At 43.1% G+C, this 144,179-nt stretch overlaps 3 protein-coding genes, 1 non-coding gene and 1 pseudogene across 6 annotated transcripts; 2 read left to right on the forward strand and 3 right to left on the reverse strand.

The window, feature by feature from the left end:
* Positions 1-2,677: 2,677 nt before the first annotated feature.
* Positions 2,678-101,757, forward strand: CTPS2 (CTP synthase 2). Of its 3 annotated transcripts, none has more exons than XM_021680931.1 (19): positions 2,678-2,986; positions 8,213-8,418; positions 13,744-13,914; positions 16,075-16,175; positions 27,831-27,947; positions 28,190-28,273; positions 29,131-29,211; positions 32,103-32,254; positions 36,663-36,795; positions 39,015-39,103; positions 40,290-40,384; positions 42,474-42,536; positions 42,642-42,685; positions 67,661-67,757; positions 81,382-81,437; positions 84,806-84,902; positions 89,639-89,783; positions 100,684-100,794; positions 101,534-101,757. In XM_021680931.1, the coding sequence occupies exons 2-18, from the start codon at positions 8,253-8,255 to the stop codon at positions 100,751-100,753; spliced, it is 1,761 nt and encodes a 586-aa protein (XP_021536606.1). In that variant the 5' UTR covers positions 2,678-2,986; positions 8,213-8,252; the 3' UTR covers positions 100,754-100,794; positions 101,534-101,757. The 3 variants fall into 3 exon arrangements, with proteins under 3 accessions (XP_021536606.1, XP_044767446.1, XP_044767447.1); XM_044911511.1 differs by lacking the exon at positions 2,678-2,986 and adding an exon at positions 3,724-3,808; XM_044911512.1 differs by lacking the exons at positions 2,678-2,986; positions 28,190-28,273 and adding an exon at positions 3,758-3,808 and having other exon boundaries at positions 27,831-27,929; positions 29,173-29,211.
* LOC110572554 lies at positions 21,284-21,725 on the reverse strand (annotated as a pseudogene).
* Positions 26,188-26,318, reverse strand: LOC123323522. The gene has a single exon (XR_006539456.1). It is a non-coding gene; the product is annotated as a small nucleolar RNA SNORA63 (small nucleolar RNA).
* On the reverse strand, positions 53,800-58,329 carry S100G (S100 calcium binding protein G). The gene is made up of 2 exons (XM_021680919.1): positions 58,195-58,329; positions 53,800-53,904 (listed from the first exon to the last, which is right to left on the reverse strand). Exons 1-2 carry the CDS (start codon positions 58,327-58,329, stop codon positions 53,800-53,802), a joined length of 240 nt encoding a protein of 79 aa, XP_021536594.1.
* Positions 101,758-113,307: 11,550 nt separating the features above from the next.
* Positions 113,308-113,682, forward strand: LOC110572549 (NADH dehydrogenase [ubiquinone] 1 alpha subcomplex subunit 1). The gene has a single exon (XM_021680891.1). It carries the CDS (start codon positions 113,358-113,360, stop codon positions 113,568-113,570), a length of 213 nt encoding a protein of 70 aa, XP_021536566.1. The 5' UTR covers positions 113,308-113,357; the 3' UTR covers positions 113,571-113,682.
* Positions 113,683-144,179: the final 30,497 nt, after the last annotated feature.

Here is a 144,179-nt window from a genome sequence, read left to right on the forward strand (position 1 = left end):
CTTCACCTGCATAAATATAGTGCAGAGGCGGGGCCCAGCCCATTCAGCTCTACTTTTGCCTTAGCTCCAGGAACACCCAAAACCACAGTAAAGGCTGTGTTCCCCAGGGAACAGACAGTTTTACAATGGTTCTGAAAGGTAGAATTCTTCAAAATAAAAGATTATAAGAGAGCACGAGCAATCAACTTAATGACAGACTTTGTTTTCATCTCTTTTTTTATTCTTATTGCTGTGCTGGTAGTGGGCCATGAAGAGGATATTCTTGTCCCACCCCAAATCAGTCAATCTGAATCCTGTTATCAATTTGTTTTTCTGTTCAATTTTTTCCCCATTTTGGATTAATAATACAATAGTTATCATAATAATCCCTTTGTATTCACAAAATATCTTCCGTCTGTTAGCTACATAGAGGAATAGAATAAGATAAGGATAAGGCCCCCCATCCTGTGGTGAAGAATCTGGCTTTGGGGACAAACAATTTACATTGATGTCCTGGCTTTCCCACTCGTAATGTACCTTTGGTCAGGACACCTCACGTCTCTAAGCCTCAGGTTCTTCATTATAGAAAGGGGATCATAGCAATTGTCCTGGCTGTGCAAAGGGAATGAAGTATTCAAATGTGGAAGGAAACCTTATATATGTGGCAGGGGAATATCACCATTGATGTCAGCCCATTTTCATGAGTGTCCTTTCCATAGGATGCTCTGGAAGACTTGTTTCATAACAAACCTCTTCATGCCTCCAGGCTTCAAAGGTGTTTCCTTTTTTTTTAATTTTTAAAGATTTTATTTATTTATTTGAGAGAGACAGAGAGAGCACGAGCAGGGGGAGGGGCAGAGGGAGAGGGAGAAGCGGACTCCCCGCTGAGCAGGGAATCCGATGTGGGACTTGATCCCAGGACTCCGAGATCATGACCTGAGCTGAAGTCACATGCTTAAACCGACTGAGCCATCCAGGCACCCCAAAGTTGTTTCCTCCTTTTCAAAAAATTTATTTATTGGCCTCCATGAAGACCTGGGGCTTCCATACACTTCCTGCTGAGTGGAGCCTCTGTTTATTTTTCCAGAAGTTGACATCACTGACCCTAGTGCCTTCCTTCTTCTTCCATGACATTACTCTTGGTGGGGAGAAACTCCCCTTTGCTTTGAAACTCACTGAATTTTTGCCGTACAACCTCCACCCATCCTTGTTGCCGTCATCTATTAGCTTCAGGGTCACTCCTCCACATTCCCTGAAGATTTGGTTCCTTGGCCTCAAGATTTGGTTCCTTGGACTCCTCCAAATTCCAGGGACCTCAGTGTCCCACACACTGGCCTGGTGGATGCTCGACCCACTCATTTGACTCTGTTTCAGATGTCAGACCCTAAAATGAATCATCTCCTGGAATTACTTCCCCTTTGAAGTCTCCAATGCTAACGCCACAGCTGGTAACAGCGTGCCAGCTCCCTTATTCCCATAGGCCTTTGTCTTTAGTTCTGTCTCTTTTCTTCCTAGTCTATCAGCTCCACACTGCTCTCGGTCCTTTCCTGTATGGACTAGACGCCCAGTTCAATACCACAATCACATTCTCCCAGACCCTCAACTGCCTCACTCACCTCCCTCTACTCAGCCCACAAACTGCTTTTATCATAAATATCCATATTTATATATCAACCTATAGATCGCTGGCAAAATCATAGCTGGGCATCATTACACACTATGGTTTCTAAACTCCCCTAGGTCTTCAATGACACTTGTCTAACTTGGTTCTCTAGTGACTCACACTGGTTATTCAAAATTTTCACCACTTTCCTAACTCTTCCATCTCAACTTCAAACCCTTCTATTGTCCAGTTAGAGCCTTTCTCCTTCAGTGGTTTGTGGATGTTCTTCCCTTCCCCTGAATAACCTGTGTCCTCTCCCAGCACCAGCCATCCTCCAAATACTCTTAAAAATTCAGTGGATGAAGCCCTGATTGCCCTCCACCCCACTTTTTTTTGTTGTTCTTGTTACACTAGTACTGTTTGAGGAACTGTACTAATTTTTTCTTTTAAGATTTTTTTTTTAAGATTTTATTTATTTATTTGAGACAGAATGAGAGAGAGAGAGAGAGCTCATGAGAGGGGGGAAGGTCAGAGGGAGAAGCAGACTCCTTGCCGAGCAGGGAGTCCGATGTGGGACTCGATCCCAGGACTCCAGGATCATGACCTGAGGCGAAGGCAGTCGCTTAACCGACTGAGCCACCCAGGCGCCCCTTCTTTTAAGATTTTAAGTAATCTCTACACCCAACACAGGGCTTGAACCTACAATCCCGGAGATCGAACTCCACCAACTGAGCCAGCCAGGCGCCTCAGGGAACTTTACTGATTTCAATAGACGTGTAGACCTGCCTCTGGACTGTGAGCCCCTCAAAGGCAGGAGTCGAGTTCTACTTGAATCCTCTTAGCGTTTCTGCAGTTCCTGGAGCGCAGTAAGGGATCCACAAACGTTTGTGGACAGTATGAAGCTCTTTACAGTGGTGAGAACTGGACGGGAGGACCCGCGTGAGGATCTCGCCTTGCCAAGAGGCGGGGGCTCGCCGGGAACGTGGCGTTCACCCGCGCCCCCGAAGTGCCTCTGCTAAGTGAGCCACGGAGGGGAGGAGCAGTCCCCGGGCTGACCGAGGCCTGGGGCCAAGTGCATCCAGGGCGGAGGGTGGCGGGAAGCTGTCTGTGCCTGAGGAGTGACTTTTTAGACGCTTGTTTTGGAGCACTGCACAAACGCGGGTGCAAACCCCAAGCTCACCAGCGTGAGTCAGCGGGGCCCGCCGCAGCAGGAGAGGGAAAGGTGGGCGAGGAGGGCGCCGCGCACCCCGAGGCCCGCGCGGGCGGCGGGAAGGACCCGGTGGCGACAAGGGACACCCCTAGCGGCGGCCCCTTCCCCAGCCCTACAGGTGAGCGCGGGCCCGCCGCGGGGCGGAGCGCGCTGTCCCCACCGGCCACTCTCCCGGCGCCACCACCACCGCGCAGGTAACCTCCCGCCCGGACCTTCCCCGGACCCCCAGGGCCTCCGCGCTGTGGCCACCCCGCGTCCCCAGGGCCTCCGCGCCCCCAGTCCAGGCGCGCACGTGGGGCCGGGCGCCTTTGTCCCCTCGCCGATGGCGCCCGCGCCGGGTCGGAGAGGGGCCGGCAACGGGCGCGTCCCCGCACCCGGCGCACGCAAACCGCCGGCGGACGGCGGACGGCAGACGGGCGGGGGCCGGGGCTGCCCTGCCGGCGCCCAGTGCCGTCGGAGCCCGCCCTGCGGCGGCCCACGACCGGGGCTCCGGAGCGTCGCGTTCTCGGGGTGCGCTTCTCCCCGCACGGGCCTCGGAAGGGGGCGCAAGGGCCGGCTGCACCCCGGTTCCCATTTCTCCCTGGCCTCGGGAGCCCAGAGAGCCCCGAGATGGCGTTGGCGGAAGTGAAGCCCCGCGCGGAGTGAAATGGCCTTTCTGTCCCCTCCCCCGCCCAGTGCACTGGTTGAACAACGACCCTAGCATTTTCCCCAGAATAGCTGCTTAGGGCGCACTGGGGCTAAGTAAAGCTTTCTCTCGGCAACAGTTTTTACAGATTCGATGTATAATTTACATACAACAAAATGCCCCCATTTTAAGGGTGCAGATCAGAGATTTGACAAATTATACACCCGTGTAACCACTACCCCAACGTGGACGTACACCATCTGGTTTCCAGCGTCCCCAGGAAGTTCCCTCGTGCCCCTTTCCAGTCAGTCCACAACCCCCCGCCCCCCGCCTGCTTTCTATCATAGCTTAGTTTTGTCTGCTTTAGAACTTAGTAAAATGGGATCATTCAGTAAGTACTCTTGTTTTTGACTAATATTATTTTTTAAACGGCCGTCATTTGAGAAGGTGTCTCTTGGTGCTTCTGATGTTTTCAGTTGCTCTTGGGCCTGCGCTGTCCAGTGTGGTAGCCACTGGCCACATGTGGCTCTTGAGCATTGGAAATGTGGTGAGTCTGAATTGAGATGTGCTGAAGTAGACACACCGAATTTTGAAGACCTAGTACAAAAAAAGGGGGGGGGAGAAGTAAAATACCTCACTAATGAATTCTTACATTGATTGTTTGTTAAAATGATGGTATTTTGGATACATTGGGTTGAATAAGATATTATTAAAATTAACTTCCTGTTTCTCTTTACTTTTTAAATATGGCTACTAGAAAATTTAAAATTACACGGGTAGTTCCTGTAATGTTTTTATTGGACGGCAGACAGAAGGCCCTCTACACATTCCTGTTTCACAAACAGTCGGTTCTGCTCACTGCATATAGGAGTAAATGAAAAACTTCGGTCTTCACAGGGGAAAAAACAACTCAATTCAAGGAAGTAGCTTTTTCCTGCGGTTTTAAAACTTGTTTCAAACTTACTTGTTTGCTTACAAGAGGTAGAAAGGAGTAGGTGTCTCCTTGGTATTAAGTTACTTTTTTTTTTTTTTTTTTTTGAAGATTTTATTTGTCAGAGAGAAAGAGCACGCAAGCAGGGGAGCTGCAGGCAGAGGGAGAAGCAGGCTCCCTGCCAAGCAAGGAGCCCGATGTGGGACTCGATTTGAGGACCCTGGGATCACGACCTGAGCTGAAGGCAGACACCTAACCGGCTGAGCCACCCAGGCATCCCTTAAGTTACTTTTTTTTTTTAAAATATTTTATTTATTTATTGGAGAGAGAGAGAGAAAGAGCAGGGGAGGGGCAGAAGTTCGAGAAGCCGACTTCCCCGCGGAGCAGGGAGCCCATGCGGGGCTCGATCCCAGGACTCTGAGATCATGGCCTGAGCCGAAGGCAGACGCTTAACGACTGAGCCACCCAGGCGCCCCTTAAGTTACATTTTGAAGAAGGACATTGTAAAATACCTGATGTGCTTTTAAAAAGGCATCTTGTGCTTTTTAAAAATATAGAAAAGTAGTAATTGCCTACAGCCCAACCACCTAAGTATTAAAATTTAGCTTTTTGATGTACTTTTGATTAGTCTTAATTTAAAAACATAGTTGAGATAATATTATATTCAATTTTATATCCTTCTATATAGGGGAATTTTTTCTGAAAAATTCTTAGGCTTTTTGACAACCACATACTGTGACTTCACGTGAATGCACTCCAGTTTTCAATGGTGTTTTTCAATTTTGCTAATTTTTACAAATAAGAAGTCATTTTAATAGTGTGACAATGACAGTAGTGCTCATTTTGTAACCAAACCAAACGAGAGTTTGTCCATCCGATGCTCAGCAAGCCAATAAAAACTGACACTGAGTTTTTGCAGTGAAGGAAGATAGGCTATTTATTGGTGTGGTGCTACCTAGGAGAACGGGGAGGTAATGCTCTAAAGTCCCAAACTACCCAATGGCTTGCAAGTAGGGGTTTTTAAGGGCAAGATTTGGGGCAGGGTCTCCTGAGAAGGTGGACGCCATTAATTGGAGGCTCATGAGATCATGCTAGCTAGCAGGTGCTCTGGTGGAGCTTCGTCTGGTCCCCTGGAGGTCTTTTCTATCTCAAGAGACTTGGAATCTGAAAAATATCTTTGTTCTTTATGTTGGAGATTTCATTAGGTACCTCTGGTAATTATATCTTTAAAAAAATTTTTAAAAAGATTTTATTTATTTATTTGAGAGAGAGAGAAAGAGAGAACACGAGGGGGGTGAGGGGCAAGGGGAGAAGCAGGCTCTCTGCTGAGAGAGCCTGATGCGGGACTTGATCTTGGGACTCCGGGATCATGACCTGAGCTGAAGGTGGACACCTAACCGATTGAGCCACCCAGGCACCCTGGTAATTTTATCTTTACTTGTAAGTGAATGGAGTTCCATTCCTACAGGTTCCTTGGCCATTCCAGCTGTGCCTGGGGGCGATATGACCTCTAGAATTCATTCTTTTATCTCAGCTAACAAAATGGATGCTGGCTTCAAATTGCCTCTTAATTCCACAGGGAAGGTGAAGTCCAAGAGGGCAGGGACCTTGACTTTTTGTCTACCCCTGTGTCCCCAGGACCTGGGAACATGTTAAGCATAATAGACCTATAATAAACATTTGTGAGCTGATTGAATGATGTGTAGATCGCTGTGAAAAATGATAACGGCTTTCACTAAGCCCTTGGGCACTCTCTTTGTAAATGCCCACACGCCTCTATAAGGCAGGCACTGTTATGATCTCTGTTTACTGCACAGGTAGAGAAATTTGAGGTTTAGAAAAGTTGAAGAAGTTGCCCAGGGTCATAGCTGTAAATAACAGAATCAGCATTTGCACCCAGGCTGTCTGACTCTAGAGGAGGGGCACTTACTAAAATAGAAGAAAGCAGCAGGGGGATGGGTAAGGGAGAGCTGTGAAGAGATTACCCCTATAATGACCAACTGGGCCAGTAGGAGCGGAAAGAGGTGAATATTCAGATACATTTTAGATCTACAGGAGGAGCATTCTGGGTTTGGATTGGTGGTTAATCTTTTGGGCTAAATCTAGCTGGAGTGAATGGAATGCCAGGTGGCTAGGGAGGAGGAACAATGGCATTGAATGTGATCAACTGGAGCGTGTAAAGAAAGGTAGGTCCAGGGACTTAGGGAAGCCATTTGGGATGGGACATGTATGTTTTGGATGGCTACAGTTTACTCGCCTTGACCGTGGTCGACTAGTTTAAGTTGAACTCAGAGCTCTGCAGTGAGATAACCTTATACACCTTCAAGTCCTGATCGTTTGTTTTGAAAGTGGAGGAGACTGCAAAATCAGAATGGGCATCAGCTGACCTCTCCTCTATTCCTTAGTTCATTTAATCCTCACAAACACCTATGAGATTTTTTAAATGTTGGCATATTTGAAGACTGATTTAAAAAGAAAAGATTTTATTTTTTGGAGGAATTTTAGGTTCACAGCAAAAATGAGCAGAAAGCACCGAGTTCTCATACACTCCCTGCCCCTACATGCACAGCCTTCCCCACTATCAACATCTGGAACCATTTGTTACAAATGATGAACCTACACTGATACATCATTATCATCCAAGCTCCATAGGTTACATTGGAGTTTGCTCTTGGCCTTGTACATTCTGTGGCTGTGGACAAATGCATAATGAGATGTATCCACCATTATAGTATCATACAGAATAGTTTCACTGCCCTAAAAATCCTCTGTGCTCTGCATATTTCATCCCTCCCTCCCCCCAACCCCAGGCACCCACTGATCCTTTTATTGTCTCCATAGTTTTGCCTTTTCCAGAATGTCAAATAGTTGGAATCATACAGTATGTATGTAGCCTTTTCAGATTGACTTCTTTCACTTAGTAATATGCACTGCAGTTTCCCGCATGTCTTTTCATGGCTTGATAGCTCATTTCTTTTTAAAAGCATTTTTTTTAAAAAGATTTTATGTATTTATTTGACAGAGAGAGACACAGCGAGAGAGGGAACACAAGCAGGGGGAGCGGGAGAGGGAGAGGCAGACCTCCTGCAGAGCCGGGAGCCCGATGTGGAGCTCGATCCCAGGACCCCGGGATCATGACCTGAGCCGAAGGCAGACGCTTAACAACTGAGCCACCCAGACACCCCAGCTCATTTCTTTTTAGTGCTGAGTAATATTCCAAGGGACTGGTATTTTTTATTCCATTTCACAGATGAAGAAACAGGCACAGAAAGGATTAGTAACTTGCCCAGGTACGGCTTGTATAGATCAGTCTGATTCCAGATCATTTTCTCTTAAAAATTTTACCATGCTTCTGAATCCAGGGGAAATTTGGTTTCTCATGATGAAGTTTGTCACATGATAGAGTTGGGGTAAATGGAAAATCGGGGCAATGGAGCCCACCACTTTGCTTGCAGATAGTGTCCACCGATTTCTGCATAGAGCCAAAAATGGAAAACCTAGAAAATAAGACTTTGGGGCGCCTGGGTGGCTCAGTTTTTAAGCGTCTGCCTTCAGCTCAGGTCATGATCCCAGCGTCCTGGGATCAAGCCCCGCATCGGGCTCCCTGCTCAGTGGGAGGCCTGCTTCTCCCCCTCCCATTCTCCCTACCTGTGTTCCCTCTCTCGCTGTGTCTCTCTCTGTCAAATAAATAAATAAAATCTTTAAAAAAAAAAAAAGAAAGAAAGAAAATAAGACTTTGTTTCAAAAATTTACTTTATATGGAAAAATGCTGTGTGCTTTTGAAATTCTAGTTTAATTCACTCTTGCTTTACTGCTTTGAGAATATGATTCTCTTCCCTGACTCTTAATTTTATTACCTTTCAGAATATTTCTGGGTGCTGGCACCCAGCCACCTCCTCCGCCAATGAAGTACATTCTGGTCACTGGAGGGGTCATCTCAGGCATTGGTAAAGGGATCATTGCAAGCAGCATTGGGACGATTCTAAAATCATGTGGACTCCGAGTTACTGCCATCAAAATTGACCCCTATATTAACATCGATGCAGGCACTTTTTCACCTTATGAGCACGGTATGAAAAAGAATAACTTCCCCCCTCTTATAAGGCACTAGGTTAAATTGCAGTTCTTTCTCGTATTTGGGGTAATTTCTTTAAGATAGAGTTCCAGAAGTAGAGTCGCTGGATCATTCATTAGGACCATGTGAATGTTCTCGTGGTTGTTGATAACATTTTTCAGATTGCTGATGGCATTCCAAATTAGTCCACCCTTTTGGAAAACAGTGTATAAGGATACCATTTTCATTGTACTTTGTACAGTACAAATTATGTTTTGTTTTATTTTATCATAAAGGTAATATAGTTCTCTTAACATTTCATTGTTAAGAGAAAAAGTCAGACAATATGGTATAGATTGACAGTTATACTGACGATATAGAATGGCAGGAAGAAAATAAAGGTCCTCCATTTCCCAACACTTTGAGTAACTATTATTAATGTTGACATTCTAATGTACATGCTAATTATTTTTAAAAAGGCATTAGCACTTACATACTTTCTTTTTAAACTTTTTACATACAAGCAGGAAAGTGCACAGATCATAAGTGTACCACTTGATAAAGTGAGCATACTGTGTAACCAGCCCCCAGATCAAGAAACAGAACCCCCCCTTATGCCCCTTCTAGTTTTTCCCCACCGAAACCACCAAGGTAACTGCTATCCTGTCTCCTAACACTGTAAGTTACTTTGCTTATTTTTTTACTTTTTCGTTTTGTTTTTATTATGCACGACATAATACACCGCATAACCTACTAGCAGGGACAGATGAGCATAACTGAGTTGTTTTCCAGCAATCAGGAAAATGCTTCCTTAATTAATGTTTTCTAAACTCTTTGACATATAGTAACCATTAACTCCAGAGATTACTTTTGCTTATTTTTGGACTTTAAATGAATTGAATCTTTTTTTTTTTTTAAAGATTTTATTTATTTACTTGACAGAGAGAGAGAGAGCCCATGCAGGGGGAACAGCAGAGGGAGAGGGAGAAGCAGGCTCCCTGCTGAGCAGGGAGCCTGATGTGAGGGTCGATCCCAGGACCTGGGATCGTGGCCTGAGCTAAAGGCAGACGCCCAACCGACTGAGCCACCCAGGCGCCCCATGAATTGAATCTTATAGTCATGTCAGTTTTTAATCTAATTTTTTAAAGATTTTATTTATTTTTAATCTAATTTTTAAAACAATGTACTGTGGACATTTATATATTTTTATACTCTTTTTGTTTGTTTTAATTTTTTTAAAGATTTTATTCATTCATTTGAGAGAGCGAAAGCATGAGCAGGGGGGAGGGAGAAGCAGGCTCCCTGCTGAGCAAAGACCTGGATGCAGGGCTCGATCCCAGGACCCTGGGATCATGACCTGAGCTGAAGGTAGATGCCCAACCGCCTGAGCCACCCAGGCACCCCTATATTTTATACTCTTAAAGGCTGCACAGAATCTATACAATAATGGGAAATAATTTCCAATGTATTGATATTATAAACAACACTGTGATGGAAATCTTTAAAATTTATTTTTTTAAACATAAATGCCTACACGCAGAATTTCTGATTTCACAGGTAGGTATGCTTTTCAGGCTTTTGATGTATAATGCATATTACCAAAGGTTTTTAGGTTCATGATCTCTTACCTATTAAGTGTAAAATCCAGAAAGTTCTGAAAATTTAAAAGTCTTCATAAGTTTGTGGCTATTTATAGTCTTTTTTCAAAAGTTTTGAAAATTGAAAAATCTTCATAAAGCCGTGACTGTTTCTAGTCTTTATTCCATTTGGAAAGTGTTTGCATTTGGGGTGTTTTCTAATATATGGCAAGTGTTCTGTATTACCTTTTCCATAATCTGAAAAACTTCAAATTTCAACATCCATCTTTTTTCCCAAGAATTCTCTGATAAGGGCTGTGAATTTGCACCAATTTATATACAAATCAACAGTATATAAGAAGGCCTGTTTTTTTTTATACCCCTGCTGAATATTATTCTTTTTTTAAAAATTCTATTATGTTATGTTAATCACCATACATTGCATCATTAGTTTTTGATGTAGTGTTCCATGATTCATTGTTTGCGTATAACACCCAGTGCTCCATGCAGTACGTGCCCTCTTTAATACCCATCACCAGGCTAACCCATCCCCCCACCCCCTCCCCGAATATTATTCTTTTTAAACTTTACTAACCTGAGAGAAAAACAAAAAACAACAAAAGAGGGTATCTCATTGTTCTAATTTAGATTTCTTTGGTTTTCATTTTGTCTGTGGAATGACTTATTCAAGTCGATGGGTAGATTGTATTTTCGTTTGAAACTGTTACCCAACTTCCTTCTGTGGAGTAAATTTCCTTGTCCCATTGACTTTGGACTTTGGTCATGTACGATGGTTAACGCGTCCTGGTTTGTTTGGAATTTTCCGGTTTTGAAACTGAAAGTCCAAATCCTGGGAATCCTATTAGTCCTGGGCAAACCCAAGAGGTTGGTGACCTTATTTGGTCATGTGGTTTGTTTTTCCCTAGGAGACATTAGTGAATGTGACATCTGTCTTGTTGAAGCAGAAATTTTCAGTGCAGTGGCATGATTTGGCTCTGTCTCTTTGGTGCTTCTGCTCTCTGCCATGAGAACGGCCTGCCCTGTAAAGGGATTTCTCCTTCAGTCTGGGTCCTGGAATGAGACCAAGTAGACTCACATTTGACCCACAGCCCCCACATAACACGTAACCCGAGGGAGAAATCAATAAACGTTTTGTAAATTGCTAAGATTTTAGGGTGGTTTGGTATGCAGTAAAGTTGACTAATCCCATGTGTTATGCCAGTTTTCCTTTGGATATTTTTTTAAACATTTTTTGAAGATTTATTTATTTATTTGAGAGAGAGCGAGCGAGCCAGTGTGCAAGCGGGGGGAAGGGCAGAAGGAGAGAGAATCTCAACCAGACTCCCCACTGAGTGCAGAGCCCAAGGCCTCCCAAAGATTTCATCCTTTACCTCCTGATTTGAAATGCCACCTTTCATTATATACTACATTTCTGTCTATACTCAGGTCTGTCTTTGTACTCTGTTCTCTTCTGGATTTCTATGTTTATTCCTGCCTATCATTTTAAAAGCTGCAGCTTTTTATTATTAAATAGGTCAGAGCTTTCCACATTCCTTTTCTTCTTCCTTTGTTTTTTCTCTCTCTCTCTCTCTTTTTTTTTTTTTTTGGTGCAGAAAGGTGTTTTTATTATCCCTCTAGCAAAGCATTAACCTTTTTTTGTTGTTCCTTTGTTTTTTCTTTTTTTTTTTAAAGATTTTATTTATTTATTTGAGACAGAGAGAATGAGAGAGAGAGAGCACATGAGAGGGGGGAGGGTCAGAGGGAGAAGCAGGCTCCCCGCTGAGCAGGGAGCCCGATGCGGGACTCGATCCAGGGACTCCAGGATCATGACCTGAGCCGAAGGCAGTCGCTTAACCAACTGAGCCACCCAGGCGCCCCGTTCTTTTGTTTTTTCTTAACCTCAAAGTGTTTGTTGTCTTCAGAATTAGGAATAATTTTGTCCAACTTTACAAGAAATTGCATTGGAGTTTTTGACAAAAATTTCTTTAAATTTATTAATTAATTTGGGGAAGAATTAAACACTGGAAAATATTGACTGGCCCATTCAGGAACTTTAGAAGTGATTTTCCTTTTATTCATACCTTCTTTTATGTCTCTGAAGTAAGCTTTTTAAGTTTTGTAAATATAGGTCCTACATTTCTTTGAAGTTTATTTCTTAGTGTTTTATGTACTTTGATTTGTTTTTTTTTTTTTTTTAAAGATTTTATTTATTTATTTGAGAGAGAGAGCACATGAGAGGGGGAGGGTCAGAGGGAGAAGCAGACTCCCCGCCGAGCAGGGAGCCCGATGCGGGACTCGATCCCGGGACTCCAGGATCATGACCTGAGCCGAAGGCAGTCGCTTAACCAACTGAGCCACCCAGGCGCCCCTGTACTTTGATTTGTGATGATACCCTTGGGTTTTTGTTTTTTTTCAAGTGATATATTAAATTCTTTTATGTAATAGGGATCTTTTTGTTTTTTTCGTTTTTCGTTTTTTTAAAGATCTTGTTTTTTATTTTTTTAAGATTTTATTTATTTATTTGACAGAGAGAGACACAGCGAGAGAGGGAACACAAGCTGGGGGCGTGGGAGAGGGAGAGGCAGACCTCCTGCAGAGCAGGGAGCCCGATGTGGGGCTTGATCCCAGGACCCCGGGATCATGACCTGAGCGAAGGCAGATGCTTAATGACTGAGCCACCCAGGCGCAACGTTTTTTTTAAGTAATCTCTACACCCAATGTGGGGCTCAAACTCACAACCCCAAAATCAAGAGTCACATGCTTCACCTACTGAGCCAGCCAGGAGCCCCAATAGGGATCTTTTTGGATATTTTGGTTTTGTGTATTCGTTGATGCTATTTTTTTTTTAAGATTTTTATTTATTGATTATTCATTTGAGAGAGTGAGAGAGCACACGCAGGAGCAGCAGAGGCAGAGGGAGAAGCAGGCTCCCCGATGCGCAGGGAGCCCGATGCGGGACTCCATCCCAGGACCCTGAGATCATGACCCGAGCCGAAGGCAGACGTTGAGCCACCCAGGCGCCCCTTGTTGATACTGTCTTATTCCATCTTTATATATATTGAAATATATGTATGCATATGTATTTCAAGCTTCCTTTACTCACTCTTATTTGTTATAAGGGCTTTTTAATTTATTTTTTGTGTGTTTGTTTTGGTAATCACACCTGTTTTTCTAACAAATTAACCTTAGTGTCATCCTCAAGTTGAAAAACATCTGTTGGAATTTTTATTAAAACTACATTAAATCTAAGAACCTGTTTAAAGACTTATCATCTACAGTTTTTCTTTCTCTTCGAGGAATATAATGCCTACATACTTTTTTTTTTTTAAGATTTTATTTATTGGGGCCCCTGGGTGGCTCAGTTAGGGAAGCATTTGGCTCAGGTCATGGGATGGAGCCCCATGTCCGGCTCCCTGTTCAGCGGGGAGTCTGCTTCTCCCTCTGCCTCTCCCACTACCCTCCCCCTGCTCCCGCTCTCTCTCTCTCTCAAATAAATAAATAAATAAAAATTTTAAAAAATAAAGATTTTATTTATTTATTTTTAGAGAGAGTGTACATGCTTGCAGCGGGGAGGGGCAGAGGGAGAGGAAGTGGGAGAGAAGCAGACTCCCCACTGAGTGCGGGGAGCCTGTCTCCGGTGCTCGATCTCAGGATCCTGAGATCATGGCCTGATCCGAAATTAAGAGTTGGACGCTCCACCGTCTGAGCCAGCCAGGTGCCCCTGAAAGCAAATTTTTAATATTTACATTGCCTTTTTACCTCAGGTGAAGTGTTTGTCTTAAATGATGGTGGAGAAGTTGATTTAGACCTTGGAAATTATGAACGGTTCTTGGATATTAACCTTTATAAAGACAACAACATCACCACTGGGAAGATATATCAGCATGTGATCAATAAAGAGAGGCGTGGCGATTACCTGGGGAAAACAGTACAAGGTAATGTATTCCACAAAAGTTAACGAGTCCTGTGTGTTGAGCACCCACACCCTACTCAAAATAGACGTGAAGTGAGGGGCTCCCTGAGCTCTACAAGTTCTAATCCTTTTCAAATCCTTGCTTTCTTTCCCTTTTCATTTTCTTCAGAGGTGTCCACTTCACCCTCCATGTTCTTGATTGTATTTTCTTCAGTCTTTTTCTTTATTACTAATGTTACTGTTTTCTCTAGTCCATATATCTGTCTTTAGCTTTTATTTATAAAATCCATGCAGAACCATTCATTCATCATTTTTACCTGATTGAGGTGCAGACTTTTTTGGTTTGTTTTTTGTCTGTCTTTTATTTTGTCTGTCTCCTTTCTTCTTGTATCTTTGCATGGATGTGGATCACTCCCCTTTGAAGGACGGTGTCGGGAGGGACTAGGGGATTGAACTGCAGTGGCTGGTAGTACGGTCAGACCCTTTTTCATCAACTCTTTTCCTGAGTGGTATGATTCTCTTTTTTTTTTTTAAAGATTTTATTTATTTATTTGAGACAGAATGAGAGAGAGAGAGACCTCATGAGAGGGGGGAGGGTCAGAGGGAGAAGCAGGCTCCCCGCTGAGCAGGGAGCCCGATGCGGGACTCGATCCAGGGACTCCAAGATCATGACCTGAGCCGAAGGCAGTCGCTTAACCAACTGAGCCACCCAGGCGCCCCATGAGTGGTATGATTCTCTTTTGTCTTGGGAGAGACCCCTGCCCTCCCCTCCCATGTCTCTCCCCTACCCCAGCAAGTCTTGTATTCATGTGTTCCCGCCTGGTAGGGTAAAGGTGATAATCCCCATCTCCTTTATTTTTTTTTTTTAATTTTATTTATTTATTTGACAGAGAAAGACACAGCGAGAGAGGGAACACAAGCAGGGGGAGTGGGAGAGGGAGAAGCAGGCTTCCCGCGGAGCAGGGAGCCCGATGTGGGGCTCAATCCCAGGACCCTGGGATCATGACCTGAGCCGAAGGCAGACGCTTAACCGACTGAGCCACCCAGGCGCCCCTCCCCATCTCCTTTAAATTGCATGTTGGATCCCGCTGAGAGGTAGACATGGGGGTGGAACAGATGGAGATCAAAAGATCAGCTGTGTAATTACTGAAACTGGATGTGTGGCTTAGATCTCAGCTACAGCTGTGCTTTCTAATAGTTTCCCCCTGAGTGTAGATCTTGGGAAGACCCACAGGAGGGAGAATTGCTGCCTCACACCTGCCACGTCCCTATGATGGAGAGAGGACAGGGCCCCATGCCTGGGCTCTGACTCCTGATCCCTGGGCTGCCCACGTGGAGGCAGAGCCCGGCCAACCCGCCCCCCACCCCCACCCCACCCCTGCCGCCGAAAGGGGCCTAACAGCGCGTGTAATGTGGGTTGCTCTAAATGCACCAGTGGGTGACCACTTCCTCCCACTTTGAGGGAGCAGCAGGTGCGAGGTAGAGCAGATAGCAGATGTTCCTTCGCCTCAGCTTCCCAGAGGGCCACGTTCCTGCTTCGTGTATCACATTAGGTTAGTTGACTGCACCGTGAGGATGTCCCCGTGCACCCGCAAGGATGTCACCTTTCTGTCCCTTCAGCAGAGATCTGTAGCTGCAGGCCTGCTCACCACCAAGGGGCCTCCGGGCCTCAAATGCTCATGGAGGGTTGTCACCTTTTGGCTTCTTCAGCTGACATTAGCAGCCACAGGCCCCTGGTCAGCATGCAGGGCTCAGCTACACCCTCTGAGGGGACCCCTCTCTGCTGGCTGGTGGGCTGCACAGAGTCTGCAGCACTGGGCCACTCTGCGTCTTTCTTCCCCCAAGGAATCCAGCACGCAGCACGCCTGACAGCCCTCCTTGTGGTTTTTAGTTGGCATTATAGGTGTTTCTAGATGCCTCGAAGATGGCATTTCTGCTTTCTATTTCTTGTTCTCTGTGGTCGGCCAGGTACAAAAGAAATGGTATACCATTTAAATGATTAAACCTATATTGTGCCTATATTAATTTCAGTGAAATGGATAATAACATGAGCACTGTAGTTTGTCTCATTTGCCAAGTGGCTTTCAGGTTATTTCGGAGGTCTAAAGACATGAACACATTCCTTTCTCATGACTGTGACCCTGAGATAAGCTTTTGTGCTAATTATTACTTCTTTCTACAGTTGTGCCGCACATTACTGATGCTGTCCAGGAATGGGTTATGACTCAAGCTATGGTGCCCGTGGATGGTCATAAGGAAGAGCCCCAAATATGCGTTATTGAGGCAAGCATGGAATTTTTCTGTATAAACTTATATCCTTCTGGGTTTTTTTTTTTTAAAGATTTTATTTATTTATTTATTTGAGAGAGCGAGAATGAGAGAGAGAGAGAGAGAGCACATGAGAGGGGGAAGGTCAGAGGGAGAAGCAGACTCCCTGCTGAGCAGGGAGCCTGACGTGGGACTCGATCCCGGGACTCCAGGATCATGACCTGAGCTGAAGGCAGTCGCTTAACCAACTGAGCTACCCAGGCACCCTCCTTCTGGGTTTTTAAGCATCTACTCTTCATTCATTCAATGCATATGTATAGATGGCCTCCTATGTACTAGACACTGGGCTAGGAGGTGGGATTATAGCAGGGAAGGACATAGACGGTCCCTGCCCTTGGGGGTCACAAGTCAGTGGGCCAGATTGACATTAAACAGGGCGAGTACTCCTGGGACTGTGTGCAGCAACCCGCGTGTAGGGACAGATCAGTTGCAGAATGCTTTCTAGTGAGTGCTGTTCGAGGGTTAAGGATGCTGACTTCTCTCTCACCCTCCAGTCAAAAATCCACGTAACTACTAACAGCCTGCTGTTGACCAGAAGCCTTACCAATAACATAGAGAGTGAATTAATACATACTTTGTATGTTATGGCTGTTACAGACTGTATTCTTACAATAAAACCAGCTAGAGAAAAGAAAATGTTGTTAAGAAAATCATAAGAAAGAGAAAATACATTTACGGTACTGTACTGTGTTTATAAAAAAAAAATCCACACATAAGTGGACCCACACAGTCCAAACCCATGTTGTTCAAGGGTCAACTGTATTTGCAAAGTGCTTTGGAAGTAGAGAGAGACTGAGTTAGGGAAATCTGATGGTGGAGGCGATTTGGAGGTGAGAAGTGAGTATTAGCTGCTTAAAGAAAGAACATAGTATTTGAACTTGTGACTTATTTACTGTTTCCCTTCCTCTCAATGAATGAGAATAACGTGCATGTACTCCTTGTCTAAATGTCAGTTGACCTAATTGCTGGGCAGGACAGCAGAATAATGAACAATTTAGTTCCTACGTACTGCCTGCCCAAGTTCAGGTTTCTGCTGTGACCTCTGAGTGGTGTAGAGCTCCGTGGTTAAGAATCTGGAGCCAGACGGCTTGGGTTCTTAGCCAAGCTGTGTTACTTACCAGCTGGGTGACCTTAGCCCAGTGTGCCTCAGTTTACTCATCTGCTAAATGGGGATAATATTTTGAGGATTAAATAAGTCAGTACACTTAGTGCTTAGAATGGTGTCAGATCTATAGTAAGTACTCAAAATTTATTAGCCATTATTAAGATGCCTGTGTGACTTTTGGCAAATTACTTCTCAAAGCTTCAATGTACTCAACTATAACAATATGACAACAATGTAATATCATAATAAAAGCCAGATGATATTAACAAGTTGCTGGGAGGAATAAGTGCAATTATATAAAGCACTTGGCATGTCTGGTATTCAGGAAGTGTTCAAAAACATGTGAGCTGTTCTTATAGTCATCATTGTCAGGGTCAGCAGACAGATGTTAGGCTATCTGCAAGATCCATTTTGTTAACAGAGCTGATAAACTTAACATAAATGTGCTGTGCTATCATATATTAACTATATATTATACTACTATAATAGTATGGTTGATAATATAAATGCGTAAATGTGCTATGCAAAACTTTCTCTCCCTTGCTTTTTTTTTTTTTAAGATTTTATTTATTTATTTGACAGAGAGAGAGAGAGAGCACAAGCAGAGGCAGATGGAGAGGGAGAAGCAGGCTCCCTCCTGAGCAGGGAGCCCCATGCGGGGCTCGATCCCAGGACCCTGAGATCATGACCTGAGCCGAAGGCTGACGCTTAACCGACTGAGCCACCCAGGCGCCCCTCCCTTGCTATTTCTTCTTTCACAATTTACAAGGAAAAGAGAGGGTGCTTCCTTTAGAATTTTTTAAAAATTGGAGTATAACATAAACACAGGAAAGTGTACATATCACAGGTATACAGCTCAATGAAGTTTTATAAACTGAACACACCTGCATAACTAAGCTGGTTTCCTTTGAAACATATCTATATCTAATACAGTGAATAGTTTGCAAACAGACTGAGGCAAGGATAAAGACAAATAATTTAAGAAAAGAGAAAGGCAGGTAAAAGCTCCAGGAAGAATAACATCTGATATGAGAACCGGGGCATAGTTTGCCTCTACAGTGAGGGAGACGTACGTGGTCACTCTCTTTATTGATTTTCGAGTTTTAGAATCAATCCCCAAGATGCATCAGAGAAGGCTTCAAAGCAGGGTTGTAAATGTCAGCTTTGAGGTGGAGGTGTGGAGGGGTGCTGGAGAAGGAGGGAGGGAGATAAGAACTTCATTTTCCACTGTGAGGCAGCTACAGATATCGGTAGTAGTTGGCAGAAAAAGAGGTAAAAATATCTCAGGTTAGTAAAGTAGCCAACACAACTAACAACTGAGATTGGGATCTGGGGATGGAGCAGCAGAGAGCTCCAGCCTCATCTGTTACAGTAGAAGTCAACTTTTGTGTTATTGTAGAAGGTGTCTGAAATGCGCAAGTCAAGAAAGAGTTGAGAGAGATGGTGTTTAGAGATGTGATAGAAACCAGCAGAAGAAATCATGAACAGAGGAGTTAAAACGCTTACCTTGAGGAATCTGGATTTGGAAGCGAAGAGGTCGGGTACAGGACTCCTGCTTTTTACTTTTTTGTTGGGGAGCGAGAATTCCTGTCCCTTTCAAGGTCCTTCTAGCCAGACTAAGAATCAAACTGACAGGAGAGGGATTAATTGAAATGTGCTGTGAATTTATTTTTTAAAGATTTTATTTATTTATTTAATTGACAGAGAGAGAGAGAGTGAGAGAGGGAACACAAGCAGGGGGAGTGGGAGAGGGAGAAGCAGGCTTCCCGCTGAGCATCATGACCTGAGCCAAAGGCAGTCACTTAACCGACTGAGCCACCCAGGAGCCCCAAGATTTGCTGTAAAATTTAAATACACACTGAGCTTCAAAAATAGCATGAAAAAAACCAGAATGTAAAATACCTAATACTTTTTAAAAAATTGGTGATATGTCAAAATAACATTTTGGATATATTGGGCTATATAAAATATAATGTTAAAATTAATTTCTCCTGTTTACTTTTGTTCTTTTAGATGTGGCAACTAAAAACATTAAGATTATATTTTTATTTTTATTGGACAGTGCTGGTCTAGCACTTTCACTGGTTTTTGCTGTTCTAGCAATAGAAAAGGTAAGGGATCCAAAATGTGTCCATTTTCCCTGAAGAAGAACCAGTCTCTGGACCAAAAGTAATGACCAATTTTCTAAACCTGAACATTTGTATGACTTTTCCAGTAATTTATTTTCTTTCTTTTAGTTTTTGTAGGTGAAAGAATAGCCCCCCCCCTTTTTTTAAGACTATTAACCTTAATCACAGGAAAATTTCCAAATGCTCATGTGTATGGATGTTTTTGCCTCTGCTCTTCTTTTTAAAAAACATTAAAAAAATAATTACAAAAAAGGAGAAGGGGGAAATCTGTTTTTTTGTTTCATCATTTTTATTTTTCATATATCCAGGATTCAGTATATAAATCTTTCGAAATAACGGGATATTACAAGAATAGTTTACAATTCAGCTCTGATTGCACAAATACTTGACACACGAAACCATGTTTTCTTATAGGAATACTTTAATAAAGAAAATAAGTCTCTATACATCTTACAGCAAATCCTATGCAGTTTTTTCCCCATTCAACCATCATTTTGGGTTTTCCATCCCAGCACGTTCATCACATCCAATAAACCAAATTACAATTTGCAGCTGCTTCTCATTTTCAACCATTATTGAGATTTGCACTGTTAAGCGTTTTAGGCTTCTTTTTCTAATTTTTCCTGATCTGAAAGAATTCATGTATTTAAGGTAGAAGAGGTCATTTAAACACGATCCCTTCTGAATATAGCTTGCCGCAGTTGGTGCTTGGTGATCTCACTCCTCACTTAGGCAAGACCAGCTTGTAGCTTTACCCCCCATGGCACCAAGCAGGAGGAATACAGTCCTTGCATTCCTAATGGTTTCTCAACCGCAAAAACAAACCCTAGAAACAAGGGTTAAATTTACAAGTATCAAGAAAGCTAAAACATTTGCTAATGATAAGAACAAAGAACGCTTTCAAATTCAAGGTCTCTCCTAAATTGAAGAAGACATAAAAGAAAGGATGAGGCAGTAGTTCTATAAAATATTGAAACACTAAAAAATGGGGGCGCCTGGGTGGCTCAGTTGGTTAGGCGACTGCCTTCGGCTCCGGTCGTGATCTCAGGGTCCTGGGATCGAGCCCCGCATTGGGCTCCTTGCTCAGTGGGAAGCCTGCTTCTCCCTCTCCCACTCCCCCTGCTTGTTTTCCCTCTCTTGCTATGTTTCTCTGTCAAATAAATAAATAAAATCTTAAAAAAAAAAAAAAGAAACACTAAAAAATGTTAATCACTTAGGTCAATGGTGTATCGTTTCCAAAGTGCCAGAAGATACAGAATCTTAGACTCTAAGGTTAGCTGAACTCAAGATTTCGCAGCCTTCTTATGCAGTGGCTTTGAAATAGCCTAATATTCCCCTGCCCAAGGGCATGTCATCATTCAGGCCGGGGGAACTTTGCGGAATACTGATCGTGTTTACCTGAAGAGACAGGATCTACCAGGGGAAACATTTGACATTTATGCTACTCCCTCCCTGTTACTGAAAAGTGTGTCCACTTGGCAAAGCTTGTGTTACTTTTCAGGTAGCATGAATGAAAACCTAGAGACTAGCGATGTTCTACAGTCAAGTTCCTGAGTACTTGATGCTCCAATTATCCAATATTCTTAAAAGGATTCTTTAATCAAGCCCTTGTCCAGTAAGAGATTGAACAGTACTTGGGGACTACAGTATGTCCCATTTCTCTCATATTTCTCTTGATTTCTCTTTCTCACCCCAGTGTAATAAACTGCTGCAGGTTTTTACCAAAAATACTATCCAAGTAGTTGGAAATGAGTTATTCTGCATTACCCAAAGTGTTCGATCCCATTATAACGGTCACATTTACGTATAACTAGATGGCCAAACAATGTCTACTGCAGTGATTTGGCAAATTTCAGCACAGGCAATGTATCCATCATTGTTCTTGTCATCGGCTCTCAGAACACCATCTATTAAGTTGATCAGTTCAGCTTCACTCGTTGGTGGGGCCTGTTCATTCCCTTCCTCCTTATGGATGTGAGTGATGGCTGTGGAGAGTTCTAGGCCATCACGGAAATTACTGCCGTCATAATCATGCATTTTGAAATAATGGAGCTGCAGTTCTTGTGGGGACATCTCTGCTTCTGGTATGCTGATGACACCTTCTAGATGCTCCATGATATGCTCTTGGTTGTGCACTGTATTCTTATCCAGGCCCACGCCGCCAGGATGGGAGCAGCTGGCCCCAGGTTCCTCAGCCCCGGCACCTGGAGCGCAAAAGGCCCGGAGCAGGCCACACAGGAAGGGGGTTCTGAGCAGCCGCAGAGATCTCATGGCCGCCAGTACCCTCACTGCCCTGTTTCCAAGCTGTTTTCCCCAAACGCGAAGCTTCCGGCATGAGCCTCACCAGCACCCCCCCGCCCCCAGAATGCTTCTCCTTGGCTCTGTCCCCCCACTTGAGGGAAATCTATTTTTTTAGTGTAATTGAGCTGCCTTTGGATGACATTAAAATATAAGCCCAATTTGGCCTTAGGATGAGCCTTCTTAACACTTCGTTTTCATGTTCTCAGTTTTTTAGCTATTATTTTTTTTTAAAGATTTTATTTATTTATTTTGACAGAGAGAGACAGCAAGAGAGGGAACACAAGCAGGGGGAGTGGGAGAGGGAGAAGCAGGCTTCCCGCGGAGCAGGGAGCCCGATGTGGGGCTCGATCCCAGGACCCTGGGATCTTGACCTGAGCCAAAGGCAGACGCTTAATGACTGAGCCACCCAGGTGCCCCTTAACTATTATTTTTTGAGAATCATCCTTGAAGAAAGCTTTTATGTTTCTTTCTGGGGTCAGCGCATCTGATTCTCTTTGTCATCATTTTACAAAGATGTATACTATAGATTGAGACCCAAGATTCCACTTGTACAATAAAATCAAGAATTCTCAATGACATCTCAAAAAATTTTTTAAAGGGGCGCCTGGGTGGCTCAGTTGAAAATTTTTTTTTTTTAAAGATTTTATTTATTTATTTGAGAGAGAGCGCGCACACAAGCAGGGGGAGTGGCAGGCAGAGGGAGAGGGAGAAGCAGGCTCCCTCCTGAGCAGGGAGCCCGATGTGGGACTCTATCCCAGGACCCTGGGATCATGACCTGAGCTGAAGGCAGATGCTTAACCAACTGAGCCACCCAGGCACCCCAAGGACATTTCAAATTAAACTGAAATTTCCATCCCAAGAAACAACAGGCAAACATTTTAGGTCTGTACTTGCATATTATTCTTTCATGTCTATGGTCTTTATTATTATTTTTCCATCCTGCTCTTAAATTGACTTTTTTGGCTTAAAAAACATTAATTTAGTACTTAATACGCACCAGCCCCGTTGATAGCTGCTAGGCGTATAAAGGCAAATGTGATATGACTCCTGTTCTTGGGAACTCATGGTCTTCATTTTTAATTTCATGGAAACAGAAACTGACAAGTTGTCCCCAGCATAACTCCTTCTTCATATAACCCTAATGTTTATATTGGCTTATTGGACACTAAGTCAGGTATCCTTTTGGGTTCGTTTTAAGTTCTGCTCAACATATGTGTTCGTGCATGATTTAAGCTTTTGAAGAAGGACCACCAAGCTACTTTTCAGTTTTACCACGTAGAAGTGGTTGAAATGTCTCCAAAGCCTTTTTGTGAGGCTCTTACTTTTCAGACTAGTGGAGCTAACAGGCTTTATTTGTTAATAAGTCCAGGTCGTCTCCACATAAACCTGAAATGATTTATGCCTGGCTTAAAGAAATAAATTCTTTCTTTTTCTGTCTCTCTTTTCATTTCATAAAAGAATCCTTTCCTTAAAGGCAAAGCAGACATTGCACATCTCATAAATTTGCTGTTGCTTCAATTTCAACTTTGGATAAATCTTAAAATATTGTTATAGGTGTTATTTTCTTTGTTGTGTGGGGAAATAATTAACTTAGCTGTATTCTAGTAATAATACTGAAGGTTTCTGATCCCGGTAATAAGACCTGCCAAATTGGCTGAGAGAGTACAGTACCACTATAAGCCATGTGAGGGCAGAAGTGGATAATGTTTAAAGTTTTTTGCCTCCCTTTTTTTCAGATTGCCTGTTGATTACCAGAGTACACCTATGAGAAAACAGGTGTCCCCATATGGTTTAGTTTAAGTGCAGACTTTTTTTTTCCTAAAAATTTTTCTCATTAGATTCTGGTACATTGTAGTTGGTGAGCACTTCAGCCCCTCACCCCCTGCCAATTTCCTGATTGCATGTGGTATTTCTAGGATTTTCATAATTAAGTTTGTCATTCTCCTACAGAAAGGTCACATATTTCTATCTGTTCCATACCCAGGAAGCTTGAATTTTATTTTATTTTATTTTTTTAAAGATTTTATTTATTTATTTGACAGGGAGAGACACAGCGAAAGAGGGAACACAAGCAGGGGGAGTGGAAGAGGGAGAAGCAGGTTCCCCACTGAGCAGGGAGCCCGATGCGGGGCTCGATCCCAGGACCCTGGGATCATGACCTGAGCCAAAGGCAGACACTTAACGACTGAGCCACCCAGGCACCCCAGGAAGCTTGAATTTTAATTATGTTTTGTTATCTGACTTAAAATTAATGAAGAATAATTTTTTTTCTGTAGCAATGTAGTGCCGAGATTTCTTAGTTTGATTCCATTGTAATTATGGTAACAGGTACTAGAATGCTGTTACCTAGGGCTTATAATTGAATTTTGAGACCCTTCTGTCTTGGGATGAGCACTAAGCTAAACCCTGTTGGAGAGGGAAAATTTTACTTTTACCCTTCAAGGTTCTTCTGGCTGGTCTAAGAATCAAACTAACATGAAAGAGATTAATAGGAGAAAATCGAACAAAGGTTTAATTACATATGTACAGAAAGTCCGTATAAACATGAGAGATTCCAAAGCAGCCAGGCAAAATGAGGCTTATATGATATCCTGAACCAAGGAGAGGGGTAGAGTCCTAGAGGATACAAAGGGGAGGAAGGCCATTTGCAGAGAGGCAGAGGAGATGTTTGGGAAACGAAGACTTCCCTGTTATGCAGCTAAGTTTCTTAGGTAAAGAGGAGCCTCTGGCCATGGCTCTCTTCCTGGTACGGGATTCCCCACTTTCCAGTGTAAATATAGGCCGCTGAATCTGCTGGGTTTTGATTGCTTTTAACTCAAAATAATCTTCATGGCAAAGTGGCATATTTCTGTGAGACCTGTCCTGAACCCCTTCAACTCCAGTGCCATGTACAGGGAGCTGGGCTTGTGCCAGCGATAGGGTGGGGAGCAGGGCAGGCATGTTCCTACTCTCATGGGGCTTATCGCTTCTTGGGGTGAGACGCAGGAAATGAGAACACACAGGAAATAATGGCACCTGGTGCTGAGTTAGTAGGAAGGGCGCAGACACAGGGCTGTGATAAGGAGCGGTCGGAGGGAGGCTGCTTTAGGGGGGTGGTCAAGGTCTGGCTTTCTGAGAAAGACCTAGCTTTTCAGGCTGAAGGATAAGGAGGAGATAGATATACGTAAAGAAGGAGGGTAGGAGGGCTTAAGGGGTAGGAAAGAAGAGAGCGGCCCATCTGAGGACCTGCAAAGCCAGTGGGGCTGAAGTACAGGGAGTGTGTGTGGGGAGTAGGGGGGGAAGTGTGTGGCGAGCAGGGGCATGAGATGACATTAGAAACGTATGCAAGGGCCAGATCCTCAAGGAATTTCAATTTCATTTTTAGTGAAGCAGTGAGCCACTGAGGGTCGAAACACAGGAGAGATATATTCTGAGGTTTTTGTTTTTTAATATTCTGAGTTTTCATAAGATCACTCTGCTGGTGTGTGGCAAATGATTTGATGGTAGGACAGGAGAGGGTAGAAGCTCGGAGGCCATTTACATGGGGGGGGGGTCAGCCAACTTTTTCTATAAAGGGCCAGATAGTAGATATGTTTAGCTTTGCAGGTCAGAGAGTCAACTCTGCCGTTGCAGTGTGAAAGCAGCCGTGGGCAATATGTAAGTGAATGCCATAGCTCTGTGCCAATCAGTACAACTTTATATAGAAAAACAAGCAGCAGGCCATAGTCACCACCCCCTGCTTTAGATTGCTTTAGATTGGTGTTGGCGTGGGTGTCTATGGTGGTAGCCCTGGATATAGAGAGCAGTGGAGAGATTTTCAAGAGGTTTCGCAGGTATGACCCACAGACTGGATCAAGTGACGAAAAGGGAGGGATCAAGGATGGTTTCCAGACTGCCAGCTTGAACTAGTTAGTGGGAAGAGATGCTTTTGCTAAGATGAGGGGCTACTCAGAAAAATGGGCCCAGGGAGAGTTCAGTTTGGGCCGTGTGAAGTTTGAGTAATTGTTGAGCCATCCAGGATGTCAAGGACATGTTGGCTCCAAAATCCAGTTGTGCTGGAAAGAGAGGTTAGGGCTCGTAGTAGATTTTGGACCTACTTAGGTAACTGAAGCCAAAGAAGACGGTGGATTCTGGGACTGGTCCCGCCATGATCTCTTCCTTCTCAGCATCCAGATCATTTCAATTAGTGCTTAAGTTTTACTCTTTTTTTTTAAAGTTTTATTTATTTATTTATTTATTTTTAAAGATTTTATTTATTTGACAGAGAGAGACACAGCGAAAGAGGGAACACAAGCAGGGGGAGTGGGAGAGGGAAAAGCAGGCTTCCCGCTGAGCAGGGAGCCCGATGCGGGGCTCGATCCCAGGACCCTGGGACCATGACCTGAGCCGAAGGCAGACGCTTAACGACTGAGCCACCCAGGTGCCCCTCAACTCAGTGTTTTACTTGGTAAACATGTCTGAGACCATGCATCCCTGGCTGCTAAGCACCATGGCGGACAGGGCTAGAAAGGTAACAGCTTTATTTTGAGCAGGGGGCAAAGACAAGGCAGCACTTTACAGCTACATTGTAACTAGATCCCGCATTAAGTTGTATTTATTTAAATACTGTCTACACCCAATGTGGGGCTTGAATCCATGACCCCAACATCAAGAGTCTCACACTTTTCTGACTGAGCCAGGTGCCCCAAGTTTTACTCTTGATTATTGTTCTTTACTTCTGCCTAATTTTCCTAGATAAATTCTGAGCTCCTTAGGAGCACTGTTGTCTTAAATTCTTCTCAGCACCTCATTTATAGTGTTGAGCATACAGTAGATCCTCAAATGCTAGAGAATTAATTTTAAAATCCATGTGATAGCCTTTAAGTATTTAAATATAGTGAGGATGAGTAGGTTAAGGCAAATTTTATCCTAAAGTAAATGCTTACTTTAAAATGCCTTACTTGTTGGAAGCACACTGTAAATTAAGTTAACATTTATCAAAGGATTACGCTGTCAGGAATATTATAGGGGCTTTTGGTAGGACTCGTTTCAGAAAGCCAGCATGTTTTAATAGTAGTTAATCCTACACCATCGCAAAGAGACTGTTGAGAGCATGCAGGAGTGTGTGTGTGTGTGTGTGTGTGTGTGTACATGGAGAGGGGGAGAGAGAGAGAAAGAGAGAGTGAGAGAGCACTGTTGCACATCAGGCAGAACCAGATGGCTCCCACCTTTCTCATCTAGTCACTGCATTTGTGTTCTACCTTCCAAGTGGACCACTGGTGGAAACTACCTGATCTCACTCCTCAGTGGCCTATACTCTGGATCTTTTTGTCTGCTTATGAATTCCCTTCTATTAAAGCCTTCCTTTTGGGGCGCCTGGGTAGCTCAGTCAGTTAAGCGTCTGCCTTCGGCTTAGGTCACGATCCTGGGGTCTTGGGATGGAGCCCCGCATTGGGCTCCCTGCTCAGCGGGGAGCCTGCTTCTCCCTCTCCCACTCCCCCTGCATGTGCTCTCTCACTCTCTGTCAAATAAATAAAATCTTTAAAAAAATAAAGATTGATTTATTTTGGGGGGGAGGGGCAGAGGGAGAAGGAGAGAGAATCTCAAGCAGACTCCCCGCTGAGCATGGAGACTGACGTGGGGATCGATCCCACGACCCTGAGATCATGACCTGAGACAAAACCAGAAGTCGGACGCTTAACGGACTGCGCCACCCAGGCACCCCTTAAAAACTGAGCCACCCAGGCTCCCCTAGGCACCCCTTAAAGCCCTCCTTGACCTCTCTTTCTTTTCCCTTCTGATGTTCCGCCTATTCTCTTACCTGCTTACCTGGCTATGTTATCCTGCATCCTTTGTTCTTAGTTTCCTTTCGAGTCTCCTGTCTCTCTTTCCTTTGCTTCCTGCTGTTCTTAAATGTACAGTGCTTTTCTGTTTCATGTCAAACAGCTTCAGAGGTTTAATGAATCTATCATAAATTTCACCTGCTTTAAGTATACAATTCCATGATTTTTAGTATATTTGTAAACTTCTGTTCTTGTGCTCTGTTTATTAATAATGTTTCTATTAGTCTGTATACTGTGGAAGGTCACTTGTGTCTTTTTTTTTTCCCGTTCCCAGCTGGGTGGCACCATTGGAGACATTGAAGGGATGCCGTTCGTGGAAGCATTCAGACAATTCCAGTTTAAGGCAAAAAAAGAGAATTTCTGTAATATCCATGTTAGCCTTGTGCCACAGGTGAGCTTTCCAGATAAGTATGTAGACAGCAACTCCTATAAATCTTCCTGTGATATTCTGTTTATTCCACATTTTTTTAAAAGGAGATAGAAGTTTATTGAATACACTGCAAGGGCACAGCGGACAGGACAGCAGAGGAGAGACTGTCTGCCTGTTTTTTTCCACATTTTAAACTAGGGAGCCCTTCATTATCCAGAAGAGCTAAATATCCAATATACTGACAGTGACCCATTTCTTTTCAGCCCAGTGCTACCGGAGAACAAAAAACCAAGCCCACACAAAACAGTGTCCGTGCGCTGAGGGGGTTAGGCCTGTCTCCTGATCTGGTGAGTTACGGAGAATGGGTACATTTCTTGGAATAGGACCTCCATTTCTTGATCTATAACATCATCTAAGTCCTTTCTGTCTCTCAAGTGGTTCCTATGACATTGAGCTCTTTGTATCCAGGGGCCAGGGAAGGCTTATTCCCATATCCTCAAGGGCAGCTTCACACATTTCTAAATTGACCATCTGTTCTCCTCCAGGTCCTCATGTGATTGCCACATTGACAGCTGGGCAAGTGCAATGTCCTATCATTTTTATGGTCCCTGGGTCTATTAGTGTGAGGTGGGACCTTGGGGATTTTCCTGATACCCACTAGGGTGGGCTGTCACTGCTCTTATTTATAACAGGTAATCCAGTTATCACCAACAGTCTAGATCAGAGGTTGGCAAATAAGGGCCTGCAGGCCTGCTGCCTGTAAATAAAGTTTTATTAGAACATGGTACCATCTACTGCTTACATTTGTCCACAGTTGCCTTTGTACTGCAGCGATACAACTGAGTAATCGGGACAGTAGCTTCTTGACTTGCAAAACCTACAACGTTTACTGTCTGGCCCTTTAGAGAACAAGTGCGCCAAGCCTCTAAAGAGGCAACATTTGTGAGCCTTCACTCTTGTTTACTAGAGATGCCTTGACATTTTGAGCTCTTACTGGTAGATTTGTGTTGAGTTTGATTGTAATTGCTTATATTAGCGCTCAGGTGTTTCTAATAGTCCAGTGGCATGCCCAGAATGAACAGGTACATACTTGGTCAAGTCTCTGGTTGTAAGAAGAAATTAATATAGCCTCCTCCTGAAAACGAACGGTGGCATGAACAGCCGGATTCCTGCTTGCTGACTTGTGCACACCTGACTTTGACAGATTGTCTGCCGAAGTTCAACACCCATCGAAATGGCTGTGAAGGAAAAGATTTCTATGTTTTGTCACGTGAACCCCGAACAGGTGAGTGCTGCTCTTTAGCTTTTAGTGCTTTCCGGGCAGGCACTTCTACGGATGCTGATGTTTGGCCTCTCTTAAATTACTGTGTTATTTTTCATGGCATTTATGAAAGCTTTGGGAGATTCATATCCAGCCAGCCACGGATTCCTTGCCCTGAAGTGAACAATCTGAGACTCCTGATTCCTTAGGTAGATCACATATTTCTTTGCATCATCATTCCTTAAGTCACAGGGACAAAACCAGGTGGGTTTTTGAACTTAATAGTCAAACCTGCAGGGAGAGAACCCCGTGAAGCCTGCTTATCTTCTGTTTGTCTTGTCTTTCCAGGACACTGACTGCTTTCACCGTGATTTCTCCTTGTATATGTTACAGCCTAACTTTGCCCAGACCCCATTCACACCATCGCTGCTGAGTATATCAGTGGCCTCAGTTCAGTTCCTTGCTAAAGAAACTGTACCGTGGGGCGCCTGGGTGGCTCAGTTGGTTAAGCGACTGCCTTCGGCTCAGGTCATGATCCTGGAGTCCCTGGATCGAGTCCCGCATCGGGCTCCCTGCTCAGCAAGGAGCTTGCTTCTCCCTCTGACCCTCCCCCCTCTCATGTGCTCTCTCTCTCTCATTCTCTCTGTCTCAAATAAATAAATAAAATCTTAAAAAAAAAAAAAGAAGAAGAAGAAACTGTATCGTGATTTGGGCTCAAGTCCTCTGTACTGCGGGACTTTCCACCTGGGTATCTGAGAGCTTTTTCTTTTTTCTTTCATTCTCTTATCTGTCTCTTGTTTGCCATAAGGCTTAGGTGTAAGGGATTGGAGTTGGCTAGAGTTGAAGAGGTGATAATGAATGGTGCTCAGGAAAAGGGTGAAGTTTGGCAGAAACCCTTTGTTTTCCTCAGATTAGCCCTGGGTTCTTTGAAGTCTAAAAACCATCTCCTCGGATTTCTGTATCTCGTGAGGCAGCCTAGCACACAGCCTCCTGCCTGATACAGTTTTCAGAGTTGGGTTACTGAGGGCTCTGAGAAAGGAAGAGTGCACATTTCCGACCATACAGAGCCTGTTTTCAATAGAAGTATAGATTCCGAAGAATGTTCTATCCCAGCAGTCCACAGGCTAGCTTATTAGCTATTTTTCAGCACATCGTTTTTTCTGATGTGAGTTAATGCTCCCGTTTCTTGGTTCCTGGTGAACTGGCATTTAAAGATCCTCTCCTCTGGTTTCCTGAGGAAGGGATGGAGGTCAGAGGCATCTCTATGGATGTGATCGTTACCATGACACTTGAAAAAAATCTCTCTCTGGCCTGGAGGATAAATGAGAAATAGTTCCACATTCCATATCTTCCACTGTGGGAGTTTGGGCTGCCCAGAGATTTAGTTTTTATTAGCAGTTTGGTGAATGCACAAGTGAACGCATAGAGTTAGCAGAACATTTCTTGGCATTGATTTAGAATGTGGCAGATCCTTAAAAGCCTGCCGGTAGTCCCTTGGATGTACTTGACAGGGTGGTGAAAGCTTGTTAGGGTAAGTGTGAAAAACAACCATACCACCTGGCATTTAAAGGAGCTGTTCTCCTCTAACAGATGTAATAATTAATTTGACTGGGTTCAGTGTGTGCTTGAAATTTATCCACAGGAAGGGAGGAGACAAAAGCACTCCAGCAGCAGCAACAGCAACAAATGAATACACACACACACACTCACACACACACATACACACACACACGAACCGCACACCCACATTTAGAAGACACAGTGTACATATTCAATGTTACTGCTTTAGCCTGGACTTAGGTGATGCCTTGGGCCATGTGTCTTGCATATGGACACATAGAGCATCCATGTTTCAACACCAATTCTCTGACACCAGCTGGGGTCCTGTAATTCAACTCCGACACTAACTACCTGGAATGAGCATCAGATTCTGCAAATTTGAGGGCTGAGTTCTTTTTTTTTAAAGGTTTTTTTTAAGATTTTATTTATTTATTTGAGAGAGAATGAGACAGAGAGAGCATGAGAGTAGGGAGGGTCAGAGGGAGAAGCAGACTCCCTGCCGAGCAAGGAGCCCGATGCGGGACTCGATCCCGGGACTCCAGGATCATGACCTGAGCCGAAGGCAGTCGCTTAACCAACTGAGCCACCCAGGCGCCCGAGGGCTGAGTTCTTTACAAGACTGCCCCCCACTTCAGTCACCAGCCACAAGTTTCCAGTGTCCCTGAGCCACTTATACTTCTGCCTGGCTGACTACAAATTTGGGGCTTCCCATAACCCCTTCGGGTTTGATAATTCTCTAGAATGACTCATGGAACTCAGGAAAATGTTATACTTACTATCACCATTTTATCATAAAGAGTGCAAATGAACAACCAGATAAGGAGATTTTTTTTAATGGGAGTTTCATTATATAGGCATGATTGAGTCAACCATTGGTCGCTTAATTGAACTCATTCTCCAGCCCCCTTATTATCCTTGGAGGTCAGGTGGCTGAAAGTTCCAGTATAATTTCGTGGGTTTTCTGGTGACCAACTCCCATCTTGAAGCCATCTAGGGGGCCACCATAAGTCACCTCATTAGCATAATAAAGATACTCCTGTCACTCAGGAATTTCCAAAGGTTTTTGAAGCTTTGTACCAGGAATTGAGAACAAAGACCAGATATATATATAAAATTATTCTACCATGGTATCCACGTTTCCAGAATTGGAATAATGAGTTCAAAGAGTTTTATAATTAGATCAAAGTAAGCTTGTGTTAATTCTGCCTCTTGTTTGGGTCACCGGGCTCTTGCTTTTCTTCAATCAGTATAAATGAACTGCCATGTCTCTCGAATTTTGGCTCATTCTTGAGCTCATTCTTGTGCCATATTTGAGGTGTTCCATTTAAATATGGTGTTTTATCATCATTAATCAGGTCATATGTATCCATGATGTTTCGTCCACATACCGAGTGCCTGTGCTCCTGGAGGAACAAGGCATTGTTAAATATTTTAAAGAGAGATTGGATCTGCCCATTGGTGATTCTGCAAGTAATTTGCTTTTCAAGTGGAGAAATATGGCTGACAGGTACGTGAAAAGAATTACTAATGTAATCTTTAATAATTCTTGGGTTTGGGGGTAGGATTGAGACATACTTTGAAGTATACCTAAGTCACATTGACTTTCTGTATGTATATATTTTGGTCTGGATTTATCTAAAGCTTTAATACATTGGTCGAGTGTTTTGCTGTATTCTTTGAAGATTTCTGGAGCTTTTGACTTCATTCTACTTAAATGAAAATGAATTGATGGAATGATTTTTTTTTTTAATTCTGGAAGCATTTTGATTGATTTCTCAGTTTCTGAACATTTTAAACATGTTTAAATGTCACAGATTTTTGCTGTTTGTTTTGCTTGGTTTTTTTTTAAGCTTATTTATTTTTTAGTAGTCTCTATACCCAATGTGGGGTTCAGACTCAACGACCCTGAGATCAAGAGTCACGCGCTCTTCCAACTGAGCCAGCCAGGAGCCCCTGTTTTGCTTGTTTTTAAAGACTTGGCTAGGGGCGCCTGGGTAGCTAAGCCTTAAGCGTCTGCCTTTGGTGCAAGTCATGATCCCCTGGGATCGAGCCCCGCGTCGGGCTCCCTGCTCGGCAGGAAGCCTGCTTCTCCCTCTCCCACTCCCCCTGCTTGTGTTCCCTCTCTCTCTCTGTCAAATAAATAAATAAAATCTTAAAAAAAAAAAAAGACATGAATAACATTTCCTAAAGAAAATCCCCTTTGAATGAGAGGTTCAGGCTCTATCATTATTGCTCCATCCTGCAGTTATTAACTGGCAGCATTGTTATTAAAACCTCAGACAGGTTCTAGCTTTAAGACCACGATATTAATTTCAGCGAGTCTTGTCTCATTTGAAGTCATATGGAAATTAAATTCCTGTCACCTATTTTCTTTTACTACATTTAGTAAAAGAAAGGCATCACTCCATAAAGTCCTGACTGCCTTGCAGCTTAGGTGAGAGGCAGTGGTTACAAATGTCGGCTCTGGTGTTGCTAAGGAGTAGATCTTATTGTGCTGATCGTTTCGTGATACATACAAACATTGAATCATTATGTTGTATCCCTGAAACTAATACAAGGTTATTTGTCACTTGTATTTAAATTAAAAAAAAAAAGTAAGCTCTGGTATCAGGCACTCTGGACTGAGATCCCAGCTTCTCCTCTCACTAGCTATGTGAGTTTGGGTGGATTACTTAACTTCTCTGGACTTGTTCTCCCATCCATATATAACAGGGGGATACTAGTACCCACATTGTGATAATTATGAGAGAAAACACTTAAGACCTTAATCTCACATTGGGCGCTGAGTATTGGTTACTGAGGTTGGTAACAATAATTAAAGCGGTTTGAAGGTGACAAAAGCACTGATCTTGGTAGATGATCAGTAGATTGATCACCTATCAGTCTTTCACTTAAAAATTTAAAAAGTGTCTTAGAATTTCTGGGACAAGTAAAATCAGGAACAAAGTGCAGTTTCTGAACTTAGGTACTTTCTTGCATGATGATACAGTTAAGCCCCTGCCCTCCAGAATGCTTAAGGACTCAGTCCCTTTGGGGGAACTTTCTGAGTAGCTTGGGGCTGATCCTCTTTAAGCACTAGAAATTTTAATATATAACTCCTTTTATTGGAAATAGCTCTAAATTATACTCTGAGCTGCTGTGCTTTTAAAAGCCAGTGTTTGTTTGTTTGTTTTTTAAGATTTTATTTATTTATTTGAGAGAGTGAGTGAGCGAGAGACAGAGCATAGAGGTAGAGTGGGAGGGAGAAGCAGACTCCCCACTGAGCGGAGAGCCCGATGCAGGGCTCGGTCCCAGGACCCCGGGATCTTGACCCGAGCCGAAGGCAGATGCTTAACCAACTGAGCCACCCAGGCGCCCCCAGTGTTTGGTCTTCATGTTAGTTTCCTTGGCCGCTGTAACAAATGTCCGCAAACTGAGTGGCAGAAAATATCAGAAAAGTACTATCTCACAGTTGTGGAGGTCAGAAGTTCAAAATCAAGGCATCAGCAGGATTGGTTTCTTCCGGAGTCTCTGAGGGAGAAACCATTCCAGCTTCTGGGGCTGCCGGCAATCCTTGGTATCCTGTTTCTGCCTCTGTCATTGCATGGCCTTCTCTGTGTCTCTCCTCTTCTCTTCTTTTCTCTCTCTTTTTTCCCCTCCTCTTCTCTTTTTGTATAAGGATGCTTGTCTTTGGATTTAGGACCTATCCTAATTCAGGATGATCTCATCTCGAGATCCTTAACTTAATTGTATCCGCAAAGACCCTTCTTCCAGATATGGTCACATCCACAGATTCTGGGGGACATAGGTTTTTGGGGGCCAGCATTCAGCTCACCATAGTCTTCAAGCAAAAGGGATATTGAGCATTGGTCTCTCGTGGTGATGTTGGTTTATTGGTAATGAGGGTATGTACTGTCCCCTCAGTACAGCCTGTAGAGAGATGCAAGAAAGCAAGCAGAGGGAGAGAGGGAGGGAGGGAGAATCTCCAGCAGACTCCCTACTGAGCAAGGAGCCAGATACGGGGCTTGATCTCACAACCCTGAGATCATGACCTGAGCCGAAATCAAGAGCCTGACGCTTAACCAGGGTAGCCTTGCTCATGGAGATCCAGTGCTGTTCAGAGGCCAGGGGTCCCTGGTTGAACGGGATGGCAGAGCTCGCCTGGGACCCCAGGCCAAAGTGGCGACGGCTCGCCTCCCTGGGGACCTGCCTGTGGGGTGGGCCTGCAAAGTGGCTCACAGCAGCCTCAGTGGCTGACCCCCTCAGCTGATGGCTAGGTGCGGAGCAGGTGAGAGCTCGGCTGGTCTGGACAGGGCCCCCTGAGCCTCGACTGCAGGCCCAAGAGTGAAAAAGAGCACGAGGGGAGTGCGCTCAGGATACATATCCTTCCTGGACGGCAGCCCTTTTCCCTGGGACATGTGGCCTGTCTCCTCCAGCTGCGGAGTGACTCCTCCTCTCCCCTGGATAGATCAGACTGAGTGAGTAGGAGGAGCTGGTGGTGTTGACCCCAGTCCTTCTTCCTTCCTGGGAACAGAGTGGACATCCCTCCTTCAGTGGAGGAGTGGGAATAGGGGGGAAGGGCTCAGCCCAGTGGGTCAGCTCAGATGTGGTTGTGATCACCAGTTCTCCAGGCCCAAACCTGGCACGGGAAGCATTTCCCTCTGACGTTGTATCAGAATCTTGCCTGGATACCAACTTACTTTGTCACCTGTGTCCTTTGAGTAGGGATGGGGTGAAGTATGAGCAGCCATGCAATCTCCTGAGCGACGTAAAATTCAGTAGCAATCTAAAGGCTTAGCAGCTTTCTCTGAGGTTCTTCAGTCACCTTCGTAGAAAGTCACCTTTCCTGTCAGTTTGAACTTCTTAGCTTCTTATGCATTTTTCACCTCGCAGCCTGTGTGCAATCATTCTTGTCTGGCACCCTTTGCAGATGCTGGTATCAAAGCGGAGTGTTCCCACTCACGGTAACCTTTCTGTTCTAAGCTGTTTGGTGACGGGTTTGCTTTCAGGCCCTAAAACATCTTTAGCTCCAAGATGACATTTCTACATACTTAGTACCAGACCAGACAATTCAGACAATTTTTTTTTTTTTAATTCTTATGTCAGACAATTTTCACGTACAGATTTCCTAACAAAGCAACAGGAAACATTGTGTCTTTAGTGGTAAAATGTGATTGAGCATCTTATGTAGAATGGAATTTTCTCATAAAAATGATCCAAATGGCTTGTAATATTTTCGGTAGTTCTCTTAGTGCCATTCTTCGGGCATGCCTTGAATAACCTGCCTTTGTGGGCCAGCTGGGACTGTAACCATTTTTAACGTAGACAGTTTGAATGCATTTTCTTATATAACGTCACCTTACAAAGTTAATATTGAAGTGCTTCCTGTTGACATTCAGAATGCATTTTCTTATACAGTGTCACCTTATAAACGAATTTAAAGATAGCTCATGTTTATGAGACGGGGAGACTTTTTAAAAAAAATTTTTTATTGTTATGTTAGTCACCATATAATACATTGGTTTTTGATGTAGTGTTCCATGATTCATTGTTTGTGCATAACACCCAGGGCTCCATGCAGAACGTGCCCTCTTTAATACCCATCACTGGGCTAACCCATCCCCCCACCCCCCTCCCCTCTACAACCCTCAGTTTGTTTTTCAGAGTCCATCACAGGGAGACCTTTTTTATTTTTAATGCTTTTAACAGTTTCTCTGATACACCTTCCTTGGATTTATGTCTGTGCCTGCTTATGTCAGACACACAGATTTTCATTCACTAGGGATGGAGTGGGGATTTGAGTCAAGTACATCAAGTTCGAGGCTCATCTGCCCTTAAGGTTTTAAGAAGTGCCTTGGGATAAGAACAGTGGCTGTCATTATATTTGTGATGTTATATTACATGCATATAACTCTTAAGCTTGTCTTTCATCTCAGGTATGAAAGGTTGCAGAAAACGTGCTCCATAGCCTTGGTTGGCAAATACACCAAGCTCAGGGACTGCTACGCCTCTGTGTTCAAAGCCCTGGAACATTCAGCCTTGGCCATCAACCACAAATTGAATCTGATGGTGAGCCCCTACTGGTCTTCCGCATATTTCAGTCACTCGCTGTGGTATCTCGTGTTGTGTTGAAGGGTCCCCAAGACTTGCGCCAGGATTGATGTCACTAGGAGGACTCACAGTACTCAGCATATTGCCTGCCTTGTGGCTAAGGTTTAATACAGTGAGAGGATACAGAGCAAAGTCAGCAAAGGGAAAAAGTGTATGGGATGAAGTCTGGGGGAACTTATGTATATAGCTTGAGTATATTCTTTGTCTTTGTTAGATATAGAAGTAGTACATGCTCAGTGTAGGAAATTTACACAAAGCATCATGTAAAATGCAGAAAGCCAAAGATCCCTCTTCCCTGAAATCCTACTCCTCTGCTATACCTGTCACTCCCAGTTTGATGTGTATCTTTCTAGACATACATATATATGTTCTGTTTAATGGTATTCTATATAGGTATGCCATAGTTTAAGCAAGCCTTATTATCTTGATTTAAATGGTGAAATATTTATATAATGAACAAAAGGATACATGTATGCATCTAAGAAATTTAGTAACTTCCAACTTAGGACCTATCTGAATTTTCTCTCACCTTTCTAGGCTCCTCCTGTCCTAATCGCTTTTTTAAAAAAGATTTATTTATTTTTGAGAGATAGAGAGCACGAGGGAAGGGGCAGAGGGAGAGAGAGAGAGTGCGAGGGCGGGGGGGGGGGGGAATCTCCAGCAGACTCCCTGCTGAGCAAGGAGCCAGATACGGGGCTTGATCTCACAACCATGAGATCATGACCTGAGCCAAAACCAAGAGCCTGACGCTTAACCAACTGAGCCACCCAGGCGCCCCTGTAATCACTTTTTATTTGTGGCTTTCCAAGGAACACTTCACTTCCTGCTCTTCCTGCTCCTCCAAGTCCCCCAGCCCCTCGTAGAGAAAAGAAAAGAGCAATAGAAAAATTGTTAGATTACCAATTTTATAAAGCCTTAAAAGTCTGTATGTTAAGATATATTCAGATAATAATTTTTTTTAAAAAAGACTTTATTTATTTATTTGACAGAGAGAGACACAGCGAGAGAGGGAACACAAGCAGGGGGAGTGGGAGAGGGAGAAGCAGGCTTCCCGCTGAGCAGGGATCCCGATGTGGGGCTCGATCCCAGGACCCTGGGATCATGACCCGAGCCGAAGGCAGACGCTTAATGACTGAACCACCTAGGCGCCCCTCAGATAATAATTTTTACAAAATAAACACTAAAATAATACAGGTCTATAGGGACTGTTATGTACATAAGAGTCATTATATATGATTTTTCAGTTGACAGAATTTGTTGACATTCGCTTCCACGAAGTACTATTTGAATCATGGTCTCGTCATATTCTTTTCAGACCACTTTGCTCCTGTGTTTACCTCACCTGGCTTACTGTAGCAGCTTCCTGACTGGTTTGCTGTCTTCCCTCCATTTTCCACCTCATAGCACCGTGATCCTTCTAAAATCTCTCTCTGTTTTCTCTGTTCCTTAAGACCTTCCAGTAGGGGGCGCCTGAGTGGCTCAGACGGTTAAGCGTCTGCCTTCGGCTCAGGTCATGATCCCGGCGTCCTGGGATCGAGTCCCGCATCGGGCTCCCTGCTCCTTGGGAGCCTGCTTCTCCTCTGCCTCTCTCTCTCTGTCTCTCATGAATAAAAAAAAAAAAGACCTTCCAGTAGGCTTCAAGTGTAAACTTCTCCTCTCCCTTGGTGGAGTCTGCTTTGAGGGCCCCCGAGTGACCACCCCTTTGTCTCTTTCCTCTGAGGTTTCATACAAGCTGTTCCTTTGCTCCCCTCCTCCCTGTGTCTCCCACACACCTTCCCGCCAGCCTCCCAACATGCACACACAGGCTCATCCTCGAGGGCTGAGCTGCTTGGACATCACCTCCCTAGAGACCTTCCCCAATGGTGCTTCTTCCCATCTTTCCTGCCGTGTCAAGGTCTAGATTAAGTGTGGCTCCTACTTATTTCCACAGCATTCTCTTTGCCCATCATAGCCACTACCACACTATGGTGTGTGTGCCTGTGTATTTGGTTCTGTAGTCTTCCTGGAAGTTAAGAGCCCCAAGCCTGAGATTGTGCTTTTCTACCCTAAGTGACCAGGGCAGTGTTTGCAAAATGAGTAGTTATTGAATAGTTGGGTCAGAGTGTTAGATGCCTCGAGTATTTTTGAGTATCTACTTTTCTTAAATGTTCTTTTAATCTATTGGATATTTTTTTTAGTACATAGACTCCATTGATCTGGAGCAGACCACCGAAACTGAGGACCCTGTGAAATTCCATGAAGCTTGGCAGAAGCTGTGCAAAGCTGAGTGAGTGCCAAGGACTGTCCATGCCAATTAGGAGAATGCCATTGTGCTTTTCCCATAACGATCTGATTGACCCCAATTCCTAATTTTTGCACATTTTTGAAAGGTAGTCTATTGTAGTCGTGGTCATTAAGGGTGGACATGCTGCATCCTCACCTCATTTACTTTGAAACGTGCCACGTTCATGTTCGTGGCATGTGCAGTGGAAATGGGTTTTATTTCAGGGGACTATGGGGATCCTGTATGGGGAGAAAGTGGGTTGGTTCTACTGAAAGATACAGAAATAGATCTTACAGATGCACAATTAAAGAACAAGGATGCAACTCTTCCTTCTTGGTTATATTTTCTTTTTTACATCGTTTGAGTCTAGGTTTTATTTTATAAGTAGTCAACAGAACTTTTGGGGGCAACACCGTGTTGTAAGGGTAGAATGACCCTCCCAGTTAGTTCTTGAACTCTTGTCTTTTTCAATGAGTGTTTGCCTAAAAGGTCTCTAAAGTGTCTCCTAGCCAGGAGACTTTCATGTGCCACTATTTAATTAGCAATTGAAATCTTAGGCTGATTTTACCAGTTTAACTCTTTCTTTCTTTTCTTTTTTTTTTTTAAAGATTTTATTTATTTATTTCAGAGAGAGAGAATGAGAGAGAGCACATGAGAGGGGGGAGGGGCAGAGGGAGAAGCAGACTCCCTGCCGAGCAGGGAGCCCGATGCGGGACTCGATCCTGGGACTCCAGGATCATGACCTGAGCCGAAGGCAGTCGCTTAACCAACTGAGCCACCCAGGCGCCCAGTTTAACTCTTTCTGATTATGCAAGAGATCTTAACGTTTTTCTAATAGTGCTTTTAAAAGAATCTTAACCTTTTTTTATTCAGATACTTCAGTGGCATTTGTAATCGAATTGAGTTTCTCAGTCACTATGCTCACATACCATAAAGACCTATCGGAAAATATATATATCGAAGTCAGTTGTGAAAAAGTATTGCCTCTTCTTCATAACATTGGGAGGATTTCAGGAAGAAAGTTCAGGATGTGAAATCATGTGGTCAATTCTGAAAATAGACCTCAAGCATATTCTCTAGCAATCATGCCAAGCGTTGGACTTGGGGTCAGTAAGCCTGACTGGCTGAAAATAAGAGTTTTAAGAAGAAAAACGATGTCAAATTCACCCTCGTCTTGTGTTGATTGCAGTGGTGTTCTTGTGCCGGGAGGCTTCGGAATCCGAGGAACGTTGGGAAAACTCCAGGCCATTTCTTGGGCACGGGCAAAGAAGATCCCTTTCCTGGGTAAAACTCACGTTTATGCATCCTAACTATGAGTTGATTGGATTGTTGATATGTAGTAGGGGTAACACTTCATAGGGTTTGTTAACACGAAAGGTGTGGACTCAGATTTGCATATTCAGGTGCCACATAGTCCACCACAGGGGCCAGCAAACTCTGTCCTGTTTTTGTAAATAAGATTTTATTGGAGTAACACCAATCTGTTTACATATTGTCTGTGGCTGCTTTTATGGTGCAGTGGCAAGAGTTCGAGGCCTACAGCCTGCAAAGCCTAAAATCTTTACTGTCTGGCCCTTCGTAGAAAAGGCTGTTGACCTGGGAGAACTTAGCACCATTCTGGTTGGGTAGCAAGAGGCTGGGAGAAGTCGCTGTGTACACCTGCCCTTACCTTCTCCCATTTTCACCCGAATCCATCTTTTCACCACTTCGAGCTAGAAGAGACCATCCTACATCACAGGAAGAGCTCTGCTAAAATTTGGTAGAGCCAGGTCTTTTTAAAGCCTTTGTTCAGATTTTATTTATTTATGTATGTATTTATTTATTTATAAAAGATTTTATTTATTTGTTCAAGGGAGAGAGAGCATGAGTGAGAGAGCAGTGCAGTGGGGAGGGGCAGAGGGGGAAGCAGACTCCCCACCGAGCAGGGAGCCTGACGTGGGGCTCGATGTGGGGCTCGATCCCAGGACCCCGGGACCATGACCTGAGCTGAAGGCAGACGCTTAACCCACTGAGCCACCCAGGCGCCCCTTTTGTTCAAATTTTGAAGCATTGCTTCTGGACCAGTGAACCAGATGAAATGGCCCCTCAGTGGGGGAAAGGCAGCTCTGCAGCTGGGGATTTGGGCAGGGGCAGGGATGTGGGAAGGGAAGTGGGGGAGAGGCTGTGTTTGTCACTGTACTGGTGGGTTTATGACCGAGTGGACTGGCTTCTGTGGCTTTTGCAGTATCAGCAGATTGTTCATTTTCCCCACTGCCTCCTGTCCTTTGAATAGCTTCCTATACGCTCTCCACTTGGGATCCATTTTCAAAAGAGAAGTGGGGAGTAGTTAGATATCTTGATATGTTGCTTTGTTTTACCCATCTAAGCTCCTCTGGGCCACTGTTTTCTTATGAAGTAATCTTGTTTGGTTTTTGTCTAAACGCGCTTAGTATTCTTCAGATAGTTTTCGCTGTATAGAATAGTTTGCAACTCTTCAGCTTTCTCTTTAACACAGCATCTCTTTATGTTTTAGCCATTTGGAACTTGCTGAAGTTCCCCCCCAAAGCACTCAGCTGTTTCGTGCTCACCAACTTTTGCTCTAGTGTGCCAACTATACTGATTGCCCTTCTCTGATGAGTCCCTGGTATACCTTAGATATGTCTATAAAAACATCTGGAATGTTCCTTGGCATCTGTTGAGTGGAGAGAATGGGTGGATGTGGAGATGGGTGAAGGGCCCATCCCTGTGGCAGCAGCTGGGGGCTACACAGGTGTTTGTTTTCCTCCTTATTGAGTTCTCTGTTCCGTTCCATCTTGCGCCTCCCTTTCCTGCTCGCCAGCATGCTCAAGCCCGCAGTGGAGATGCCAACTTCCCCCAGCTGCTGCCGTTCTCCTGCAGTGAGGTTATAGGGCCGTTCTGTGCCCAGCAGCCTGGCACAGACTTCCTGCTCCTTCGATCCCGGCCCGCTGGCCAGCCTCAGGCTGCCCTCTGAGAGGAGGGAATATCAAGTCTCCCTCTTGAGTCGGGGTGTTGGTAGACGTTCTTGGAAGGAATCACGCGCTCTGGGTCAGCCCTGCATCCCACGCATATGCCTCGAGTTAGAGGCAAATTTGGAAGGAGGCAGATTTGCCTTTGGGACCTTTGCCCTGTCTTCTCTTGCTCTTTTCTGACCTCGAATTCCTTCTTCCTCAAGTCCAGGTGGCCTAATACCCCCGCCTGCCTCCAGCCACAGGTGTTCTGAGTGCAGAGGGCACAGCAGTGAACCCGGCAGGCAGTCTTGCTCTCTCCGAGCCTGCGTTCTAGAGGAAGGAGATGGGCAGTAAACAAATGAACAGGAAATATGAAGTCATACAAAATATGTTCATTTGCTTTATACACGTGCTTTTTCAAACAGGAGTTTGCCTTGGGATGCAACTAGCCGTGATAGAGTTTGCAAGAAACTGCCTTAACTTGAAAGGTAGGCCTGCTATTTGCTAATACCCTTTGATTTAAAAAATTCTTATTACTTAAACTATTTCTCAGCAATACTGGTGAATTATTGACCTCATTTCTTCATCCTCAGGTGCCGATTCCACAGAATTTGAGCCAAATGCCTGTGTTCCTGTGGTAAGTGGCTTATCTTTCTGGGTTGGGTCATTGTCATTTTTTTTTTAAAGATTTTATTTATTTATTTATTTGACAGAGAGAGACGCAGCGAGAGAGGGAACACAAGCAGGGGGAGTGGGAGAGGGAGAAGCAGGCTTCCCGCTGAGCAGGGAGCCTGATGTGGGGCTCGATCCCAGGACCCCGGGATCATGACCTGAGCCGAAGGCGGACACTTAACGACTGAGCCACCCAGGCGCCCCGGGTCATTGTCATTTTGTTTCTAGCTCTGGCCTAAACGCATAAGGGGAAATTATTGTTATGTTTTCCTTACCACATCAGGACACTTTAAATTAGATATGATTTTATTACTATTATTATTGCTACTATTATTTTTATATGAAACGGCTCTGCTCTCAATAGTCCCTCTTGTCAGCTGTGCCTTGAAGAAACACAGTCCTGGACTGATTTCTTTTTCAGCAGTTTTCAAGCCTCATGTTTAGGAAAGGATTAACTCCACTGTGACAATACTTTATAACCGCTCATGTAAATAAATGGGCTGTCCTGTCTCCAGACTCGTCCCCTGCCTGTCTAGTTTCCACATTGGCGGTCATCTGCCTTTCTAACACAAAGGTGACGACCTTTCTTGCGCTGCTCCTCATCTTTCACTGATTCTTTTTCCTAGAAAATATTCAGTCCAAGGTTCTTGGCTGGGACTGAAGGTCACTGTGCTTGGTCACGTGTGGCTTTGCTATAGTAGGCCCCCTTACCTGTGGGGAAGACGTGCCAAGACCCCCAGCGGTTACCTGAAAGTGTGGGTGGTACCCAACTGTATATATACTCTATTTTTTCCTACCCGTCCATACCTATGATAGAGTTTAATTCATAAATGTGGCACAATAAGAGATGAACAACAATAACTAATAATAAAATAGGGCAATTATAATTCTATATTCCCTATACCTGAGATGTCCCCCTTCCTGCAGTCTCCCTTCCCCTGGAATGTCAATGAAACCAGTGAAGAATTTAATTAAAAAAGTAAACCAAACCGATGACTGACAACTTCCTATTCATCCTGGGAAGCCTGTCCTGATCTCCGGTCTTCCCTTGCCTCTGCCTTCTGTGCCTCGTGCCCACCTCTGTCAGAGTGCATACCTCACCCTTGTGATCGTTTTTTTTTTAAGTTTATTTATTATTTATTTTTCATAATGTCAGCACCCAATGTGGGGCTTGAACTCACAACCCCGAGATCAACAGTCACATGTTCTTCTTACTGAGCCAGCTTACTGCTCCATGATCACTTTTTTTTTTTTAAAGATTTTATTTATTTGAGAGAGAGAGAGCATGAGCTGGGGCAGAGGGAGAGGGAGAAGCAGACTCCCCACTGAGCAGGGAGCCCAATGCGGGGCTCGATCCAGGACCCTGGGATCATGACCTGAGCCAAAGGCAGACGTTTAACTGACTGAGTCACCCAGGTACCCCACCCCCGCCCCGTGATCACTTTTTTTTTAACAGTTTTGTTGAGATATAATTTACATACCATAAAATTTAGCCATTTGAAGTCCATAATTCAATGGCTTTTAGCATATTCACAGATCCCTGCCACCATCATCACAATCCATGTCGGACCATTCTCATTACCTCAAAAGAAACCTCACACTCCTTAGCTGACGCCCCCAACCTACTCTCACCCCCAGCTCTAGGTAACCATTAATCTGTTTTGGGTCTCTATGGATTTGCCTATTCTGGGCATTTCATGTAAATGAAATCATACAATACGTGGCCTTTTGTGACTGACTTCTTTCACTTAGTATAATGGTGTCAAGGTCTGTCTATGTTATAGCATCTATAAGTACTTTGTTTCTTTTCATTGATGAATCATATTCCATTAGATGGACACAACACATTTTATTAATTCATTCATCCATTGATGGACATTTCGGTTCTTTCTACTTTTTGACACTTTTGAATCATGCCGTTATGACCATTGGATACAAGTTGTGCTGTGGACATGTTTTTATTTCATTTGGGTATATACACCTAGGAGTGGAATTGTAAGTCATATGGTGACTGTATGTTTAAGCTTCTGAGGAACTGTCCCACTGTTTTCTACAGCGGCTTCAATAACTTATATTCCCACCAGCAGTATATGAAGATCCCAGTTTCTTCACATCCTCAACACTTGTTTTGTCTCTCTCTCTCTCTTTTTTTTTAAGATTTTATTTTTAAGTAATCTTTACACCCAACATGGAGCTCGAACTTACAACCCTGTGATCAAGAGTTGCGTGCTCTACTGCCTGAGCCAGCCAAAGGCCCCATTATTATTTGACTTTTTGGTTATTGCCATCCCAGTGGGTGTGAAGTTGTATCTCTTTGTGGCTTTGATTTGCATTTCCCTGATGGCTGAGGATATTGAGCATCTTTTCATGTGCTTATTGGCCACTTGTATACCATCTTTGGGGAAATGTCTATTCAGGTCCTTTGCCTGTTTTTGAGCTGGGTTATTTGTCTTTGTATTATTAGATTGTAAGAGTTCTTTATGTATTCTAAATATAAGTCCCCCGTTAGATATACAATTTGCACTATTGGCATTTTGGGCTGGATTATTTTTTGTGGTGGGGTGCTGTCCTGTGCACTGTAGAATATTCAGGAGCATCTTTGGCCTCTACCCACTAGATGTCAGTAGTAGACTCCTCCCAACCCCCAATTGTGACACTTAAAATTCCAGCCAAACATCCCCTGGGGGCACGGGCAAAACCGGAGAACCGCTGATTTTAAGAAATCCACTTCCGTTCTTCTCTCCTCCATCCTATCACTTCCCTTCCTTTATGGTAGTCATTAATTCTATTTTTTAATAGGTTGTCGTTCTTTCTTTTTTTAACAGGTTATCTTTCCATTTAAAAAATATAAGTAAACCTATATGTCTACTTGTAACCCCCTCTCCTTCTTAGATAAATGGTAGCATGCTCTGCACGTTTTTTTCTTTCTTGCTTTTTTAACTTAACATTATATGCTGGAGATCACTCCATGGAAGGATATAGAGATATTCTTCACTCTTTTTATAGCTTGCAATTCAGACCATAATGAACCATAGCTTCCCAGCCAGATGGTACTTTTAAGTCCTATGCTCAGAAGACCTAATATTATTGAAGAGTTCCTTATGAAGCTTTATTATAAACATATTTCTTGACTAATGGCTGAAATGGCTGTGCAGGCAAATCATGGGTTTTCTTTCCTAAGATAATACTTTGGGATAGGAAGTGATTTGGGGGGGTGGGGGTAGTGTGTGCTAGGAAGTGGTTTGACCAGTAGGTGCCACTGTTAGATAGCTTTGGCAAGGTTAATCCTTTGCGGACTATTCTTTGCACTGTGTGTGTGTGTGTGTGTGTGCGCGCGTGCCCGTGCGCGTGGGCACACATATATGGATATGTGTTTCCTTTTTAACAAATACATTGGCTAGCATGCTTGAGACACTGTGCCCCCTTGCTTTTTTTTTTCCCCCTTGCTTTTTGTGCGCATCACTCCCTGTCAGTGCACAGGGAACTTCCACATGCTTCCCTGCTGTATGCATCATTTATTTAACCAGTCTCACACTGATGAATATGTGTCCATTATTTTGCAACTTTAAATCATGTTCCAAATTAGTATCCCTGTGCATATGTCCTTGCGGCCCATGCATGCGCATTTCTATGGCATGCGTTCCTAGAGGGGAATTACTAAGTCTGAGGATCTGTGCATTTTGCATTTTGATAGCTTCTATACTCATAAGTGAGATGGGAACAATAAAACCTAATTGCTACTGAACATCTTTATGGCCTGTAATCAGTTTGTTGGAGAAAAATAGCCTTAAGAGGCAGCATTTGTGCTGATGGTGAGAAGTCCTCTTAAGGAGAAAGGCTAAGGGAACAGAATCGTCAGGCAGCAGATACCAGGCAGCCTGGGGAAATCAGTTAAACTTGAGCAAATAACAATGACTTACAGTGGGTAATGGTCATTCTGGCCCTTCCAGCTAAAAAAGTAGATAATTTGGAAACCAGGAGCCTCCTTTAGGGTATATTTGCTGCTAAAAATAGGTGTGGAGGAGGAAAAATAATTTTTACTCCTCCCTTCTAGGTTCTTGGCTGAGACCCCTCTGTCATAAAAGATTAACAGGACAAAAACAAAGAAAGCTTAATAACCTGTTTACCTCCTGCGTACATGGGAGAAACCCAGGAAAACCAAGTGGCCCAAGCCATCATGTTAAATAACCTCTCCAGCTAAAGACAAAAGATGATGTTGGGAGTGGGGAGCAAGTTTTGGGGGGGGGTTACTTGGAAAAACACAGGAAACAAGGGTATGATTGTGATGCAGACTGAAATCCTTGCTTTCTACATTCATATGAGTTTCTAGAGATTTAGTCATCCTCTTCCTGGTACAGAGTGGGAGATATCCCTTACAGATGGAGATTTGCCTTTTACCATGTCAATGTCTCTTCCAGCAGTAGAGACAAGGGCATCCGGGAGAGAGATCTAAGAGGAGGTATCTCTTATACACATAAAAGGAGAAATAGATTTTTCTCTAAGAGTGAAGGTAGACTCTGGGACTACCAGGAGAGAGTGAATAAAATTTATTTTATTGTGTCATTTCTCTGCTTAATCCACAAGGTGAAATAGAAGGCTCTGGGAATTTGCTGAATATTTAGGGTTCTATAGTGAGTCTGATTTTTTGGCTTGTGTCAAAGTAGGCTTACCTGCTTTCTGGACAAGGCTTACCAGGAACACAGCTGTGAGTGACTTGCATTCTGACTCTTTATTAATCACGTGGCTGCTGCTGACACCCTTGACCTTGATTTTGGCTTCAGATCTCTCCAGTTCATGTGGAGGATAGTTCACGGCATCGTGTACTTTCTATTTAGAATATTTTTGGGTTTTGAGACATATATAGGAAGAATGATCTCAATCCAATATTTAGGTATGTGGATATGCTTAATTTTTAGCATTTCTTTTCTGTTTATTGAGAATAGTAACTAATAGTAACTATTCTCAATAAACACAAAAGAGACATTGACATGGTAAAAAAAAACTAAAAAACCCTGGATTTCCATAAGATACAACACTTGGAAAACAAAATCCGTCTTCCACCTTCACACACATCAGTACACACGTGTCTACTTGGATAAAGGTATTGGTAAGGAAAAGTGAGGAATTTGAAGCATTTTAAGCAGATGCAAATGGACATTTGAGATTGTGGTATTTGATACTATTTCAATTCTAGTTAGACTTCTTTTATCCCTTTTTGATCCAGGGATTTTCAAAGTCAAAATTGATTTCACATTTGACACACTGGATTTGTGGCATAGTTACATCTAATTAAAAGTCGATTCAGGTGAAGGGTAATTTCTGTTATACATTAAGCATAATTAATGCATGACATTTTCCTACCTCTAGATGAAGCTGTTTGAAATATCTTTTCTTCCATGTTATTTTTCAACAACTTTATATGGAAAGCAAATTAAAAGGCATTAAAACAAACCCAGACAGCCATTCAGTGTAACCTTTCAGGCGACTTTTTATTACTTTGAAGACTTCTTTGCATTTAGAACATTGAGTGAGCATCTCCCAACTAACAAAACGGTCTTATAGAAGTCCTTCGGAGCTTCATTTGGGCTAAAGAACTTTTCTTCCCATCAAAGCAGCTGCCAAGAAGACAGCTATGGCTAAAATAGCCTTTTATGGACCAGTTTGGGAGCCTAATAGTCATTTAGTCCTGTCTCTGTGGGGGCAGTAGGTTCAGAGTTGATATTAGGCTGTTGGCCATAGAAACTGCTTTCTATCTGGAGAAAGAACAATTCTTCAGGCATGATGGCTGCTGTCTAATGGCTAGGGCATATTCTCCACCCAAGCCTCCCCCTTTTGCTGGCCTACTTTTTGGAAGGAGACGGTGCGCCGTGCTTGCAATGAGCCTCCATTAGTGAATCACAAGGGTCGTCTATAATTTTAACAATAAATGACTAAATGAGTACTTCAAAGCTAATGTATTTGAAGGCTTTTGTACCTTGAGCTCAAAGGGAAATGCCTTAGGAATAGGTATTTCAACCACTTGAAAGATTTTTCTGCAGTAGAAATAACTGGATGCTAGTGGAAAGAGATTAATAAAAAGAAAAAAGTCACTCTACATTTAGAGCTTGTCTACTTAAGTGCAGTTCCAAATAGAGTGTATTACAAATGAACTGCTATCACAACCCTGCTTGCAGTTTAGTTGGGGATTCGAGACATACACTGGTGAAACATATAACCAAATATACAGCAGTACGTGCGTCATGCCCACATTAATGCTAGCAGGGTTGTCAACTAGGACTTTCCGCTGTGGTAGAATGCTCTGTATTTGTGCTATCCAATATGATAGCCACTAGCCACGTGGGGCTGTGGAACGCTTGAAATATTGCTAGTGTGGCCAAGAAACTGAACGTTAAATTTTATTTAATTTTAATTGATTTAAATGTCCATGACCACCTGATCTAGTGGCCACAGTATTGCCCAGCGCAGGTAAATCTTAGATACTTAAGAATCCAGAATCTAGAAAAAATACTGTGGGTTAGAGTAAGAAGAGAAGGTTGTCAAAGGCTGGGAGACTTCATAGAGAGGAGGGGAGGCATCGGCTAGACCGGAATGTCCAAGATTTGCTCGTAAAATACCGAGTGGCTTGGCTGAAGCATACGGCTCCTGTAGAGAAGTGGAGGGAAATAAGGGAGATTGGTACGGATTTGTGGGGCTCCTTGAGTTTCAGTGTCAAAATTAATCCTGAAGGCCCTAGGGAACCAATAAGATAATACCTGTCAACTGTGACATATTATGCAAATACCGTACTCATTGCCGAAGACTTTGCAATAGAATGAGTGCTTTAGGAAGATTCAGCTGGCATGGCATCAAGAGAGCTGAGAGGGGAGAGAAGACTCCAGGCACAGCACTGGGTTGAGTCTTAAGGCAGCCTCGGTCTGCGATCTAAGGAGCTGGGTTGGAGCAGGAGTTAGAGTAGAAAGATCTGGCTGGCAGAGCAGCTTTATGGAATGATTTAGTGACTGGAGAGTCAAGAATCATTCATTCAGCAAATAACACTTGAACCTGTCCCATGTGCCAGGCTCTGAACTAGACTTGGGGGTACATCAGTGAAAGACCAGAGATCTTTCAGAAACACACATACTACATTTTGGGTGGAAAGCCAGCTACAGGGAATAAAGAGGGCACGCTGGCTTCAGATCATAAAAGTCCTTGGTTGCCATGATAAGCCAAGGTCAGAAAGGGAGTAGAGGGGCACCTGGGTGGCTCAGTTGTTAAGCGTCTGCCTTCGGCTTGGGTCATGATCCCAGGGTCCTTGCCCTGGCGGAGCCTGCAGTCTAGTGAGGATTGAAGTTTTGTGGTTGACAAAGTGCTGGTACTGTTGATTCTAGAGGAAATTCAGGTGAATCCTGTTGGATGTGGGAGATGAGATCAATGTTGGAAACTAGGCCAAGAAAGCCAACGAAGTAGACATGTACATACACTCCTACTACGTACGACACTCCATACGTTTTCACCCTTCTTGAAGGTCCTCAAATGATAATTTGTCCAAGTCAGTAAATCTTAGCCAGGCGGAGACGGTATCTCTCCCATGGGTTTCCTGTGCATTGCCACCGTTCCTATGAGGCCTTCCCAGTTTGCCCCACTTGCTGTGGAGGCCTCCTGCCTAGCCCCAGCCTCCACTTTGTGACCACTCCCCACCCCTTGCAACCTCTTTATTGGTGCCACCTCATCTTCCCGCAGCACATTCACATCACTTTATGACTCCTACACCTTTCTACTCCCTTTCTTTCTTTCCTTTTATAAAGATTTTATTTATTTGACAGAGAGAGACAGTGAGAGAGGGAACACAAGCAGGGGGGAATGGGAGAGGGAGAAGCCGGCCTCCCGCGGAGCAGGCAGCCCGATGCGGGGCTTGATCCCAGGACCCTGGGATCATGACCCGAGCCCAAGGCAGAAGCTTAACGACTGAGCCACCCAGGTGCCCCTCTACTCCCTTTCTGACCTGGGCTTATCATGGCAACCAAGGACTTTTATGATCTGAAGCCAGCGTGCCCTCTTTATTCCCTGTAGCTGGCTTTCCACCCAAAATGTAGTATGTGTGTTTCTGAACTGCCTTGTACTTACACATGTGTTTACTTGGGGTGTTTTCTCTATCTTTTTAAAAAATATTTATTTATTTAAGTGATCTCTACACCCAACGTGGGGCTTAAACTCACAACCCAGAGATCAAGAATTGCATGCTCTTCTGACTGAGCCAGCCAGACATCCCATGTTTTCTCTCTTTTAGATAGCCCAGTGCTGCCCCTTCCCTTCAGGTTCCCCTCAAGTCTCTTCCTACAAATCCCAGTTGGAAATACTACTTTTGCAATTAAGCCTTTCCCTGACCTGATCCCAGACTTGCCGACTTCGGATCTCAGAGGTCTAGAAATTTCTATCTCTTATGGCATCTTTTTTTTTTTTTTAAAGATTTTATTTATTCATTTGAGACACAGAGATAGAGATAGAGAGAGAGAGAAAGAGAGAGAGTGAGAGCATGAACAGGGGGAGAGGCAGACTCCCCACCGAGCCAGGAGCCCAATGTGGGCCTCGATCCCAGGACCCTGGGATCATGACCTGAGCTGAAGGCAGACACTTAACCATCTGAGCCACCCAGGCGCCCTCTCTTATGGCATCTTGTGTAATGCCTTGCCCATAGTAGTTGCTTTATACATGGTGGGGTTGAAAGAGATAATGTATATTTATACTGTGAGGGGCCAATTGAGAGCCAGAACATAGGCTAAAATGGGAAGCTAGCATGACCTAGATATTAGAACTCAGCAAACACCCACAAACAAAAAATAAAACCTAAAACTATAGACTAATATTGGTTATTAATAAAGATGTAAAAATCTTAAATTTTTTTTAAAGATTTTTTAATTTATTTGACAGAGAGGGAGAGAGAGCACAAGCAGGGGGAGCAGCAGAGGGAGAGGGAGAAGCAGGTTCCCCACTGAGCAGAGAGCCCGATGTGGGGCTCGATCCCAGGACCCTGGGATCATGACCTGAGTCAAAGGCAGATGCTTAACCGACTGAGCTGCCCAGGCACCCCAAAGATGTAAAAATTCAAATAAAATATTAGAATGCCTAATTTAACAGCATTAAAGAATAATCGATCATGACTGGACAATGTGTTTGTCCTGGGGATTGAATTGATTGATGCATTATATTGATCAGACAAAAGAAAGAATGCCCATATCGCCATAGATGCTCAGTAGACAATCTGCAGAACCTAAACCCTCCTGCTCACAATCTCATAACAAGCTAGGAAGAGAAGGGGAGTTCTTTTTTTTAAAAGATTTTATTTATGTATTTGAGAGAGAAAGAGAGAGAGAGCATGAATGGGAGGAGGGGCAGAGAGAGAGGGACATGCAGTCTCCGCACTGAGCACAGAGCTCTATGTGGGGCTCGATCTCATGACCCTGAGATCATGACCTGAGCCGAAACCAAGAGTTGGATGCTTAACCGACTGAGCCATCCAGGTGCCTGGAGAAGGGGAATTCTTCTTCTTTTTTTAAAAGATTTTATTTATTTATTCATGAGAGACAAAGAGGCAGAGGGAGAAGCAGGCTCCCTGTGGAGCAGGGAGTCCAATGTGGGGCTTGATCCCAGGACCCTAGGATCATGACCCGAGCTGAAGGCAGACACTTAACCAACTGAGCCACCCAGGCGCCCCTGAAGGGGACTTCTTAAACAAGAGAAAAATTACCTTTTATAAACCAATATCAGACAGTAAACTCAATGGGGAAGTAGTGGGGGATTCCTATTAAGACTAGAAATGAATAAAAGATGTGCACTGTTTTAACTAATAAAGTTGTTAAAATGAGACCAACTAATGCTGTCTGGAGAGTGCAGCTGGTGTTCTCCTGCCTGTTTGTAGACTTTTGAATCAATACAATCTTTTGGAGAATCAGTTAGGTGGTCTCTTTCACAAACCCCATAAAAATACTCATACCCTTTGACCCAGACATTTACTTCTCAGAAATTCTCCTAAGGAAATATGGTATGTTGATGGAGATATGAACAGGTACTCATTATAGCATTATTTAGAAGAATCAGAACTGGCAACAATCGAAATGTCCCACAATGGGGAAATAGTTAAGACTATTATGGGGTATCCCTGCAGTAGAGTATAATTAGTCATTAGAAATGTTTAAGGCTTTTGATGCAATAAGAATGCTCTTGTATCGAATTAGAATGATACAGATTGCATTTAAACATTTCCTCATTGTGTATAAAAATTTCCTTTGTTTCTTGGTGGTGGCGTTAGAAGTAATTTTTCTTTTTTTTGGTTAAATTCCTCTCCAACACTCCCCATCCCTCCTTCCCTCAAGGTGGACTCAGTAAGTGGAACTTGAGGGCTAGCTGTTTCTCAGATCCTGAGAGTCCCAGCAGCACTAGATGCCAAAGCTGGGAGGGCCCTATGTCTTCCTGTCCCTTTTATTTTAAACATTACATGCCAGAACCAAGGCCACCCCCTCAGTGATGGAGAGAACTGACTCTTGGTCCCATAATGCTTCTACTCCCTGAGAGGGTCATTGATTCAAAAAACACAGTGAGTGCTGGAGGTGACTTTAAAGACAAGTGTCTGTGTTTTGAAGTCTGCTTCTCACTAGCTGTTGACTAGAGTTGAAATTGGAAATGATGTGAGCACTGAGTGGCTGGGGAGGGAGAACTGGAACAGGGCTATTTTGATGGAAGACTGGAGTAAGGGCGTTGGTTTGGCAAGTCAGAATTCTTTCTAAGCCCCTGACACTATCTTTGCAGTCTTGGTGAAGATCATGGAACTATTCTCAGCCTTCCTTAAAAAAAAAAAAGGTATAAAATTAAATGCATTAAACTAAGGTTACTTTCAAGTCTATTAAGCCATGGGGGTCTGTACTTGACAAGGAGAGACATGTCTAAGAATTTCTTTATTAACAGTAATTGGACCTCACTGCCAGATCATTATAATTGCCAAGAATTAAACAGAGACATTAGCGATTGCGTATAGAATGGGGACCACATCCCAGGCGCTCTTCTTTTGGTGCTTGGAATGATGATATATTGTTTTGGTTTTTTCCTTCACTGGGATATCTTGTTCACTAACACCTGGAATTCTTCGAAACTAACTTCTCCGTCTCCATTCTTGTCCAGTTCTTGAAAGAGTTCATCTAGGGTGCTGGGACCCTGGTTTTAGATGAGAAGGATGGGAAAGGGGAGAGGAGAGAAAATGAATCAGTTACCGCTACCCATTTTCTGAAATTAGAGATGCTGGGTCTGTGTTCCAACAAGGCAGCTGAGGCTTCAGTTACATGCCGCTGATGGTTGAGGGTAGAAAGCCCAACTTTAGCTCCATGTCACCGAACTGGCTACCTGGTTTTTCCTATATCACACATTTATTTTTATTTAAAAAAAAGATTTCATTTATTTTGAGAGAGAAAGAGAGAGAGTGTGTGCATGGGCAAGCGGGGAGAGGGGCAGAGGCTGAGGGAGAGAGAGAATCTGAAGCAGACTCCCCACTGAGCATGGAGTCCTACAGGGGGCTGGATCCCAGGACCCTGAGATCATGACCTGAGCCAAAATCAAGAGTTAGATGCTCAACCAACTGAGCCACCCAGGCACCCCACACATTTATCATTTTAATATTGCTAATGTATAGTTTAATATACAGTTGACCCTTGAACAATGCAGGGGTTACAGGCACCCACACCCCACGGAGTCGAAAATATGGGGATAACTTTTGCCTCCCCCCAAACGTAATGACTAAGAGCCTACTGTTGACTGGAAGCCTTCCTGATGACATATACAGTTGATTAACACAGATTCTGTATGTTTTATGTATTAAATGCCATATCTTACAATCAATCAAGCTAGAGAAAAGTGTTATGGAAATCATAAGGAAGAAAAAATACATTTGTCGTACTGTAAAAAATCCGCATATAAGAGGACCCGTGCAGTTCAAACCCATGTTATATAAGGGTCAGCTGTAATTGGTTTTCTGTGTAACCTTAAGTATTTTTCTTTCTTTTTTTTTTTTTAAGATTTTATTTATTTATTTGACTCAGAGAGAGCGAGAGACAGAGAGCAAGCACAAGCAGGGGGAACAGCAGGCAGGGGAGAAGCAGGCTTCCCGCTGAACATGGAGCCTGATGTGGGGCTCGATCCTAGGACCCTGGGATCATGACCTGAGCCGAAGGCAGCCGCTTAACCGACTGAGCCACCCAGGCACCCCAGTATTTTTCTTTATGTCTCTAAAAAGGGAGAAGGAATCTTAGGGCTTCACTGGACTGCCGAGGAGCCCATGGCCCACCAGTTGATGATGCTTGCCCCAAGTTTTTCCTGGGAGCTGGTTCTATGTAACCCAAGGCAGCACGGTGCCGTGGGCTCTCCGCAGCCTGCGCACTGCCCCCAACTACCCTGTGCGGGGGAGATCCACTTTACAGAGGAGGGAACTGTGCTCCGGGACAGCTGCTAACTGGCTCCAGGGCCCACAGCTGGTATACAAAGGGCTCAAGGTTCAAACATTGACTCTAGAGCTCAAGCCCTTAACTAGGATCCACACCAGTTTTTCCCAAGTCCCTGGGTTGCGGCCCCCCTCTACACCCTGCAGGATGACAGGATCAGTGGTTCTCACACTTTGGCGTGCAGCACAGTCACCAGATGGGCTTGCTGACCTTAGGAGATACAGAGTGACAGGTCCCACTCCCAGAGTTTTTGAGTCACTAGGCCTGGGGCAGGGCCTGAGAATCTGTATTTCCAACAGGTTCCCAGGTGATGTTGATGCTGCTGGGCTAGGACCCATCACACTTGGAGAACCACTGCTTGAGATGTTGTAAGAGATCATGTTAGGCTTGACTCCCTTTTGACTATTACTACTCTAAAGTGTATTAAGCAGACTTAAGTTTTGTCTCTGGCCTAAGACTCAAATCTTAAAGCCGTTACAGCTCTGCCTTTCAGGTAGGAGGTTATCTGTGGCAAAACAGTACCTAGGAAACTCACTGAAATAACGGTTTAGTTCATAAGTCAGCTTCAACATTTAAAAAAAAATTGTGGTAACATTTACCATCTTAACTATTTTTTTTTTTTTAAGATTTTATTTATTTATTTGACAGAGAGAGAGTGAGAGCAGGAATACAAGCAGGGGGAGGGGGAGAGGGAGAAGCAGGCTTCCCGCAGAGCAGGGAGCCCGATGCGGGGCTCGATCCCAGGACCCTGGGACCATGACCGGAGCCGAAGGCAGATGCTCAACGACTGAGCCACCCAGGCGCCCCATACCATCTTAACTATTTTTAAGTGTAGAGTTCAGTACTGTTAAGTATGTTGACATTGTACAACTGATCTCCACATCAAGATATGTTTTAACCCTTAAGATCCCTCTAAAGACATTTGATACATTGCTATGATCAGAAGACAAAACTAAGTTAGTTACTCAGCATTTGTTGTAAAAATATCAAACACTTTTCCTGAAGCGTTTATGAGATTCTCAGCCATACAAGGCGATGATGGGAAGAGTATAGCTTGGAAAACCTTATAATCCTTAAGAAAGTATAATCCGGTACATGATATGGTAAGTAGATTTTGTCAAAACTTACCACCAGTATTCCTTCCTTTATTCAAATTATAAGTCATCATACCTGCTTTTTGTAGGAAATACCTAAACCATAGGAAAATATAGAACAACTCCCCAGTCTTACCTTTTAAAGCAACTTGTTTGAGTAGACTGCCTAGGCTTTCCTGTCAGATTATTATTTTTCTTTCTTTTATTATGATTATTCCTTCCTATTATTATTTTTCTTCCTTTTGAAAAAATCTCAGAGTGTTTTTTAGAATTTAATCTTTCTCAGAAAACTTTGTCTTAATTTTTAATTAAAAAGTCTCTTTTTCTGGGGCGCCTGGCTGGCTTATTTGGTAGAGCACATGACTCTCGATCTCAGGGTCGTGAGTTCAAGTCCCATGTTGGAGGTAGGGCTTACTTAAAAGTAAGTAAATAAAATAAAAATCAGGAAAGGTTTTTTTTTTTAAGTCTCCTTTTCTGCTAGCACCTCTAACTGTTTTTAAAAGTTATTTTATATTTTAACTGTAAGCAAATGAGGAGAGATTGGATTATATCATTGAATTCGGCCACTTTTTCTTTTTAGTACTAAAACCAGAAACCTCAACAGCTATAACCAGGAACCTCCTCATGTGTCATACTGGCAGACAGTATGGGACATTGATTGGCAGATCAATGGAAGGAAGCAATGATTGCACTTTCAATGAAGCTAGGCCTAGAAGCTAACCACAGATAACCTGTGGTTAATAATAATAATAATAATTATTATTATGACATTGCTTCCCCAAACCAGAAGGGACATTTCTGGTTAAAATCTGGGAAGCCAATGCTTTCTTCTGAAGTTACAGCTAAATAGTGACCAAGTCGGATGAAAGGGTTGCACAGTCGCTTCCATTTTGAAAATGGCTTTTAGTTGTGAAGTAGAGAAAGTGTATTGGAGCAAGGAGATCAGCCTGCCTCTCTTTCCCATGATTGCCTCAAGATGCACTTTGTTTTTTTTTTTTTAAAGATTTTATTTATTTATTTGACAGAGAGAGAGATAGCGAGAGCAGGAACACAAGCAGGGGGAGTGGGAGAGGGAGAAGCAGGCTTCCTGCCGAGCAGGGAGCCCGATGTGGGACTCAATCCCAGGACCCTGGGATCATGACTTGAGCCGAAGGCAGATGTTAACGACTGAGCCACCCAGGCGCCCTCAAGATGCACTTTGATTTGGACAACTCTGGGATGGTTTTGAAGAGAAACTGTCTGGCTGAAGAGATTTAATCCCTTCCTGGAGTTGTTTAGAAATGCCTGGCTGCCTCATTAACACAGATTTAGGTGCTTAACACAAATTAACACAAATTTAAATGCTTTTGAAATATCAATGGATGTCACCAGATGGCAATTTGTCAGTGCAAAGTGGGTTTTCTCTACAGATTGCCTAGTAAGTCTTCTTGACTTGGTCTTGACAGATCCTACCTATAACGATGAAGCACGTCCAAGGTCAGCTAATATTATTTTGCACACCTCTTTGTTTTCCTAAAAGCCTGGCCCAGAGGTGCTGAAACCAGGCCGAAGGCCTTAGCATGTTGGCTTAGTGACCTATGGGTCTTCTAGGCCTAGCTTCATTGAAAGTGCAATCATTGCTTCCTTTTACTCTGGCTGGTCATGGAGAGTTCTGTGCCCAGGCTGTGGGGCATAGAAGGCTTGGCCCCTGTTTTCTAGGTGCTTGCCATCTAAGATGTGGCCTGCCACCAGGGAAGAAAACACACGTTCAAGGGCCCTTAGTCAAGGGATGCCCGCACCTTGGCTGCTGTGTGCTCTGCCCCAGAAGGAGCCCCGATCAGTACTGCATTCCTCTGCCTCCCCTGCATCCTCTCCTCTTCCCACCCCTCCCTCCTCACCCTCGGAGGCCCCGTTCATGGGCTCTGCGGTGGTGCACTCACTTTCAGTAAACTGGGGAATTCCGCCTGAATCAATAGCTTCAGCTCCTCCTTCGAAAGCTGGTCTGGATCACCTTCTTTGGCTGCGTATTTTTCAAAAATGCTCTTCAGTTCTTCGGGAGACTTTTTTATGCTCATCGTGGTGGCCTGTCAATTGGGAAAGAAATGAACTCACCAAAAAGCTGAAGCGGAGTTTTATATTGATGATTTTGCCAGCAGTTCAGTGCCTTTGGGCTCTTTCCTTGGTGTAGTAAAAATAATCATCTTAGTATGTTAAATGTCTGTTCTTAGAGTCCATCTGTGAGGAGATGGTCCCTGGAGCAAAACCCTTTTATTAGTAATCGTGACATTCTCCACTTTTTATGCACCTGGTCTGTGCTCTGTAGGCTGTGGTCTCCAAGAAAGCTGACCATAGCTTTTAGCTTCTAAATTACTGGAAATATCTTTAGATGGCACCAACCCACTTTTTCTCCTGACCACTATCTTTCATACCGTTCTGGAAGGAAGCAGAAGAAGCACCAGGTTGTACTAAAATCACATTTACCTGGTTGCCCAGCAGCAAGACAGCTAGAGGAATCAAAAAGTAGGAGTCTGAAGAGTTGAGCAGGATCATGACTTTTATAGTCTTCACAGACACACCACCCTGATTATAAAATTTTCCTTTTGTTTGCCATTTAAGGGTAATTATTAATGGTTTTTGAAACCCAAGCTTAAGACTGCATGAACCTCATAATTAAGGGCAAGAGCCAATAAACGGCCACCTCAGCAGTTGCTTAATGGTTCAGAGTCCCAAGAGTAAACTTGGATTTTTTTTTCCCCCTTACATTATATTTTCCCTCCAATGTGGCATTATGATATTTGCTCACTGCTCGCATTTCAGAAAGCTTAACTATGGAGGGTTGGGATATTTTTCAGTTTAATTGCATATTTAGGCTTGAAACAATAACTTTCTTCACATCCAGAAAAAAAAAAAATGCTATAATGGATGGTCAATCCTCTAGAGTTTAAGAAATTGCAGTATGGCCGTTGAAGTCCCTCTGATGTTTTGTACAGATTAGGTGCTTAAATATTTGAATAATTGAATGAATGAATGAACAGAAGATTCATTGAGAAGTAGGCTTAAGGAGTGGGGAGAAGATACATAATAATTTGTGATTTTATTTAGCAAAGCAAGATTACCAACTAGCATGGTAATTTTTCACCTTTTTCATTATTTGTTGCTCCCATATCTGCTTTTTTATTTCTCATTACCCCTTTCCTTACCACATACATGTATATATAAATTTTTTTTATTGAAGTATAGTTGACACACAATTTTATATTTTCAGGTGTACAACATCCCCCCAAATGTATATATATATATATTTTAAGATTTTATTTATTTGACAGAGAGAGACATAGCGAGAGAGGGAACACAAGCAGGAGGAGTGGGAGAGGGAGAAGCAGGCCCCCCCGTCAAGCAGGGAGCCCAATGTGGGGCTTGATCCCAGGACCCTGGGATCATGACCTGAGCCAAAGGCAGATGCTTAAAGACTGAGCCACCCAGGGCGCCTGGGTGGCTCAGTTGGTTAAGCGACTGCCTTCGGCTCAGGTCATGATCCTGGAGTCCCGGGATCGAGTCCCGCATCGGGCTCCCTGCTCGGCAGGGAGTCTGCTTCTCCCTCTGACCCTCCTCCCTCTCATGCTCTCTGTATCTCATTCTCTCTGTCTCAAATAAATAAATAAAATCTTAAAAAAAAAGACTGAGCCACCCAGGCGCCCCCCAAATATATTTTGTTAATCATTCTAAAAACTTGCGAAAACACTTGACTTACTTTTATTCAGTTGGAAATACTTCAAACTTGTGGAACTGCCAGGATTTAAAGTTGAAGACTAAATTTATTTCTATTGGAAAGAGTTCCATGAAAGAACAAGGACATTTCCAGAGGACATTAATCTGATACTGATCTAACTCACAATAAAGGTTTCCAGATTGACTTTAAGAGGTCTTATCAGCTTTTAAATACTTGCACGCTTCCACACTTGTATAATTTTGTCTGACCCTTCATTATATCGTGTATAAATTGAGCGTTGTACTATTGAACTGTATTTTTCTCTGACAGTTTTTAGTTCTAAACTTCTAGGGCCTTATTTACCTCGGAGAACAAATGTGAAATCTTATAGTTTCTTAAAAACTACCCACCCCCCCCAAAAAAACTTCCCACCCATCCTGAGCATTTATCATTCCATGTGCCTTCAGTGTCCTTGTATATGTTATTCTTGCTTTTATTACAGATTCTTTGACTTTGGTATTCACCAATGTTGAATATATAGGAACTCACTTCTTGGAGTAAAGATAAGCATTTTGGGTTTAGTTGTAAGATTTTATGCAAAAAGATTCTGATTTTGGCAATGCATTTTAATCAAGATTTTAGAGAATTTCTGGTGTTTTTATACTTATGCTCTGTTTTACTTGGGAGGAAGTTAGCTTTTGTTGAACAATTGTAGCAAAAAATACCTTTTTCTTCCAAAACCTTTAAAAAATTTTTCCAATCTACAGAAAAGTTGCCATAGTCGGTGAATACAAACCTACCTTTTGCCCAGATTCATTTATGAATCAGTTGCCAACTGATTTTCCCCCTTAATACCTTAGCATCTTATCTCCTAAGGACAAGGACATTCTTCTATACAACCACAATGCCATTATCACAGGCCAAATTCACATCTCTCCAAGTGTGGAAATAGCATCTTAAGTCATCTGTTCTCTCGAATTACCACCTGTGAGCTAAACTCAACATGGCAGTTGTTGTATTTCTTGAGTCTATATTGAAGAAATGGTTTTAATAACTATATAATGTATAACTGTATAATTTTAATAACTGTATATTATAGGACAGATATATGTTATGTATAACACATGGCATATATTGTATATATGGGTGTGTGTGTGTGTGTGTATGATATTAAGTCTAAGAGAAACATTTGGGACAGTTTTGGTTAACAGTCTTTCAGGCTACACGTCTTTAGTTTCAGGGGAGGACCTCTGATTAAAAGAGGCCCAGTGCTGGGGCACCTGGCTGGCTCAGTTGGTAGAGCAAGCAACTTTTCATCTCGGGGTTGTAGTTGTCTACACACCCTGTTGGGTGTAGAGATTGCTTAAAAATAAGATCTTTTAAAAAAATAGAAAATAAAAGAGGTCCAGTGCTATTTGTTGTCAGAACTTAGGCTTGTAGTAAACACTGACAGAGCTTGAAAAACGACCCATGGGTTTTAAATGTTCCCTTGCTCTCCTGTGCCAGGCACATCTCTCATCTCTTATGTTTCTCTTTACCTATGGGCTTAGGTGTGAGGATAAAGGTGCAGTGGGAACCACGAAATCCACCAATAGATATTCTCATGAAACATTAACTAAAAATATATGGAGACAGGCGATAAACACAGGGTGTGTTCAAAAGAGTGCATTTTGAAACTAGAGAAGGGGGAAAATGACAGGCATAAGATTGGTCATGGAAAAATGGAGAGGCAAAGGTTATTTATCACCTCACCATTCAATTGCTTGATCTTTGGACAGACTTAAGTTTTTCTTAGGGAAGCCGAGAGTAACTTATTTGCAAAGCTCCGATACCACAGGGTTCCATGGCTGTGTTATTCGATTCGAAGTCTACAGCGGGCAGTGCCTTGAAAAGCACCTTTGGAAGGGGGTCAGTGTCAGTCCCTGCAAAACGAAGTGGGCAGGCAGTGCTATCCTGGGTTCATGTTGTCTTTGATCCTGAGGTTCAGAAAAGAGCCTGATCACTAAGGCACAGCTATCCCTAAATGCTGTGTGACAGCTTCCCCTTGCCTGCCTACTCTGTGCCCTACCACCGACTTCACCTTCTTCTGATCGAGGGCTGGCTCTTCCCGTGGCTGAGTGCCACCCTTGGCCACAGCACCCTCTGTGGAGTGGATACTGCTGTTATCCCCAGTCTACAGAGACGTTCAAAGACCAGCTCAAGGTCACAGCTCTGGGCAGTGCTAGAGCTGGGATTCTGGTCCCGGCCCAGGCTGCTCCCTCAGCCGCCATGCTGCCTGCCCCTCTCAGGAGGAGGGCTTCTGTGAGGAGGGCTGCTCAAGGTTAGAGTGAGGCCCAGAGGTAGGATTTATGCATTATATTCACACCTGAAGGCATAAGAATGTTCTTTTTCTGACAGAAGTAACGTAGGCCTTCTTTTACTGGTGGAAAATGAGTTGAAAAGATTGGAAAATAAATACGTATTTATGGGCGTGCTCAGTGCCTTCACCATTGTGGATTCCATCATCCTGCTGCTGGTGATGAGACAGGCTGGGGAGACAGACAGGGAAGTAACAGTCCTGTATCAGGTGAGAAGCTCAGCGGGGCCCATGCACGGCACTCTTCCTCCCCGCCCCCCTCGATGCTGAAAGGATCCGCCTGTAGCTCAGGACAATCCGCAGCATCTCAAAGACCCCATCCATTGCTCCTCGGCTGTCTACCAGTCCCTTAGTCCGCTCTGTTCGTTTCTGATAAAAATCCAGGGAGATTTAATTATGGAGCACTTGATTGGAAGCTGACATTGTGTTGAACTCTGATGGAGACAGAGAAGAAGACCCAGTCCTTGTGCTTGAGGAGCACCCCACTTTAGGCAATGAGAGGAGGCATGTAAAGGAAATGATGGAGGGGGTTAAGGTTGTATATGATGAAGGACTACATTAGTTTCCTGTGCCTTCTGTAACAAATTACCACAAACTTAGTGGCTTAAAACAACACAATTTTTTTTTTCTTACAGTCCTGGAACTCAGAAGTGTAAAGTGGGTAGGCAGGGCTACCATTGCTTCTGGAAGCTTTAGGGGAGAATCTGTTTCTTTGCCTTTTCCAGCTTCTGGAGGCTGCCTGCTTAAGGCCCCTTCCTCCATTTTCAAAGCCAGCAAGGTAGCACCTTCCAATCTCTCTCTTTCTTTTCTCTCTGACCACCACTTTGTCATCTGTCTCCTTCTCTGATTCAGACTCTCCTGCCTCTGTCTTATAAAGGCCCTATGGTTAAAAGGGCGTCTGGGTGGTTTAGTCGGTTAAGCGTCCAACTCTTGATTTCAGCTCAGGTCATGATCTCAGGGTTGTGAGATAGAGCCCCTCATTGGGCTTTGCGCTCAGTGTGAAGTCGAGTTGATTGGTAGTGATGGAGGCTACTACAGCTAGCGGTGTAACACAGAATGAGTTCATACTTTATGAACACCCCTTGGTGGGAGGGAAGCTGACTTACCTCACACACTGGAATTTCATCTTTGATAAGAGAACCTAACTTCCCTAGACTTTGTTGTTAAGGCATGTGCGACGCATGAACCCAGGCTTGAACCCATTACACTTTTATCGTGGGCTGCAGAAACTTCAGTAAAGGTTAATTAGTGCTGTATTTATCCTTATGTGATACTTTTACATCTAAAGCTTTATCACCACCAACATTCGTTACTTATTGATCCTTTTTTATTTTTCTTATGCTGTATGGCTGGCTCTGTTCCAAGAAAGGACAGATCTGTGGTGGGGATCAAACAACAGGCAGTGCTTAGGCAAAGTCAGAGCAGGCCAAGGCAATCCTTTTGCACTGGAAGAGACATTTTCCTCCTACACGCAAATCTAGGGTATTTTGGAAATGTCGGGATTAAAACTAAAGCACATTTGCGTTTGATTTTTTTTTTAATTTTATTTATTTATTTGAGAGAGAGAATAAACAGGGGTGGGGAGGGGCAGAGGGAGAAAGAGGGAGAAGCAGACTCCCCACTGAGCATGAAGCCCACCTTAGGGCTCCATCCCAGGACCCCGGGATCATGACCTGAGCCGAAGGCAAACGCTTAACTGACTGAGCCACCCAGGTGCCCTGCGTGTTTTTTTTTTAACTACCCCAGTAATGATAAAGGATATGTTTTGAAACTGACGTCTCTCAGGCTTATCGTGGAAGGAATACCAGGCACAAAGATGTTTTCCTTAATTTTGTTGCTGAATCAGGTTGCTTATAACCTGAGAAGCAGTCGGTCGTACTGCCAACTTCAGAGGTCATGGGAGGTACCTGTAACTGAAGGCAGCTGGCTGGGCCCGGCTCGGCCAGAAATGCACTGTGTTCTCTACCTTCCGCAACCTTCCCCTTCCAGTGTGTTTGGATTGCACCGGCTTGTGCCTGGTCTGGGGGTCCTTTGACTGAGGGTCTGATGAGCATCCCCAGACGAGACCTCCTGAGCCAGACCAGAGAGAACAGCAAGTCTCCTGCCAGTTCTCACTCTGCTTTTGGCCTTTCACTGACGTCTGGGGCATCACTCTGCATCAGAAAGCCACTTGCCTCTGCTCCCTCATCTTCTCTTTAGCATTTTCTTTGCCTTCTCCACTGGTTTCTGTGCTAACACGTTTTAATCAGAGGATCACTGTGGCTGCCATTCCTTGGGATTTCATTCTGTGTTATCATTTCAGGAGAAGGTTATAGTTATGGCTTCTGAAAACAGCAGGGATAATGTGAGCTAATAGCCTAGTGGAAGGTCGAAATAAGTTATTTCACTGTTTGGGCTTTAAATTTGTATTCTCATTAACATAATACTATGTACAAAGCTTACAAAGCCAACATGTTCCAAAAGGCCTATAATGAAAATATTTAGTAATCCTCACACCCTCTCTGCCACCCTCAAGTCTTCTAGCTGTTTCTCCTGATATTTACCTCCACCTTTTTTTATTTTTATGTATGCATGTAAACTCTGCCCCCAACATGGGGCTCAAACTCACCACCCCAAGATCAAGAGTCACATGTTCTACTGACTGAGCCAGCCAGGTGCCCCCTACCTCCATGTGTTTAAGTAATATTCTCATCTTGCTCTCTCAGAGATTTCCAGATTGCCATTTATGTTAGAGGAGTACTTAATGCCCTCAGGCCACCCCTGTGCCCACTGCATTTTTCTTTTGGAAATATGTTCTAGTCTTGTGTTTGTCAAGTTCATCTCAAGTGAGTGGTAAGGCAGGTTTCCTGTCCTCAGGTGGGTCATTTGAGTTTTCTTAGTGGTTCATAGCAGAACATTTCTTAAACACCAAGCACGCCAATAACTGCACAAACTACGTTCAGAGACTCTTCCTGGGCAGAAGAACCCAACGCAGAAAGTAAGGATGGATTGAACAATCACAGAACTTCTAAGAAGCCAGGGGGGAGTTTATCGCTGTGCTCTTCCTACATGGTTCAGGTTGTCTTAAACTTAAGCGAAAATTGAGGCTGTGGTGGGTAGTGCAGTCTTATCTGCCCTTTCCTAGAAAATGCATAAGGGGCTGGGCATTTATAAGCAGCTCAGCTTTGAGAACTAGAAGCTAATGCCCTCTCTCACCTCACTCCAGTAATACTTAATCTAGCCATAATTAGCCAACCAAAGAAGATAGCAAATAGATGCCAAGGCCAAGAGCACTTCAGAACTGAGCACTCCATCCAACAAGGGGAGTAATCAAACTTTTTCTCCACCCCTTCCCCTCAGTGACTCTTAGAGTGTACTTGGGACACAGGGTTCAGATGGCTCGGAAAGTTCTGGGGCGCTGATAAGATCATAGAAGTTCTGGGAAAATTTTGACCTCAGGAAGTTCCAGTTGTCCAGGCTTCCTATAGAGTAATACGTGGCAGTTAAGGTATGGGGGAAGAAACTGAACGAAAGGTTTTATGAGAGGGAAACCTGAGCAGTTCCATTAGAGCAGGTTACCTTGCCTAACTATGGTCTAACAGCTTAAAAAAAACAATAGATGAAACAAAACCATGAGATCATAGCGACTAGAGGTTGGAAAACAGAGCAATGACTTATGAGAATGGGCTTTTCATAAAAATCACATGTTTCTTGGGGCGCCTGGGTGGCTCAGTCATTAAGCGTCTGCCTTCAGCTCAGGTCATGATCCCAGGGTCCTGGGATCGAGCCCCGCATCGGGCTCCCTGCTCGGTGGGAAGCCTGCTTCTCCCTCCCCCACTCCCCCTGCTTGTGTTCCCTCTCTCGCTGTATCTCTCTCTGTCAAATAAATAAAATCTTAAAAAAAAAAAATCACATGTTTCTGAATTTCTGTGAAGTAATCATAAAGATAAATCTGAAATTATTTGGTCTGAGTTCATTCCTTACTTCCGTCATGGATTCATTCAGTGTACACCCTGGGCCAGTTCCATAGATGCAAGGATTACAGTCTGACACACAAAGCACTCTACAGACATGAACTGAGGGAAGCACAGTGGCGGGGAGGGTAGGGGTAGAGGGTCCTGACTAGGCTATGGCGCCTGGGAGTATCCGCTCCCCGTGGGAGTTCATATTGATTGTTGAGCTAAGATCCCAAGGTTGAGGCTGGTTTAATTTAGGAAAAGAAGGTAGGGAATGGGAGATGCTCTAGGTAGAGGAAACAGCATGTGCAAAGTCCCGTGTGGGGACGAAAGAAGATGCATTGGAGGAACAGAAGAAAGGCCACACTGACCAGAACTCAGGGGACGGTCATGGGACGTGAGGCTGGAGGGCTAGGCTGGGCTGATACCACTCAGTCAAAGATTTCAAGGTGGGGAAATACAGCTACTTTGCCTGCAGTGTGCAGGGTAGACTGGGGCCACATGAACGCGGGGCAGCCGTTTGGTAAGCTCTGGCTATATAGCCCGGGTGAGGGGCTGTGGTTTGGGTGGTGGTTGGAGCCATGGACGGATGCCGCAAGTCTGGAGGGGGTGAATTGATAGGACTGGACACATTGGAGATGAGGGATGAAGAAGAGGGAGAGATCCAGGGTGGCCCTTAAGTTTACGACATACAGAATGTGCTAGAATGGATGACATTACCTCCCTTTTTGTTTAAAGGAATCCTTCTAAGGTTTTCTACAAAAAAGTATCTTTGGTGTACTTTTCCACAAGGATTGGCAGATTTGCTTATGGAAAATCTTTAGGGAGTGAAGTGGGCAGTGGGGGAGGGATGTGAATAGCAAAGTGAGAGGTCCCAGAAGGCCGGAACTTGAAGTGTGAACATTGCCTGGAACTGACAGCTTGAGTAATGACAGGAGGAAGGTCATAAAGAGGCTCCTGATAAATTTTTTACAAGTGATTTGAATGAAAGATGAGAAGCAGAGATGAAAAGAGAGCATACCGTGAGGGCTGTGTAAAGCATGGCTGTATTTGAATAAGAAAACTGGAAGGAATGATCAGATTTTACTGTTTAGGGAACATCCTTACCCCAATGATCATTACTCTAAAAGTAAAGCTTGGGGATGCCTGGGTGGCTCAGTCGGTTGGGCGTCTGCCTTCAGCTCCGGTCATGATCCCAGGGTCTGGGTCCTGGGATCGAACGCGCATGGGGCTCCCTGCTCAGTGGGGAGTCTGCTTCTCCCTCTCCCTCTGCCTGCTCTGTGCTTGTGTGCTCTCTCTGTCAAATAAATAAATAAAATCTTAAAAAAAAAATAAAAATAAAGCTTGAAATGTGGAAAATGACATTTGTATGGGATGGCAAAACCAGACTTGTTTTGTTCTCTAAGGTGATTGATATGCCCGAACACAATCCTGGCAATTTGGGAGGAACGATGAGGCTGGGAATCCGAAGAACTGTTTTCAAAACGGAAAATTCAATATTAAGTAAGTTTCTCCGATCATTGGTTTTATGACAGTGGGTGTGGTTAGCATGGCTCTGCGCAGCCCGAGGCTAACCCTACCCCTTCCACCTCGCCAGCTTCCCCTTCCAGTAGCCCCTGGTGCTGCACCTCTTCCTCCCACCTGCATTCCCCGCCACCCCCCCTCCCCTCCCCCCGCCCAAGCCCTTGCTGGTCCTCCTGCTTCTGAATTCCTCTCCCTGGCAGGGTTGGGAAACTGTGAATGCCCCTTCTCATTCGATGTCCACGACACGCTGCCCAGGGAGCTCCTTTGTGATTTACTGCCGCTCCTGGAGATGACCTTGCCCCTGGGAGCAAGTTCTCTCCAATCCACCATTCTCTCCACTACACTGAAACCAGCTCCCTGTTTAATTGTTTCATGTCTGACTGGTTTTAGCCACTAATTTACGAACTTCGTGGAGGAGGAGAGCAGTTATGTCTGAGAAGTAGATTTCTCTGCTCCCCCAGTAGCTTGGGCATAGGGAGAGCAAAATATGATGTGGCTTGCCGTCTGCTATTTGCCCATCTTCTACTCCCGATAAGGTTATTCGAATTTTTGTGGCACTTTTCTTTCATAGATGAACATTTTATATGAGACTAACTTAAAGTGAGAAAACCCGCAAAGCCCTGAATTCAATTTAATATATTTTGAGTGCCTACTCTGAGCCATAGGCACTGTGCTAGATGCTGCACATCCAGCCATGCCCGGGACAGCTGTTAGCCCTGCCGGCCTCAAAGCAGGTGCAAAGAGCGTGATGAAAGGGAACGTGCGAGGTGCCGAAAAGCTGGAAGGAGAGAAAGGGAACCCAGGTTTCTTGGGTGTCCAGCATCATTCCCGTGAAATTATAAGCATATCTTAGAAAAATGCCTTCTTGAAGAAGAATAAGACCAGGAATATGGGTTTCTCCTTTATGGGTGAGAAACAGCTTCTAAGGAATATAAAGCTTCCTAGTAAGAATGAAATTTAAAAAGGAAAAGTTTCAAGGCACACACGTTTCTCTACTTTCTCTGGATAAGAAACCATTGCTCTCTAAGTGACTTTTTTTCGTTAAGAATAGAAGAATTTTTTTCTCTTCTTGGATATTAGCAGTGATTCTGCAGCTTTCCGATGTTTTCAAATCCTTTGAAACTTGGTTCAAATAGTTGCCTAAGAGACAAAAAATGGTTAGTGAGAAATGTAATGTTTTAAAATTGTATCTTCTGTAAAGGGTTCGGTGCTCATCGAACTAAGCTTTTATAAAAGAGCATAGTGTTCAAAATATTGAAAATTTGCGTCTGTCTTGATAGAAATAAGACTGATTTAGGGTTTGTTTTTCTTTACAGTAGACATAAAAGTAATGTCGATGATTTTTATGAATCTTAAACACACTAAGAGCTTGTTGCTTAATTAATATCTTTGGCCTGCTTTGAAAAAAATTGTTAAATAGCTTTATTGCAATATAATTTATATACCATACAATTCATCTGTTAGAAGTATACAATTCACTGTTTTTTTTCTTAAAGATTTTATTTTTTGACAGAGAGAGACAGCAAGAGAGGGAACACAAGCAGGGGGAGTGGGAGAGGGAGAAGCAGGCTTCCAGCTGAGAAGGGAGCCCGATGTGGGGCTCGATCCCAGGACCCTGGGATCATGACCTGAGCCGAAGGCAGACGCTTAACGACTGAGCCACCCAGGCACCCTTCACTGTTTTTTATTGTATCCAGAGTTGTGCAACTATCACCACAGTCACTTTTTGAACATTTTTGTCACTTCAAAAAGAATCCCTGTTTCCTTTAGCTATCACTGCCCCCCCCAACCAGTTCTCAGCAACCATTAATCTACTGTCTCTACCAATTTGTCTGTTTTGAACATTTCATATAAATGGAACCATATGCTGTATTTTGTGTTTGGCTTCTTTCCTTTAACATCGTGTTTCAAGGTATATGCACATTCCTTTTCGTGGCTGAATAATAGTTCACTGTATGGTTAGACTACATTTTGTTTATGCGTTCATCACTTGATGGACATTTGGGTTATTTCCCAGCCTGCCTTAAATTTAAACTGTGCCTCCTAGTTTGCAAAATCATGTGCGTATATGAACCTACGATTCCCAGGAGGCATAAGGTTTTGCCCTCCCATTTGCGCCAGATCTTCCACCGTTCTCCAAAAGGGTTGTGTTGGAGATAAGAGATAAGAATATGACCACTGTGCATGGCTCTACTGAGTGTTATAGAAATAGAAAAACCAATAGCACCATAGTATTTTGTGGGTTTCTTCCCCTAGTCGGTATATTTCTTTTGTAGGCTTTTTTTTTTCCCCCCTATTCACATTTCTACAAGGTGCTAGGAACAAAATACATTTGCCTACATAGCTTCTGAAAATAATGTAGTTTTGATGGACAGCATTTGATGCTATTCATTCTTTATTTAAATTTGATTTATGGGCCGGTGATGGCAATGCTCTGGATTAAATGGAAAAACAGAAAAGTAAAGGGTTTTGGTTTTTTTTTTTTTAGTAAAAGAGAATACTTTGAAATAGGACCAAAGCCTAAAGATGTTGGTAGACACAATGGCTGGATTACTAAAGTAATTCTAATTTTTATATTCATCAGGAACAAATTCCTCTTTTTTTCTTAGTCACCTGTTCATTCCTTAAGGTTCATGAAAACTAGGTATTTGTTTTTTCTTTTTTCTTCGTTTTCAACCACTTTACTGAGGCATCATTGACATACACGTATGCAATGAGATGAGTTGAACTTGAGTTTTCTAAAGTGGAGATTACAGGTATAAATTGAGTTGGACCAAAGTACTAATCATCATTTGCTCTGTTTGTAAGAAACATGTTCCCAGAGGCTCACTCCTGTCCTGCATTCTGGATGTATGTGCTGTCCTCGCCTACAAAGGCTTTTTCTTTTTCTTTTTTTATTATTATTATTTTTTAAAGATTTTATTTTTGGGCGCCTGGGTGGCTCAGTCGGTTGGGCAACTGCCTTCAGCTCAGGTCATGATCCCAGGACCCTGGGATCGTGACCCGAGTCGAAGGCAGACGCTTAATGACTGAGCCACCCAGGTGCCCTGGCTTTTTCTTTTTAAAGGACTAAGGGCAGTGTGTGGGGAATTGTCAAAGCTGGTTCACAGGTCTTCACAAATAAGATATTTTTTCTGTAACACTTGACCTTAGTATTAATTACACATTCATGATGTTTTCGAAACTTTATCTATCATGCTTAGTTTTATATAGCCTTTTGTTGTAGAATAATGTTTTATGTACCTAGTCTTTGTGTTTATTACTTGGACATATAATATTTCATTGAATTAAGGAACCAGAATCTACTGATTCATTTCTTTTTTTTTTTTTTTTTAAAGATTTTATTTATTTGACAGAGAGAGAGTTAGTGAGAGCAGGAACACAGGCAGGGGGAGTGGGAGAGGGAGAAGCAGGCTTTCTGCCAAGCAGGGAGCCCGATGTGGGGCTCCATCCCAGGACCCTGGGACCATGACCAGAGCCTAAGGCAGACGCTTAACAACTGAGCCACCCAGACGCCCCCTGATTCATTTCTTATTGCTAAACACTGCAAGTTGTTTCCAACATTTTGTTAGAAAAATGCTGATACAAACATCTTGACATACTGTTTATATTCTTTTGATTGTTTTCTTAGGATAGATTTCCAGGAGTTGGACTATTAGGTCAAAGGGTATGAACACTTTTATGACTGATAATTCTGCCAGATTGTTTGAAGGAAGAGGTGAACCAGTTCATAGTGATGTTAACTATACTGTACTGTTCTTGCTTTCTCTAGTCTTTTTGCTAGTATTTTTATTATTTTTCTTTTTGCTCTCCTAGCAAAAACAAAAAGGGCCTCTATTAGAGTACTCTATTTTGCATTTCTTTTCATTACCACAAAGTGGAAGGTTCCCCCCCACCCCAAAATGTTGGTTTACTTGTGTATATACTGCCCATGTTCCTACTAACACTTAAACATGTGAAGGGAGAGATCTACCAGCCCAGAGTCTATAACCTAAATGGCCTAAACCAGGGGTTGATAAACGTTTTCTGTAAAAGCCCAGATAGTACTTATTTTCAGCTTTGGGGGCCACATGGTCTTTGATGCAACAGCTGTAGGCAAATATGTAAGTAAATGAGTGTGGCTACGTTCCAATTCATGTTCCTTTATTTATGGACACTGAAATGTGAATTTCTTTTTTTTTTTTTTTAAAGATTTTAGTTATTTATTTGACAGAGAGAGACACAGCGAGAGAGGGAACACAAGCAGGGGGAGTGGGAGAGGGAGAAACAGGCTCCCCACTGTGGAGGGAGCCCCACGCGGGGCTCGATCCCAGGACCCTGGGATCATGACCTGAGCCGAAGGCAGACGCTTAACGACTGAGCCACCCAGGCGCCCCTGAAATGTGAATTTCATGTAATTTTTGGGCGTCATGAAATATTATTCCTCTTTTGATTTTTTTTCAACCATTTGAAAATGTAAAAATCATTCTAAGTTCAAGGGCTGAACAAAAACAGGGGAATCCTGTTTTGCCTCAGGGTTTCCATGGCTTGCCAAACCCTGGTCTACACAAAAGAAGCACAGGCTGAATGAAGGGTAAGGCCCAGGCAGTGAGGCTGTTACCCTCCTGGGGAGCGTTCAAGGACATCTCCCAGCTTGTCCACTTGCCTGCCAAAATATCCTATTTAGTGTCAGAATAAGGTCAAGAGGGCTTTCGGAAACCATTTGACCCAATCAATATTTTTCAGCAAGGAAATGGGCACAGAGGGGAGGTGGCTCATGGTCAGTGGGTGGTCAGAACAGGCCGGGACCACTCTTCTTGCATAGTTTCTAGTCTTCTACTCCAACAGATGGCCCTGGTTCCACAGCCCACTGTTGTAATCACTCTCCAAAATGCAATTCTTAAAACAGGCATTTTACTATTGTTAAACTCCTTCAACAGCTCTACCCTTCAGATATGTATATTTCATTGCATGTAAATTACACCTCAATTTTCCAAAACAACATTTTATCTGGATACATAGATGGCAGGACTTGTCTCATAGTGAGACCATTACTTGGTTGATTAACTCATTAGATGACATCTGAAAAGCAGGGAGAAATGGTGCAGAGCAGGTAAGTATTAAATGGGGTGCTTTGAAGAGTGAGAAATCTAGAAAGAGGTATGTTTAGAGATGGAGTGGGTCAGGCTCAGGTGAGAGAGGAGCCAGGGAAAGCACCAGGGAGCTTTGTTATGAGAGGGTTTTGAGACTCCAAAAATAAACTCTATCCGTTTGCTTGTGGCTCTCCACTGAGTGTGAGACATGGGAACGTAGTAAAGTACACAGCAATTCAGACAAGGTTCAGAGCTCATTACGGGGGTGGCTGATAACTTGTTTGATGGTTATTGTTTCCAAAATATTACAGTCCTCAGGTTTAACTTTTTTGGTCAGGTCCCAGATATGTTGCTGAGAGATCCAGGAAAGGAAACATGTCTTTGTCTGTGCTCAGTGTGGTTTTCCAACCTAACCACCACCTACCAGAAAGAATATGCTTTTGGACCATGCAGGTAGCATGTTTTAATGCTGCTCAATCTGGTGTGTATATGCACTGGTAGGAATGCTAGAGTCAACTCAATTTAAAGCAATCCCATATTTGATATGCATTTGAGAAACTCTGTCCTCTAAACCAACACCCAAATGGTTAGGGAGCCCTTGCCTTTAGAAACAGGAATCCTGCAGGGGTGGAAAGGTGCAGAGCAGACCTGAGTGCTTGGGGTAGGGGTGGGGGGTATGGGAGTTGGGCAGAGGAGGGAAGGGGCCACCCCATGAGCATAGCGCTGGGCTGCGGGATTATTAAAAGTGAGTGGGCGCCATTTTGCCCTCTAGGGGTGTCCAGTCCAGTGGAGAACGTGCCATAACATTTTGGAAGGAATTAGAAGCCCTCTTCAGTGCAGTGTATGCAGCTGGAGACCAGGCCCTGGTGACTTCCCATCAGAGTTCTGAGAAGATGACCCCTATCCTCAGGGCAGACAACAAGGGGACAAACGTCAGCTGGCAATGGAGGCTGGGGAGAGCTCCTCAGGATGATGCTGGCAGGGAGTGTGCCAGAATCTAGGCTGGAGGAGGCCATGGCAAATGGAAATTGAATGCTTTAGGAGAAGACTTAATTCCTTTTTGGGATCTTCTCTGCATTTCCTCATAATAAGGGGGAGGACTTGGCTAAAACACCTGGTTCTGCCTTACTGTAAGAGAAAAAGGGTTTTATTCTGAGAGAACAGGCAACAGGCCAATTAGGGAGGTATGGAGTGAGTCCCAGTGTTAAGATCTGGGTTAAATTCATGGCGTTGGAAATGCAGATTGGTCAATCTCGAATTTGAAGGGACTGAAGGAAAAGGGGATATGGTGGAACAAATTTTCACTGGCTAGAAAAATTGCTCTTGCTTTCTTATATTTTATCAGGGCATGGGTAGAGAAAAACAGCTTCTAGTTCTTGGTGTGATTAGATTGTTAGGAAGTTTAAGAAAATAATCATGCCATACAAAAAGCCTTGGCTCGGTTAATGAGGTGATTTACAAAACAGTTTAAAAGAGGCCACCAGGGATTTAGGGACGCCGCAAGTCCGTGCCACAGTGAATTTGTCGTGCCGAGACCTATGGGAAGGGAGCGCGGTGGGCCTCCTGAGCGGAGTGTGCCCGCTGGCCAGCCTCCCGGCCTCCCTGCTGATGGGCCACACTGCAGGGTAGCTCTCTGCCCTGCTCCTTCTTGTCTTTTGCTGGGGAAACCCTTCTCTAGGGTGTATTTGTGGATATGGGGGCTTACAGGTCTGGGACATGACTTAGCTCCTTTAATCATGACAACAGGAGGCATGTCCCTTACTGAACCGGCCCTGTGCCGAGCATCTCCCCCGTGGGAACTAGTGGAGTGGCTAACAGCCCAGCCTCACTGCCCCATTCATTGGAGACCCCCTCCAGTCCCAGCTCTCAGTCCCTCGCCGCGTAGCTACTTAACGCACGACACTGAGGTTTCTGCATCTGGAAAACGGACATCAGAATGCCTCCTGCCTCATGGGGTTCTTGTGAGCGTTAAATCAGTTATACATGTGAGTCCTTCAGTGCCTGGCACAGAAAAAGCAGTGTTCGAGTGTGGCTGTTAGGATCGTTAATGTGAAGGGTATATTCCAATACAATGAGACCTGTGAGTCTCTCAAAGCTCTGGGTATGACCTAGTATTAAAATACCATGTGATTCAGTAATTCCACTACTGGGAATTTACCTGAAGAAAAATAAAACACTAATTAAAGAAATATATATGCACCCCTATGTTTATGGCAGCCAAGATATGGAAGCAACCTAAGTGTCCATCGATAGCTGAATGCTTAAAGAAGCTGTGGTACACGCGCGCGCGCGCACACACACACAGGAATATTACTCAGCCACAAAAAAGGACGAGATCTTGCCATTTGCAATAACATGGATGGACCTAGAGGGTATTATGCTAAGTGATGAAAGTCAGACTGAAAAAGACAAATACCATATGATTTCACTCATAATGTGGAATCTAAAAAAACAAATGAATAAATAAATGAAAAGCAGAATTATATAGATAAATACAGAGAACAAACTGATGGTTGCCGGGGGCGGGGGTGGTGATGGGCAAAACGGGTGAAGGGAAGTGGGAGATACAGGCTTCCAGTTATGGAATAAATAAGTACGGGAATGAAAGGTCAGTGTTACTGTAATGGTGCTGTCTGGTGGCAGACGGTAGCTACACGTGTGGTGAGCACAGCGTAACATACAGAGATATCGAATCGCTGTGTTGTACACCTGAAATGAATGTAACATTGTATGTCAGCTGTACTCGAATAAAAAAATTAAAAAAAAAAAAGAATATACTAAAAAAAGAATGGGGTCTGCTAGGACAGGGGGAGGGGAGAAGGGGGTGAGCCTGAGGAGAAGGGGAGCAGGCATCCTCCTTGCCTTACACGTTCTCTCCAGTCCCTCTGTTCTAGTCTCCTTGCTCCCTACCTGCTAATATGGACTAGCAGAAGCATACAAAAAAGTCTAAGAAAAGAGATGTTAAAAATGGGATAAGAATACTAAGTCGGGGTGGGGGGAAAGAGATACAAGCAATGAAAAAACATGTAACGCTGTAATGTGGAGTTAAAGGCAAGGATTCATATTTTAAAAATAGAAAATGAGCATTTTTATACTAGCAAATTGAGATAAAAGCAGATCACGAAAAATAAAATTAGAGAAAGAGGAGGAGTTTAGATGCTTAAAAGAAATGAGATGTTTTATAAAAACTGAAGAAACGGTATACCAAAATCCAAAAGTAATAAATAAAGAAGGAGAAAGATAGTGGCTGGCCCCGCTTGTGCACTTTCTAAGCATCAGTAATGAGGACGTTCTGTGCATCGTTTCGGTTATTCCTTTAAACACCCCAGGACCCGGTCGGATTTTGCACGAGACAGAAAGGCATCTTAGCCAGCTTAAGTCATCTGTTAGAAAGTCACTCAGTTGATTTCTGAGCCTGAACTCTTGACCATCTCACTATATCAAATAGCTGGACCTTAATTAAGGAGGGAATAGAAAGACCGAAACAGCTCACAGAACTGAAAGCTGCCTTGTGCTGAGAGCCCCCAAGACAGGGTTCCACAGGTCTCTGGGGGGGGTGTCTTGTGGGAGAAGAGCAGGGAGTGCAGAAAGTGAAGACCCCACCTCTGGCTTCTGAAAGCCAGTCTGAAACCACATGCTTGGGTTGAGGAGGGACACAGGCACTGAATCAACAAAGGACTGAGCAGCTGGGCCGGTAGGACTGGGCTGGAATGCAAACGACTCCAACAGCCAGGTGTAAGAAATGCCACAGCTTAAGCTCAACGCTCTCCAAGCGTTGGAGAGGTGGTAGGGAGTGGTGGGGACTGGGGCAAAGTGACAAGCACTTGACCCCTCAAAGGAGTAACCGCTCAAACTGATAGTTGCATGAAGAACTGTGGATTCACTGTTGCCAGTCTTCTAAATTTTCAAGAGAATCTGGAAATCTGGAGTTTTATGAGAAATCTCCTGGTTTCTAAATGTTGGCAACTTATTCATTTTTAAAACACTGTGTGTTTGCCAACATCATGCAAGCCAAATACACCAAATATTCTATACCCTGGGCAGCCTCTTGGGATCTCTGAAGTAGACAAACACCAGCAGCCCCTTGCACATACACAGCGAACTCTAGCCCCTGTAGTGCCTAATTAGCCCAGGGCACGGTTCCGGGCAGTCTTAAAAGTGAGTCAAATTGAGACATTGGTACAGCAGTTAAAAGATGTTTGGGCAGGGATGCCTGGGTGGCTCAGTTGGTTAAGCAACTGCCTTCGGCTCAGGTCATGATCCTGGAGTCCCGGGATCGAGTCCCGCGTCGGGCTCCCTGCTCGGTAGGGAGTCTGCTTCTCCCTCTGACCCTCCCCCCTCTCATGCTCTCTCTCTCTCATTCTCTCTCTCAAATCAATAAATAAAAATATTTATTTAAAAAAAAAAGATGTTTGGGCAAAGGCGAGGCAGTTCTGCCTAGAGGGAAGAGGTGACAAAGCCCATCAGGTAATGATTTTACCTTTTGGACATGCCAGGGGTGATTTCTTCTAGCCCCTTGGAAATAGGAAATGTGGAGACCAGGTGGAAGATAAGGTTCAGAAGATACAGAATGGGGGTCAAGAGCATAGGTGGGATGGCTTTCAGGAGTGAAAGTGGGGGAAGAAGGGAGGGTACGGTTCTGGGCAGATGTCCCCAGTTGAGGATGAAGAGCTAGTAAATGGGGAAGGAGTAAAGGTCACAGATGGGGAAAGGGGGAGTTACTCATGTCCCAGCTGAAGACACATCTGCTGCATTTTTTTCTGAGAGCAGTTCAGTAAAATAACAGGAACAAAAGCCAAGTTGCAAAGGATGGGGATGGGAGGTTTGGATAAAGGGTAAGTTAGGGGAAGAGCGAGCGGTGGGGGCAAGAATGGGGCTGTATAGCCTTTTACTTTTTCAAATTTTAATTGTGGTAGAATACACGTAACATCAAATTTACCATCTTAACCATTTTTTAAAAAAGATTTTATTTATTTATTTGTCATAGAGAGAGCACAAGCAGAGGGAGAGGGAGAAGCAGGCTCCCTGCCGAGCAAGGACCCCGGGATCCTGACCTGGGCTGAAGGCAGATGCTTAACCGACTGAGCCACCCAGGCATCCCCCATCTTAACCATTTTTAAGTGTACAGTTCAAAAAGAGAGCGAGAGAGTGTGTGTGCCTGCGCACAAGCAGGGGGAGGGCCAGAAGGAGAGGGAGAAGCAGACTCCCAACTGAGCAGGGAGCTGGATGCTGGGGAGCCCCATCCCAGGACCCCCGGATCAGGACCCGACCCGAGCCCAAGGCAGACGCTTAGCTGACTGAGCCACCCAGACACCGCCTCCCCCCCCCACTTGCTTCTTAAGGGAACATGAAGCTTATGTGCAGTTAATCTCTGTTGCATTTGATTTTGCCTCCAGAAAGACTAGGTTAGAAAAGAAGACTGTGTCGCTTTGTTGAGGATTTCCCTCTGTGCCTAAGATCATCGCAGGGCACGAGTGCTTGATAAATCCATCCAGAGAACTGCTCCTCACAACATGGTGTATCTACCCCTCAGTCTTTTCACTCCACACCCAGATACACTCTGCAGTCAGCGGCAGCTAGTGGCTTGCCTTGTCACTGATGGTCATTGATTGTCCTCCTACAGCACTTTCAGCGACAGTATGGATCAGCGGTGCCTAATCTGGAATGCACCTGGAGTCGCTTGTGGTGCTTTGTAAAAACCCACATGCCCAGGACATCTCCTGAGAGTAACCAAATCAGAATCCCTGGGGCCAAGGCCCCGGAATGAGCAGTCTTGGTTTTATTTTGTTGTTTTTTTTTTAAATAGAATTGGACAGATAACATTCTGAGTTGACTCTCAACATACAGTTATAAAGGAAATTTTAATTTTTTTCATGGAGAGGGCAATGCGTTAGTTTTATAAATTCATTCTTGACAGATTTGTAAGTGATCAGGGAAGAATTTGACTGCATGAAACAATATTTCCAAAGTCCTGAAAACGTTTCATTATATACCATATATGTATATATATAGAGAGAGAATGAGCCATTCATTAAACAAATATTTATTTATTTATTTATTTAAAGATCTTATTTATTTATTTGACAGAGAGCAAGAGAGCACAAGCAGGGGGAGCAGCAGAGGGAGAGGGAGAAGCAGGCTCCCCACGGAGCAGGGAGCCCAACACAGGACTCAATCCCAGGACCCTGGGATCATGACCTGAACCGAAGGCAGACGCTTAACCAACTGAGCCACCCAGGTGCCCCTAAACAAATATTTATTAAGTACCTACTTCTGTGCTAGACACCAGTTGACTGGTTGCGGGAATTGAGGGGATGGGTCCTTATCTTGTCCATTATCTTGTAGAGCTCAGGTTCTGGCTTCCATTCTTTCTACTTGGATTTCATAGTCTAGAGATAACACTAGCAGTCACATGGTTTACTTACGGTTCCAAGCGCTTTGTTTAATCCTCACAACAACCCTATGAAATAGGACTATCACAATCCCCATTTTACAGATGAAGAAGTGAGGCAGAGGGGTGAAATAATTTGCCCAAGCCACACATCCATTCAATGGTGTAGTGCAATTTAGAGCCAGGTGGCCTGGTTCCAGAGTCATTACACAGCCCTGTCTTCCTGTCACATTTGCAATATCTTCGCAAACACAAAATTTGCCTTAAGCCAGGCAGTATGCGCAGGCCATCCAGCTTCAAAAGGTCACGCTATATCCTGCTAGTCCTGATGATTTGAAGATATAATTCCTTATATCCTAATTCGGAGATGTTTGCCATTTTCTTCACCATCTGTTAGTATTTTGGCTCTATTATTGGATTTCGAAGTCATCTGTTGTAATGGAGAAAGCAGAGAAGAAATTTTGGACCATAGGAAGAAAAGATCAATCACAAAGTCAGAGGTCCTAAGGGAATCAGGATCCTCTCCAAGTTAGGTCCAGAGCTTTCAAATGATTTTTCTTGTAACTTCACAATGACATATATGCTTCTATTTTTTCCAGCTGGTCATCATTGTGCTATTAGTTTCCATTTTTCCTTTCATTTTTATGAACCAATAGCTTGAGTACAAAGGCTCTGTCTTGAATGACCGCATTCTTGGTGGCACGTTGGAGTTCTCTCAAAGTAGCTCCCTGTCCCCATGATTTCCAATTTTTCTAGAACGCCTGTGGTAAATATTCACTATGACTAACATCACCCCCAGGGAGCTGGGTCTACATGGACAAAATTGCAAAATAGAAGTTCAGTCGTGACAGATGATCATACCGAGTCATAGGAGAATGCAACTGATTTGTGCTTTCTTTATCCAAGTCAAAAGCTCAGAGAAGACACGAGGCATTTGGTCTCTCTTGGTTCTCTGCTCCGCAGCCTTATGGCGTCTCAGAGAGTCTGACAATCCCCTGCCTGTGGAACTGAGCCCTGCTCCCGATTCTGTTGGAGTTGGGCGATGTGTTCCAGCGCTGGTGGCAGGTCTTCTCCTCCCTTGGCTGTGTGCCAGGGGCCTGCGTCACAAGGGCTGGCGCTGAGGGAAGGGTGGTTGGTCCCCTCCCATTGCTCCAGGGCTATCACCCACTTGGTGCTAGTGCATCCTGCTGCTCCACGTGATGGGGGGGGTTCTTCTTGAGAGGGGTCTGGTGATGGATGCCATTGCCATCCACGTGACACCGCAGTCACTGGACCCCCCCCATCACCGTGCCCGTTGCCTAATAGGTCATGCCCAATGTGCTGCTCCGGGCTGCGGCACCCACGGTGACATGGGCACACTTTAGCGACACATGACCGCCAGCCGCGCACTCCTGGTTAAGAGCTGTTGGTATAGATGTGCTCTCATTTAATCCAGCACTCCTCTGCGCCTGGTGCTCAGCTTGTTTCCAGTTGTTCGCTGTTAAAGAACGAAGCAGTGCACATCTTCGTGGTGAACTCTCTGTCTTCGTTTCTGTTTTCAGGGGTAAATTCTTAGAGGCCAAATTTTTAGAGTCAAAGGACAGGCATATTTTTAAGGCAGGGTGTAAACCAATTTGGCCAGTACACAGAGGCAGCTGGTGTGGTGGAACAAGTGCGGACCAGGTGTGAGGGGTCCTGGGCTCAAGATCGGACTGTGCTGCCAGTGGGCGGGGCTTTGGGCAAGTCCTTCAGTTTCATTTCCATTCTTTCGGTTTCATTTTCTTCTTTTGTAAAATGAGCCCTGTTAGGAGTCTGCACAGGAGCCACGGTGCTCAGATGTTACTCCGCCTCTCAGTACTTAGTGCAGGCAGGTGTGGAAAAGGACGGCCCATCTGTTGGACTTCATGGTGGACTTGTATAACAGAGGGCTTCCCTTTATGCAGTGCTGATGGCTTACTTGAGAATTGCTTCAGGGTTTCCAAAAGCTATTGCTGTTCTGTACTGGAAGAGAAGAAAATCTAGATGACTATCTGGAGTCCAGGTAATTTTTAGGCCTCTGATATATGGCTAGAGGTCAAAGAGACATCCTCCACACATATCCTCTGGATGTGGTTCCAAAGCTGATTACTTTGATATTAATTTCACTCTTGTATCTTTACAGGGAAACTTTATGGTGATGTCCCTTTTATAGAAGAAAGACACAGACATCGGTATGAGGTATGGCCTACACACTGAATTACTGTGGAATGTAGATGCTTAGTTCGAAGAATTCCAGTGATTACACGCGGACCTCTGGAAAAGGTGTCCAGCTCGGTGCTATCCATCGGGCTCAGGGGAGTCATGCCAAATTTACCAGAGGAGGGCAGTTGGGACGGGGACACTCTTCCCTTCTTGGCTTTTCAAAGGCAAAATCTTACATATCTGCACATAGGACACATCAGGGTTCTAGGTTACCCTAACTGTTGTCTCCTAGACCAAGATAAGGGCATCATCCTTATCCTTAACCCCCTGCCCTTTATTTTGGCAGGTTTGGGAAAAGAGAACTTACATCTTCTGAACCACATGCCTCTCGGGATAGGGAGGCATCTCTGGCTATCACATAACGGATTCTTCATTTGGGAACCTCTTCGGAAGTCTACATTGAGCATGAGGCTTAGTGTCACATGATTAATAAGAGTTATCGTTGAGATTGTCACATGACAAGCATAGGTTCCTCAAAATGCGGGCTGTCTATACCAGGGTTATTGGAGTATCAATTATGATGCTTTTGGTTAGTTAGAATCAAAATCCCTGCTCATTATTCACTCAAACCAGCCTCAACAATAAGGAGATTTGTTATATCTGGTAATAGGTAGTTCAGAGGCTGAGTAGGCTCCAGGCATGGTATGATCAGGGCTTCAACTATTTCTGGGATTCTATTGGCCTTACCTTTTTCTGTGTGTTTGCTTTGCCCTTAGGCTGGTCTCTCTCCTAGCTGCAAGGTGGTTACCAGCCACAGCTGAGGCAACACGCATCTCTCTTAGACATGGAAGTTTTTCTTCAGCCTGATTGGATCAGTATAGGTTACCTGCCCACCTGTGAACTAGTAACCATTGCAAGGGCAAAGCTAAACCAGGGTTAAACCTGGGTTCTTGCATTATTCATCAGCCTATAGGGATAGGTTTATCATGTTTGGCTTAGACTAGTCAGGGCCAACTTCTAGAATGGGGGAGATGGAGTCCCATGAGTCCTGGGAATCGATGTCGGGTAGGCTACCAACAGTGTCACTACAATTAGGGAGCAATTTGATGAGTAGAGGCCATTTTTGGTCTTCTTTCCACTGGGAACTGGCCCAGCTGGTGGGACCAGAAACTATTGAGCTGCTTTGCCTAGGTGGTAGCCAGGAGGTGTAAGAAATACTGCGCACGTGGGCGCCTGGGTGGCTCAGTCGGTTAAGCGACTGCCTTCGGCTCAGGTCATGATCCTGGAGTCCCGGGATCGAGTCCCGCATCGGGCTCCCTGCTCGGCGGGGAGTCTGCTTCTCCCTCTGACCCTCCCCCCTCTCATGTGCTTGCTCTCTCTCATTCTCTCTCTCTCAAATAAATAAATAAAATCTTTAAAAAAAAAAAAAAAGAAATACTGTGCACGCAATGGTGTGGCCATCCATTCCTGCATACTTATTTCATATCTGATATGCACTAGAGATGAAAGGGGGAAAGACACACAGTCTCTCTCCTGTTAGGGAGCTTACATTCTAATGGACAGGACAAAAAATAAGATAACAGATAAAATAAGTACAGATGAAATCAGATATCAGATAAGGTACTTCTATCTAGACTATATAAAGAATTCTTACAACTGAGTATTAAATAATGGCAAAGATTCTGAATAGACATCTCTCCAAAAAAGATACACAAGTGGCCAATAAGCAAATGAAGAGGTGAGGTGTTCAATGTCATTTATCATCAGGGAAATGCAAATCAAAACCACAAAGAGATACCACCTCATACCCACTAGGCTGGCTATAATCAAAAGACAGATAATAGGGGCAACTGGGTGGCTCAGTCATTAAGTGTCTGCCTTCGGCTCAGGTCATGATCCTGGGGTCCTGGGATCGAGCCCCGCGTGGGGCTCCCTGCTCAGTGGGGAGTCTGCTTCTCCCTCTCCCTCTGCCTGCCTCTCCCACTGCTTGTGCTCTCTCTCTGTTAAACAAATAAAATCTTTTAGAAAAAAGATAATAACAAGTGTTGGTGATGACACATTGTTGGTAGGAATGTAAAATGGTGCGGCCACTTTGGAAAATCATCTGGCAGCTCCTCAAAAAGTTAAACACAGAGTTATCATATGACCCAGTAATTCCATCCTTAGATATATAACCCAAGACAAATGAAAACGTGCATGCACACAACAACTTGTATACAAACGGTCAAAGCAGCATTATCCATAATAGCTAAAAAAAAAAAAAGTAGAAACGCCCCAAATGTCCATCAACTGATGAATGGGTAAATGAAATGTGGTCTATCCATACGATGGAATTATTTGATAATAAAAGGAAATGAAATATTGATACATGTTACTATAGACACGAACCTAAAACACATGATCCTTCGTGAAAGAAGCCAGTTACAAAAGACTACATACTGTATGGGTCCATTAACATGAAATGCCCAGAACAGACAAATCTAAAGAGACAGAATGTTGATTAGTGGTTGCCTAGGACTGGTGGGGAGGTGATGATGGGATTAGGGGGATGATGGTTAGAGGGGATAGGGCCTATTCTTGGATTCATTGTGGCGATGGCTGAAATCCTCTGTGAATGTGTTAAAAACCATTGAGTTGTACACTGTTAGTGGGTGAAGTGTATGGTGTGTGAATTATTTCTCAATAAAGCTGTTAAAAAAAGGAAAAATAATTATAAATTATGAGAACTAGCCTAATGTTAAAAAATAAAATAAAAACACATGGGGTTAAGATTGAGGAGGACAGGTGGACCCCACTTTGATTTTAGATGAGTTAGTGATTTCTGTGAAGAAGAGGCTGAAAAGTTTGGGAAAGGACTAGGGATGCGAAGAATGAGGGCAGGGGCTGAGCACCAGGCCGTCGGGTTGTCATCTATAACCAATATTCTAGCAGAAGAACTGCTTCAAGCTTCTAATCCTTAGAGCTTTTATGTAACTATATGTGAAGAAAGCATTGGGGTTAGTCACAAGGGAAATAAGATCGTTTCAATCCTCAAGCAGATTTGTGATTTGGGGGAGAAACAGTTAATTACACATAACTCAAGGGAAGAAGCAAATATGGTGATGGCTATAAATAGCTAATCTCAAGTTTCCAAGTCAGAATATCTGTGTCACAGTCCTACTTTTTGAATCTCATCTTTGAGCAACAGAAGGTGGGCCTCTCAGGTTTAGGGGCTGTGATTAGACTGTTTCTCAGGTTCATCCTGAGTTTAAAAATAGGCTTTGGGGGTGGGATATAGAAATTAACCACTAGTTAAGAGCATCACTGAAATGGAAAACCCACCCAACTGATGGAGGACATTTTCATAGGCTGATATGTCTCTATGGCTCTGCTGCCCAAAGGCACTTAATTTCTTGTTTTTCCAGGTGAACCCAAGCCTGATCAGTCAGTTGGAGCAGAATGACTTAAGTTTTGTAGGTCAGGATGTCGATGGACAGAGGATGGAAATCATTGAACTGGCAAGTAAGTGGCTCTTTGTTTTTGAAAATTTTCATGGTAACCTAACGTCTTTTTGTTATATAGGAAGGTATAATTTGTCGTTATATGTGAAGCCATAAGTTGAGACTCGTTTTGTTTGCTCTCCTTCTTTTCCTCTCTCCTTTGAAATAATATGCAACTAAATAGAAATAATATGACTAAATATAAAGTACATGAAAAAAACAGAGCACTTATAATTCTAATCATTTGGGGGCCCACTAGTCTGAATCTACCCGAAAATGATACGTTGTTCCGGGTCTACCAGTTCTACTAGCAGTATGCTTCCTCACCATCCCTGCCCCCTTTCTGGGCCTTCTCCTGTTGCTAGCCTCTAGGTTAGTTGCTCTGGAAAAGGCAGGCGGCCCACTATTGAGTAGCACTCTGCTTTCTCCCTCTTTTGAGGAAGAATGGCCCAGTGCCCTCGTCCCTACTTGTGACTGGTTTTGACATCTGTTGTGTGTGGGACCCGGCCCCTCATTCTACCTGGAGTCTGCCTTTCCGTACCACTTGTGCTCCATGCTCAAGTGTGGGCCAGTCGTTCAACTTTCGAACACTAGTCACTGCACCCACAGAAGTTCTTAGTGAGACCAAACACGGCACAAAGGAATAGGGATTTCTGTTGGGGAAGATCGCTGAAGAAGTTGTTTGTGTGGAGGCTGGGACACCCTCAAGAGCCTAGGCACAAACCATACACCATTATTGATGAGACAGAGGACAAGGACACTATTCTCATTCAGAGCTGCAAATACATAGTAAGCCCATGCTTACCGCTGGTCCCAGCTCTTTCTCGAACATTACTTACTACCTGGCCCTTAACAGAAGTGTTTGCCAACCCCTGTTGTAGACCCACACATATATACTTCATTTAACTGACTTGAACTTAACATGTTCCGGCGCCTGCTTGACCTGTTTGTCTATCTGGATGTTCTAGCAATCACAGCTCAACTTATTTAAACCTAAGTTACATGCTTTCCAAACTAGCTGTTCCTCCCATCTATTTCTGCCAAGTCATGCTCAATCTCCTTGTTCAGGGTTTCTCACCCTCGCCACCATTGGCATTGGGAGGGGGATCATTCTTTGTGGTGGGGGTGGTCCTGTGCACTGTGTGATATTGGGCAACATCCCTGGCCTCTACCTACCGGATGCCAGTAGCATCGTCCCCACCTCCCAATGTCACAACACCCCAAACCATCTCCAGACATTGCCACATGTCCTTGAGGGGCACATTCGCCCCTGGGTGGGAACCCCTGTCCTAGACCATCAGGCTTAAAATCGGCCTTATTTAGTTCTTCTTCCCCTCTCTACCCCCAACTTAAAATCAGTTGTCAAGTCCTGTAGATTCTGTCTCTAGAAAGATCGAGCTGCGATTGCATTCCCATCCCTCTCACCCTCACCCCCAGCGCGTGGTGACTCCAACCCAGGGTCCTCCTAAAGCTCCTTCCTGCCTCCAGGCTCTCCCCTCGGCAGCACCTCCTAACGAGGACAGGGCTCTGAGTGTGCAGTGCATGTGACACGAATTCGGTGGATAAACCACGCTCATTTATCAAATGCTTAGTTTGTACAGGATACTGTAAAAACGGTAACATGATTTCCTAGAACCTACCTTTTCAACCTATCTTCTTTAGGCTACAGGTATTCTGGACTTACTCTTCTAAATTTCCTGCTTCTTTTACCATCTGAGCCCATGTCACCATCCGCTACTTCAACTTCCTTTTCTCTGCCCCTTTCCTTTTCTGTCTGGAATCTGTTCAGGTACTTCAGGAGTCCCAAGCAGGGAGCAGAATTGAAGTTGGCGAGGGCTTCTCTGAATGCAGTGACATGTTACCTGGACCCTCAAAGAAGGAAAGCAGTGGACACTGAGTGCACACTCACTAGATGCTTCTGCCTAGACCCCTTGCTAGGGACTCCGCGTGCCTTATGTAACTTAGAAGACAGGTGATGTTATTCCAACTTTATAGAGATGTCCAGCTCATCACAGGTGGGCCTGGAGCCAAACCAGGTCCCTCCACCCCCTCGGTGGATGTTACTGTTCCTCTTGTTTGCACTGGACACGCCACCTAACATTATCAGTCCATGCCTGAAGTTTTGAATTAGAAGATGAGGATGTATTTCCTGTAGTCTCTCTGATGGAAATGCCCATCTTTTAGAATTTTTATAGTGTGGATCACTGGTCAGGGTTGAAGTCTCTTAAATCTTTCTGGTGTGTGAGAGGGCAGAGAATTTCATAAGCAGATTGCTGTTTGTTTACTTCATTCAAGTACTTACTTTCTTTTAATTCTCCTGGCTCTCATTATTGTGAGCAAATACTTAGATGCCTCTTTCATTGCACGGATTTAGATTCCCATTGACACTTTTAAATGCGGGTTGGAAAGGAAACGAGAGACGCTGTAAAATCCTGCCATTTTTTTAAAAAGCCAATTGCAAGGAAATTCGTTTTATTAAGGAAAATCCCCCAGAAGATTCTGATCTTGGCTACCCCTTAGAAGCATTTCTGTGAATGTCTACGTTTCCTAAAGGAGTTCTAAAAGGAACAACAAAGGAGCACCTGGGTGGCTCAGTCGTTAAGCGTCTGCCTTCGGCTCGGGTCATGATCCCAGGGTCCTGGGATCGAGCCCCACATCGGGCTCCCCGCTCCGCGGGAAGCCTGCTTCTTCCTCTCCCGCTCCCCCTGCTTGTGTTCCCTCTCTCGCTGTGTCTCTCTCTGTCAAATAAATAAAATCTTAAAAATAAAATAAAATAAAATAAAAGGAACAACAAAGTTTGAGATTAGTATAATGTCAGAACGTGATTCAAAGCAATTAAGAGCACTATTTCAAAGATACTTTATCTGACTGATAAAACACCATCAAAATAAAAACTTTTCATTTCTTTCCTCATATTGGCATAGGGGATTCTCTTGGAGAAAGCGATTCAGAACAGTGGTCCATTCATTCAGATATTTTTTGGTCCCTGGCCATGACACGATTCTTTGTGTAGCTTCTGCTGCAGTTGTACAAAAGCACAATTACCGTCTGTGTCTTTCAAAGGCATCCCTAGATGCCGTGCTGTAAGATTCATTGCATCTGAAATTTAAAGCTACATTGCTTCATTTCTTTTCTAAGAGTGGATGATTGCTTTTCTTCTTTTCTTGAGGGGACACGTTCCTGGGAGAAGGTGGCATTCTTTTCACCAAACTCTCATACCTGAGTGTCCCTCTCATTCAAGGAGGCTTCTTCCTAGATGTGATGTACAAGAGTTCTACACTGGATTTTTCTGGACTCAGAGCTGTCCAGTGAAACTTGCTGCAATGATGGACTATTCTGCCCTGTTTGATATGGTAGCTACTAGCCACGTGTGGGTATTGAACACTTGATATGTGCTCAATTAATTTGAATGAATTTAAATAGCCACATGTGGCTAAGAGCTACCATTTTGTATCACAAAGCTTTCAGTGATAACCTTACGAGAGTGGACATTTCCGTCCAGTCATCATTTCCTTACTATTGCAGTAGGAGCTTTGGGTCTCCAGCAGTAAGTGATGGGGATTTGTGATTTTGAATTCCACACTAGATTTTTAGATCATTTGATAAAGCATCTCGTTGAAAGCTTTAAAGTTATATTTACTCCCCCTATAAAACTTATATTCTGTCATCTTCAGTTTGATATACATAGCAATTAAAATGATTTTTAAAGTAGGGAATACAGCGACAACCATGCTCTGTACTATAGTAATTATGGGATTAGAGATTTGCCTGATTTCTAATTAGAAGTTGCTTCCTAATCTGGGGGGAAAAAAAAACCAACATAGTTTTTGAGAGTTCTGATTGGGGGAAGGAATTTGCACTCCTGTAAAATTTCTACCCAGATTTGGAAATGTTGCCCATTTAATGTTTTCCAATCCAAAAGGGGATTTGTGTGTTTAAAAGTAGCTGGGTAAAGCTACTTTTCTGTTCCATTCCATCTAGGAGAACTCGAATTGCTCCTGTACGAGCTTTTTACAACCTTCAATTTGGAAATTGCTTCATTTGCCCCCGATAATATAAATAACATATGCTCATGGAAAAGTTTCACACAGTAGGGAAAAGTATAAGGAAGAGAACAAAAGTATCTTGACCTCTTACCACCTGGAGCTACAACCACCATTAACATGTTGAAAGGCCATCCCTTTATCACTCCAAGACTCGTCCTCACAGGCAATAAGTTGGCAGAGGCTGAAATAGGGGTGCAAGGTCAGTTTCATGGTGCCACCTCTGATTAATATCCATCGTAAAGCTGTGACGAGAAAAGCGGTCGTACTTGCTGCATTCCCAGGGGACTCTTCCCTTGGGAAAGGAAACGACCTTGTAGGAACTGGCCGGAAGCCAGCTAAGGGACGGAAGGCCCTACAGCTAGCCTCTAGCGTGAGGGGTACTGTGGGAATGGAGACAACATACGTCTACGAAGGGCCTTCAAAAAGCAGGTGGACTTTGGGCAAAGCAGAATTCATCTTGCCATTCAAAAATGTTGCTTGGTTTTTCTCCCTCTAACACCTTGCACAGATAAAATGCCAGCTCTCTCATTAAGCGAGATGTGTTTTGCCGTTTGAGATTCTGCCTTGAAGATGGTTCGTGAGAGTAGCTGCCAGTGATGGTAACAGGTTAATTGTCTCACCATTTGATGCGTTTTCTTATTCAAAGATAAGATCTTTAAAGCAGCTCTCGTGTTTGTCTGCTTCAGTCACATCATGATTATTCTCATTTCAGATCACCCCTATTTTGTTGGTGTCCAATTCCATCCTGAGTTTTCTTCTAGGCCGATGAAGCCTTCCCCTCCATACCTGGGCCTGTTACTTGCGGCAACCGGGAGCCTGCATGCCTACTTGCAACAGGGATGCAAGCTGTCTTCTAGGTAACCAGCTTACTGCTCTCAGCACCAACCCCAGCTGCACTTATATCAACACTTTAGGGTTCTCGTGAAATTTAATATCAGTACAGGACTTTTTTGAAATGAAGAGTAATTTTTTTCTTTCTTACCGATCCTGATTTTTTTTCTCTGAATAAAAATGATTTCTTCACATCCAAGGCAGTGACATGTTAGCTTTCCGAATCACGCTGATGCTGGGTGTTATTTTAGAAGTTTGTGTCATTTTGATAAGTGAAAAATGGGATTTGCTTTTGGTGACTCTCTGATTAATGAATATATATGAATATTTTATATATTTATTTGTTTTTTGTGACTAGCCTGTTCATACCCTCTGCACTATTTTTCCTTTTGCTATTGTATCCTTTATCTTACTGATTGGTAAGCTCTTTATATATAAAGGACATTAATCCTTTGTTAGGTTGCAAATAATTTTTCAAAGTGGGTTTGTTTGTCTTTTAAGTTGGTAATCATGGTTTTCTTTTTCCCTAGATCTTTAAAGAAGGACTTTATATAGTCTTTATAGTTTTTTTTTTTAAGATTTTATGTATTTATTTATTTGACAGAGAGAGACACAGTGAGAGAGGGAACACAAGTAGGGGGAGTGGGAGAGGGAGAAGCAGGCCTCAGGCCGAGCGGAGAGCTTGGACGCGAGACTCGATCCCAGGACCCTGGGATCATGATGTGAGCTGAAGGCAGACGCTTAATGACTGGGCCACCCAGGAGCCCCCCAACACCCATTATTTAACTTTAAAAAAAATATATTTTGCTATTCTTCCAGATGAATTATGCGACGATTTTTTAAATTGGGTTCAAATAAAAAAAAAATCCCTTAGGGATTTTCATTAAAATTTCTTTACATTTAAATATTAGTTTGGGGAGAATTTATATCTTTACTTCTTCTCCTGCAAGAATATTGGATGCAATAACTTTAAAAGTGGAGGGAACTAGCCAGAATCATAGAGGGGTTATGAAGGGTTGCTAACGCAGTAACTGGATATATGTCATTTAGAAGATTACCCTTGCTGACCCTCATCCCAGCAAATAACCCTGGTGATGTTGCAGTCGAGAGCTGCCAGGATCTGTGTCTGGTGTGTGTGCGTGTGCTTGTGTTACACAAGCCTGCTTATTTGTGACATTACTTGCGAGGAGAAGCTCACAGCTCTCTCATTTCTTGTAGCCAGTTTTCAAACGGGAACAGCTTTACGTATTTCCCTGTCAGGTGTCTTCCTGACTCAATGATCACTCCTTGCTCCGCTGAGCCAGGGCACTGGTTTCCCGGCTGTAAGAGGAGCGTGGCAGCGGAGGAAGTTAGATGGCCGGGCGAAATAATGTCAGGCTATTTGGCAGCAACGGCCAAGAACGAGCCTTCTCTAATTTGTGTGGACTGCGCACCTGTGTGTTAGATGGCCCTCTGCTTCCCGCGGGGGGTTTGGGGGGGCATGGTGGTTTCTGGGCAAAGCTTAGCAGCAGTTTCTGAGAAAAATGGTTGCTTGCTAGGGACTCCTGAGCAAGACTCAGTATGTCTCGAGGACAAGGCAAGACTTCTTAATATAACTCCGAGGCTGGTATTGGAGTTACAGCTGACTAGCAGGCTTCCGCGGTGGTCAGAGAATTCCTACGTGTCAGCCATAAACCGGTGTGTTTCTTAAGGGCAGCCGACACCTTATTTGTCGTGATCTCCCTGGCTCCCTAGAGCACGGGGTAGTTTAGTACCCATTAAAGTACTAACTTTGGGTAGCAGGGGAGGATGGGTATAGTCTAGTCTAATTTTGACACCTCGCGGGGTGGGGATGGTTTTCCAACTAAGAATGGTGACCATGAGTTAACTCAGTGACAGACACCCGGATTCCAGAGGAACCTTGCACTTCAGCTCCTCCCTGCCCAGCTCTGCGGCGTGAGTGAACGATGAAAAGCGAACGAGTGCTTTCGTGGCCAGGCTCTAATGTGAGCTGAGCTGGTACTGTATTTCTGTCAAGCAAGATTACTGTCTATAATCCATCACAAACAAACGTAACAAGGAATATGAACACCAGCAGAGTGACTTCCTTCCCCAGAAATTGGCTGACGGTGTGTAATTATATGGCACATGCGCAGCTGACATCTTTAAAGCCCAGAATACAAAAATCTTTGGCTTTGAGTGAGTACATCTGAACTATAACCTCTGCGTTCTGGCCTGTGGAGAACAATTACCTTTTAGTGCCTGGGAAGTTGCGGTGAGAATATTATTTTGGGATCTAGAGCTGATGAGCTAAATTCTTGGCTGCTCTGCTGTCTATAGAGTGGAAACCCAGTTATGAGGACCAATTCCGCCTGGTTTTCAACTTGCAGTCTTCGGTTCGAGAAAGGCATAACGGTTTTAGGATAGTATTTTTTAGGTTTTTATAAGCTGCTCAGGAAGTACATGCAAAATCAAACTGAAAGCCTTTGTTTTGGGGGTCCCCCCAAGACGACCCACACATTTGATGATTAACTAGAAGGAAATCAGAATATAGTGGTACTCATGGTTAAAACTTCAGTGACAGAGTAAGCACACACAGCTGGCTCAGTAAGAGGAAAAGATGTAAGTGGGGTGTGGAGAAACCTATTTGCAGGTTTCCTATGCCCCCTCCTCCCATGAGAGCTCACACAGAGCTCACCTTCCCTTCAGCAGGGAACATGCAGCGACATGTGTCTGATGTTTGTGCCCAGAGGAGCCCATTTGAGACTCAGAGTTTAGGGTTTTTATTGGGGCTGGTTACATAGGCATTCTCTACCTAGCAACCACTCAAATTCCAGACTCTCAGAAGGAAAGCAAGCATTCACCGTAAAGCACATCAGCCTACACCCAGTGAAATGACCTTATCAGTTAGTAATGGAGAACACATTCTGAAAGCCAAGTTCCTGAGTCGTTCTCCCATCCCACTCCACTAAGCAAGCCCTTCTAATGATAGCAGCCTCACGCCCGCTGTGTTAACTTTTTTTTCACAAGTCTAATAAGCCAGTTTTAGAAAAAACAAATCCAATGGGAAATTATTGTAATTCTCTGCTGAGATCTCTCCTCTGGTGTTGAAACATAATCTGTCCCATGTATGAAAGATTACTGCACATTTTCCTGGTTTTGCTGGCATATCATGTAATAGGATGAGACTGTTTCATGTGATTGTAAGAAGGCAATTTTAGGGGACTTATACTAAATACACTATACAAAGGTGCTTGTAATTGTGAGGTTCTTGAGTATCTAGAAACAAACCATATCATCTCTGTTCAGAATTGCATTTTTAAGCAACTGGAAACAGAAGAGGGATTGGAGTCTAAAGTGGTTCAGAGGTTGTTTTCCAGCATATGGATCTCTGGGGCTGCCCTGCAGAGCTCTTAGGCTCACTCACTACACACCAACTGGAGAAATAGCTTCCAGTTTGGATGACGCTGCCATTTATCACGCCCGTGTGTCAGGTCAGAGTAAAACTCTCATGCTTACACAGTGCTCGTTCCATGTTGGAAAGCAAGAACTTAGATGGGGCTCGGTCAGCCGTTCGCAGACACGCAGCTCTTGGAGGTAACATGTCTTTAAAGTATAAAACCAGAATCTTAAGACATTTGAGCAGCATTGTATTCTAGGTTTTAGGATCCTGGATTCCATGCCTCCACCCAACATATACCTTTTGTGCAGAGAAATCGTCTTCTTTGGCAAAACAGGAAGCGATCTGGTACAGAATCAACAGGAGGGAAATTACTCAGTGAATCCCTCTATTTGCTTGACTTTTTCAGACCGAACTCAAAAGTTGAAACTACTATATAATCAAAGGGCCCTTAAAGGAAGTTCACACCCAGAACCAGGTCTTTCCATTTCCTGATACCTCGTGTGCTCCCGGGATCTGAGTCCATTCTCTCCTTCATGCTTATCCTCATTTCTCCATTTTTTACTTGTGAATCCTGGCAGCAGTCAGGGAGAGAAGGCACCCATTTTCATTCACCATTGTCTCTAGTCTCTCTTCCATGACTCTCTTCTGGGTTTCCTTCTAAGTGACACGCTGGCTTCAAGCCTGGGAAGATTTTGTTTTCTGTTGACTTCTAGATGTAGCATGACAGAAAATTTTGAAAACAGAAAAAAAGGACCCATAAACCCACCAGCCTAACACACTGTGCTCGTTTCTGAGTATTTCCTTCTAATCTTTACTCTATATCCATATAGGACTCAGTTCATGGTTATAATCACTGTTCTGTGACCTCGCTCTTCTCTGCATCAGTTTATAAAGGGGCATGGTAATGGTACCCTCTTGACATGGTACCCACTTAATGAAGATTAAGTTTCATACTAAATGTAAAGCACTTAGCACAGTATCTGGTCTATGGTGGGAAATTAAATAGAAATTATTATTATTTTTTTTTTAAAGGAAGCTCTACACCTAAAGTGGGGCCTGAACTCACAACCCCGAGATCAAGAGTCACGCACCCTACTGATTGAACCAGCTAGGTGCTCCTAAATGGGAATTATTATTACTAATTTTACCTTAGTTCTGGTCTTCTTCATCTCTTGCCTACTACAAAGCTTCCTATCTGGTCTCTATACCTCCAGCTTTCCTCTTCTCAGTCCATCTGCCTACATTATTTTGGAGCTTAAAACTCTCAGTGGCTTCCTTTGACTTAGAGAATAAAATGCACACAAATCCTTAGGGAAGAGCTTGCAGTCCCTCGATCTCCCTAGAAGCTTTTAATGCCTTTGCCTCAGCTCACACCACTTTTGAGGCCCTTGATATACATTCCTGAACTGCTTAGTGAGAGGTGAATGCCAATCTGTATCCTGTTAGAATGCTACTTCCTGACAGTGGGCATGGGAGGTGGGTGTGGCCTCTCTATTGATTGTAGTGTGTGCATTTCTCCCTCTAAGGCATACTTATCCCCCCTTGGGTACCTCTTTCTCTTTGACTAGGAGGGTAAGATACTTTTTTCCCCCTGCATGAATCTGATGTGCATTTTCCAGCACTATTTTAAACTTGGGATCACCTTGCCTATTTTTTTTCAACATTTGGGCTGCATGGTTGATGTTGCCAAGGGCCGTTCTTTCAGTCTATGGTGTGTAGGGCCCAAGGGCTGGCCATCTCAAGATGGGCCAGTTTGGCATAAAGATTAGTTCAAGTTTGAAGGGGTTTGGGACAGGTCTTCTCAAAATATGCCACTTCTGCACGTGGACTGTTTTGAGTTGAAGGCAATGAAGACCCTGCGGGCTCAAGAGAAACTTTAGTCCCTCCAATTTTCTTCTGTTAATCTGTCTCATGTCACTTTGATTCTTAGTCCAGCTAGGAGTACCTTAAAGGGGACAGGAAATTCTTGCTCCCGGACAGGTGCAAATAGTTTGTTTCTCTGGGGACAGTGTGAACGAGTAGAGCAGGTGCTATGGATTTGGTTTCTGGGTTTGCTGCTTACTGGGTAATTTTTCCCAAGTCTCTACTCCTAAACTTCAGGATCTTCATCCTTTCGGGCTGCTGTAAAGAATAGTTGAGATGGTGCTTTGTACATTTTAAACTGATATAAAAATACTACTTTTTCCCCTTTGTTACATTTCAAGCAAAAGTGAACTGGAAAAAGAAAATGATTCTATTTTAACAGTTTTTTAAACACCTTTTAAATCAGCGCCGCCCCCTCTGCCCCCATTGTTTGTCACCAACTGCATACCTTGAGGCTTTTTTTGGTAAAGTGCTGCTAATAAACCACATTTGAATACACCTTCCCTTAGGGATTAAATGTTGATTAAAAGGTGCTCTTTATTGATGGTGGTTCACTGCAGTGCTGATGATATGGTGCCAGCCAGGGATGGAGTTAATAGTGATAGAGACTACTGTGCTTTTAATGCCCTGCTGGGGGTCGTATTCTACCATTTACTATTCAGTGCAAAACTCATCAAAGCATACTAAGTTTTTATTCCATTGCTCTTACATTTTATGGCTTCCAGGGGCTCTTTGAAAAGGAAGTAAGTAAAGCAGTAACAATGCTTTGGAGAAAACTGTGTGCATGGCAACCTGTTTTAAAACACGCTTTTTCCACATGAAATGGATTTTGATACAAAGTATTGTAGGAACTCATGCATGCTGGGAATCCTAAGTTGGCCATCAAAATTTTTTTAAATTCCAACCACCTCTTTCTGTTAATGGAGAAGAAGGGGCTTAACGGCTGCCCCTGGGATGGCATAAAAAGTGGGATATATGAGGCATTACTATATCTTGTCCTAGTGCCTTGAAATATATGTTTTCTTATATTGGGAATTTACTAGGAACCAGGAATTTTTGACAAACAAACGACGATGACCAACCTTTTGTTTGTCAAAGAACCACACGTAGATTGCTGCAGTCAAGTCTCCTAGGTCAAGCCAGTGTTGTAAGGATAGAGATTCCCATGAATCACTGCTGGTGATTCTGATTTTGTCTTGTAAAAAATCATAAAGGGGGCATCTGGCTGGCTCAGTCCGTAGAGCATGTGACTCTTGACCTTGAGGTTGTGGGTTCAGGTCCCACATTGGGCTTGGAGCCTACTTTAAAAAAAAAAAAAGAAAGTGTGTATATACATATATATATTAAAACTTTTTTTAAAAGAGTGCTTCTGTTATTTGGGGGACACATGGATGCATGAGAGACATTTGCCATTTGCCATGATTTTAATTAACTGTAGATAGCCAGACCTTAAAAAAATTTTTTTAGGAACTGACAAGGAGAACCATTGCATGGTGATTATAGTTTGTTGCTGTTGCTGTTTTTATCATTACTCGTTTGTTTTAAAATCAGTGCTATCCAACAGAACTTTCGGCAATGATGGAACTGTTCTATAATCTGCACTGCCCAATATGACAGTCACCAGCCCTACAGGACTATTTGTGGGGTGGTTAGTTGGGCCCGAGGGAGGAGGGATAAAGCAGATGCTGGTCACACCCTGGGAGCCAGCCCTGAGGGTTAACAGCCACACCTTCAGAGCCACCTCTAAGAGCTAAGAGAACAGGAAAGGCCTCGCCACAGAGCTGGCTCAGAAGCCACAAGGGGACTTCCAAGGGCTGAGCATGCGCACAAAAGGCGCAACGTGTCCTTAAGGTCACAGCAAAAGCTCCTTAGAAACTCATAAATATACACTTTTTTAAAAATTTTTTTTAAGATTTTTTATTTATTTATTTGAGAGAGAGAATGAGAGAGAGAGCATGAGAGGGGGGAGGGTCAGAGGGAGAAGCAGGCTCCCCGCTGAGCAGGGAGCCCGATGCGGGACTCGATCCAGGGACTCTAGGATCATGACCTGAGCCGAAGGCAGTCGCTTAACCAACTGAGCCACCCAGGCGCCCGAAACTCATAAATATACAATACATAGATAAATACGGTTGTAACAGAATGCGTCATGGGTAGGCGCATGCACAGAAGCCAAAATGTTATACAACCAGCTGTCAATCGAACATATCTGTCAAAGCCAAATTTAGGGAAGAAAACAGGCTTAAAAGGATGCACCTAGAGCTTCTTGGGGCCATTGCCACTCTTGCTCTGATAGTGGCCCGTTTTCGCTCTTGAAAGTGTACTATGCTTATCTACTTAATGAACTCTATCTCCCCATTCTGGTCTCGGGTTTCCAATTCTTCGGTGCATCTGGGGCAAGAACCGAGCAACCCGGTAACATATGGAGCACTTGAACTGCACTTAATATGTGTGAGTGAGGCATGGAATTTTCAGTTCAATTCGGTTTTAATTGACTTAAATGTAGATAGCGCCCTGTGGCTTGTGGCTACCATATTGGGCACTGCAGGTTTAAAACTTCCCCTCCTCAAATATATCAAGATACACACAAATGGGTCTGTATTCTGTGGCATTTCATAAAGTTTAACATGTAAGACCTTGATATCTAATAATTTTCCCTACTGAGAAATGTGTGTACAGGGCAGATGATTTTAAAAGATGGGTTAGTCTTAAGATAGAGCTGAGATGTCGTGAATTAAGTGAAAATATACTCAGACAAGTATATCTTATGACTTCTTTAAGTTTGTTCTGTGTGAAACTCAAATGAACCCCTAAGTCAGACACAGCACAGAGTAGCATTCACATTTTACTGAACGTGCCAGAGCCGCTGCTGTTCCATGTGTGGTGATGATCCACATTTTATTCCTAGCGCTTGCTTTTTGCTGGCACGTGGATGCCCTGAAATCAGCACGTTGAGCAGCAATGCCTATTTTAATGATTCTGTTCTTGAGTGCCATGGTTTATTTCATTGTCCTACTTCTGGCCCCTGACACATAGGAAAAAGAATCACCACACCCGCTTATTTGCCTTAGAAATGACTAAACTCAAGCTGAGTCTCCCCATGCCATTTTGATGTGTTGTCCGAGTTTGGGGGAGCCAGCCATCAGACAGAAATGAGGGCTGTTAGGTTAGAAACAGACCCACCCTACTCTGCTGGCTAATGTGGGCAGGGAATTATTTGGGACAAGAAGCAATTCTGGGGGCCTGGGTGGCTCAGTTGGTTAAGCGACTGCCTTTGGCTCAGGTCATGATCCTGGAGTCCTGGGATCGAGTTCTGCATCGAGCTCCCTGCTCAGCGGGGAGTCTGCTTCTCCCTCTGACCCTCCCCCCTCTCATGCTCTCTCTCTCTATCTCATTCTCTCTCAAATAAATAAATAAAATCTTAAAAAAAAAAGAAGCAATTCTGAAAAGCATGCAATTGGCAGTTTTTGTGACTTCTTCATATTTCCATGACTTTTTGAGAGATGCCATGTTATAAATATGTAACTCTCATAAACAACCATGGCTTACATTTTTATGTAGTCTTCAGAGCACATTTAGACATTCCCTTTTGGCCCTCATAACATTTTGGTGAGGTTGTAGGTATTGTTACTACTTTTTTCCTAGACTCTGAGGAGTCAAGTGACCAGTCCAAAGATATGTGGCTAATAAATAGTACAACCAGGAGTGTGAGGGGGAAGATGTGGGCCCACCTTACTCTTCTCTGGGCTCCGAGGTCGGGAAGAAAGCAGGTGTAACATCTGATGCCTGAGAAAATGGGAGTTCCTTGGCTCTTTTTTTTTTTTTTTAAAGATTTTATTTATTTATTTGAGAGAGAGAGAGAGAATGAGAGAGAGAGCATGAGGCGGGGAGGGTCAGAGGGAGAAGCAGACTCCCCGCCGAGCAGGGAGCCTGATGCAGGACTCGATCCCGGGACTCCAGAATCATGACCTGAGCCGAAGGCAGTCGCTTAACCAACTGAGCCACCCAGGCACCCAGTTCCTTGGCTCTTTTGGCCTTCTCGCTTGTGGAGTCAGGGGACATGCCCCAAGGTGCCTGCTGGCACATTGCAGCCCAGCTTAGACTTGAGCTTGTGGCCTGGGTTGGCATGATGGGGATGCTGACCCCACCTCGAATGAGCTGTGTGCTGGGTGAATCACCTGAACACCCTAACCTTCATTTCTTCTCCCAGAGGAAGTTGAGCGCAACTTCCAATTCCCTTTTTGTCACACAGAACCAGGAAGGATTCGACATTTGTGTAATGAGAGTGCATGGATAAGGAAGGACATACCAACTTTTGGGGGCAGTTTTTTGTTTGTTTTTTTTTAAAGATTTTATTTACTTATTTAATTGACAGACAGCGTGAAGGGGAACACAAGTAGGGGGAGTGGGAGAGGGAGAAGCAGGCTTCCGGCTGAGCAGGGAGCCTGATGCGGGGCTCGATCCCAGGGCCCCAGGATCATGACCTGAGCCAAAGGCAGTTGCTTAACCAACTGAAACACCCAGGCTCCCCGGGGGGGAGGGGGGCAGTTAAAAAAAAATTATTTAGTTATTCCTGTGTTTTCTTTATTGGAAACCCTTTTGTAACAGAAGTGATTTTCCTGCTCTAAAATCTAAGTAGGAGGTACCTTCTCCTTGATTGTTTTGAGGATCTGTTGATTTATATGTTTATCTAACATGTCTTTTCTGCCAATTCTCAATGCTCTTCTATCTCCTCTCCATACTCGAGCCCCGCCCCCACAGCCTTTCCAGTATTTTGTTCAAAAGTCAGGGAGGAGAGTGAGGTTGTCTTTTACATTTTTGTTGACCTATTTATTGATACACGCTCAATATGTTTAGAGTAAATCTTTGCTTCCTAACGTGTCAGCAGAGGGTTTCTTCAGTTCGCTTTCCTCCTTAAAAAAAAAGAAAGAACGAAAGAAAGAAAGTGGATTTTCACGTGTTATGGAATTCAGACTTCTGTTGCTGTAAGTCAGCAAACAGTTGGTCAAGGCTAGGAATGGGTCAGTCATAAAACACTTACTTCCTGACAACGTCATCTCCATAGATCAGTAGAACTCCTGTGAAGTTGATTTACTTGCTGATTGATTTGGAACCGAGCAAGAGGAACCCCAACCTGAGCCCATGGCTCAAAGCAAAACTACAGTTGCAGGGCTCTGTCATGGAGAAGGTGTACTTCTGAGGGAACCCAGCATGGCAGCATCTACGTCAGTCATTGGTCCTATTTTGAATACTACATGTGACTCAAGGTAGTCGGAGCATCCCATAAAGCTTCTAATGTGAAAATAGCCATAATTGTGGAAATTATTTCTGAAGCCCTTGGACGTATGAAAATGTTTGTTGCAATGGAAAACTTTCATGCTGCTGGCCTATATTAGTGGCTTTCAGAAGATTATAAATTTTAATCTAAATTGAAATGCTTTTATAAATTTTCTGAATAAGTTGCTTCCAACTTAAGATGAAAGCAAGTGATCAGCTCCTCTGACAGAAGATCATTGTGTGTGGTTGGACTAACCTCTTTTTGCCATGACTAGAAAGTGGTAGTAGAATATCGCTTAGCATTTTCTCTGAGTGGAGATTAATTATGGAATGTGTTTTGAATTGTAAATAGAATAATGGTCCAGGGTTTTTTACACCTTGCTAAATTTGTTCCTCTTTTGATCTAGTGATAGATACAGCGATGCCAGTGATGATAGCTTTTCAGAGCCAAGAATAGCCGAGTTGGAAATCAGCTGAGACCAGCACAGGACTGGGAATAATCAGGACTGCCTGAGCAGGTAAGATGGAAGCCTCAAGTAGTCTCTGTTTGTCTTACAGACAAGCTGTTGTCCTGGTGGAGAAGGGACCATTGTAGGACTTGCCTTGCAGGATTTTGCTCTCGCGGGATGCTCCCATTTGCCTGGCATAGGCAGCAAATATGAGCATCCCAGAGCATAGTTAGGACAGACCTGACAGCCGATCGTGCTTGTGGGAAACTGGAATGCACCTGAGAAAGCTCACAGTTAGCGCGGGGAAACTTGAATGCACCTGAGGCCAGGAATAAATCTGTAAGTGCACCTCTAAATGTGTATCTGGAGGCTAGAGTGGTTAGAGTTGTCATAGATCAACAAAATTTGCTCTGTAAAGGGCCAGATAGTAAATATTTTAGGATTTGTGAGCCGTGCAGTCTCTGTTGCAACTATTCTACTTTGCCGTTAGAGGGGGAAAGCTCAGAGGCTGATACTGCCTGGGATAACTCTAGTGTTATGGCAGGCCTTGAAGTGGATGAGCAGCTCTCTTTTCTGGCAAATGTATAGAGTTAATTGCTCCAGTATGAGCTCTCTTCGTTTCACTTAGAAGGAGGATATTCATGTTCACCAGGGAACGCATACCTCTCTCTATTTCGGTTTGCCTCAAACATGGAGACCTTTAGGAGCAAACCAAAATGGTGCAAAGACTAGCTGGAGGTACTTGAAAGACTTACATTATTCAGTTTCTGATGTTGCTAATACTTTTATCCTTCTTCTGTTTTTTAAGGCTCTGAAGTAACTGAAGCCAGGATGAAGGAACTATCAGAGGAAATCACCACACTCTTAAAAAATCACTCTATTTTCCACCAAACATGGATGTAAAGCCTCGAAGGGGATCTAATAATAGATAAACCAGAACCAAAGGGCTACTTTCCTTTTCAGTCCAGAGGTGGCCTTTGGTTCTCACAAATTTCTGTAGCCGATTAAACTTTTCCCAGCAACCTCACGGGGGAGAAAGCGTGTTTGTGTTTTGTCCGGCATATGGTGATGTCCCGGCAGTGAGCAAGGATCCGGGTAACTGAGCCTTCACTGTGCTGTATGAGAAAGGTGGCAGGGCACATGCCACAGTGAATTTTGAGTCAAACAGGAGTCGTTCTGTGACCTGGAGCTCAACCACAGGTTTGTGTGAGGCCCAAGCTTCTTTTAGTTTGTCATCCTGTTTATTTTTAGCTAAAAATAAAATTAAACATGTCCAAGACTGCGGCGGGGGCAAGTAAGACCCTCGCCGCAGGTGGGCAGAATGTAAAGGGACATAAAAATATATATTATATATGTATATTCATTGAGGCATAATTCACATAATTAACCATTTTATTTTTATTATTTTTTATTTATTTTTATTTTTATTTTTATTTTTTTTGGAAGATTTTATTTATTTATTTGAGAGAGAATGAGATAGAGAGAGAGCATGAGAGGGGGGGAGGGTCAGAGGGAGAAGGAGACGCCCTGCTGAGTAGGGAGCCCGATGTGGGACTCGATCCCAGGACCCTGGGATCATGACCTGAGCCAAAGGCAGTCGCTTAACCAACTGAGCCACCCAGCGCCCTATTTTTAATTTTTTTAGAATTAACCATTTAATTTCTTAAAAAGATTTTATTTATTTATTTATTTGAGACAGAGAGAGCATGGGGGGGAGGGGCAGAGGGAGAGGGAGAAGCAGACTCCCTGCTGAGCAGGGAGCCCAACGAGGGGCTTGATCCCGGGACCCCAGGATCATGACTAGAGCCAAAGACAGACGTTTAACCGACTGAGCCACCCAGGCATCCCTGGAATTAACCATTTTATTTAATTAATTTATTTTAAAAAGATTTTTATTTATTTATTTGAGAGAGAGCACAGAGGGAGAGGGAGAAGCAGGCTCCCCGCTGAGCAGAGAGCTCGATGCGGGGCTCCATCCCGGAACACTGGGATCATGACCTGAGCCAAAGGTAGACGCTTAACCAACTGAGCCACCCAGGCACCCCTAGAATTAAACTTTTTAAAGTGAACAGTTCAGGGGCATCAGGTACGTTCGCAACATTGTGCAATCAACACCTGTTTCCAGTCGGCTTCCTGATGTCCCCGTTGAATGCGCTTGAGAGGAGAGTTGTTGCTCACATCTGAGCTTCCTGACTCTAACTTAAATATTTTAACTGCTCAGTTAATTGTTTTGAGTGTGTTGTCTTTGGCCTTTTAACTTTTTTCACTTAATGCTGTAAGGTGTTACAACGTTATTTTTGTAAGACGCTACAGAAAATTCATCTACCAAACACAGGCAGAAGTGAAATGAATAATTCTGGTAAACAAAAATATTACAGAGCTTTAGAGCTCCACTTGCGAAATTTATAACGGAGATCACAAGAGGCTCCAAATGAAAAGCCCACAAGGTAGGTTAAAAGCCAGAATAGGCCTCATAGAGAGAGGGACTTAAGCACTGGGGGCATACTTTACCATCACAAAGGGGTAGCGTGGCTTAAATGGAAGTTTTCGATTGTGATGATTATGATTTCTAAAGTCACTTATACCAGAGTGCTTTCACTGTGGGCTAATGATGCATGTAAATAGGACCAGAAGAAGGGCACTTAAAAACAATAAACCAGCCCTTTGGGGCGCCTGGGTGGCTCAGTCGTTAAGCATCTGCCTTTGGCTCAGGTCATGATCCCGGGGTCCTGGGATCGAGCCCCACATCAGGCTCCCTGCTCCGTGGGAAGCCTGCTTCTCCCTCTCCCACTCCCCCTGCTTGTGTTTCTTCTCTCGCTGTGTCTCTCTCTGTCAAATAAATAAAATCTTTAAAAAAATAAAAATAAACCAGCCCTTTTGTTGTTACTACATGAGGTTTTCCTCTTTTGGAGACACACCTTGACCTTGGAATCCACTGAAGGCTTAATGGTAGTAGCGTGGCTGCTCAGGATACTCAGCAACCGTGGGACGTGAACACATAGAAAGTTATTATAAATCATTCATTCAAGAAATGTATCTTGAGCCCTCAGCAGGAGCCACACATGGTATCAGGTGCTGGGGGAAACGAAGAGGAGCAAAATTTGCCCTCGTAGGGGTCCGGGGCAGGGTGCCCCAAGACGGGCCACTTTGGCATAAAGATGAGTTAAAAGTCATCAAAACCTAGCAGATGCAGGAAAAGCTCTCCACCTCCCCTTCAACAGCCTAATTTTACATTGGAAAGGAAAGCCTATACAAGGAAGAAAGCTATTAACAGAGACTCCCTTTTATCTAAGAACCTTGTCTGCATAACAGGGCAACCTTGTTTTTCAAAATATCTCCTTTCACCTTCCTGCTAATGAGCTCTCTCCCCTTTGTGTCCTCAGACACCTCCACCTCTCCTTAGCTCCTATAAGCTTCCATGGTGCCTCCTTGTCTTTGGAATTTCCCTATCTGTGTCGATTCCCCTAAGTATGCTATTAAATTTTATTTTCTCCTGTTAATCTGTCTCACGTCAATTCGATTCTTAGTCCTGCTAGAAGGACCTTGAAGAGCAGAGGAAGGTCTTCCTCCCCAACACTCCCAAAATATGTCTCTTTGGTATAAGAATTCATCTAGGCTGATTTTAAAGAAATAGCAGACATAGGAAAAGCTCTGAAAACTGAGTAGAAGTTACCGTTTGTGTACAGGTCGTTAAACTGCTGTTTGTTTTTCTCCCGTTAATCTGTTTTTTAGGTAAGGGGGTATCTTCTATCCCAGGCTTTGATGGAAATAGAACGTGAACTTGGTGAGCTGCTTTTTGCCATTAGGCTTTAGTCTTTAAGGTTCATGTCCATGAAGATCTCTAAAACACGGTGGTAAATCTATGGATGCCATTCAGTTTTCTCTCTCTGGGATGGGGCTCACTTTCCATCCTGGTAGCTTTCTTGGTACTACTGATATGGGAAACAAAGGCAGAAGAAAAATTATTAAGTTTCCTTACTACCTAGAGCCCACTGACAAGTCCTTGAAGTAGGCAGAATGACATTCCTCTAGGGACTCAGCTGCCTCGATGTTAATACTTTGTTAAGGACGAAAGGCAATCCTAGCCCGCCCCCTCCCCCCCAGGATCCTATAAGTCTACTTTCATGTATAAAAATTCCTTTGGAAACTTCCTTTATCGCTAAACCCCCCAAGATACATGTTGGCAATCATCCCCCAAGCATATGACCCACCGATATACATCCGAAGGGTCTCGTGACTCAGGTTTTATTAGACAGTAATAAAGGACCTTTTCCCAACAATAGCTAGACCCTCAAGGTCCTGGAAACCTTGCTTCCAAAATTCCTTAAAGACTTACGCTCTCCCTAACCCTCTCCCAACTTGAAAGTATATAATGGGCCACTCCTCATGATCCCGGTGCGGCTCTTTCTGCCCATGGGTCCTGTCCCCGTGCTTTAATAAAGCCACCTTTTTGCACCAAGGACGTCTCAAGATTTCTTTCTTGGCCGTCGGCTTCGAACCCTAACATCGTCTTTCCTACATCACTACCTTCTCCTCTGAGAATACTGGTGAAAAGCTGGGGAATGCAGGTGGCACTGTGTGATTACATGGTTCATTTTTAAGCCTCACTGTCAAGTTTTAAACTTCCCATTTTTCCTTGAACAAGAAATTGTTTTGAAAATAGACGTGGGGCGCCTGGGTGGCTCAGTCGTTAAGCGTCTGCCTTCGGCTCAGGTCATGATCCCGGGGTCCTGGGATCGAGCCCCACGTCTGGCTCCCTGCTCTGCGGGAAGCCTGCTTCTCCCTCTCCCACTCCCCCTGCTTGTGTTCCCTCTCTCGCTGTGTCTCTCTGTCAAATAAATAAATAAAAGTCTTAAAAAAAAAAAAAAGAAAATAGACATATTGTGGGCGCCTGGGTGGCTCAGATGGTTGGGCGTCTGCCTTCGGCTCAGGTCATGATCCCGGGGTCCTGGGATCGAGCCCCGCATCGGGCTCCTGGCTCAGCAGGGAGCCTGCTTCTCCCTCTCCCTCTGCCTGCTGCTCCCCCTGCTTGTGTGCTCTCTCTATCAAATAAATAAATAAAATCTTAAAAAAAAAAAAATGAGCGGGTGCCTGGGTGGCTCAGTCAGTTAAGCGTCTGCCTTCAGCTCAGGTCATGATCCCAGGGTCCTGGGATCGAGTCCCGCATCGGGCTCCCTGCTCCTTGGGAGCCTGCTTCTCCCTCTGCCTCTCTCTCTCTCTGTCTCTCATGAATAAATAAATAAAATCTTAAAAAAAAAAAAAAGAAAATAGACGTATTGTTTTGATTTGTTTTCCCTGGGGGAGACTATGCTTTCAGTTAATATGCTGAGAGTATTCGATATTGAGTAAGATAAAAGCCTAGAACCTGGGGGCTGGTGTCAGTCTACCAGGAAACTACACTTTTCCACGCTGAATCACCCTCTCAAGGGGTTTCTGTGAACTAGAGAAACCTCATCACATGCCACAGGCCAGGATGATGAGACTACTTGTTATAATGGTCACTTATGTAGAGAATTTAATGGCAAGAGGTTAATATTATTTGAAACTATATAAATTTCTGGAGTAGCAATTTCTGAATTTATTTGCACAAGCATATATACATATATATATGCATTATTTATTTATTTTTAAAAGATTTTATTTATTTGACAGAGAGAGACAGCGAGAGAGGGAACACAAGCAGGGGGAGCGGGAGAGGGAACAGCAGGCCTCCTGCTAAGCAGGGAGCCCGATGCGGGGCTCAATCGCAGGACCCTGGGATCATGACCTGAGCGGAAGGCAGACGCTTAACCACCTGAACCACCCAGGTGCCCCTATTTATTTATTTTTAGAAAGAGAGCAAGCAGGAGCAGGAGGGGCAGACGGAGAGGGAGAGAAACTCTCAAGCAGACTTTGCACTGAGGAGAACCCGATGTGGGGCTCGATCTCACAACCCTGAGATCATAACCTGAGCTGAAGCCAAGAGTTAACCAACTGTGCACCCCTGCACAAGTATACGTTGTTTAAATGTCAAACTTGAGAAGTTTGAGGACTCAGAAGTAATTTTCTTTCTTTTTTTTTTTTTTTAAGATTCTATTTGAGAGAGACAGAGAGAGAGAGAGAAACCGCGTGAGCAAGCACAGAGTGACAGTGAGAGGGAGAAGCAGACTCCCCAGTGAGCAGGGAGCCCGATGCAGGGCTTGATCCCAGGACCCTGAGACCATGACCTGAGCTGAAGGCAGACGCTTAACCAGCTGAGCCACCCAGGTGCTCCCAGAAGTAATTTTCCACCCAGAAAGTGACTTCTTTGTTGCCACCATTGATTCATACCAGGAAAATATCTGACAGGATGAGAGTTTTTCATGGCTTTTGAAACACTTAGTCTTTTTATTCTTTCTTTCTTTTAGATTTATTTATTTATTAGAGCGAGAGAGAGAGAGAAAGCATGAGCGAGGGGAGGGGCAGAGGGAGAGGGAAAGATGCAGACTCCCTGGTGAGCACAGGGCCCAACTTGGGGCTCAATCCCAAGAGCCTGAGATCATGACCTGAGCAGAAACCAAGAGTGGGACGCTTAACTGACTGAGCCACCCAACACTTTTGCTCTTCTGAGTGAATATCACAACTCCGTGGTTTTATCCCATAAACTCAGTGTTGTTTTTTTTCTGCTCTCCATTATCTTTCCTTTGTTTCAACCTTCCTAAGCATAACTCTTTAACTTGGGTTGAAAGGAGATCTGTTTTAACCTGCTTAAGAATGAAGAAGTAGGGGACGCCTGGGTGGCTCAGTTGGTTGAGCGACTGCCTTCGGCTCAGGTCATGATCCTGGAGTCCCTGGATCGAGTCCCGCATCGGGCTCCCTGCTCAGCGGGGAGTCTGCTTCTCCCTCTGACCCTCCCCTCTCTCATGTGCACTCTCTCTCACTCATTCTCTCTCTCTCAAATAAATAAAATCTTAAAAAAAAAAATGAATGAAGAAGTAGGGGCGCCTGGGTGGCTCAGTCGTTAAGCGTCTGCCTTCGGCTCAGGTCATGGTCCCAGGGTCCTGGGGTCGAGCTCCGCATCCGGCTCCCTGCTCCGTGGGAAGCCTGCTTCTCCCTCTCCCACTCCCCCTGCTTGTGTTCCCTCTGTCGCTGTGTCTCTCTCTGTCAAATAAATAAATAAATAAATCTTTAAAAAAAAAAAAAGAATGAAGCAGTAAAAAGCACAATTGCACTTTACTGTTCGAAGGCGGCACATGTAAAGCAGGGGGGTGGCACGCTAGAGCCATAGGCTAAATGCCACCGAGTTTTGTCAGTAAAGCTCCATTGGCACACAGCTGCACCCATTTTTTTTTTTTTTTTGCTATTGTCTGTGGCTGCTTTCCTGCTACCAGGGCAGAGCTGAATAGTTGTTGGAGACCCACAAAGCCTAAAACATTACTCTCTGGTGCTTCACAGAATAAGTTTGTTGACTGTTATCCGAAAGGAGCGCGACAAGAAAACTGTACAAGTCTCCGATGGGGTCTCGGTTTTCAAAATCTTTTTTCTATATAGTGAAGACATGTTCTTTAAAAGGTTCTAGAAGAATTCCTGACATGAGGTCCCACATTGAAAGACTACAGAAAAGTCTCTCTTCAACTTCTTTCTTCAGCCACCTTGTTCCCTTCCCTGGAGGCTGTTTTATCAAATTGTTCTGGGTCCTGCCTGCTATGTACCATGCAAAGATGATTGTTTTATCATAATGTTTAAGCAGCGTTCTTATTTCAGATGAAATTATATTTCTCTCTTTAGTGAGAAAAGAATAATTATGGACTACTAATAAAAAACGTACAGGGGAAAGGTTCAGCTTGTGACGGATATTGTGCGCATGCTGTGGGTCCAGCCCTCAACTGATGCAGCAGAGAATATGGAAGACCTGCAGGATGTGGTCTGGCTGGGGGAGGGCCCAATACGATGCTTGAACTGAATCCTGAAGGATGAGTAGGAGTAGAGTAGATGCATCTTTATGTTAGAAACACTGGCAGGGGAGCGCCTGGGTGGCTCAGTCGTTAAGCGTCTGCCTTCGGCTCAGGTCCTGATCCCAGGGTCCTGGGATCGAGCCCCACATCGGGCTCCCTGCTCCACGGGAAGCCTGCTTCTCCCTCTCCCACTCACCCTGCTTGTGTTCCCTCTCTCGCTGTGTCTCTCTCTGTCAAATAAATAAATAAAATCTTAAAAAAAAAAAAAAGAAAAAGAAAAACACTGGCATGGCCAGTCATTGGCTACTCTAAACATTTCCCAAGGATGCACTCGAAACATAGTGAGCCCACTTCCTCGATCTGCAGCATCCTGAAAATTGTGAGTCATTGTGAGGGCTCTCTGTATTCTCACTAACAGGCAGAGAGGCTTTGGTGGTGAGAAACCCAGCTTCCCACCCTAGACTTTAGAATAGCTCCACGATCTTTTTTCTCTTCCCTGCTCTACCCCAGCTGCTCTCTAGACCAGTGCTATCCAAAAAACAAAACGTAAAATAAAATAAAATGTGAGCCACATGTATTATTTGACATTTTCTAGTGACCATATTAAAAAGTAGAAAGAAACAGATGAAATTAATTTTAGTAGTATAATATTATGTGTATTAACTTCAGTAGTATGTTATATTATACTACCAAATGCTATAGCAATTATACAACACAGCTCTAGATTCTGTATAAAGAGGATGTACAGATCTACCACTTGCTCATGGCAGAATCCCTGGGTATGTGTCACAAAGCACAAGTATATATATTAATATCTCAATGCATCTCACGTTGGGTTATGAATATCTTTGTGTTTGAGATGTGAAGGGGTTCAGGACAGACCCCCTCCCAGAATGTGCCACTTTGGCATGTGGATTATTTTGAGCTGAAGGCACTTGAAACTCTGCAGGAGTCTCAAGAGAAACTTGTCCCTCCCTTAACCACACAGAAGAATCTAAATTGGGGGTTTTCCCAGAATAAGGGTTATTAACAGAGATAAATTTTATCTGAGTGACCCATCTGGATGGTAGGGCAAACATATAATTACTAAACCTCTGCTCTTCTTACCACCCTGTGAAATGCATTCCTTTCTTCTGAACTCCCAGACCCCTACCCGCCCCTCCTTGGTTCAGAATGACATATAGACCTCATTTTGCCTGACTGTTTTTGGAATTTCCATGTCTACGTGGATTCCCCATATGTATGCCTGTTAAATTTGATTTTCTTCTGTTAATCTGCCTCATGTCAATATGATTCTTAGTCCAGCCAGAAGGACCTTTGAGGGGACAGGAATTCTTCCTCCCCAACAAGCTGAAAGCAGAATAGTGCAGTCATGTATGAGGCTTGCTATTGGATTTGGTAGTCGGCCTTCTTGCTGTTTTTTTCTGGTGGCTCTCCAGGTCCTCTAGCCCTACCTTTGCCTCTGGATTTTGAGAAAGTACTTCCTTCTTTCTTCCTTAGAATTCTCCAGATGCTGCATTGCATTCTTAAACAGAGAGAAGATGTCAGTCAGTTGGGTTTGCTGTTCTAGCATTTGTCACTCTCTACCCAGGACCGTTGTAGGGGAAATTTACTTGGCAGGTCCTTTCAGATTCTCCTTAAGAACAGTTGCAAGTGGGGCGCCTGGGTGGCTCAGTCGTTAAGCATCTGCCTTCAGCTCAGGTCATGTTCCCAGGGTCCTGGGATCGAGCCCTGCGTCGGGGCTCCCTGCTCTGCAGGGAGCCTGCTTCTCCCTCTTCCACTCCCCCTGCTTGTGTTCCCTCTCTCGCTGTATCTCTCTCTGTCAAATAAATAAGTAAAAATCTTTTAAAAAAACAAAAAAACATTTGCAAGGAATGAGCAATTTTTGCGTTCAAAGGAGAATAACATTGACAGTAAAATCTACTAATTGCCAGTGTTGTACTTCTACATTCTGTCTTTAAAAAATTGATCTGAGTATAGTTGTTACATAGTGTTACATTAGTTTCACATGTACAACACAGTGATTCAAAGATTTTGTCCTTGATATGGATATAGTTTATAAAATAGCAGACCTCCTTGCAAATTTCAGGTAGAAGTTACTGGTGATTAGCAAATTTGGCCCTTCTCATCATTAGAATGGAAAAAAATGGAACTTTTATTTATTTTTAATTTTTTTTAATTTTTAAAGATTTTACTTATTTATTTGTCAGAGAGAGAGAGAGAGCACAGGCAGGGGGAGCGGCAGGCTCCCAGCTGAGCAAGGATCCTGATGTGGGACTCCATTCCAGGGTCCTGGGATCATGACCTGAGCCGAAGGCAGATGCTTAACTGACTGAGCCACCCAGGTGCCCCAATCAAACATTTTTTTGACTCAACTTTGCTAATAGGGTGGGTGCTAGACAGTGACTTGGAGTCCTGTATTCAGAGAATTCAATCTGATATTAGGGGCAGTTAGGAAGAGATTCATAGCCAAGTAACATCTGATTCTTTCGAGTGCTTCAATGGTGAGATAGAATAATGTCATGGCATCTTACTGGGGAGGTGATGACATGGATGCAAGGCTTTCTATGTTACCGGGAGAAGCTGCCCACGCATGTGGATATGCACAAGAATGATTTGCTCCAACCTAGAATAGAGTTGGGTAAATTTCTGAAATTGTGACATGTTTTATGAAAGGATTCTATAATAGCAATAATGGGACTTTCAGCTGTTGAATGAACAGTGGGAAATGCTATGCAGATGGGAATTTATTAAATTCGTAAATTGCACCAAGCCTCCCTTTCTACAGCTCTCTTGATTCCTGGCCATTTCCGGCTTGATAATAAATAATTGTATATTAGGGTAGTTCTTCTCTAATCTAAAAGAGAATAATGGCCTGTAGCAGGTGGGGAGTCTCTAATGCTAATGACCCAATCAAAGTTGTTTTAAAATGTCAGTTAACAAAGGCAAACCATAATATTGGAGCAGAAAATCCTTTAAGTGGCTACATAAAGGATGCCTTTCTAATAGCTATGTAAATGATGTTTTCCTTAATTTAGGAGTGAGATTTAATGTTTATTGGACATTTGTTTTAAATTTAGCATGTCGTCTAGTCTGTTGATCTCAACAGTGCATTTCAATTCAGACTAAGCCCGTTTTAAGTGCTCAATAGTGGTTCTCTCTGGCGTGCCAGGCTCTGTGGCTGGGGGCACAGAAATAGGAAGCTTTGGTGTCCAGAATACATCCTTAATAAGAGTTTATATATAATGTTACTTCTGTCCTTAGTGATTAGGGGAATATGAGGGCGGGGCTAACCTTAACCTATGGTTTGTATCTTGCAAAGCTGGGACTCACCAAAGCCAAAGCCCCCTTCATGGAGAAAATGGAGCTGAATTCTCAGAGCAAACTGCCTGGTCAGGGGTGGCCTCCCTGGAAAACTACTGACCTGAATTAGATAGAAGGCAGCCTCCCCCATAACAGCATCCTCTTGATCAACGCACTTGATCAGAGTGTGGTAGTGTTTCTCTGCATCTGTTTTCTCTGTGTTTAATCTGGAGCCAGACAATATGGTTTGGCTAGTTTTGGAATAGCAGTTGTTTGCTTTTGGTATCTTTCGGGTCTTGCAGAAACAGGCCAGCTTAACCCAATTCAGCCCAGGCAGAAAGAATTCAGAAAGAGCATCAAAGGAAAAATAACATATAACCTAGAATATCACATGGAAATACAGCACAGCTCAGGTAAATGCTTGAGGTATTTTTATTTTGTTTTATCTTGCTTTCTTTGATTCCTCAACTGCAACTTCATTCTTAGGCCACCCATAGAAACTCAGGAAGACAACCATGATAGCTACTAACTAGCTAAACATGATAGCTACTAACTTCAGGGGTTAAACTACTTCGAATTTACATCCTAGAAATAAGGCTTATTATGAAGGCCAAACTGCCCTTGGTGGGATTCCACAGCTGTGAGAAAATGCAGCCGACCCAATCAAGGTAATGTATTTTTTGTCCACGCCAGAGGTTTTCTTCAGCAAAGAAGTAGGTAAATATGGTGGCATATACTTATCACATAACTGAAAATGTCTTTTTTTTTTTTTTTATAAGACATCTCTTTTTTTCACCCAGAGACACACCTGGAAGTGACTTACCATGCAAGGGAGCATATGTGTTGCCAAAAACTTTTTAAGCCCTTTTGCCATACCTTATTTAACTTAAGAAATCCTATTTTATGATAGTCATCAAAGACAAAGTGGTAAAATTATAAATCACTTACATGTAATGCAGCTATATGAAAAACAGTAAGAGTATAAGTCATTTACGTGCAAAATAGCTATATGAAATCACATTAAAAAGTAACTCACCAAGGGGCGCCTGGCTGGCTCAGTCGGTAGAGCATGCAACTCTTTTTTTTTTTTTTTAAAGATTTTATTTATTTATTCATGAGAGACAGACAGAGAGAGAGAGGGAAAGAGAGAGGGAGGCAGAGGGAGGGGCAGGGAGCCCGATGCGGGACTTGATCCCAGGATGCTGGGATCATGACCTGAGCTGAAGGCAGATGCTTAACCATCTGAGCCACCCAGGGGCCCCGAGCATGCAACTCTTGACCTCGGGGTCATGAATTTGAGCCCCACGTTGGGTGTGGAGCCTTCTTTTTAAAAAAGTAATTCGGGGAGGGGGCTGAGGCCGGGTCACCTTTACCGGGCCGGGAAGGCGGGGGTTTGGCTCTGGCAACCGCGCTGCGATGTGGTTCGAGATCCTGCCCGGGATCGGCGTCATGGCCGTGTGCTTGGTCCTCCCGGGCATGGCCACAGCGCACATCCACAGGTTCAGTAACGGGGGCAAGGAAAAAAGGGTTGCCTATTATCCATATCAGTGGAGTTTGATGCAAAGAGATAGGCGGGTCTCTGGAGTTCATCGTTACTATGTGTCAAAGGGTTTGGAGAATATCGATTAAGGAAGCATTTTCCTGATTGATGAAAAGTAACTCAGTCATACTCATCTACCCCTTCTAGAAGGTTATGCAGTGTATTAATGTAGTGCATAATAAAAACAACAAAAAAGTAAAAAAAAAAAGGTAATTCATTGACAAAAAATTGGGAATATAAATGGTTCTCTTCAGGTGGTGGGGAATATGGGGAAAGTTTTTTTTTTTTCTTGTTCTAATTGCTTTTATTTTTTAGGAGTCGTCCAGAACGAGTCAGTAAAACACTTAACTTTTGTTATTTATTTAATTAAAAATTTTTTCTGACACAGAGATCTCAGTTCACCATGCATCTTCGTTCATGGCTCACTACCTTCCGTGGTCAGTCCAAGGCACCTGATTTTTTTTAATCCCACCCCAAATATGTTCTTAAAAAGGTATAATAAACCCCGAAACACTGACAGTGCTGTTTTTTTTTGTTTTTTTGTGTTTTTTTTAAAGATTTTATTTATTTATTTGACAGAGAGAGACACAGCGAGAGAGGGAACACAAGAAGGGGGAGTGGGAGAGGGAGAAGCAGGCCTCCCGCGGAGCAGGGAGCCCGATGCGGGGCTCGATCCCAGGACCCCGGGATCACGACCTGAGCCGAAGGCAGACGCTCAATGACTGAGCCACCCAGGCGCCCCGACAGTGCTGTTTTGTGCATGTGTTTGTGTGTCAAATTTATACAGATGGCATCGTGCCACAATTCTTACTCTATATTTTCCTGCTGTTTTTCAACACCATGTTTTTGAAGTCTATCCCCGCTGCTGTATGTACATTTAGTTCATTGCTTTGGGCTGCTGAGTGGTAGTCTTTCGTCTGCATCCATGCCATTTACTTACATATTTCTTGAGTTGCACCCACCTTCTTGCTGCCACAAACAAGGCTGCGTAGAATATCCCTGAACATGTACCCAAATGTTTTTCTGGAATACACATATCCAGGAGTGGAATTGCTGGGCCATAGGAAATAGGCACACTTAATTTAGCCAAAACTGGCCAGGTTGCTTTTCTGGACAGTGGCCATCGCAGCCTGTCTACATTTCCATCAGCAGGTGAGGAGTGTGCCACTTCCCATTGTACTTGTCAAGTATTAGTCACCTTTTTGATTTTTGCCCATCCGCTGAGTGCAAAGTGGTATCTCAATGTCGTTTTGACATTTCTCTGATTGCTGGTGATGGTGACCATCCCGGTTTCCTCCTTTGTGGATTATCTCTTTTTAATCTGTGGGTTTTTTTTTTTCTCTTTGACTTCCTGACTTAAAAAAAAAATATATATATATATATATGTGTGTGTGTGTGTGTGTGTGTGTGTGTGTATGTACACACACACACATAAAGCTTTACTGAGATATAATTTGCATGCTGTAAAATTTACCCACTTAAAAAGCAGTCATTAGTTTTTAGTATATTCACAATGTCATGCAAGCATCACCACGATCCATTTTAGAATTCTTCTGTCAGCCCCAAAAGTGACTGTGCCTTTAGCTCAAGGAGACACATTTCGGTTGGGCACTCCTGTAACCTTGTTGGTCGCACAGGTCTGGACAAAACGTCCGTGGACTCTGGTTGCTGGAGCCCTGGTTTCTGCTTTCCATAGCGTGGCTCAGGTTTCCTTGGAGTGTGTGAGCTTCCTCAGTGTCCTGCCCACAAATTCTTCCACAGCCCATGCCCTCACTTCGTGCTTGTTGCCAGCATTGGTTTCTGTTTGCTTGCAATCAAAAGAACCTAAACTAAGTCAGAAATTTGAACCTAGAAGAAGGATTTTGCAAGCAACAGACCCTAGAATGTGGGACTGATAGAGTTGTAGTAGATGGCAGAGCCCCCCGTCCTTTCTATAATAAAGGGCAGCAAAACTGTTGATCAGACTGTGATTCGTTTCCTCCCGGGACTGTGTACCTACCTGTAAAATGTCTGAATGTTTCCCAGGGTGAGCTGCTTTTTTGCCTTTCTTGAGGTGCTCTGAGAGAGAGAGCTAAGTTTTGGTTCAAGATGATCCAGCTGAAAGAAGAGAACAAGGCTGGTGCAGAGCTTTATTAAGAAAGCATACAGCCTGGGGCATCTGGGTGGCTCAGTCCTTAAGCGTCTGCCTTCGGCTCAGGTCATGATCCCAGGGTCCTGGGATTGAGCCCCGCATCAGGCTCCCTGCTCAGTGGGAAGCCTTCTTCTCCCTCTCCCGCTCCCCCTGCTTGTATTCCCTCTCTAGCTGTCTCTCTCTGTCAAATAAATAAATAAAATCTTAAAAAAAAAAGAAAGAAAGAAAGCATACAGCCTGGCCAATGATCTGATATATCAAAGGTCTGTCTGCCATGCCCCCTTAGGAAGTGGGCTGCTAAGATGGTACAGTGCTCAGCAAGGGAATCCTCTTAGCACCTTTCTCAGGCGGGGCTTTGGAAGACACTGGGTGAAGGAAATCCAGTGGGCACAGCCTCAGTTAATCAAGGACCTCTTGTTATTGCCAGAGAAGCCAATCGACAAGTGGACATTTATAAAAGATGATCCAGGAGGATTGTGTCCATGCTTGAAATGTTGCTTTACTTTTTGCCTTTTTATTAAGCATTTTTGGTCTCTCTCTCCTCATGTAGTATATCAGGTATCATTCAGGCCACAGATTGCAAGACCACAAGATGCCACATCTCATCTTGCCTAAGTCATGGACATCACCAAGAGATAACTTGACTTGGCAGCTCGATGGGGAGACTAGCTATAATTTTTAATTGTCTCATAATGGGGAAGGGGGGTAGGGATTCAGTCCATTCTTGGTTGTATGTGGAGTAACTATTATGTTAGGTGGTAGTGTTTAAAAAACATGTGCATAGGATTAAAGACATGTGCAGACATGCACGCACGTGCATGTGTGTGTGTGTGTGTGTGCACCTAAACTACCAAAGATAGACTATGGTATACCTTTATTATTTTGTTTTCCCAGAGCAGAGAAGAAGGCTGTATTAGTCAGGTTTCTGCTGTGATAATGCTACGTAACAATTAACACCACCCTCCCATCCCCAGCATCTCAGTGGCTTACAAAAGCAAGCACTTATTTCTTACTCATGGGTCTGCAAGTGGTTGTGGCTTTGCAGGGCTTGGCTTCTAGCTGCAGGTTGGTTTCTGGTCTGCTCTATGTACCACTAGTGGCTACTCAAGGCATGTTCTTCTCATTGCCAATGGCAGAAGTACAATAGAGGTCAAACCAAACTCTGTGAGCACAGTTAAAGCCTCGGCTTCAATTCCATTAGCTAAATCATTGAGGACTGGGATTTATTCTCTGCCCACAGTAAGTCCTAGTAGAGAAGGGGAAGGAATGAAGAATTGAGAATAAATAAATCATTCTACCACACTCCCTCTTCTTCTAAGAAACTAGGCATAGGGTTTAAATGTGTTTTCTCTCTCAGCAGATTACATTATTACCCATTTAGTTGCTCATGTTAGAAGCCTATGATATAAGAGAGGGTCCAGACGGGGAAGGGAGGAGCATTTGTTTAATTTCAGATATATTGAGTTTGAGGTGAGTATGGGATAGAGAGATGACAAGACTGTTGGCTATATAGATCCAGAGCCAAACCATTCTGGTTGTTTAGGTTCTACTCAAGCTCCTACAGGTTTTATAAGTGGGGCTACTGATGAGTGTTACTAGTTTCTTAGAATCCTCTCCACTAAGGTGTCCTTATGATGTAACTCTCATGAAATTATTCTGGATTTTTAACCAAAACTGGTCCTGGTCCTGGCCTTTCATATATAACTCTGTGAATTGCTAAATGTCAACATCAAGGTTTCTATGTGAAATTCCCATGCAGATATTTATTACTTCAGAGAACTTTTATGACTGAAGGGCATTAGCAAGTAATATTTTTCAATCTAGAACTGCTTTAGTCCACCATTTGTAAAGATTCTCCTGAAAAAGAATTTTCTGCGCTTGTGTAAATACACTTGAGTCATCATATCTTGTGCACATTGTCTGTATTGATTAATGGTCTCTTGTTTGCTTCCTTTTGCTTGTTGTATTTATAGCTCACATTACTTATAATTGTTGGACAACATAATATGGACCAGATGGCTTCATTATTCTGTGTTTCACATTTTGAATTTTAAATGTTGTGTTGGACTGCCTGTCAGTGGAAAGCTGTGTCCTGGAGGAGATATGAGGCCAAAGCATAGTTCAAAGATCCCAGGCCAGATACCATGGACAGTAAGTGCTGTTGAGGTATTACTTTTGAGGTTTCCTCTGGCCCCTCTGCCCTTGGAAATTCAGACTGGAAGGTCAAGGGGGAGAGAGAGACTGTGTGTCAAAGGCCCTCTGAAGCACTCAGCTGGCCCATGATTGCATTGTGTTTGAAAATGCTCTTTCCCAATAAGCTCACAAAATTTATTATGTGTTAGGAATTTTAAGTATAGCTACTAATATTTTAAAATAAGTGTATCAGTCAGGGGCCTAGCAGGAAACAAATGATATACTCAAATCGGATAACTGAAGAATGGTTACTTAAGGGACTCTTTACAATAGTATGGGTTAAGGAAAACAAGGTACAGTGAAGTAACAACAGTCTTTTCTGGTCTCGACTTCAGACTAAAACATTGGCTCTTCTTGGGTCATGAGCCTACTGGCTTTTGTACTGGAACTTACCTCATTAGCCCTCCTGGTTCTCCGGTCTTCAGACTCGGACTAGAACTATACATTAGCTTTTATGGGTCTCCAGCATCTCCAGCTTGCTGACTCATCTGGCAAATCATGGGACTTACTCTCCATAGTATTATAAGCCAATTCCTTATAATGAAGTGTGCGCTCTCTCTCTCTCTCTCCCTCCGTCTCTCTCTCTCTCTCTCTCTCACACACACACACACATTGGAAAACCCTGACTAATACAGACAGCAAGGCAACAGGTGCTGTGACCTTTCTTAGAGGGACACATAGACAATCCTAACCACCAGGCAGTGGGGGGAGCTGGGAGAATAAATACTTAAATCTCACCTTTCTCCCTGGTGCCTCCAATTGGTTGAACTCACCTGGAAGTTATAGAGCAAGGGAACCAGTGATTCAGTCTTTATAGAGTCTGAACTATAGAGCAGGATGGAGGGTGAACAGTGAGTCTAGAGAGGCAAATGGAGCCTTTCCAGATTAAGTTTCTATTACAACTATTGTTAACATATTCTTGTATATCCTCCGGAGATATGCCATGCATACAAAAGCGTATATAGAGATCTTGGTAATTTTCATGATATTTCACATTCTTCCAAAAATATCATTTTGATTCCTACGTAATATTAGCAAGCCTTTTATTATGAAATAGTGTTACATAGAATAGATGTAACATTTATATAATATACAAATATAGTAATGAATGAAATTCCTGTGTATCTGTGATGTTGCTTAAGAACTAGAATACTTGGGGGAGCCTGGTTGGTTAAGCTCAGTTGGTTAAGCATCTGCCTCCAGCTCAGGTCATGATCCCAGGGTCCTGGGATGGAGCCCCGCTTCAGGCTCTCTGCTCAGCGGGGAGCCTGCTTCTCCCTCTGCCTCTTCCCGCTGCCTTGTCTACTTGTGTGCTCTCTCTCTCTATATCAAATAAATAAATAAAATCTTTAAAAAAAAAAAAGAACAGCAACAACAAAAAGAACTAGAATACTTGAGTGCCTGGGTGGCTCAGTCAGTTAAGCACCTGCCTTCAGCTTGGGTCATGGTCCCAGGGTCCTGGGATGGAGTCCTGAGTTGGGCTTCCTGCTCAGTGGGAAGTCTGCTCCTCCCTCTCCCTTTGCCCCACCCCCCCCAGCTTGTGCTCTCTCTCTCTCACTCTCTTTCTCAAATAAATAAACAAAATCTTAAAAAAAAAAAAAAGAGCAAGAATGCTACCAAAACCTCTCAAGACCACTGTGGGCACCTTCCCAATTATATTCCCTCCCATAAACGGTAAACTGTGATAATAATTTCATTATTGTATTTCTGAATATATATGTATCCCCAAACAATATATTGTCAAACTTTGTATGGTTTTGACATTTATGTAGTTTCAAATTTCATGTAGACTTCTGAGAATCAATTTTTATCCTTAACATTATAATTTTGAAATTCATCCAAGTTGATGTTTATTATTTTAATTTTTGCTCTGTATATTGTTCTATTATATGTGTATGCTATAATTTATTTGTTTTACCATTAATGGACATTAGTTATTTCTACCTTTTTATGATATTGCTATAGAATTTCTGGGTATGTATGTGTATGAATTTCTCTAGGATGGGTACCTGGGAGAAAAAAACCTGGGTGATGAGGATTATCTTCAAGTTTACAAGGTAATACCATATTTTAGTACAAAATTGTTGTTCCAATTTTCACCCTCCACTGCCAGTGTATTAGTTTTATGGCTTCATAGTCTCACCAAACAATTTTTGTCAGTCTGATAGGTATAAAATGGAAGTAACTGTTCATGTCTTTTGCCCATATTTAAATCACTTGTTTCTTCCTTTTTGATTTGTAAAAATTCTTTATGTATCCCAAGCATCCATCTTTCGTCAGTTGTATTGCAAACAGCACAAATTAGACTTCATCAACACTAAAGACTTTTGATCATGAAAACATAACATTAAGAGAGTGAAAAGGCAAGGCACATAATATGAGAAAAAAATTTCAATGCGTATATTAAACAAAGGGCTGATACTCATTTTATTAAAAACGCCTTCAGGTCAGTGAGAAAAATACAGACATCTCAATTTTTAAAACATGGGCAAAAGCTTTGAACAGGTACTTCATAAAAGATGATCTCTGAGTTGCCAATAAACATAGGAGAAGGTGCTCAACTCATTAGTTCTCATTAAGACACAATAAGAAGCCACTCTGTACTCTCCAAATCCTAGTGCTAGAGAAACTAGTGTTTGCAATGATGTGGAGTACCAAAAACTTTTATTCTATACTGGTGGTCCATGTATCTTGGTGCAATTGCATTGGAAAATAGTATCTAGTTTCTAGTAGTATTATAGTATGTAGTAAAGTTGAACCTAGGCGGGGCACCTGGGTGGCTCAGTTGGTTAAGCAACTGCCTTCGGCTCAGGTCATGATCCTGGAGTCCCTGGATCGAGTCCCGCATCGGGCTCCCTGCTCGGCAGGGAGTCTGCTTCTCCCTCTCCCACTCCCCGTTTGTGTTCCCTCTCTCGCTGTGTCTTTCTCTGTCAAATAAATAAATAAAATCTTTAAAAAAAAAAAGTTATACCTAGGCATAGTTATAATACACAGCTCCATTCCTAGGTATATACCCAACAGAAATGCCTACACATGTTAATTATAGCACTATTCATCAGAATCAAACACTGAAAACAGCCTAAATGTTCATCAAGAGTTATTTATCTATGCAACAAAGTGAATGAATCTTACAACTATGGGGAAGAATGAAAGATACTAGATACAAAAGAGCATACTCTATGATTCTGTTTATATAAAATACAAAAATCTGCAAAACAGCTTGATGGTAATAGAAGTAAAAATAGTTACCTTCAAGGACGGTGATGAGTTGGAGTGAATAAACTGGGGGTATCTGGGAGTAAAAGCATTATCTTGTTCTGAGAATGAGTATATGGGTAAATTCAGTTTGTGGAAATTCATTGAGGTGTGTACTTGAGATTTCTGTACTTTTCGTATTTATGTAACACTTTAGTAAGAACTATCTTGAAAATGCCATGTGTTTGGAAATCAACAAAAACATGTCTAAATAAATAATCATGAGTAAAAAAAATCATGATGGAAATGTAACTTAATGACAATACTACATATTAAAACAGGTTAAGTGGTACTCTAAGGGAAATTTATAGTATTAAATGTTTACATGGGAAAAGAAGAGAAGCTTAAAAATATGAGCCAAGGGGCGCCTGGGTGGCTCAGTCGTTAAGCGTCTGCCTTCGGCTCAGGTCATGATCCCAGGGTCCTGGGATCGAGCCCCGCATCGGGCTCCCTGCTCCGCGGGAAGCCTGCTTCTCCCTCTTCCACTCCCCCTGCTTGTGTTCCCTCTCTCGCTGTCTCTCTCTCTGTCAAATAAATAAATAAAATAAAAATAAAATAAAATAAAATGCTTAATATAATTAATTAAAAAAAATATGAGCCAAGTGTCCAAATATAGCACTAAAACCTTTTTTTAAAAAGGATAAAAAAGCAACAATAAAAAGAAGTGAAATAGAAAATAAAGATACAATTTTTAAAATTCAACAAAAAAAGTTGATTCAAGGAAAGAAAAAAAGAGAGAGAGAGAGGCACAAACAATGTTTAAGGGTGAAAAGGAGGACATAACTACAGGAAGTCCAACTATATCCAGCTGTACAGTTTTGTTTTTTTGTTTTAAAATATTTTATTTTTAAGTAATCTCTGTGCCCAGCGTAGGGCCCGAACCCACAACCCTGAGATAAACAGTCGCAGGCTCTACCGACTGAGCCAGCCAGGTGCCCCCAGTTCTTGTTTTCTAAAGACCTAAAGATCACCCTACTTGGGGAATATATTAGAGAGGAACTTGGATGGATGCAAGCACGCTAGTTAAGAGGTCATTGCTGTAATCCAGATGAGATGTAATGGTAGCTTTTCTTGGGACTAGTATCTTCTTAGGAAGGATGCACACATTCTAAAGTTATCTATTTACTCTCCTAACTTTTCTTACAATATTTTTATTGTTTGATGTTTACTCTTAAATCTGTAATCTTTACCTGGAATCTTTAAAAAATATATATAGTATGAAATAGAGCTATGACTTTTTTCTCAGATGGAGAACCATTTATATTAATGCACCTTACTCAAAAATAAATTGAAACAACTACCCTTGTTGTATATTAGGTTTCCACATTTACTTGAATCTATTTCTGAATTCTCCATTCTTTGTTCTACCATCTATTTGTCTCTTTCTTTGCATATACTATATAATAGGTTTTACAGTAAGTTTTAATACCTGGAAAGATAAATTACTCCCCTCACTATTTTTCTTTAATTTTTCCTTGGCTTAATTTTCTTACATTTATTCTTCTATGAACTTTTAAATCATTTCACCTATTAAAAATCCCCATTTTTATGCTGATTGGATGGCATTTATATATTATTTTTAGAAGAATTGACACTTGTCTTCCATTCCAGAAACATGCTCTAACTTTCCATTTATTCAAAACACCTTTTCTTTTCCATGAGTACAGATAATCAAAAGGTGACTGCTGTTATGTTTAGTATTTTATGCCTTTTATTTGAATATCTGAAAGTACTATTCATTTTATTATGTAATTTAAGGAACAAATAGTGCCCATTTAGCTAATCACTTAATAGTCTACACATTTCCAACATTTCAAGTGTGTCATTTTGAATATGGAAATTCTTCTGACTCTGAGAATTACTGAAAACCTCTGATTCATGATTAGGTTGAAGACAAGGAAAAGTATTAAAATTAGACTAATCAATTTTATATGTAACATGTAACAGACATGTGTAACTTTTTTTTTTAAAGATTTTATTTAGGGGCGCCTGGGTGACTCAGATGGTTAAGCGTCTGCCTTCGGCTCAGGTCATGATCCCAGGGTCCTGGGATCGAGCCCCGCATCTTTTAAAGATTTTATTTATTTATTTGACACAGAGAGAGACAGACAGAGAGCACAAGCCAGGGGAGAGGCAGGCAGAAGGAGAAGCAGGCTTCCCCCTGAGCAGGGAGCCTGATGCGGAACTCGATCCCAGGACCTTGGGATCATGACCTGAACTGAAGGCAGACACTTAACCGACTGAGCCACCCAGGCGTCCCTCATGGGTAACTTACGAATTTGTTATGCACCCTTGTCTCTTTTACAGATGCTCCTTTCCAGCTTTTGATTTCATCCTGTAGCAAAGATATGGGGGACAGGTTTGCGATTTGAATCAAATTATCTTCATAATTTCTGGGTGAATCAGGATTAGATGTTCATCCAGAATTACTTAGCAGTCAATAATGAAGCTGCTTGGATATCTAATATCCTCCACCACCTTTTCCCCCACAACCACCACCCCAATGGTTAGAGAGGAAAAAGACTACTTTCAAATAGTAAGACTCCCAATGAGTAAGAATGATCAAAAATGTTACTGACATTATTTTTTTTTCATGTTTTAGTGTGATTTTGGTCTAATGGAGTAAGATGACAGATGTAGCTCCTATTTATTACCTGGGCTTCCCCAGAGATGGTTCTGGAAACACCAACAGGTTTGCACCCTTACCTGAAACAGAGGATGTTTGGAGATCAATCTTGCTGGTGAGAGAAGGGGAAGGAAAGAGTGTTGATTAGTTTTCTCTGTCTCCAGTCTGGTTCAACTGTCAACTGCTCCTCTGTGTTTTAACCTCTCCTCTCTCTTGCAAAGACGAATCTGGTTTTATTTAGAGAAGACAGAGGCCAAACCAGAAACTGCATAACTGTGGAAGGTAACTATTTGGGGAAATTATTTTTCTTGATACCTATATCTAAAATGAAGCAGATATGAGAATGTGAGGGGAAAGTCTAAATGTGGTATGTTTGGGGGAAGGGATGACAGAATTAATTTTCAGTATATTTTAATTTAAGCAAGATGTGAGTTGGGTCTAGTCACACAGGTAGAATGGGGCTCCTTTGTGGCAGTGGGTACAACCCGAGGTACACATTAGAATCACCTGGGGTAACATGGAAAATGCTAGTGCTTCAGCCCAACCCTCAAGAAGTTCTTACTCAATTGGTCCGAGATTGGGCCTGGGCCTGGGCCTTTTAAAAAGCTCCTTAGTGATTCTAATGTGCAGCTAATATTGTGAACACTGTTTTGGGGAAATCACCAAGGGTCTAGGAGGATCAGATTTTTTAACAACGTGTGAAACACAATCAGCAGTATCAACAAAAAATAGTAGACGTTTATTTTAATTCATCTTGTTAGGGAACAACCAGTGTCCAACTAGTTAAGTTTATGGGGTTAATTTTTCTAAATTGACCTTTTCATACCGAAATAATATTTCCATCAAATGAAGAAGAGTGCCATTATCTTGCATGTGTTATTATTTGAAGTCATATCTTGACCTTCCAAAATATAACTGTTTAGGAAGACCCGACATAGCATGATCAGCTTTTAGATTGTGGAGCTATGCATGCCTGTTACTGTTAGAAGGTGATTTCTGCAAAATGCTTCATAAAAAAATCTTTGGGTCTTATTTCAGCCTTAAAGTTATAATTCATATTGGAAAACTAAGGTCATTAAACCTTTGGGATTTATTCAGTTGTTCATTCATAGGGTACAGGGGATTAGAGATATTTTCAGTGCCTGCTAGGCCTTTCATTTTCCCTAGCTTCCAAAAACAGTTCTGCTTAATAATGTGCAGATAAAGCCAGGATTAAACTCATCCTTCTGATTATTCTTTATTATTGTTTTTTAACTGACAAGTTATTACATTGGCTTTATTCTTGTCACTTTCCTCTGATGCTCCAATTATCTAGGCATCAAAGATCATAATGAAATAACAAGAAAGGAGAGTGTTAAAAAAATCATCTGTATAACACTAGGATGTTGACAAATGTGATAAAACTAGCTTTCCAACCCGGGAAGGAGTCTGCAGGAGTCATAGGTCATTCTTTCCTACGAGAAGTTGAGTCAAAATAAAAAAAAAAAAAAAAAAAAAGGATTGCGGGCGGGGGCGTGGTGCCTGCCTGGTTCAGTCGGTAGAGCATACAACTCTTCATTTGGGGGTTGTAAATCTGAGCCCCATGTTGGGTGTAGACATTACTTAAAATTAAATCTTAAAAAAAAAAAAAAGAATTGTGCATCAGTTGGGATTAGTTTGACTGTAACAGAAGCTCCCAATAGAGCTTGGCGCTTCTCACTTTGAAGCCCTGGAGGTGGGCCTTCCAGGGCTTGTGTGGTGGTTCTGTTGCACAAAATCTTCAGGGGCCCTGGCTACCTCCAGCTCTTCTCTCTGCTTTCCCAGGGGTATGGCCCTTATCCTAACAGTTCAAGATGCAACTAGAGCCATCATATGAAGATGTTTAGCAGCAGCATGAAGGGAGAGGTGACAGGAGGCAGGGTGGGGGAAAGAAGGAGCAAAGTTGAGCTCCTGTTCTTAAGAAAGATCTTCAGATAAGGTCACACGATGAGATCACATTTATAGCTCATTAGCTAGAACTTAGTCATATGGCCAGCCTAACTGAACAAGAGTCTGGGAAATGTAGACTTTACCTGGTGATCATGTGCCCAGCTGAAAATCACGAGTTATAAGAGGGAGAAATGGACATTAGGGGTTAACCAACAATCTGTGCTGTAAGTGGTATATGTTGGATTGGATAGTTGCTGGAAAATTATTTTTTGAGGTTGAATTCTGCTCCCCAAACTTTTCTTTTCTTTTTTTTTTTTTTAAAGATTTATTTATTTATTTATTTGAGAGAGAGAGAATGAGAGACAGAGAGCACGAGAGGGAAGAGGGTCAGAGGGAGAAGCAGACCCCCCGCTGAGCAGGGAGCCCGATGCGGGACTCGATCCCGGGACTCCAGGATCATGACCTGAGCCGAAGGCAGTTGCTTAACCAACTGAGCCACCCAGGCGCCCCCAAACTTTTATTTTCTATCAGAGACTCATCTGTACACACCATTACTATTCAATTACTCTTCAGGAGTTCTCCTCTCTCTGCTTTTCTGTGGGACCACCATGGGATAAACAAATAGAACTCCATAGAAATCAAACTTAAAAGGGAGAGGAGCGTACATTTTCACTTTATCCTGCAGAGAAGTGTACATTTTCATTCTAACCTATTCCTTCTTCACATGGATAATTTATTCAGTTGTCTTATAATATTTTTATTGGAATCTCTCTAGGACTGATATCACAAGATGGAAAAGGGGGTAACCCAAATGGAGGGATTTAAGAAATGTCACTAAAGGCCTTCCTACAAAAAAATAATCCCACAACTTTTCCAACACATCACCTAAGATCACACCATTAATAACACATTGCTTTCTAAAATACAAAGTATTTTGGGGGAATTATAAAGCACTGAGCTCTTTTTAGCTAAATTAGTTCATTATATACATGAGATCAGGGTGGAATAGGAATTTTGAGAGGTGAGACGAAAGGGAAATATAAATTAGGAACATGACAGGAAGATCTGGGTGAGGCCACAAAGTTTCCCCACCCATATCTCCTAAGCATCCCCCACTCCAGTGTAGACCATTGCTGTCTACGGAAATATAAGGACAGGGTGGGGATGTTAAAGAGGATTGCCAAAAGAATGGGAGATGGCAGAGCAAAAAAGACAAATACCACTACTTCAGGCTCCAGTTGAAAAAGACATTTGCACACTTAGTTTTACTTGGAGGAAATCATTATTTCAGGATCTAACATTCATATACACTTAAATAGGAGTAAATCATGTTTTGAGACCAAAATTTTGTGACAAAAAAGATCATACTGCATTACTGGAGACTCTCATTTTGCCCAAAGCCAAGGTATCTGAATCCAATATCACTTTCACAGACATTTCCTTTCCTGAAAATGGATTTTTCCTTTACTTCTGCTGATCAATGGGAATTTGTTTGTTAGCCCAGACTGAAAGTGATACAGTTCATTGAGATAAGTAAGCTGTCAAAATGGTGGGAAGAAGCGTTGGAACTAAAAGTCATCTACCATGTCAGCAAATAGGGACAAATATGCATTTCACTGACATGTTTACTCTTTGCCTTCTCTCTTTATGTTCACTAGGTTATAAGGATCCTTCTGAAACTGTTCCCAGAGAACAGAAGAAGCCATGTCAACCATGTTGGGTAATTTGAAAGGAAGTCAGTTGTCTTATGCCAGTTGGATATTATATAGGAATAGCGCCACCAGGGGCTAGTGCAGAACAGTGTAGGCCTAAGAGGTCTAGGCTATTCGTCATAGCAGATGAAGTTAGTGCACCCACCTACACCCCCAGGTACTTGCCATTCCAGTACCCACCAGTGCCAATGGCTTCTTAGTAGGAGTGGGTTTGTGCTTTAGCCCTGTGCAGGGCAGGCCAGAAGTGGCAGGGACCCAAGGCCCCTGGGAGCTACCCTCAACCAGTGATGAATAGGGTTGATGGATAAATGTCTTGGCTTCCCCATCTCTTGAGACGACTGTTCAATATTATCTCCCTGAGATCCTCGGTAGGATTAAGCCCCGTTTGCTCATAGTAATGAGCTGCTCATGAATGCATTCTATATTGGCTTCCTTCCCTTTTCTCTTTCATCTTCCCACTCCCCTACCAGACCTTCCTAGGATCACCTCCCAAATTAGCTACTCCCATTCAAATCCCTGTCTCAGTGCTTGCTTCTGGAGGATCCCCACCTGAGGCATAGGCAAGAAAAGTAATAGAAAGCTGAAGAAGACATAAAGCATATCAGCAGTAGAAACTAGACTTCAGTATGTAGAAACCAGGTGTTGCTTTACATAACTTACTCTCTCTCAGGAATTTCAGTGAAGGATTGTGAGAACAGTAGTAAGAGACATTTACGCTAAGTTCAGAAATGATCTTGCTTAGATTGATGGACTGAGAGAGAACGTTAGGCATCAAAGTTCTTCACAAGAGCACTACAGTTGTTGGGCAGTCTTGCTCGCTTGTGGTAGTTGCTGAGACTTTTTTTTTTTTTTTGAGACATTCTTGATAACTGTGCGAGAGAGAGAGAGAGAGAGAGAGAGAGAGAGAAAGAGGCTTCTATATGAATAAATTGAAATTTGGAGCCGGGGAGTGGAGAGATCATCCATTTAAGATGAAGAGGAGACAATCCCATGGGCACACAGGAGAGAGAGGAAGAGAGTAAGGAGATGGGAGAGGTCCTGGCATTCTTATGTATGACCTCTCCCTGCAAGCTATTCAACCTTGAAAACGTTATATTAAAACACAAAATGCTCGAGATGAGTGGGTTCCTTGTGGCAAGTGGTGGTGAAGGGACCATGCATCTAGGGACACTTGGGACGGATCAGAGATGGTATAGCTGAACATCACAGCCTGGACACAGAAGGGCAACTGTGGGAATAAGCAGAAATCACTGGGAGAATTTAGGGCTGTCCAGGCAATGACATTGTCTGGGGTCTGTGCCCCTTTCTCTCTGGTCTCCTGGGTGTCACGGGGCCACACCTGGCATCTTTGAGATGAGCTGAGCATCAGAAAGGGAAACTGAGGAGGTGGTAGGAGTTCCTCAAAACTTTTCCAAAAAGCCTTTAGAATTTTTCTTTTGAGTCAGTTAAGCATTGTTCCTTCCTGGAACAGATAATTGGTTTAAATGGCTTTTGGAATTTCCTCTGGCTTGATTTATGACTCTGAAAGGAACCTGAAATTGTGCAGTTGTTGGTTACTTGAAAGTTTTTATTGAAAAATTCTAAAAAAGAGGTTTTAGCCGACTCGGTGTTCTGTTTTTAGCATTTCATCCAGCAACTGTCTAACTCTATTTTATCTTCTGTATACTTGTTAAATATTCATTTTCTGCCCGTATCTGAAATTCATGAGTCATATTCTTTTCTTCTGCATTTTCCCTGATTGATCCTTATTTTCAGCCTGAAGAGTCTCTTTCTTTCTTGTTTTTAATTTCCCAAGTGCCTTCTTAGAACTCAAGTTTTATCCACCCCCGACATCCTAGCAATTTCCGTGGGTCCTCTAAGATCCTGGTTATAGGACTCCACGGTGTTCCCGGTGGGCACAATCGTCCTCCGTCACCGCAGTTCCGCTCTCCGCGCTGTCACTCAGCGACTGCCCACCACGCCTTCCGCAAGCAGATGCTCCTCCTTCTGACGCATCCTCGGAGCGTTCTTACAGCCTGACGCTGCGTCACGGCGCCTACGCCTGCGTCACTCACCCCACTGCCTTTCGTGATGCAGGCTTCGTGACGCAGGCGCAGTGTCAGTCCCCTCATCCTATCTCATCGCAAGAAGCGGAAGGGTGAGTACAGTAAGGACGTTTTGAGAGAGAGGCCGCATTCACGTAGCTTTTGTTATAGTACATTGTTACAGTTGTTAGATTTTATTCGTTATTATTTATTATTTGTTATCAGTTATTACTGTCCATATCTTACTGGGCCTGATTGATAAATTAAACTCTATCCTATGTATGTATAGGACAAAACATAGTATATACAGGGTTGGGCACTCTCCATGGTTTCAGGCACCCCTGCGGGGCGGGGGCTCTTGGCACGTATGCGCCACGAGTAAGGAGGACTACTGTATTTCTGTTTGATTTGATTCTGGACTCCGAGAAAAAGCATTTCTGTTCAGAGATGTGGAGATTTCCTGATGCTGCTTCATCGCTGGTTTTCGCCTGACACAGAGTACGCAAAGTCCTAAGTGCTCGTCCCGAGGACCCCTGTGCCCCTCCCCCATGGCTGGAGAGAGCAGGCTTTTCTCAGAGCACCCTCCATCTGTGCCCTCTCTCAGTCCTGGTTGCGGGCTGCCTCAGAGCTTGAGCTGGGATGTACAGAAGGAGAAAAAAAGAAAAAAACCTGAGAACTCACTTGCACGTCGTCCCTTAAGACCTGGGTTCCTTACCCAGCCCCCTTGCTCTTTATCCACTGTAGTAGGTGGACTAATGCCCCCCTCCCCCATGTCCATGTTCAAAGACCTGGAACCTGTGAATATGTTACCTCACGTGGCAAAAAGGATTTTGCAAACTCGATTAAGTGAATGATCTTGTGATGGGAGAGATTATCCTGGATTATCTGGGTGGGTCTGATGTGATCACCAGGGCCCTTGTAAGAGGGAGGTAGGAAGAGTGCGAGTCAGAGGAGATGTGATGACAGAAGCAAAAGTCAGTGATGTGAAGAAGGGACCCTGAGCCAGGGAGTTTGGGCAGCATCTAGAAACTGGAAAGGGAAGGAAATAGATTCTCCTCTAGAGCTTCCAGAAGGAACACAGCCATGCAGACCCATTTTAGGTTTCTGACCTCTAAGACTATACAATAATGTATTTTATTTTGAACCACTAGATTTGTGATAATTTGTTTCAGCAGCAAAAGCAAACTAATATATCCATCTTGCTACCAGGGCCTCTGGTAGTTGCTTTATATATCATGTCTAGGGTTTTTTTGTTGTTGTTAAAATCAAAGGGAGAGATGGCATGGAGTGTCCTTACTACATCTTGAATAGAACCAGAGTCCATTATTCTTAATTTTCAAAATGTTATGACTTTGGACAGTAGGAGCTAACTTCTGTGTCCTGTAGACCCCACCTATTAAACTTTGAAAACTTCCCTACTTTCTGATTTAAGATGATGTCTTGTCCCTTTCCTGTTTCAGACCTCGAACAGCCATTTCTCTGAGGAAAATGTTTAAATTAGTTGAAAAAATTTAAAAATTAGTGAAAAAAATGTACATTAAAATGTGTTCTCAAATTCTTAAAAAATCATCATTGAAGCTCAGCACAGTCCTGGTTCTCTTCTCCTTTTAACCACAGGGCAATGTGGGGCTCCACCATCCACATCACTGACCCACCAGCTTGGAGACACTTCCCTCTACTTAGGTACCAGCTGAGGGAGTTCTGGGTTTTTTCCCTCAAGAGCCATCCATTCCCTACCCCAGGTGCATGCATACCCTGTGAGGCTCAGTGAAAGCTCAGTTGGGCAGAAGTACCCAGGGTGAGAGACAGGGACAAAGCCTAGCCCCAGGTTCCCAGCATCCCTCTGACCCAGCACAATGCTTAGGCTGCAGAAAGGGCTAAACGCACAGGTATCTAATCAAAGCTAACAGTTCACAACCAGCAATTCAAAAATACACAGATGTTGCAGAGTGGAGCTTGAGGATGAGAGCAGTTAAGTAAACAAAGAGGCTTGAATGAGCAGATGCCATTCAACAATCATGGTAAACACACAGCTCCTACAACGCAGCTCTCTGGCTGCAGACCCTGCCCAGTGAGGTGTTATCAAGTCTGTGTAGTAGGAGATGCAAAGAATAATGGGAACTGGTTTAGCATTGGGAGGCAGCCTTTTTCATATTCTGTGGTGTGGGGTGCAGAATTTGTCTTGGGGAAAGACTACTCTTGTTTAGGAAGACATTTTGAGGGGCTTTTTGGTTATGCAAATCAAAGACCTAGAGGTGGGGCTGGTGAGAGAGGTTGAGAAAGTAGGGAACTAGATTACCCCTTAGAAGTCTGTCTCATTAAGGAAAGGCATGTGTCCATGAAAAGCAATTTTTTTTTTTGGTCTGAAAGAATTTTCTGTGAAACGTGAGTCCTTAGGGGGCTGAAACTAGGGATGAGGGGAGATGGGAAAAGATGTTAGGTTCTTTTTTTTTTTTTAAGATTTTATTTATTTGACAGAGAGAGACACAGCGAGAGAGGGAACATAAGCAGGGGGAGTGGGAGAGGGAGAACAGGCTTCCCACTGAGCCGGGAGTCCAATGCGGGGCTTGATCCCAGGACCCCAGGAGAACGACCCGAGCCACCCAGGTGCTCCAGATATTGTGTTCTGAGGAGGTAGAAGTATGAAGGCAGTTCAGAGTGACAGGCAGGACATATAAACATTCCCTGAGAATATTCAGAAACATTCTGGACATATCTGGATCTCCAGTGATGGAAAAGTGCTAAATTCTCCAGCCCCGGCATGCTCTCTCTATAAAGGTGGAGGAAGAATATGGTGATGGAGGAATAATGGTAGCATCTAGCTCAGTGCTGTCGAAGAGAAATATAATGTGAGTTACATATGTATTTTTTACATTTTCTATTAGTCCCATTAAAAAAGTAAAAAGAAACAGGTGAAATAAAATTTAGTACTATATTTTATTTAGCCCAATATATCCAAATGATTATATCACCGTTTAATGAACATAAAATATTACTAATAAGACATTTTACATTTTTCTTATATTAAATCTTTGAAATCCAGTTTATGTTTTACATTTAAAGCACATCTCAACCCAGACTAGCCCCATTTAAAGTGCTTAATAGCCTTATGTGGTTAATGGCTATCATAGTGGACAGCACAGTTCTAACTTTTTATACTCTGTGATTACTAATTTCAAAGCCTTAAAAAAACAAAACAAAACAGAACTTGCTGTAAGAGTCTGCTTATCTCGGCAACTACATTTACCTTTGCCATAAAAACAAAAACAAAAATCTATTATAGCAAACACAGTCTCTTTATTTCAGAAGACTGTCTTTACAAAAGGCTCATGAACTGCTTATGGCCATGGGTGACTTCTGAGTGGGCAGACAGAATTAAGTCCATAGATGAAAAATAGATTGATGTAATCATGAGTGAATTGAAAAATAAAAATATTACAGCCACATCAGTATAATGGTTACTTAGGTGATAAGTCTCTGCAGGAGCTAGCTTAAAAATGCACCTCCTACTTAATTCATTTTCAGGAGTCTTCTGAGAAAATGCCATGTTGTAAGAAAGGAGGTATTAATTTATTGGAATGAAAGGAAAAAGTGCTTTTTTCGTTGATTAGAATGGCTGTATGACTCACCAGCTTCTTTATCTCTGCTGTTTATATAACCCAAGCATCCCAGCCACACCAGCCTGGAGTTTGACTAGGTCAGAGCAACAGTGACAAAACTTACACACCTTATATAATTCGAAATCCATGAATATTCTAACAGGAACATTATTTCTGTTTAATAGCTAACGTGGCTGTGCCATGTGAAAATAGGATCAACTCAATATGAACTTCACTTGGTCATGCAGCTTTGGAGTTATGAGATTCTTGAATTAAAATCATGGATGAATTATTCACATTTCACACATAAAGTTGGACTTCATTAATCTTTTCACACTGCAACATTACAAACCTACTTAATACAAACTGGCAGAAAATGAGCACACACTTATAGTCCCAGGCTCTGCTTCTACCTCCAGCACTCTGTTGGAACTCTGGTCTCTCAGATTCCTTTCAGATGGTCTTGGGAGTCTCAAAAGGGGTATCTCATGAAGACTCCAAAAACTAATTCCGTTGGCTGCCCTGTGGCACCCATGTTATTTATTTATTTATTTAAAAGTAATCTCTATGCCCAACATGCGGCTCGAACTCATGACCCTGAGATCAAGAGTTGCATGCTCTACTGACTGAGCCAGCCAGGTGCCCTGTGTGGCACCCATATTTATCTCCTCCCCTGCTCCAGACCTTTATAAGAAAGTCTCTTTACACTGCTAATGCCCAAGATGGCAGCTGGTTCTCTGTTGGTGGTTTCCAGAGATGAGACCAGAGCTGATGTTTGTCCTGAACCTGCACAAGTCCCATGCAGAGGGCACTGATGTCTGCTTGCAAGGCACAGTGTCCCTTTGCTGCAAGAGCCATGGGCGGTGGGTTCTGTTGCCCATGAATGGAACTGCCACAGTCGACACCTGGTGGTTCAGTTCTTTCGGGTTTTGCTGGCTTTTTTTGCTTCAGACCCCTGGTTCTGGGACTGTATCATCAATCCAGACAATCTGAAGACCTGTCTCTTTCTTTGACCTTGTCCAGTCTTCTGGTGCCCAAATAATTCTTTATGATTCTCTTCCTTTAGACTGAGTTTCTTTGAAAATTATGCTTCCATAAATGCTCAAGGATTTTCTATTCCACTGTCCAAGCTCCTAAGTTAACCTGATTTCTGTGGTGAACAAAAATCTAGATTCAAGCTGAGTTCCCTGCTATACTTAAGGAGAATATTCTAAATTACATTTTTTTCCTCTATTTTGTCCACCTTAATATAGTGGTAAGTTACCCAATGAGTAGCATCCATCTCAATTTTATTTTTTTTAAAGATTTTATTTATTTGTTTGATAGAGAGCAGGAGAGAGAGTGAGCGAAAGCACAAGCAGGGGGAGAGGCATGCTGGGCTCGATCCCAGGACCCTGAGATCATGACCTGAGCTGAAGGCAGACGCTTAACTGACTGAGTCACCCAGGAGCCCCTCAATTTTAATTTAATAATCAGCTCCTAGAAGAAGGTCTGGCACGAAACAGATATTCAGTGGATATTTGTTGAGTGAATGAGAGTTTTTATTTGCAAGGAAATCTTCATTTTGAGAACAAGGCTGAGTCTTTTTTTCTGGTATCCTAATCAGGGTCAAATTTCAACCTTTGTTCCTTTTGGCATTTGTATCTGACGTCTAAATAGGAAGAAGGCACAAGCCAACATAACAGAATAGTTAGAATCAGACAAACCTAAAGCACCATAGTGATTGGACAAGTTAGTTAACCTTTTGAATTCTCTTTCCTTATTGTGTAAAGGGAAAAATATCTAAGCATAGAATTATGTGAGGATTAAATGAAACAACAAATTTTTAGCATTATACCTGTCACATAATATTAGCTATTAAAAATATTATTGAGGGCGCCTGGGTGGCTCAGTTGGTTAAGCGACTGCCTTCGGCTCAGGTCATGATCCTGGAGTCCCAGGATCGAGTCCCGCATCGGGCTCCCTGCTCGGCGGGGAGTCTGCTTCTCCCTCTGCCCCTTCCCCCCTCTCATGTGCTCTCTCTCATTCTCTCTCTCTGAAATAAATAAATAAAATCTTTAAAAAATATATATATATTATTGATATTTTTAGAGAAGGAAAAAGAATCCCAAGTGTTTGAACATCAGTTGAGTTTGTCACTGTTCTCTGAAACCACATAACTTAAAATCTTATGCAAAGGCAGTAAAATGTTCCCCAAATTCAGTTCCCTTTATTTATACACACACACACACACACATATTTGGATAGGAATAATATTGCAGCAAAATAGTTTGTAGTTCATTGTATAGAGGGGTTGGTGTTTTCTTTGAGTCATTGATATTTCTGCTTATGTTATTATTACCTATCTGTCTTCTTGAGGACAGAGTCTTTTTAGTTTTCTTGATCTCTATGCCATGTGTGAATACAATGCCAGGAACTTAATAAATGTCTGGGCAATGCATACAACAAGGCACTCCATTTCTGAGATACTGTTTTGCCTATTAATTGTAGATAAGGAACAAATAGAAGTCACTGCAAACTTACTGTTCAGGAGAAACAATAGTTTGGCGGCTGTACTATATAAAAACTGCTCAGCAATAAAGTTTGTGTTATTTTTCAAAGATAGTTACACTAATATTTGAGTGTCAAAAAGCTACATTTTAAAAAGATTTTATTTATTTGCTTTTAAAGATTTATTTATTTTAGAGAGGGGGGAGGGGCAGAGGGAGAGGGAGAGACCATCTCAAGGAGACTCCCAGCTGAGCAAGGAGCCCGATGCTGGGCTCGATCCCATGACCCTGAGATCATGACCTGAGCTGAAACCAAGAGACAGATACCCAACCAACTGAGCCACCCGGGCACCCCACTTAAGATTTTTTTTAAAGATTTTATTTATTTATTTGACAGGGGTGGGGAGAGAAAGTGAGAGAGAGAGAAAGAGAGAAAAAGAGAGAGAGAACACAAGCAGGGGGAGAGGCAGGCAGAGGGAGAAGCAGACTCCCTGCTGAGCAAGGAGCCTGATGCAGGACTCAAGCCCAGGACCCTGAGATCATGACCTGAGCCGAAGGCAGATGCTTAACTGACTGAGCCACCAGGTGCCCCCCCCGCCGCCCATTTAAGATTTTACTTTTAAGTAATCGCTGTACCAATGTGGGGCTCGTATTCACAACCCTGACATCAAGAGTCACATGCTCCACCAACTGAGCCAGCCAGGCGCCTACAAAAAGCTACATTTTTAAGTACATTATATATAGAGTTAATATAACCAGAAGAACTGAAGTTATAGTTGTACCAGATTAATGTGATGGTTCAATAAATTTTCCAGATTGCCAGTCTCTCAAATACTGGACTAAGTGTACAACCCAGTACCTATTCTTGACTTTCCCTTAGATGCAAAGCTATTTTGAAGGTAGAGAAATATTGTTTGGACCAAATCCAGTGTGAATAAATTTTGTTTTATTCTTCAGACAAATATTACAATTTAAGAAAGTGTAGAAATAGCATAGAATAGAAAGCACAAAATAACAGGTTAGAAATAAACCCAAATAATGGTGTTTCTGCCATAATATAACATATGTTCTTGAAATACCTTACATTCTATGAAACCAGACATTAAAAATTAGACAGTTTAAGGGAAAAATAGGGTGGGAAAAGATTATAATATTTAGCCATAGTCTACAACAGCCGATAGTACCCAGCCAGAGAGAATTATGGAGAGAGGCGAAAGGATCACATAAACATATAATTACTTAAATCTTTGTGGCATATTATCTTTAATAAAACTAGCTTGGTCCTAATCAAATATTTGACGGCTTATTGTTCATGCCATTCTTCTTACCTCTAATAATATATATAATGAAATGGACTTTTTCTTCACGGCATTGCAGCCAATGCAACATGGGCGGGGTGGAGGACGGATAAAGAGAACTCCTAGAACCAAATTGCTCATGCACATTTTTCCCTCACTGTGAATGTGTGTTTGTGTGTATATATATATATATATATTTTTTTTTAATTTCAGCTTTATTGTGGTATAATTAGCAACCAAAATTGTAATATGCATTTTTTTCTTTTTATGGGGGCACATGCCCAAGTTCATCTTATTTGAAATCAAGCATAGGGAAGAACTTCAGGGAGACTGAAAGCAATTTCAGATGTTTCTGTGAAATCAGCCATTTCAGAAAGTTCATGTGGACTTTTCATCTTGAGATGAGGGAATGAGGAAGTGTGTTTTCCTGAGGAAAACAGACAGAATGGTTTTATATTTAATAAAAAACAGTTTTAAGAAAAGACAATAGTGAGCATAGTTTCAATCTGAGGTGGTGTTCAAAAGATCAAATAACCTTTTTGGTACCTTGCTGTTTTATTAGGTGGCACTGGCAACTCCAAAGGAGTATGAGCCTATGATGATGGGCCACAGCCTCAGGGACCAGATGGGCATTGGGCATTTGTCCACTGGGTGCCAACACTGCTGAATGGAGTGGCATCTTCCCAGCAGAGGACTGGGCCTTCTCTGTCTGGGAGAACACATAAAGATGGGCACTGGTATATGGGAATTGTGGTGGGCTGGCTGGAAGGCCACTGGGTACCAAGTGCCTAGGCAACACCCACTTGGGGCTCTCCAGCCCTGGGTGGTTCAGTCAGTGTGGGAGGGAGGACTCAACAGGCCTGGGGTAGCAGTTATTTACCAATGGGCAGGGGAGCATTTCTGAATTTAACAACCTGGTTTCAGGATCTTCCTAGTAAAATTGTTTTTTTGATGAAATTTCTGATTTCTTTAGGGAGATATCAATTAGAACAACGAACAAAGAACTTGATAAATAGGAGGGCAAGAGGATTATAGGTCAGGGGCTAATGCAGAGTTAATCACAGAGGTAGAGCCCCAAACATTTCCTGCAGATGGCAACTTCCTCCAGTGCTTCTCATAGTCCCTTAATCCTTGAATTAGTGTAAATTGGTTTCTTTGGTTCTTTTCGTTTCTTTTCTTTGTTGACAGTTTGACATACCTCCTCACTCCCAAGTTGTTTTGCTCCTACAGAAGATTAAAATTCTCTCCCAGAGAGCAAAAATGCCCACTAACCAAGATAAATTGTAGTTGCAAGCACAAGTGTGTCTCATTTAGTGTTAGCCTTCGGTGGGGGGGGGGTGTGCACGAAAAATTGTCTGCAAAATTAATTTATGTAAAGAGATAAATTTCTTGCAGCTGATTATGTTTTCAGAGATAACACTTTGGAAAATGAGATCATGATTCCGTGAATGCTCAGTAAAAGATATTTTGCTCCAAACAAAATGTACTGCTGCAAAGAGCTCCTAGTTCAGACAGGCAATGAAAAGTAGTGCTTCTTATTGTACACTGTGAAATTGGCTAATTTATATGGTGGAATGGATTTGGATTTGAGCTTTCCAAGTCTTTTTTTTTTTTTTTTGACATAGAATTAATCTGCCCCCTGAAGTTTCTATCAGCCGAGCAATTATTTATGTTGGCAAGACATCACAGTTCAACTCAGCTCTAAGCTTCATGCCATGATGTAGGACCTACAAATGAGCCCTAGACTGAGAGCCATAACCCTTGACTTCTAGGCCCAGCTCAGCCACCAGGTAATTGTGGGTGTTTGTGGCCTTTGTGTTTCAGTATGCATTCAAATGGCCTTGTACACCTAGTACACTTGCTCTCTTGACCTGCCTGGGCTTTTCTAATTTTATAGGATGGGATTTCCAAGTTAAAAGTCTGCAAAATATTTCATGTAGGAAATCACCACATACATGTTCTTCAGTGTTGATGGGGGAGATTAGCATGTCTCAAAAATGCTAAAATGTCAGCCTTATCAAATTCAATTTCCTTTCGGTATCTACAGAGATCCCAGGTGGTAGGGAATCATAAAAATTCAGTGGATATACATTTAAATGTCCATTTATTGGAACATTATGGGCCCCAATACTGTGGCTGCAGAATATTTCACTACTACTACAGAGTTAGCAAAACAATTCTTTTCAAATTAAATTGATGTTGATGAACCTAAATAGTAATTTATAACTCAAGAGCAAGAACAATAGCAATAAAAAATCTCACCGACCTTGAGACACTCTGATAATATACCAAAACAAAGTATCCTTCCTCAAAGTTGGGGGCATGTCATCAGCATGTGCAGAGGGATTTTCTGTGTTCCTGGGGTGGGGACAAAGCCTGTATAGGAGAGGTTTCAAGTTGCCACGAAAGTCAGGTAAAGGATGGGTGTTAGGGTATGAACACCAGATTTTTTAAAAAAGATTTTATTTGGGGCACCTGGGTGGCTCAGTCATTAAGCGTCTGCCTTCGGCTCAGGTCACGATCTCAGGGTCCTGGGATCGAGCCCCGCATCGGGCTCCCTGCTCGGTGGGAAGCCTGCTTCTCCCTCTCCCACTCCCCCCGCTTGTGTTCTCTCTCTCGCTATGTCTCTCTCTGTCAAATAAATTAAAAAAAAAAACTTAAAAAAAAATTAATGTAAGCCCAGCAGTAGCCAATGCTGTAAGACAAGTAAAAGTAAAAAAGAGGCACAGCTTTTATAAAGGCAAAATAAAACTTACTACTTGTAGGTTTCAAGATCGTGGATCTAGAAAACCCAAAAGAACCCTCAAACTTTTAAGATTAATAGGTAAATTTAGTGAGATCACTATATATGTATATGCAAAACCAAAAAAAGTAAACAAAACTAAAATCTTTGTCTCATGCCTCAAGCCCACTGTCCACCCCATCACTCAACAATGATTTTGTCTTGTACTGCATAGGGAAAAATGAGGCTCTGAGTTTTGAGCTCCCACAAGTTTCCTGATTTCATGACCTCAGACTTTCCTTTCAGCCCTACCCTTGCCTCCTTTCTATATTCATAAGGGATACCCCTTTCCTTTTTCCTTTTATAAACAAACACTTGTCTCTGTGCTTTTAAGTCCCTTCCCTCCCTTCTCCACTGGAATGAAGTTATGGCTTTCTCCACTATTTCTTTGTCTTATGGGGTCAACCTGGCTCCTTCCCTGTAGCCTTTAAAGATTCTCAAATTGCTGTTATCTTAAAAAAAACTATAACAAGCCTTGGCAGACCACCCCCCATCATCTCTAGCTATCACATTTTCAAAAGAACAGATGAAACCTGCTGTATCCCTTTCCCACTTTTTAAAAGAGTCTTATTTCAATCAGATTTCCCTTCCTATTACTGCGCTGAAGTGGTTTTTATTTATTTTTTTTAATCAAAGTGACCAAATGGCCTTCTTGACTGCTCAATTCAATGGACACTTTCCAGTCCTCTGGCAGCCACCACCGGATTGCTCATTTACCTTACCTACACTTTGACTATGAACTTCTGGGCATTCGTATAGATCTGATTAGTTCCTTGACTCTGTCCCTTATACTTACCCAGTCTTGCCTCAGGTCCTGTGGTCCTAGCTGAGGGTTGTCTACATTCCTCATGATGGGAACAAGGGCTTAGGAATTTGGATATTTTACTTGGTGAAAGTGTGGAGTCAGGGCAGGCAAAGGTCTGAGATATAACATAGGAATTAGAACAAGACTATGGCACTGTCACTGGGACAGCCTCTGGAGGCAAAGGGGTTTTCTCTGGCTCCTATTATTCACTGATGAATGTATGCGTCCCAGGAGGTAGGAAGTAATTGTAACACACAGGTCACTGGACTTTCCATCTGTAACCACTGCAGATGGGTGATTGATGATTGATTTGGGGTTGGGACATTTTACAGCCCACACGGAAGGGAGGGGAGATGGGTGCAAATGATTAAGACTGGATTTCTTGCCAGCCAGGAGGAACTAGGGCTCAGAGTCCAATTTAGGTTGGCTTAAAGACAATAAAGAGATGTGAGCTTTCTTGCACAGTTAAGTTTGTTAGCTGAGATCCACACCTGTTTCCTATTAAAAATGTCCACAAATTGGTAGCCTTTAGTGTAGGGAATATCCATAATTATCTAGTTCCCTGAATCTGGCAGACTGTGGGACTCAGCTGTTGAACCAGAAATGGTCTGATGCACAGATTTCCATGATGGGTATGACTACTTCCTACTGCAGAGCAAGCAGAGAGATAAAGATAGTTGTGCTAAAGAGGTGAACTTGTAGGGTTATATGACCTAAAGAAGGGGACTTGAGGGACTCATGATTTTGTGATGGGTAGAGGCTGAGAAAGAAAGGCATTTGGTTATTAGAAGCCCTGAAATAACATTTGTTCTAAGCAACATTTCTGCCTGAATGCATTAACTAATGCAAGAACAAATTTGAAATTTCAGCTCATTATCATTCCAGTTTTTGCAGCACAATTTCCCTGAGGCTTTTAATTCTTTCCTTGGAGTCCTCTATATTAACTTTGAATCCTTGATGTGTTTTCAAATACTGGCTTAAAGCGTCACAGGTTGTTATTTTATTTAAGTGAATAAATTGGCCATCTAGATGTATTCTATTTAATATACTTTCATGCAAGTAAAACAAACTTCCATAGGAAACTGTTCATGTTATCAAGTGTCATAGGGAAGTCATGCATATGTATTTACTAATCTCAGAGTCTGGCTTCTTGATTATGTTATTGTTAAATCATTTATTTGTATCATTACCTTATTAGTAGTGGGACTAGATGTCCTGAAGCATTTCTTTTCTTATTTTCCTCATATCCTGTATCACACACAAACAAATATTTAAAAGAAAACCCTGTTGATGTACATATAGGAAGCATTTTTCTAGCCCTCATGATCCCATCGGCCAAGTATCTTTTTTTTTTTAATTTTATTTTTTTTATAATTTTATTTATTTTTTTATTCTTTTTTAAAATTAACATATAATGTATTATTTGTTTCAGGGGTACAGGTCTGTGATTCATCAGTCTTACACAGTTCACAACGCATACCCTCCCCAATGTCCATCACCCAACCATCCCATCCCTCCCACCCCCCTCCACTCCAGCAACCCTCAGTTTGTTTCTTGAGATTAAGAGTCTCTTATGGTTTGTCTCCCTCTCTGGTTTCGTCTTGTTTCATTTTTCCCTCCCTTCCCCTATGATCCTCTGTCTTGTTTCTTAAATTTCTCATATCAATGAGATCATATGATAATTGTCTTTCTCTGATTGACTAATTTCGCTTAGCATAATACTCTCTGGTTCTATCCATGTCATTGCAAATGGCAAGATTTCATTTTTTTGATGGCTGCATAATATTCCATTGTAAATATGTACCACATCTTCTTTATCCATTCATCTGTTGACAGACATCTAGGCTCTTTCCACAGTTTGGCTATTGTGGACATTGCTGCTATAAACATTGGGGTGCATGTGCCCCTTCGGATCACTACATTTGTATCTTTGGGGTAAATACCCAGTAGTACAATTGCTGGGTCGTAGGGTAGCTCTATTTTCAACTTTTTGAGGAACCTCCATACTGTTTTCCAGAGTTGGCTGCACCAGCTTGCATTCCCACCAACAGTGTAGGAGGGGTCGGTCCCCTTTCTCCGCATCCTCGCCAACATCTGTCATTTCCTGACTTGTCATTTTAGCCATTCTGATTGGTGTGAGGTGGTATCTCATTGTGGTTTTGATTTGCATTTCCCTGATGCCAAGTGATGTTGAGCACTTTTTCATGTGTCTGTTGGCCATTTGGATGTCTTTTTTGCAGAAATGTCTGTTCATGTCCAAGTATCCTCTTCTATATGTTTATTCCACCCATCTCAGTCTTTTGACTTCCAAATTTCTTAGCACTGGATCCCTGGACTTTTATTTTATTGTGAACAACCTTCCTTTATTTTCAGGCAATGACAATTGAAAGTCTGGCAGGTACTTTAGAGCATTACTACTCAAAGTGTGGATCATTTTGCCCCATCTCTGTTAATGTTCAGCCTCCATCTGTAGTCTGAATCACCTGTGCCCTAAGTGTGCAGGGTATGATTTTGCAATAGCTTTTTTGATATCTCTGTAGATGTCAGCTAGTATATGAGCGTCAACATGCTTAAAACCAAAATACATGCAGACATGGCAACACATAGTCAACTCACCATACCCCCCTTCATGTGCTTCCTTTTCTTTACTGCATTTTTCGTTAATGACATTACCATCTCCTTGGCCATCTCACCTGGACATGGAAATAGCCTTAAAACATCTCTGTCTCTCAGTATTACCCCTCAGTTTAATCAGCCCATAAAAGCTGTTAGTTAAATTTCTGTCAGGCCCTGGGCATAGATCCTTTCTTCCCTTTTCATCATCACTGTTCTTACTGTTCTGATTTACATTTTCATTGTCTGTTGCCTTGCCTAATGCCACCTCTAACTTATCTCTCTGCCTTCTCCAGTCTGTCTTCCTCCAAGCCAATTGTATTATCTATTTCTGCATCACAAATTACCCCAAAACTCAACAGCTTAAAATGACAAACTCACAGTTTCTATAGGTCAGAAGCCCAGGAGCAGTTTAGTTGAGTGGTTCTGGGTCAGGAGCTCTCATGAGGCTGCAATCGAGGTGTTATTCAGGGCTGCAGTCATCTGAGACTTGGCTAGGGAAAGCTCTGCCTCCAAGCTCACTCACAGCATTTTTAGCAGGCTGTTCTTCACCACTCAGGCCTCTCCACCAGGCTGCCTTAGCATGTGGAAGCTGGCTTCTCCCACAGAGATTGACCCAAGAGAGAGTGAGAGAGACTGAATGCTCTCCCCAGTTGGAAGTTGCAGTCTTTTTATAGCCTAACCTTGAAAACGACTTCTCATTTCTGCCGTATTTACTTCATTAGAGGAGAGTCACTAAGTGCAGTCCACAATCAAGGGGAGAGGAATTTTGTTCCATCTCTTGAGAGGAGGGGTATCAAAGAATTTGTGGGTGTAGCTTTAAGGCCACTACAGTTTGTCCTCTGGCCACCAATTATTTCTCTCTCTTGCACGTGCCAAATCCATGTCAAAGACTTTGTGGACATGTCTTTAAAATTACCACACCACCTTACACTTCCCAGAAACTGGGATCTTGAGACATATCTTTGTTCTGAATATTTTTGCTGACTCCACTTTACATATACAGGAGGGCTTAAACTCCCCAGGTCTTCCATCATCTGGCCCTGATTACGTATTTTCCATCACTTGCTTATGAATCCTGCATGTAGTCAAGCCAAATGATTCACCATTTCCTAATCACACCCTAAACCTACAATTCTCTGTACCTTTGTGGATGTCATTTCCCAGCCTGGAAGGTGCTCCCTTATCTCTTCAAATTCTCTGCAAAAGTCCTAGCCTTACTCGCATACATTACTTCCTTCATAAGGTGTGACAGCTCCCCCC

This window comes from Neomonachus schauinslandi, chromosome X (genome assembly GCF_002201575.2).
Source record: "Neomonachus schauinslandi chromosome X, ASM220157v2, whole genome shotgun sequence".
Lineage (NCBI taxonomy): Eukaryota > Metazoa > Chordata > Mammalia > Carnivora > Phocidae > Neomonachus > Neomonachus schauinslandi.

What these genes read in the sequence shown, in the direction of transcription:
- CTPS2 (XM_021680931.1), top strand. Translation starts at nt 8,253, where the DNA reads ATGAAGTACATTCTGGTCACTGGAGGGGTCATCTCAGGCATTGGTAAA. An exon ending in CCTGGGGAAAACAGTACAAG is followed by an intron (nt 13,915 to 16,074) that starts GTAATGTATTCC and finishes TTCTTTCTACAG; the next exon opens with TTGTGCCGCACATTACTGAT. An exon ending in AAACTGCCTTAACTTGAAAG is followed by an intron (nt 42,537 to 42,641) that starts GTAGGCCTGCTA and finishes CTTCATCCTCAG; the next exon opens with GTGCCGATTCCACAGAATTT.
- S100G (XM_021680919.1), bottom strand. Translation starts at nt 58,329, where the DNA reads ATGAGCATAAAAAAGTCTCCCGAAGAACTGAAGAGCATTTTTGAAAAA. An exon ending in AATTCCCCAGTTTACTGAAA is followed by an intron (nt 53,905 to 58,194) that starts GTGAGTGCACCA and finishes ATCTAAAACCAG; the next exon opens with GGTCCCAGCACCCTAGATGA.
- LOC110572549 (XM_021680891.1), top strand. Translation starts at nt 113,358, where the DNA reads ATGTGGTTCGAGATCCTGCCCGGGATCGGCGTCATGGCCGTGTGCTTG.